Source organism: Oncorhynchus tshawytscha, linkage group LG11 (genome assembly GCF_018296145.1).
Source record: "Oncorhynchus tshawytscha isolate Ot180627B linkage group LG11, Otsh_v2.0, whole genome shotgun sequence".
NCBI lineage: Eukaryota > Metazoa > Chordata > Actinopteri > Salmoniformes > Salmonidae > Oncorhynchus > Oncorhynchus tshawytscha.
The window spans coordinates 56,541,653-56,663,594 of record NC_056439.1 but is presented as its reverse complement, the minus strand read 5'-3'; the positions used below and the strand labels follow the sequence as shown (position 1 = coordinate 56,663,594).

General features: G+C 44.5%; 3 protein-coding genes across 8 annotated transcripts in view; 1 reads left to right on the top strand and 2 right to left on the bottom strand.

The window, feature by feature from the left end:
• The first annotated feature begins 1,568 nt into the window (after window positions 1-1,568).
• LOC112222905 (histone-lysine N-methyltransferase NSD2-like) lies at window positions 1,569-45,523 on the top strand. Its single transcript, XM_042330415.1, is given in 22 exon segments — window positions 1,569-1,623; window positions 3,303-3,650; window positions 3,652-3,961; window positions 4,192-4,357; window positions 4,522-4,691; window positions 4,867-5,358; window positions 7,331-7,496; window positions 7,598-7,654; window positions 7,776-7,885; window positions 10,693-10,998; window positions 11,312-11,438; window positions 11,990-12,175; window positions 21,510-21,689; window positions 22,293-22,449; window positions 23,205-23,407; window positions 33,955-34,058; window positions 34,225-34,494; window positions 37,700-37,816; window positions 39,931-40,072; window positions 40,232-40,338; window positions 41,208-41,409; window positions 44,795-45,523. Coding segments are annotated over 21 exon segments (4,077 nt in total). The 5' UTR covers window positions 1,569-1,623; window positions 3,303-3,330; the 3' UTR covers window positions 44,980-45,523.
• Window positions 45,524-46,359: 836 nt separating this feature from the next.
• LOC112222921 (protein Jade-1-like) lies at window positions 46,360-102,576 on the bottom strand. 6 transcript variants are annotated; one of them, XM_042330422.1, is made up of 11 exons: window positions 102,516-102,576; window positions 99,782-99,862; window positions 89,197-89,261; window positions 86,432-86,589; window positions 79,755-79,939; window positions 78,291-78,502; window positions 70,163-70,330; window positions 69,842-69,958; window positions 66,112-66,651; window positions 60,376-60,493; window positions 46,360-47,555 (listed from the first exon to the last, which is right to left on the bottom strand). In XM_042330422.1, exons 2-11 carry the CDS (start codon window positions 99,831-99,833, stop codon window positions 46,516-46,518), a joined length of 2,655 nt encoding a protein of 884 aa, XP_042186356.1. In that variant the 5' UTR covers window positions 99,834-99,862; window positions 102,516-102,576; the 3' UTR covers window positions 46,360-46,515. The 6 variants fall into 6 exon arrangements, with proteins under 6 accessions (XP_042186356.1, XP_042186355.1, XP_042186350.1 ...); XM_042330421.1 differs by lacking the exon at window positions 102,516-102,576 and adding an exon at window positions 101,598-101,616; XM_042330416.1 differs by lacking the exon at window positions 102,516-102,576 and adding an exon at window positions 101,294-101,591.
• Window positions 102,577-111,759: 9,183 nt separating this feature from the next.
• The window catches only part of LOC112222916 (membrane-associated progesterone receptor component 2-like), a 13,746-nt gene continuing 3,563 nt past the window's right edge, over window positions 111,760-121,942 (bottom strand). Inside the window, exons 2-3 of the mRNA XM_042330414.1 lie at window positions 113,051-113,206; window positions 111,760-112,026 (exon numbers count right to left, since the gene is read on the bottom strand). Of these exons, the coding sequence (XP_042186348.1) occupies window positions 111,929-112,026; window positions 113,051-113,206 (254 nt within the window). The 3' untranslated portion in view covers window positions 111,760-111,928. The remainder of the gene's footprint in view (window positions 112,027-113,050; window positions 113,207-121,942) is intronic.

Here is a 121,942-nt window from a genome sequence, read left to right as displayed (position 1 = left end):
CTCCTACTGGATGGAAACTACAAATGTAACGGCTGTGCTCAATGCAATGGCACTTATACATGTAGATCCTTCAAACACCCCCAAACAGGGAAACAGATCCCAATCAAAGGTGTTATCACATGCTCCACCAAGGCAGTTATTTATCTTATAACTTGTCCTTGTGGTAAAATGAATGTGGGTAAAACAAAGCGTGAATTAAAAGTACATATCTCGGAGCATCGCAGAACCTTTAGATGCAGAAACTCGATTTACCCAGTCGCGGCCCACCTTTTGGAAGAAAACCACTCGATTTCGTCTCTACGTTAGGTTGGCATCGAACATGTTACCCTCCCTAGAAGACGGGGTGACCTCAACAATTTATTGTTAAAACGAGAGGCTGCCTTGATCTTTAATTTAAAGACCCTTGCTCACTTCGGTCTCAACGTGAACTTTGATCTGAAACCATTCTTGTGATTATTATGATTTTGCTATTGTAAATGTTTGTAGGCTTATGTAGCCAAATTGTATCTATGATCGTACACTATCCATTTATGTTTTTTGTATGCTATTTTAATTACAGACACCCGTGTGTGTCTTTTGACACTATATAAATGAGTCATCTCGCAGTGTTTGTCATTATACCCTGATGAAAACAGCTTGTCTGTCGAAACGTTGGACACAAATATTTTTGCATTCTGAGCTCTTAGAGTGTGCGGCTCTCCTTTATTCTCGCCTAAATCGCTGTGCGTTTCTTTCGCCTCTAGATTATTGCGGGTGTAGTGAAATGCTTTTGTTTCTAGCTCCAATAGTGCAGTAATATCTACCAATTCACAACAATACACACAAATCTAAGTAAAATAATGGAGTTAAGAAATATATAAATATTAGTGCGAGCAATGTCGGAGTCCAGATTATGAATATATTTTAATGTTGTATTTATCTAACCTTTATTTCAGAGTCATACATATATGATGGGATGTATTGACAATATGGACAGTATGTATAGAATATGTAGTATATCTGAAGAATAGTATATTACAGCAATATGAAGTGGGTATAACCAGCATGTAAACATTATTAAAGCGACCAGTGAGGGGCGGCAGGTAGCCTAGTGGTTAGAGCGTTGGGCCAGTAACCGAAAAGTTCCTAGATTGATTCCCCGAGCTAAGCTAAAAATCTGTCGTTTTGCCCCTGAACAAGGCACTGTTCCCTGGTAGGCCGTCATTGTAAATAAGAATTTGTTCTTAACTGATTTGCCTAGTTAAATTTCAACAACAAAAAAATCCCTGACTATGTACATTGGGCAGCGGTCTCTAAGGTGCATGTTAAAGTACCTGGGTGGTAGCAGGGTGACAGTGACTAAAGGTGGGTACTGGGCAGGTACTGCATAAAAGTTGTATCTCCTTTTCTATCTTTCTACGACAAAACACAGAAAAGCACATATGTCGATGTTGGGGTGGTATTGGAGATGATGATGATTTTTCCCCCTTTAACTCCGACCCCTACCCTTACTATAACCCTTGCCTGACCGTATCCATTTAAAATGTAAACTTCAATGGGGTAGGGACGTCCCAAGGATCTCAGATAGCACAGACATTTTTGAAAGGGCCGGTTAGACGCGTCGCTCCTCCCAACCAATCGGAAGTGAGTATTTTTCGCGCTGATTGGGAGTAGAGTTTCCCGCAAGCTTTGATTCAAGTTGAATGAAATCGGGGTTTTCAAGATGATTCAAACAGACTATTTTCAAATTTGATAACTATTCGAGAAATTCAACAGGTAATTTAACACATTACTACAATTATGGGAGGACAAGGCGAGCGTGGTCATCTTTCAATAAACGTGTTTCTTCTAACATAGCGAGTTAGCTAGCAATGTAACGTTAGCTAGCTAGCTGTAGCTGCGCATATGTCAGTCAAGTTGGCACGTCGCTAGCTAACGTTGAATGGTGGCTAGATGGCCAGCTAGCTACTCTAGTTCTAGTTAGCTACTCTAGTTAGCTACTCCAGCTAGCCACTCTTGTTAGCTACTCCAGCTAGCCACTCTAGCCAGCTACTCCAGACCGATAATCTAGCCAGCTACTCTAGTTAGCTACTCTAGTTAGCTACTCCAGCCAGCTACTCTAGTTACCTACTCCAGCTAGCCACTTTAGCCAGCTTCTCCAGTTAGCTACTCCAGCCAGCTACTCTAGTTAGCTACTCCAGCCAGCTACTCTAGTTAGCTACTCCAGCCAGCTACTCTAGCCAGCTACTCCAGTTAGCCAGCTACTCCCGCTAGCCACTTTAGCCAGCTACTCACTCCAGCTAGCTACTCCAGACAGATACTCCAGTTAGCCACTCCAGCCAGCTACTCCAGACAGCTACTCTAGTTACCTACTCCAGCTAGCCACTTTAGCCAGCTACTCTAGTTATCTACTCTAGTTAATTACTCTAGCCAGCTACTCCAGTTATCTACTCTAGCCAGCTACTCCAGTTATCTACTCTAGCCAGCTACTCTTGTTAGCTACTCTAGCTGTGTCATTGAGCGTCGGAAATGCTTTTCGGATGCATTTCATTATGTTTAGTAGCTAACAGAACATTCATGCCATGGTTTAGTTGACGCTACTTTATCTATCTGCAACTGACCTGGGCCATTAACGACAGATCCTAGCTAAGTCAGTATCTCAAAATGGGAAATATGTTACCATATTCCTAAAGAGTGAGACTTAAAAAAAAAAAAAAAAAGTGTATTGACTTTTATTTATTCGTGATATGTGATTGGCAATGTCTAAATTTTTCTGTTGAAATATAATAACTAGTTAGTCTGTCTTTTCATGGTCGGCGATGCTGGCTGCGTTACTGTTGGCTTGGGCCACATTGCATGTGGTTAGCGAGCGAGCTGTTCCTTGCATGTACTAGCCATTCATTCAACGTTGGGACATTGCAGTAGTAAGTAAGCCAACTACTATAGAGTGCTTAGCGACCTGGTAAGTTTTCTGATTGCTACATTTCACATCATATACTGTAACAAAAGTGTCCACTCGGTGCGCATCAGATGACCAAGTTACTAGCTGTAGTTGGTTGGCATGTTATCAAAGTAGCTAACTGTACTACTAGCAAATTTGCACTTTTCAGATTTGAATGTGGAGCCATTTTAGTGTGTTAACGACGCAGCTTAATCAGCTTTCAGTCCAGTGTTTGATGTATCCGCCTGTGCATTTTCACTCACTATTCGTTTGCACTATTGTTTTGTTATATTGGAGTGTTGAGTTAGACTTTCTGCATCACCCTAGATCCAACATGCATTGCTAAACCACTCATTATTTCTCTCCTTCCCCCTCTGTGCAGTAGCTGAGTGAGGCTGGAGTTGGATGGGATGGACAGTAAGGGATGGTCTGGGATGGACAGTACCAGTAAGGGGCGGTCTCTGCCCTCGGTGCCTGAGGCCCTCAACCCAGTCAGCATGAAGCAGCCATCTGAGCCCCTGGGGGGGAGGATGGGTCGGGGTGGGGGTGACCTGGGGGTGGACCCTGCCCTGCTGATGGACAAGGCAGCTGCCCAGTTGGCCGTGACGCTCCAGGACAGTGTTCTAAACCAGATGGCCTCTCATGGTCATAGTCATGAGAGGCTGAAGGACCTGACGTCCCGCATGCTGAACGGAGACCAGGACAAGCTGCCCAAGCTGTGCCCCCGAGCCCCCCATCCTGAAGGGTACTGAGGCCCCCTCCTCCCACCCCAGCCCCCAGAGGAAGGCCACCTCCCCCGAGATTAAACTGAAGATCACCAAGATGGTGTCCAAGGGGAAGCCGGCGCGCTTCGAGACGTTCTGTGGAGAGGGGCCCAACCTGCCCACTGAGGACCTCCTGGTGCCAGCCAGTAGGGCGGGGAGGAAGAGGAGACTCATCAAACCCAAACCTCTGCACAAACTTGCCTCTAACCATGACCCAGTTCCTGTGGAGGTGTCAGCTGCCAGTCAGCCAGAGGAGGGCACTGCTGCACCACAACAGGTGGGTTCAATACACAGAAGGCCAAATCATTGACATAGAACAACTGTTGTGTCTCTATGGGCTGGACCCTGACCAAATGAAAGGTTGATCATAGAGTGTCACTTGTGCCTGTCAGTCTTTGTGATCCAATAGAACTTTATCATACACTCGTTGTGAGTCCTTGTTTGTGAGAGTCCTCCTGATCCTCAGTGTTAATATTGAGGTTTCTGACAGCATGCTGTTCCTCTCAGATCCAGCAGGCCAGTCCTCTGGTGGAACAGAGACAGGAAGAGGAGATCCCTGTTAATACAGTGTTCTCTGTGGGTGATGTCGTGTGGACCAAGGTGTCAGGATACCCATGGTGGCCCTGCATGGTCTCTACCGACCCAGAACTCAACACACACCTCAAACACAAAGGTAAAAACATGTAACAGAACAGACTACCTGCCAAGTCCTTATACACACAGTTTGGTTAGATTCAAAAGAGACATTAGAAAGCATGTTTTAGATGGCAATATTAACCAGTGGAATATTTTTGCACAGAAGTTCTAACTAATGTTTTTAATTTAACTTTTTTTTAGCAATTAACAGCCATACGTCTGGCATCCTATATCACGTCCAGTATTTTGGGAACACCCCGGAGAGGGGTTACATCTTTCAGAAGAACATGGCCTCCTTTAGTAGGGAGGAACAATATGTTGAGCTCTGCCATGGCAACAAACAACCATCTTCCCGGGTCTTCCAAAGAAAGGTACAGTAACCTTAAACTCTTACTCAATTACTCAAGTAATTCTTCAGGAAATGTACCTTTTCTAGCAATGTCATCACTGTCCTCTGAGCTCTACTGTCAGCCTGAGCTCTACTGTCAGCCTGAGCTCTACTGTCCTTTACTAGTAGTTCTGAGTTTTACTGTCCTCTGTCCCCAGAGTACCACTTCTTCCGTACCCAGGAAGCTCCATGCCCAGTGGGTGGTGGGCATCACTCAGGCCAAGGAAGCTGCCAGCCTGGCCCTGGAGGAACGCCTGGCCAAGTACACCTTTACCTACGATACTAACGGGCCACACCTCAACCCCCGCCTGCTGGCTGAGCCCGGCCCCGCTGAGCCCGGCTGCGCTGAGCTCGGTCCCGCTGAGCATGGCCTCGACCTTGGACCAGAGCAGACAAAGGCCCAAACCCCGGACCAGGAGCTATCCAGGCTGACCCTCCTGTCTCCCAGCCCAACCAGTCCCCAGGCCCAGCCCACCCCCACAGATTGCAGCACTTCACTGGAGAAAAAGAAGAGCGGCAGCCCCAGAACAACAGATGGAACTGAGAAACAAGGGAAACGGAAGCAGACCACTTCAACACTGAAAAAGGAAACAACTAAGAAGACTAAAGTCCTGGTCTCCCATAAAGGACAAACAGAGATGCCCTCTCAGGTCTGGATAAACTAGAATCATTTTCATGGTCTATATACCTGTCCCTCCAGGATTTCACTATAGTTTTTTGTGATTTCTGCGGCAAAGAATGCTTGATTTTTGCGGCAGCTTTTCTGTAATCCTATGTTTTTCTATGTTTTTTCCACGTTAATTTCATATAAATTAATAAAAAGTCATATGTGCTCAGTTTTAGGATGGTTTCCAGCAGATAACAAAAACAATTAGAAACATCTAAAGTGCTCATTTGTGTTTATTTTCCTGAACAAATCCACACACACCTCTCCTCTCCATCATTCTTGGGGCTTGCTATCAGCACGGATGCACCTCCCATTCCTTCTCTCTCTCAAAAAAACCCAAATAGATTCAAAGGTGATCAATCACTTTCAATTTGAAGATTGATATTTCTTTCTAATAATTTTTTAACAAGAGATTGTGATTTAAAAAAATATATATATTCCTGAAAGGGTCATAAGGAAGATGTACTTTTAAAACAGTATTACAATTTATTTATTTTTATCCAGAAAGATTGTTCATTCGTGATCCGTGTTAATTTTTAGATTTTAAAACGGCAATGCTGGCAAATTGCACTCAGTGCTTTGAGCAGTGCTCGCCATAGACAGACTGGGGAGAGCAGAGTGCCGACCGCCATACTAAAGCCAAGGTTAGCAGAGCGCCGACCGCCATACTAAAACCAAGGTTAGCAGAGCGCCGACCACCATACTAAAGCCAAGGTTAGCAGAGCGCCGACCGCCCTTCTAAAGCCAAGGTTAGCAGAGCGCCGACCGCCATACTAAAGCCAAGGTTAGCAGAGTGCCGACCGCCCTACTAAAGCCAAGGTTAGCAGAGTGCCGACCGCCCTACTAAAGCCAAGGTTAGCAGAGTGCCGACCGCCCTACTAAAGCCAAGGTTAGCAGAGTGCCGACCGCCCTACTAAAGCCAAGGTTAGCAGAGTGCCGACCGCCCTACTAAAGCGGCACTCCCTTTGATTCTTTCAGCGGGGATTGGTCAAAATTGCGAGCTCTCGCACTATGCGCTGATTGGTTGATTTTTGCTGTGAATTATGCGATTGCAGAATCATGGGAATCCTGGAAGGGACTGATATACTATATTATTTACAGGAAGGGACTGACATACTATATTATTTACAGGAAGGGACTGACATACTATGTTATTTACAGGAAGGGACTGACATACTATATTATTTACAGGAAGGGACTGACATACTATATTATTTACAGGAAGGGACTGACATACTATATTATTTACAGGAAGGGACTGACATACTATATTATTTACAGGAAGGGACTGACATACTATATTATTTACAGGAAGGGACTGACATACTGTTATTTACAGGAAGGGACTGACATACTGTTATTTACAGGAAGGGACTGACATACTATATTATTTACAGGAAGGGACTGACATACTATATTATTTACAGGAAGGGACTGACATACTATATTATTTACAGGAAGGGACTGACAATACTGTTATTTACAGGAAGGGACTGACATACTATATTATTTACAGGAAGGGACTGATATACTATATTATTTACAGGAAGGGACTGACAATACTGTGTCATTTACAGGAAGGGACTGACATACTATATTATTTACAGGAAGGGACTGACATACTATATTATTTACAGGAAGGGACTGATATACTATATTATTTACAGGAAGGGACTGATATACTATATTATTTACAGGAAGGGACTGACAATACTGTGTCATTTACAGGAAGGGACTGACATACTATATTATTTACAGGAAGGGACTGACATACTATGTTATTTACAGGAAGGGACTGACAATACTGTGTCATTTACAGGAAGGGACTGACATACTATATTATTTACAGGAAGGGACTGACATACTATGTTATTTACAGGCCAAATGTATTGTGTTTAGAAGGGACTGTTTTCACTCTTGTGTTGTCCTTATTTTGAGGAAGTTGTTGTTTGTAGGATCTTGTCTCCCCTAGCTCAGAGACTGAACTACTTGAACCTCACAAGCAGAAACAGAAGAAGTCCAAACTGAAATCTCAACTACCTGCCAAGACGGGGAGGAAGAGGTCCAAAGGGGTTGCCTTGACTACCAACATGCTAGAAACCCTGTCACATGCACCTATAGGTAAGTTGGGGTCATATCAACATATCGTCAGTTATAGGTAGGGGTTAGTTTAGTTTTGTAAAATGTGTCAGATTAGCTAACATTTTCGGTTTTCCTCCTAGCTAAGAAAGGTACCAATACGTTTCCTGTTAAAGAACAGCTGAAGGCAGAACCTAAAGGTGAAAAGTTGTTGTTCATACTTGCCGTTAGTTCCACAGTCTCTACTGATCAGGTGAATGTTTCTCATGAGGGTCTGTCAGTTGTAGTTTTACCACAATCTGGCCTCTAACTTGTTTCCAGCTAAGAAGGATCCTCAGAAGAAGCAGCTGCCTTGTAAACAAGCTCTAGAGATCGATGAGGACAAGGACCAACAACCCAAGAAGAAACACGGAGTTGGTGACAAACAGAAGGTGAGTTATTATACGGTATGAAACAGTGGTGTGTCCAGTATGACAATTTGCACTGGTTGTCAGCTAAACAGCCGGTAAGACTTTTTCCACTTCATATTAACCAGGCCTAGTTTTCTGGCAAATTAATTTATTTTCTTTTGTGTTTCACATAGCCAGCCACGCAGAATCGTGGTGCATAGGCCATTTACTCAAATTTGAATTGCCACATGCTTTGTAGACAACGGGTGTAGACTAACAGTAAAATGCTTACTTATGGGTCCGTTTCCAACAACGCAGAGTTAAAGATATTATTAAATAGAAATAATGACCTGAGGAATAAAAATAACTTCGCTATACACACACAGTAATTAGAAAATAACATGGCTGTGTGTAGGGAGCATGAGAAGAACATGGCTGTGTGTAGGGAGCATGAGAAGAACATGGCTGTGTGCAGGGAGCATGAGAAGAACATGGCTGTGTGTAGGGAGCATGAGAAGAACATGGCCGTGTGCAGGGAGCATGAGAAGAACATGGCCGTGTGCAGGGAGCATGAGAAGAACATGGCCGTGTGCAGGGAGCATGAGAAGAACATGGCCGTGTGTAGGGAGCATGAGAAGAACATGGCTGTGTGCAGGGAGTATGAGAGGAACATGGCTGTGTGCAGGGAGCATGAGAAGAACATGGCTGTGTGCAGGGAGCATGAGAAGAACATGGCTGTGTGTAGGGAGCATGAGAAGAACATGGCTGTGTGTAGGGAGCATGAGAAGAACATGGCTGTGTGTAGGGAGCATGAGAAGAACATGGCCGTGTGTAGGGAGCATGAGAAGAACAAGGCTGTGTGTAGGGAGCATGAGAAGAACAAGGCTGTGTATACACTGCTGTTCAAAAGTTTGGGGTCACTAAGAAATGTCCTTGTTTTTTAAAGAAAAGCAAACAAATAAAAATTGTCCTTTAAAATAACATCAAATTGATCAGAAATACAGTGTAGACATTAATGTTGTAAATGACTATTGTAGCTGGAAACAATATATATATTTTTTAAGGGAATATCTACATATCTACATTGGGGCGGCAGGGTAGTAACCGAAAGGTTGCAAGTTCAAACCCCCGAGCTGACCAGGTACAAATCTGTCGTTCTGCCCCTGAACAGGCAGTTAACCCACTGTTCCTAGGCCGTCATTGAAAATAAGAATTTGTTCTTAACTGACTTGCCTAGTTAAATAAAGGTAAAATAAAAAACAACGACAACAGCCACCCTCGAAGCAGCGTTACCCATGCAGAGCATGGGGAATAACTACTCCCAAGTCTCAGAGCGAGAGATGTTTGAAACGCTATCAGCGCACACCCCGCTAACTAGCTAGCCATTTCACATCGGTTACACCAGCCTCATCTCGGGAGTTGATGGGCTTGAAGTCATAAACAGCGCAATGCTTGAAGCACAGCAAAGAGCTGCTGGCAAAATGCAGGAAAGTGCTGTTTGAATGAATGCTTACAAACCTGCTGCTGCCTACCACCGCTCAGTCAGACTGCTCTATCAAATCATAGACTTAATTATAACATAATAACACACAGAAATACGAGCCTTAGGTCATTAATATGGTCGAATCCGGAAACTATCATCTCGAAAACAAGACGTTTATTCTTTCAGTGAAATACGGTACCGTTCCATATTTTATCTAACAGGTGGCAACCATAAGTCTAAATATTCCTGTTACATTGCACAACCTTCAATGTTATGTCATAATTACGTAAAATTCTGGCAAGTTAGGCAGCCCAAACTGTTGCATATACACTGACTCTGCGTGCAATAAACGCAAGAGAAGTGACACAATTTCACCTGGTTAATATTGCCTGCTAACCTGGATTTCTTTTAGCTAAATATGCAGGTTTAAAAATATATACTTCTGTGTATTGATTTTAAGAAAGGCATTGATGTTTATGGTTAGGTACACATTGGAGCAAAGACAGTCCTTTTTTGCGAATACGCACTGCATCGATTATATGCAACGCAGGACACGCTAGATAAACTAGTATCATCAACCATGTATAATTACCTAGTGATTATGATTGATTGTTTTTTATAAGATAAGTTTAATGCTAGCTAGCAACTTACCTTGGCGTCTACTGCATTTGCGTAACAGGCAGGCTCCTCGTGGAGTGCAATGAGAGGCAGGTGGTTAAGGGCGTTGGACTAGTGAACTGTAAGGTTGCAAGATTGAATCCCCGAGCTGACAATGTAAAAATCTGTCGTTCTGCCCTTGAACAAGGCAGTTAACCCTAACCGTTCCTAGGCCGTCATTGAAAATAAGAATTTGTTCTTAACTGACTTGCCTAGTTAAATAAAGGTGTAAAACAAATTAGGCCAAATCGGTGTCCATAAATACCGATTTCGGATTGTTAAAAGAACTTGAATTCGGCCCTAATTAATCGGCCATTCCGATTAATCGGTCGACCTCTACTACACATCAATACGCACTCACGCAGCCTGACAGCTGCAGCTTAACTAGGTCTATCCTTGCAGCACTTGACCACAGGACTGGACAATAATCAAGATAAGACAAAACTAGACCCCGCAGGACTTTTTCTCTGGGAAGTAAACTCAATTAAAGCATTAAATCATTTAGCTGCGTGTTTTGGATGGAATCAAGGCATTAGAATGTACCGGAGGCCACCAACACCAAGCTGGCCCGTGGGAACCTGTCTGGCCCCTTTTTCTAGTTGGCTGGCTACTCCATATACTTTTGGAAAACACTGCCAGTATGTTGCCTTTTTAGATGTCCATGATGATGATGACGAGTCGGATCTTCCTCTCCTAACTCTAACCCCAGGCTGTGTCAGCAGAGTCCTCCGCCCCCACGAAGAAGAGAAACAGAAAGAAAACGGAGACACATGTTAAAGGATTCACTAGTTCTAAAGAACTAGAGAAGACAAAGCCAATCAGGAAGAGGAGGCTGGACTCAGCCAGCCAGTTAGCAGCCTCCCAGACCAAGAAGAGGAAGAGAGCAGCAGCCAGTCCTGAGCCAGAGGGCTCTGGCATTGAGGAGCGTCCAGAGTCCCCCAGTGACAGCATAGACCAGACCAACGGGGCCAAGAAGACTAACGGAGGAGGCCCCAAGAAGGAATCTGTCTGTCAGGTGAGAACAGCTCATCTCCTAGTGTTGGGGGAGGAGTTTCAGTGTGTTCTGTTTGTAGATGTGTGGTTCACTATGCTGCTGTCTGACTTGTCGGCGCGGTTCACTATGCTGCTGTCTGACTTGTCGGTGTGCGGTTCACTATGCTGCTGTCTGACTGTTGTCGGTGTGGTGTTCACTATGCTGCTGTCTGACTGTTGTCGGTGTGGAGTTCACTATGCTGCCGTCTGTCTGACTGTTGTCGGTGTGGGGTTCACTATGTTGCTGACTGTTGTCGGTGTGGGGTTCACTATGTTGCTGACGGTGTTTGTTATAGGTGTGTGAGCAGGCTGGAGAGGATGTGGTGCCATGTGAGGGTCAGTGCTGTGGGTCCTTTCACCTCTCCTGTCTAGGATCCACCCTGAAACCAAAGGACAAGCTGCTCTGTCCAGTCTGCACCTCAGGTAAGAGCAGGGTCATCCTGTAGCACCTCAGGTAAGAATAGGGTCATCCTGTCTGTAGCAGCTCAGGTAAGAACAGGGTCATCCTGTCTGTAGCACCTCAGGTAAGATCAGGGTCATCCTGTCTGTAGCACCTCAGGTAAGAACAGGGTCATCCTGTCTGTAGCACCTCAGGTAAGAACAGGGTCATCCTGTCTGTAGCAGCTCAGGTAATGACTGGTTAACCCCATCTCTCCGTCTCTCCAGTGTTCACCCTGACTCCGTCTCTCTCCAGTGTTCACCCTGACTCCGTCTCTCTCCAGTGTTCACCCTGACTCCGTCTCTCTCCAGTGTTCACCCTGACTCCGTCTCTCTCCAGTGTTCACCCTGACTCCGTCTCTCTCCAGTGTTCACCCTGACTCCGTCTCTCTCCAGTGTTCACCCTGACTCCGTCTCTCTCCAGTGTTCACCCTGACTCCGTCTCTCTCCAGTGTTCACCCTGACTCCGTCTCTCTCCAGTGTTCACCCTGACTCCGTCTCTCTCCAGTGTTCACCCTGACTCCGTCTCTCTCCAGGGGTGCACCAGTGTTTCAGCTGTAAGCTGTCGGAGGGGGAGGTGCATCGCTGTAACGTGCAGCACTGTGGGAAGTTCTACCATGAAGCCTGCGTCCGCCCCAACGCCCTCACGGTTTTCGACAAGGGCTTCCGCTGCCCCCTCCACTCCTGTCTCAGCTGCCACTCTAAACCCAAGGCTACCAAGGGTGAGTCAGTACCCTAACCCTAGACTACCGGGGGTGAGAGTCAGTACCCTAACCCTAGACTACCGGGGGTGAGAGTCAGTACCCTAACCCTAGACTACCGGGGGTGAGAGTCGGTACCCTAACCCTAGACTACCGAGGGTGAGAGTCAGTACCCTAACCCTAGACTACCGAGGGTGAAGCAGACTGGGTCCCTGACCATTAAACCCTAACACTTTCCCTGAGATGATTTAGTCAATGGCTAGTTTTAACTCTGAGATCTGTAGGCTGTTGGTCAACCGAAATGTCTTTAGTCGAGCAGTCGGAAATAGAACTTTATTTTTCTTCCATGGTGTACAGGACACCAGTCTGACTGGCTCCTGTCTGAGTGGACTGATCCGTTGTGGAGGCCGTTGGGATGGCCCAGTCCGTCACTCTAAGACGTGCTACTGAAATTGCATATGGTTATATTATGTAAGAACATTGGTGCAACACTAATAAAAATGATTTTATAACATGCGCGTTCTCCTGCGTTGGATAGTGGTCGCTGTCCGTGGTTCTGAAACACATCAGTGTGGTTTTAAATTGGAGCCTTTTCCTAGACCAAGTTGCGATTGGCATAATGGCGTTGAGAACAATGGAGGCAGCAGCAGAGGGAGGTATTAAGGAAACAGCCCTTGACTTATTTTCTAAGAAAAGTGAGGAGAGAGGGAACTCCAACTTAATTATGTCTATAATCAATAGCCTAACTGTTAATGTGCCGGGCTTTATAAATCAAAATCAAATTTTATTTGTCACGTGCGCCAAATAGAAAAGGTATCGTGAAATGCTTACTTACGAGCCCTTAATCAACAATGCGGAGGTTTAAAAAAAATAAAAAAAATAAAAAAAGGTAACATGAACGAAAGGAAAAATAGTAACAAAATAATATGTCTATATAGGAGTATCAGTACCGAGTCAATGTGTAAAGGTATGGTTAGTAGAGGTAATTGAGGTAATATGTACATACAGGTAGGTGTATAGTGACTATGCATAGTTAATAAACAGAGTGGCAGCAGCATCATGCGTGTTGTAGTGTGTGGGTAGAGTCCAGTGTGTGTGTGTGTGTGTGTGTGTGTGTGTGTGGGTAGAGACAAGTGAGTGTGTGGGTAGAGACAAGTGAGTGTGTGGGTAGAGACAAGTGAGTGTGTGGGTAGAGACAAGTGAGTGTGTGGGTAGAGACAAGTGAGTGTGTGGGTAGAGACAAGTGAGTGTGTGGGTAGAGACAAGTGAGTGTGTGTGTGTGTGGGTAGAGTCCAGTGTGTGTGTGGGTAGAGACAAGTGTGTGTGGGTAGAGTCCAGTGTGTGTGTGTGTGTGGGTAGAGTCCAGTGTGTGTGTGTGTGTGGGTAGAGTCCAGTGTGTGGGTAGAGTCCAGTGTGTGGGTAGAGTCCAGTGTGTGGGTAGAGTCCAGTGTGTGGGTAGAGTCCAGTGTGTGGGTAGAGTCCAGTGTGTGGGTAGAGTCCAGTGTGTGGGTAGAGTCCAGTGTGTGGGTAGAGTCCAGTGTGTGGGTAGAGTCCAGTGTGTGGGTAGAGTCCAGTGTGTGGGTAGAGTCCAGTGTGTGTGTGTAGAGTCCAGTGTGTGTGTGTAGAGTCCAGTGTGTGTGTGTAGAGTCCAGTGTGTGTGTGTAGAGTCCAGTGTGTGTGTGTAGAGTCCAGTGTGTGTGTGTAGAGTCCAGTGTGTGTGTGTAGAGTCCAGTGTGTGTGTGTAGAGTCCAGTGTGTGTGTGTAGAGTCCAGTGTGTGTGTGTAGAGTCCAGTGTGTGTGTGTAGAGTCCAGTGTGTGTGTGTGTAGAGTCCAGTGTGTGTGTGTGTAGAGTCCAGTGTGTGTGTGTGTAGAGTCCAGTGTGTGTGTGTGTAGAGTCCAGTGTGTGTGTGTGTAGAGTCCAGTGTGTGTGTGTGTAGAGTCCAGTGTGTGTGTGTGTAGAGTCCAGTGTGTGTGTGTGTAGAGTCCAGTGTGTGTGTGTGTAGAGTCCAGTGTGTGTGTGTGTAGAGTCCAGTGTGTGTGTGTGTAGAGTCCAGTGTGTGTGTGTGTAGAGTCCAGTGTGTGTGTGTGTAGAGTCCAGTGTGTGTGTGTGTAGAGTCCAGTGTGTGTGTGTGTAGAGTCCAGTGTGTGGGTAGAGACGTGTGTGTGTGGGTAGAGGTGAGTGTGTGGGTAGAGACGAGTGTGAGTGTGTGGGTAGAGACGAGTGTGAGTGTGTGGGTAGAGACGAGTGTGTGTGCGTGTGGGTAGAGACGAGTGTGGGTAGAGACCAGTGTGTGTGGGTAGAGTCCAGTGTGTGTGTGTGTGGGTAGAGACGAGTGTGAGTGTGTGGGTAGAGACGAGTGTGTGTGTGTGTGGGTAGAGACGAGTGTGTGTGGGTAGAGACCAGTGTGGGTAGAGACCAGTGTGGGTAGAGACCAGTGTGGGTAGAGACCAGTGTGTGTGGGTAGAGACCAGTGTGTGTGGGTAGAGTCCAGTGTGTGTGTGGGTAGAGACGAGTGTGAGTGTGTGGGTAGAGACCAGTGTGTGTGGGTAGAGTCCAGTGTGTGTGTGGGTAGAGACGAGTGTGAGTGTGTGGGTAGAGACGTGTGTGAGTAGAGACGTGTGTGTGTATGACGAGTGTGAGTGTGTGGGTAGAGACGAGTGTGAGTGTGTGGGTAGAGACGAGTGTGTGGGTAGAGACGAGTGTGTGGGTAGAGACGAGTGTGTGGGTAGAGACGAGTGTGTGGGTAGAGACGAGTGTGTGGGTAGAGACGAGTGTGTGGGTAGAGACGAGTGTGTGGGTAGAGACGAGTGTGTGTGGGTAGAATCGAGTGTGAGTGTGTGTGGGTAGAGTCGAGTGTGAGTGTGTGTGGGTAGAGACGAGTGTGTGTGGGGTAGAGTCCAGTGTGTGTGTGGGTAGAGTCCAGTGAGGGTAGAGTCCTGTGTGTGTGTGTGGGTAGAGTCCAGTGTGTGTGTGTGGGTAGAGTCCAGTGTGAGTGTGTGGGTAGAGTCCAGTGTGAGTGTGTGGGTAGAGTCCAGTGTGAGTGTGTGGGTAGAGACGAGTGTGTGTGGGGTAGAGACGTGTGTGTGTGTGTGTGTGTGGGTAGAGACGTGTGTGTGGGTAGAGACGTGTGTGTGTGTGTGTGTGGGTAGAGACGAGTGTGAGTGTGTGGGTAGAGTCCAGTGTGTGTGTGTGGGTAGAGTCCAGTGTGTGTGTGTGGGTAGAGTCCAGTGTGTGTGTGTGTGTGGGTAGAGTCCAGTGTGTGTGTGTGTGTGTGTGTGTGGGTAGAGTCCAGTGTGTGTGTGTGTGTGTGTGTGTGGGTAGAGTCCAGTGTGTGTGTGTGTGTGTGTGTGTGGGTAGAGTCCAGTGTGTGTGTGTGTGTGTGTGTGGGTAGAGTCCAGTGTGTGTGTGTGTGTGTGGGTAGAGTCCAGTGTGTGTGTGTGTGTGTGTGGGTAGAGTCCAGTGTGTGTGTGTGTGTGGGTAGAGACGAGTGTGAGTGTGTGGGTAGAGTCCAGTGTGAGTGTGTGGGTAGAGTCCAGTGTGGGTAGAGTCCAGTGTGTGTGTGTGGGTAGAGTCCAGTGTGTGTGTGTGGGTAGAGTCCAGTGTGTGTGTGTGGGTAGAGTCCAGTGTGTGTGTGTGGGTGGGTAGAGTCCAGTGTGTGGGTGGGTAGAGTCCAGTGTGTGTGTGTGTGTGGGTAGAGTCCAGTGTGTGTGTGTGTGTGGGTAGAGTCCAGTGTGTGTGTGTGTGTGGGTAGAGTCCAGTGTGTGTGTGTGTGTGTGTGTGGGGGTAGAGTCCAGTGTGTGTGTGTGTGTGTGTGTGTGTGTGTGGGTAGAGTCCAGTGTGTGTGTGTGTGTGTGTGTGGGGTAGAGTCCAGTGTGTGTGTGTGGGTAGAGTCCAGTGTGTGTGGGTAGAGTCCAGTGTGTGTGGGTAGAGTCCAGTGTGTGTGGGTAGAGTCCAGTGTGTGGGGGTAGAGTCCAGTGTGTGTGGGGGTAGAGTCCAGTGTGTGTGTGTGGGGGTAGAGTCCAGTGTGTGTGTGTGGGGGTAGAGACCAGTGTGTGTGTGTGTGTGTGTGTGTGGGTAGAGACCAGTGTGTGTGTGTGTGTGTGTGGGTAGAGACCTGTGTGTGTGTGTGTGGGTAGAGACCTGTGTGTGTGTGTGTGTGGGTAGAGACCAGTGTGAGTGTGTGTGTGTGTGGGTAGAGACCAGTGTGTGTGTGTGTGTAGAGACCAGTGTGTGTGTGTGTGTGGGTAGAGACCAGTGTGAGTGTGTGTGTAGAGACGTGTGAGTGTGTGGGTAGAGACGTGTGTGGGTAGAGACGTGTGTGGGTAGAGACGTGTGAGTGTGTGGGTAGAGACGTGTGAGTGTGTGGGTAGAGACGTGTGAGTGTGTGGGTAGAGACGTGTGAGTGTGTGGGTAGAGACGTGTGGGTAGAGACACGTGTGAGTGTGTGGGTAGAGACACGTGTGGGTAGAGACAAGTGTGAGTGTGTGTGGGTAGAGACAAGTGTGTGTGTGTGTGGGTAGAGACAAGTGTGTGTGTGTGTGTGTGGGTAGAGACAAGTGTGTGTGTGTGTGTGTGGGTAGAGTCCAGTGAGTGTGTGTGTGTGTGTGTGGGTAGATTCCAGTGAGTGTGTGTGTGTGGGTAGATTCCAGTAAGTGTGTGTGTGGGTAGATTCCAGTGAGTGTGTGTGTGTGTGGGTAGATTCCAGTGAGTGTGTGTGTGTGTGTGGTTAGAGTCCAGTGAGTGTGTGTGTGTGTGGTTAGAGTCCAGTGAGTGTGTGTGTGTGTGGTTAGAGTCCAGTGAGTGTGTGTGTGGGGGGTAGAGTCCAGTGTGTGTGTGTGGGGGGTAGAGTCCAGTGTGTGTGTGTGTGTGGGTAGAGTCCAGTGAGTGTGTGTGTGTGTGGGTAGAGTCCAGTGAGTGTGTGTGTGTGTGTGTGTGGGTAGATTCCAGTGAGTGTGTGTGTGTGTGGGTAGATTCCAGTGAGTGTGTGTGTGTGGGTAGATTCCAGTGAGTGTGTGTGTGTGTGTGGGTAGATTCCAGTGAGTGTGTGTGTGTGTGTGTGGGTAGAGACGAGTGTGTGTGTGGGTAGAGACAAGTGAGTGTGTGTGTGTGGGTAGAGACGTGTGAGTGTGTGTGTGTGTGGGTAGAGACGTGTGAGTGTGTGTGTGTGGGTAGAGACGTGTGAGTGTGTGGGTAGAGACGTGTGAGTGTGTGGGTAGAGACGAGTGAGTGAGTGTGTGGTGGTAGAGACGAGTGAGTGAGTGTGTGGTGGTAGAGACGAGTGAGTGAGTGTGTGGTGGTAGAGACGAGTGAGTGTGTGGGGGTAGAGACGAGTGAGTGTGTGTGTGGGGGTAGAGACGAGGGAGTGTGTGGGTAGAGACGAGTGAGTGTGTGGGTAGAGACGAGTGAGTGTGAGTGTGTGGGTAGAGACGAGTGAGTGTGTGGGTAGAGACGAGTGAGTGTGTGGGTAGAGACGTGTGAGTGTGTGGGTAGAGACGAGTGAGTGTGTGTGTGTGTGTGTGTGGGTAGAGACGAGTGAGTGTGTGTGTGTGGGTAGAGACGAGTGAGTGTGTGTGTGTGGGTAGAGACGAGTGAGTGTGTGTGTGTAGGTAGAGACGAGTGAGTGTGTGTGTGTGGGTAGAGACGAGTGAGTGTGTGTGTGTGGGTAGAGACGAGTGAGTGTGTGTGTGTGGGTAGAGACGAGTGAGTGTGAGTGTGTGGGTAGAGACGAGTGAGTGTGAGTGTGTGGGTAGAGACGAGTGAGTGTGAGTGTGTGGGTAGAGACGAGTGAGTGTGTGGGTAGAGACGAGTGAGTGTGAGTGTGTGGGTAGAGACGAGTGAGTGTGTGGGTAGAGACGAGTGAGTGTGTGGGTAGAGACGTGTGAGTGTGTGGGTAGAGACGAGTGAGTGTGAGTGTGTGGGTAGAGACGAGTGAGTGTGAGTGTGTGGGTAGAGACGAGTGAGTGTGTGGGTAGAGACGAGTGAGTGAGTGTGTGGGTAGAAACGAGTGAGTGTGTGGGTAGAGACGTGAGTGTGAGTGTGTGGGTAGAGACGAGTGAGTGTGTGGGTAGAGACGAGTGAGTGTGTGGGTAGAGACGAGTGAGTGTGTGGGTAGAGACGAGTGAGTGTGTGGGTAGAGACGAGTGAGTGTGAGTGTGTGGGTAGAGACGAGTGAGTGTGAGTGTGTGGGTAGAGACGAGTGAGTGAGTGTGTGGGTAGAGACGTGTGAGTGTGTGGGTAGAGACGAGTGAGTGTGTGTGGTTAGAGTCCAGTGAGTGTGTGTGTTTGTGTGTGTGTGTGGTTAGAGTCCAGTGTGTGTGTGTGTGTGTGGTTAGAGTCCAGTGAGTGTGTGTGTGTGTGTGGTTAGAGTCCAGTGAGTGTGTGTGTGGGGGGTAGAGTCCAGTGTGTGTGTGTGGGGGGTAGAGTCCAGTGTGTGTGTGTGTGGGTAGAGTCCAGTGAGTGTGTGTGTGTGTGTGTGGGTAGAGTCCAGTGAGTGTGTGTGTGTGTGTGTGGGTAGATTCCAGTGAGTGTGTGTGTGTGGGTAGATTCCAGTAAGTGTGTGTGTGGGTAGATTCCAGTGAGTGTGTGTGTGTGGGTAGATTCCAGTGAGTGTGTGTGTGTGTGGGTAGATTCCAGTGAGTGTGTGTGTGTGTGGTTAGAGTCCAGTGAGTGTGTGTGTGTGTGGTTAGAGTCCAGTGAGTGTGTGTGTGGGGGGTAGAGTCCAGTGTGTGTGTGTGGGGGGTAGAGTCCAGTGTGTGTGTGTGTGTGGGTAGAGTCCAGTGAGTGTGTGTGTGTGTGGGTAGAGTCCAGTGAGTGTGTGTGTGTGTGTGTGTGTGTGTGGGTAGATTCCAGTGAGTGTGTGTGTGTGTGGGTAGATTCCAGTGAGTGTGTGTGTGTGGGTAGATTCCAGTGAGTGTGTGTGTGTGTGGGTAGATTCCAGTGTGTGTGTGTGTGTGGGTAGATTCCAGTGAGTGTGTGTGTGTGTGTGGGTAGATTCCAGTGAGTGTGTGTGTGTGTGTGGGTAGATTCCAGTGAGTGTGTGTGTGTGTGGGTAGATTCCAGTGAGTGTGTGTGTGTGTGTGTGGGTAGATTCCAGTGAGTGGTTGTGTGTGTGTGGGTAGATTCCAGTGAGTGTGTGTGGGTAGATTCCAGTGAGTCTGTGTGTGTGTGTGGGTAGAGTCCAGTGAGTTTGTGTGGGTAGAGTCCAGTGAGTGTGTGTGGGTAGAGTCCAGTGAGTGAGTGTGTGTGGGTAGATTCCAGTGAGTGTGTGTGGTTAGAGTCCAGTGAGTGTGTGTGTGGGTAGAGTCCAGTGAGTGTGTGTGGGTAGATTCCAGTGAGTGTGTGTGTGTGGGTAGATTCCAGTGAGTGTGTGTGTGTGGGTAGATTCCAGTGAGTGTGTGTGTGTGTGGGCAGATTCCAGTGAGTGGTTGGGTGTGTGTGGGTAGATTCCAGTGAGTGTGTGTGGGTAGATTCCAGTGAGTGTGTGTGTGTGGGTAGATTCCAGTGAGTGTGTGTGGGTAGAGTCCAGTGAGTGTGTGTGGGTAGAGTCCAGTGAGTGTGTGTGGGTAGAGTCCAGTGAGTGTGTGTGGGTAGAGTCCAGTGAGTGTGTGTGGGTAGAGACGAGTGAGTGTGTGGGTAGAGACGAGTGAGTGTGTGGGTAGAGACGTGTGAGTGTACATCGAGCCTATGCAAGAATCGTTGCACAAATACGTAATACAATAAGGGTTCAATGCAAATACTCCAGGTAGCCATTTGATGAACTGTTCAGCAGTCATATGGCTTGGGGGTACAAGCTGTTAAGGAGTCTTTTGGTCCCATACTGGCCCTCCGGCACCGCTTGCTGTGTGGCAGCAGAGAGAACGATATATGACTTGGGTGGCTGGAGTCTTTGACCGTTTTTAGGAGCTTCCTCTGACACCGCCTGGTGTAGAGCTCCTGGATGGCAGGGAGCTGGGCCCTGTGATGTACTGGGGCTGTACGCACTACCCTCTGTAGCTCCTTGCGGCACTTACCATACCAAGCGGTGATGCAACCAGGATGCTCTCGACTGTCTTGGTGTGTTTGGACCATAATAGGTCCTTAGTGATGTGGACACCATGGAACTTGACTCTCTCAACCCGCTCCATTACAGCCCTGTCGAAGGGGATGGGCTGGGCTGGGCCCTCCTTTTCCTGTAGTCCACAATCAGCTCCTTTATCTTGGTGACGTTGAGGGACAGGTTGTTGTCCTGGCACCACACTGCCAGGTCTCTGACCACCTCTCTATAGGCTGTCTCATTGTTATTGGTGATCAGGCCTTCCACTGTTGTCGTCAGCAAACTTAATGAAGGTGTTGGAGTCGTGCGTGGCCACTCAGTCGTCGGTGAACAGTGAGTACAGGAGGGGACTGAGCACGCACCCCTGAGGGGTACCTATGTTAAGGATCAGCGTGGCGGATGTGTTACCTACCCTTACCACCTGGGGGCGGCCCGTCAGGAAGTCCAGGATCCAGTTGTGGAGGGAGATGTTTAGTCCCATGGTCCTTAGCTTAGTTATGAGCTTTGAGGGTACTATGGTGTTGAACGCTGAGCTGTAGTCAATGAACAGCAATCTCATGTCGGTGTTCCTTTTGTCCAGGTGGGAAAGGGCAGTGTGGAGTGCAATAGAGATTGTATCATCTGTGGATCTGTTTGGGCGGTATGCAAATTGGAGTGGGTCTAGGGTTTCTGGGATAATGGTGTTGATGTGAGCCATTACAAGCCTTTCAAAGCACTTTGTGGCTACGAACGTGAGTGCCATGGGTCTGTAGTCATTTAGGCAGGTTGCCTTTGTGTTCTGGGCACAGGGACTATGGTGGTCTGTTTGAAGCATGTTGGTATATAGCAGCCTTGTAGAACCACCATGGAGCTGGAGGCCTGCTCCTTTACCCTCCTTTGCCTGGATCTCCTCCTTATAGCAGCCTTTTGGAACACCATGGAGCTGGAGACCTACAATACACCACGATATTTGCCTGTTTCCAGTTAGTTTTTCACTTCCTCTTCATCCATTTTTTTGTTACATTGTTCAGAGTTTATAACCATTTTTATTGATGCGATGATAGGCTATAGGTCACTTTATTGGTCACATGATGAGTCATTGTTAGTATTGCTGTCTTTTTTATTAGATTTTTTATTGTAAAATAATAAACATGTTATAATTTTTTTTTTAAATATCATGGTGTATTGTAGGTAAGCTGATGTCAGGTGTATTGTAGGTAAGCTGATGTCAGGTGTGTTAATATCGTGGTGTATTGTAGGTAAGCTGATGTCAGGTGTGTTAATATCGTGGTGTATTGTAGGTAAGCTGATGTCAGGTGTGTTAATATCGTGGTGTATTGTAGGTAAGCTGATGCGTTGCCTGCGCTGCCCGGTGGCGTACCATACAGGAGAGGTGTGTGTTGCGGCTGGCAGTGAGATGTTGACCCCCACCACCATCATCTGCACCAACCATTTCTCACCCAAGAAGGGCTACAGCCACCACTCGCATGTCAATGTCAGCTGGTGCTTCGTCTGCTCCAAAGGTACAGATGCACAACTACACAGATACACAACTACACCACCAACTACACAGATACACAACTACACCACCAACTACACTATCAACTATACACACACTCTAACTACACAGATGCACAGCCACTAATTAGTCAACTTGTCCATTGTTTGGTCAATAGGCTGTTGGCCGACAGATCTTTTTGTTGTTGTCGCGGAGTAGCATATAGAGTGCATTCAGACCCCTTGACTCCCCCCTCATCAATCTACAAACAATACCCCATAAGAAATCACAATACCCCATAATGACAAAGCACAAAAAACAGATTCCTTATTTACATAAGTATTCAGACCCTTTGCTTAAGAGACTAAATAGAGCTCAGGTGCATCCTGTTTCTATTGATCATCCTTTAGATGTTTCTACAATTGTATTGGAGTCCACCTGTGGTAAATTCTATTGATTGGACATGATTTGGAAAGACACACCTGTCTATGTAATGTCCCACAGTTGACAGTGCATGTCAGAGCAGAAACCACCACTCACACGTCAGCTACACAATTGTGTTCTGAACAATAGTTAGTCCAAGCAGGAGAGACGTGTTGCCTTGTGTTCTAAGTCTGTGTGTGTGTAGGTGGCCAGCTCCTGTGCTGTGAGTCGTGTCCAGCAGCGTTCCATCCAGACTGTCTGAACATCGCCATGCCGGATGGCAGCTGGTTCTGTAACGACTGCCGCGCCGGAAAGAAACCCAAATACAGAGACATCATCTGGGTCAAACTGGGCAACTACAGGTCAGTGCAGAGACCTGGCCAACTTTTTTAAATTGTGTTTTTTATTTCACCTTCATTTAACCAGGTAGGCTAGTTGAGAACAAGTTATCATTTACAACTACGACCTGGCCAAGATAAAACACAGCAGTTCGACACATACAAAACACAGAGTTACACATGGAATAAACAAACATACAATCAATAATACAGTAGACAAATCTATATACAGCATGTGCAAATGAGGTAGGATACGGGAGGTAAGGCAATAAATTGGCCATGGTGGCGAAGTAATTACAATATAGCATTTAAACACTGGAATGGTAGATGTGCAGAAGATTAATGAATGTGCAAGTAGAGATACTGGGGTGCAAAGATGAATAAATAAATAAATACAGTATGGGGATGAGGTAGATAGATGGGTTGTTTACAGATGAGCTATGTACAGGTGCAGTGATCTGTGAGCTGCTCTGACATCTGGTGCTTAAAGCTAGTGAGGGAGGTAAGTGTGTCCAGCTTCAGAGAGTTTTGCAGTTCGTTCCAGTCATTGGCAGCAGAGAACTGGAAGGAGAGGCGGCCAAAGGAAGAATTGGCTTTGGGGGTGACCAGTCAGATATACCTGCTGGAGCGCGTGCTATGGGTAGGTGCTGCTATGGTGACCAGTGAGCTGAGATAAGGTGGGGCTTTACCTAGCAGAGACTACGGGTCAGTCAGCAGTATGTTTGTGTAGAGCACTGCCTCCTCTCTTCCTTGGCCTAACTAACCCTAACCCTGTCCAGGTGGTGGCCTGCAGAGATCCATCACCCTCGGAACATCCCCACCAACATCCAGCACCTTCGCCACGAGATCGGAGAGTTCCCAGTTTTCTTCTTTGGTTCTAAGGACTACTTCTGGACGCACCAGGGCCGAGTTTTCCCCTACATGGAGGGAGACAGGGGCAGCAGGTTCCAGAAGAATGGGATAGGGAAGGTCTTCAAGAACGGTGAGCTGGAATATACAGCCCGCCCCCCATCTTGATCATATTGTATCCTCTAAGCCAGGGTTTCCCTAACTCTGTCCTGCCACTCCCCCACCCGTTAGCCGTTGTGTCGTGCCAATGAACAGCCCTTAGCCGTTGTATATTGGTATATATATTAGCCGTGGTATATTGGTATATATATTAGCCGTGGTATATTGGTATATATATTAGCCGTGGTATATTGGTATATATATTAGCCGTGGTATATTGGTATATATATTAGCCGTGGTATATTGACACCCCTTTGGGCCTTAATTGCTTAATTATAGTATCACTTACAGTAACTGTCAACATGCGTACATAACATGGTCAAAGGTATGTGGACACCCTTCAAATGAGTGAATTAGGCTATTTTAGCCACACCTGTTGCTGACCGGTGTATAAAATCGAGCACACAGCCATACAGTCTCCATAGATAAACATTGGCTGTAGAATAGAACTCAGCGACTTTCAACGTGCACTGTCATTTCCAACTAGTCAGTTCGCCAGATTTCTGCCCTGCTCGAGCTGCCCTGATTCACTAAGTGCTGTAATTGTGAAGTGGAAACGTCTAGGAGCAACAACGGCTCAGCCATGAAGTGGCAGGCCACACAAGCTCACAGAACGGGACTGCAGAGTGCTGAAGTGCGTAACGCTTTTAAATGACCTGTCCTCGGTTGCAACACTCACTACTGAGTTCCAAACTGCCTCTGGAAGCAACATCAGCACAAGAACTGTTCGTCTGGAGCTTCATGAAATGGGTTGGCAGCCACAAACAAGACTAAGATCACCATGTGCATTTCCAAGCGTCGACTGGATTGTGTAAAGCTCGCCGCCATTGGATTTTGGAGCAGTGGAAACGCGTCTTGAATCACCCTTCACCATCTGGCACTCCGAAGGGACAAATTTGGGTTTGGCGATGCCAGGAGAACGCTACCTGCCCGAATGCGTAAGTGCCATCTGTAAAGTTTGGTGGAGGAGGGATAGTTCCAGTGAAGGGCCATCTTAACGCTACAGCATACAATCACATTCTAGACGAATCTGTGCTTCCAACTTTGTCGTAACAGTAAGGCCCTTTCCTGTTTCAGCATGACAACGCCCCTGTGCACAAAGCAAGGTCAGACAGAAATAGTTTGTCGATCGGTGTGGAAGAACTTGACTGGCCTTGAGAGCCCGACCTCAACCCCATCAAACACCTTTGGGATGAATTGGAATGCTGACTAAGTGCCAGGCCTAATCGCCCAACATCAGTGCCCGACCTCACTTATGCTCTAGTGGCCGAATGAAGCGGGGACTTGCTTCCAATGTTCCTACATCTAGTGGAAAGCCTTCCCAGAAGAGTGGAGGCTGTTATAGCAGCAATGTTCCTACATCTAGTGGAAAGCCTTCCCAGAAGAGTGGGGGCTGTTATAGCAGCAATGTTCCTACATCTAGTGGAAAGCCTTCCCAGAAGAGTGGGGGCTGTTATAGCAGCAATGTTCCTACATCTAGTGGAAAGCCTTCCCAGAAGAGTGGGGGCTGTTATAGCAGCAATGTTCCTACATCTAGTGGAAAGCCTTCCCAGAAGAGTGGAGGCTGTTATAGCAGCAGTGTTCCAACATCTAGTGGAAAGCCTTCCCAGAAAAGTAGAGGCTGTTATGGCAGGAAAGGGGGGGACCAACTCCATATTAATGCCAGATATGTTGGAATGACATGTTAGAGCAGGTGTCCACATTTTGATCATGTAGTGTGTGTATGTACAGTTGAAGTTGGAAGTTTACATACACCTTAGCCAAACACATTTAAATTCAGTTTTTCACAATTCCTGACATTTAATCCAAGTAAATATTCCCTGTTTTAGGTCAGTTAGGATCACCACTTGCGAAATGTCAGAATAATAGTAGAGAGAGTGATTTATTTCAGCTTTTATTTCTTTGATCACATTCCCAGTGGGTCAGAAGTTTTACATACACTCAATTAGTATTTGGTAGCATTGCCTTTAAATTGTTTAACTTGGGTCAAACGTTTCGGGTAGCCTTCCACAAGCTTCCCACAATAAGTTGGGTGAATTTTGGCCCATTCCTCCTGACAGAGCTGGTGTAACTGAGTCAGGTTTGTAGGCCTCCTTGCTCGCACACACTTTTTCAGTTCTGCCCACAAATTTTCTATGGGATTGAGGTCAGGGCTTTGTGATGGCCACTCCAATACCTTGACTTTGATGTCCTTAAGCCATTTTGCCACAACTTTGGAAGTATGCTTGGGGTCATTGTCCATTTGGAAGACCCATATGCGACCAAGCTTTAACTTCCAGACTGTCTTGAGATGTTGCTTCAATATATCCACATAATTTTCCTTCATCGTGATGCCATCTATTTTGTGAAGTGCACCAGTTCCTCCTGCAACAAAGCACCCCCTCAACATTATGCTGCCACCCCTGTGCTTCGTGGTTGAGATGGTGTTCTTCGGCTTGCAAGCCTCCCCCTTTTTACTCCAAACGTAATGATGGTCATTATGGCCAAACAGTTACATTTTTGTTTAATCGGACCAGAGGACACTTCTCCAAAAAGTACATGTCCCCATGTGCAGTTGCAAACCGTAGCCTGGCTTTTTTTTAATGTCGGTTTTTGAGCAGTGGCTTCTTCCTTGCTGAGCGGCCTTTCAGGTTATGTCGATATAGGACTCGTTTGACTGGGGATATAGATACTTTTGTACCTGTTTCCTTCAGCATCTTCACAAGGTCCTGTTGTTCTGGGATCGATTTGCACTTTTCGCACCAAAGTACGTACATCTCTAGGAGACTTAACGCGTCTCCTTCTTGAGCGGTATGACGGCTGCGTGGTCCCATTGTGTTTATACTTGCGTACTATTGTTTGTACAGATGAACGTGGTACCTTCGGGCGTTTGGAAATTTCTCCCAAGGATGAAGCAGATTTGTGGAGGTCTAGTATTGTTTTTCTGAGGTCTTGGCTGATCTCTTTTGATATTCCCATGGTGTCAAGCAAGGAGGCACTGAGTTTGAAGGTAGGCCTTGAAACATCCACAGGTACACCTCCAATTGACTCAAAGGATGTCAATTAGCCTATCAGAAGCTTCTAAAGCCGTGACATAATTTTCTGGAATTTTCCAAGCTGTTTAAAGGCCCAGTCAATTTAGTGTATGTAAACTTCTGACCCACTGGATTTGTGATCCAGTGAAATCATCTGTCTGTAATCAATTGTTTGAAAAATGACTTGTCATACACAAAGTAGATGTCGTAACCGACTTTCCAAAACTATAGTTTGTTAACAAGAATTTTGTGGAGTGGTTGAAAAATGAGTTTTAATGACTCCAACCTAAGTGTAGGTAAACTTCTGACTTCAACTGTGTGTGTGTATATATATATATTTTATATCACTTATTATATATGTAGTTGTATGCTATAAGTGATATTATATTTTCATACAGTACCAGTCAAAAGTTTGGACATCTACTCATGCCATGGTTTTGCTTTTTCCCCCCCACTGTTTTCTACATTGTGGATGAATAGTGAAGACAAACTATTAAATAACACATATGGAATCATGTAGTAACCAAAAAAGTGTTAAACAAATAAAAATGTACATTAGATTCTTCAAAGTAGCCACCCTTTGCCTTGACAACTTTGCATACTCTTGGCATTCTCTCAACCAGCTACATGAGGTAGTCACCTGGAACGCATTTCAATTAACAGGTGTGCCTTGCTAAAAGTTAAATTGTGGAATTTCTTTCCTTAATTCGTTTGAGCCAATCAGTTGTGTTGTGACAAGGTAGGGCTATCTTCTGTATACTACCCCTATTTGGTTAAAGACCAAGACAATATAATGGCAAGAACAGCTCAAATAAGCAAAGAGAAATGACGGTCAATTCGGAAAATTTCAAGAACTTTAAAAGTTTCTTCAAGTGCAGCCTTCAGTTAAATTTTGGAATAGTTTTCCTTAATGCATTTGAGCCAATCAGTTGTGTTGTGACAAGGTAAGTGTGGTAAACAGAAGTTAGTCCTATTTGGTAAAAGACCAAGTCCATATTGTTATTTATTATTAAAAAAATACATGCTTAATAAATTTAACCTTTAACTAGGAAAGTCAGTTAAGAACAAATTCTTATTTACAATGACGGCCTACACCGGCCAAACCCAGACGACGCTGGGCCAATTGTGCGCCGCCGTATGGGACTACCAATCACGGCCGGGTGTGATACAGCCTGGATTTGAACCAGGGTGTCTGTAGTGACGCCTCTAGCACTGAGATGCAGTGCCTTAGACCGCTGCACCACTCGGGAGCACTGAGGGATGCAAGAACAGCTCAAATAAGCAAAGAGAAACAACAGTCCATTACTTTAAGACCTTGAAGGTCAATCCGGATAATGTCAAGAACTTTGGAAGTTTATTCAAGTGCAGTTGCAAAAACCAAGTGCTGTAATGAAACTGGCTCTCATGAAGACCGCCACAGGAAAGGAAGACCCAGAGTTACCTCTGCTGCAGAGGATAAGTTCAATATAGTTACCAGCCTCGGAAATTAAAGCCTAAATAAATGCTTCAGAGTTCAAGTAGCAGACACATCTCAACATCAACTGTTGAGAAGAGGTTGAATTGCTGCAAAGAAACCACAACTAAAGGACAGGGCCAGGAAACAGGAACAATGGCCATTAGACCGGTGGAAGTCTGCCCTTTGGTCTGATGAGTCCAAATTTGAGATTTTTGGTTCCAACCGCCGTGTCGTTGTGAGATGCAGAGTAGTTGAATGGCTGATCTGTGCATGTGTGGTTCCCACCGTGAAGCATGGAGGAGGTGTGGGGGTGCTTTGCTGGTAACACTGTCAGTGAATTATTTAGATTTCGGGGCATACTTAACCAGCATGGCTACCACAGCATTCTGCAGCGATACACCATCCCATCTGGTTTGCTCTTTGTCCCACTATCATTTGTTTTTCAACTGGACAATGACCTGTACACCTTCAGGCTGTGTAAGGGCTATTTGACCAAGAAGGAGAGTGATGCAGTGCTGCATCAAATGACCTGGCCTCCACAATCACCCAACCTCAACCCAATTGGGATGGTTTGGGATGAGTTGGACCGCAGAGTGAAGGAAAAGCAGCCAAAGAGTGCTCAGCATATGTGGGAACTCCTTTAAGACTGTTGGAAAAGCATTCCAGGTGAAGCTGGTTGAGAGAATGGGTGGCTTCTTTGAAGATTCTAAAAAATATTATGATTTAACTCTTTGATTTTCTACATGATACCATATGTGAAGAGGTGATTTCGGGATGCTGGCCTTCTAGGCAGAGTTGCAAAAAAAAGCCACATCTCAAATGGGCCAATAAAAAGAAAAGATGGGCAAAAGAACAGACACTGGACAGAGGAACTCTGCCTAGAAGGCCAGCATTCCTGAGTCGCCTCTTCACTGTTGACGTTGAGAGTGCGGTTTTGCGGGTACTATTTAATGAAGCTGCCAGTTGAGGCGTCTGTTTCTCAAACTAGACACACTAATGTACTTGTCCTCTTGCTCAGTTGTGCACCGGGGCCTCCCACTCTTTATTTTCTGGTTAGAGACAGTTTACGCTGTTCTGTGAAGGGAGTAGTCCACAGCGTTGTACGAGATCTTCAGTTTCTTGGCAATTTCTCGCATGGAATAGCCATCATTTCTTAGAACAAGAATAGACTGACGCGTTTCAGAAGAAAGTGATTCGTTTCTGGCCATTTTGAGCCTGTAACGAAGTCATAGCTGCTGATGCTCCAGATACTCAACTAGTCTAAAGAAGGCCAGTTTTATTGCTTCTTTAATCAGGACAGTTTTCACCTGTGCTAACATAATTGCAAACGGGTTTTCTAATGATCAATTAGCCTTTTAAAATTCTAAACTTGGATTAGCTAACACAACATGCCATTGGAACACGAGTGAGGGTTGCTGATAATGGACCTATGTAGATATTCCATTTAAAAATCTGCAGTTTCCAGTTTAACAATTTCTACACTGTATTTCTGATCAATTTGATGTTATTTTAATGGACAAATAATTGCTTTTCTTTCAAAAGCAGCGATTACAACCTCAAGTCTTGGGTATGATTCTAAGTTAGGCATACCTGTGTTTGGGGAGTTTCTCCCCTTTTCTGCAGATCCTCTCAAGCTCTGTCAGGTTGGATGGGGAGCGTCTCTGCACAGCTATTTTCAGATCTCTCCAGAGTTGTTAGATCGTGTTCAAGTCCGGGCTCTGGCAGGGCCACCCAAGGACATTCAGAGACTTGTCCTGAAGCCACTCGTGCCTTGTCTTGGCTGTGTGCTTAGGGTTGTTGTCCTGTTAGGTCAACCTTCGCCCCAGTCTGAGGTCCTGAGTGCCTAGAGCAGATTTTCATCAAGGATATCTCTGTACTTTGCTCTTTCCCTCGATCCTGATGAGTGTTTTTGTATTTATTATGGATTCCCTTTAACTGCTGCCCTACTCTTCCTGGGGTCCAGCAAATTTAAGGCAGTTATAACATTTTAAAAGCATTACAATACATACACAGATTTCACAACACACTGTGTGCCCTCAGGCCCCTACTCCACCACTACCACATCTACAGTATGTGTGTGTGTATAGTCCGTATGTTATTGTGTTTATGCATGTCTGTCCCTATGTTTGTTGCTTCACGGTCACTACTGATCCATAATTATCTTTAATCTTTATTTTATTTTAATTATACTGCTGACATCAGTTACTTGATGTGAAATAGAGTTCCATGTAGTCATGGCTCTATGTAGAACTGTGTGCCTCCCATAGTCTGTTCTGGACTTGGGGGCTGTGAGGTGGGGTATCCATGGGTGTCTGAGCTGTGCATCAGTAATTTAAACAGACAGCTCGGTGCATTCATCTGGTCAATACCTCTCATAAATACAAGCAGTTATGAAATCAATCTCTCCTCCACTTTGAGGCACGAGAGATTGACATGCATATTATTGACGTTAGCTCTAAAACTAGGGCCTGTAGGACCTGCCTTGCTGATAGTGTTTAAGAAGGTAGAGCAGCGCTTTATTATGGACAGACTTATCCCCATCTCAACTACTGTTGTATCAATATGTTTTGACCATGACAGTTTACAATCCAGGGTTACTCCAAACAGTTTAGTCACCTCAACTTGCTCAATTTCCACACAATTTATTACAAGATTTAGTTTAAGTTTACGGTTTAGTGAATGATTTGTCCCAAATACAATGCTTTTAGTTTGACATATTTAGGACTAACTTATTCCCGGCCACCTATTCTGAAACTAACTGCAGCTCTTTAAGTGTTGCTGTCATTTTTGTCGGGCTCCTGAGCGGTCTAAGGCACTGCATCTAAGGCACCCCATTATTTCTATCTCTACTTTGCACATTCTTCCACAGCAAATCTACCATTCCAGTGTTTTACTTGCTATATTGTATTTACTTTGCCACCATGGCCTTTTTTTTGCCTCCCTTATCTCACCTCATTTGCTCACATTGTATATAGACTTGTTTTTCTACTGTATTATTGACTGTATGTTTGTTTTACTCCATGTGTAACTGTGTTGTTGTATGTGTTGAACTGATTTGCTTTATCTTGGCAAGGTCTTAATTGTAAATTAGAACTTGTTCTCAACTTGCCCACCTGGTTAAATAAAGGTGAAATAAATAAAAAATCTCAGTACAAGAGGTGTCACTACAGTCCCTGGTTCGAGTCCAGGCTGTATCACATCCGGCCGTGATTGGGAGTCCCATAAGGCGGCGCACAATTGGCCCAGCGTCGTCCAGGTTTTGGCCGTGGGGCTAGGCCGTCATTGTAAATAAGAATTTGTTCTTAACTGACTTGCCTAGTTTACTAAGGGGGGAGAAAGAATCAGTCGCTGTAGTAGCTGACGTGTATAATGTTGAGTCATCCGCATACATTCACACTGGCTTCACTCAAAGTCAGTGGCATGTCATTAGTAAAGATTGGAAAAAGTAGGTGGCCTAGACAGCTGCCCGGGTGACTTCCTGATGCTACCTGGATTATATTGGTGAGACTTCCATTAAAGAACACCCTCTGTGTTCTGTTAGACAGGTAACTCTAGCCACAATATAGCAGGTGGTGTAAAGGCATAACGCAAGTTTATCCAGCAGCAGAGTGATCGATAATGTCAAAAGCCGCATTGAAGTCTAACAAAACAGCCCCACAATCTTTTCAGCGGAGTGGAGATGTTGTTTCCTACCTTCACCGCCTGGGTCGGCCAGTCAGGAAGTCCAGGACCCAGTTGCACAGGGCGGGGTCGAGACCCAAGGTCTCAAGCTTGATGAGTTTGGAGGGAACTAGGGTGTTGAATGCTGAGCTGTAGACGATGAACAGCATTCTCACATAGGTATTCCTCTTATCCAGATGGGTTAGGGCAGTGTGATGGCGATTGCATCGTCTGTGGACCTATTGGGGTGGTAAGCAAATTGAAATGTTTAGGGTGTCTGGTAAGGTAGAGGTGATATGATCCTTAACTAGCTTCTCAAAGCACTTCATGATGACAGAAGTGAGTGCTACGGGGCGATAGTCATTTAGTTCAGTTACCTTTGCCTTCTTGAGTACAGGAACAACGGTGGCCATCTTGAAGCATGTGGGGACAGCAGACTGGGATAGGGAGAGGGTTAATGTGCCTGTAAGCACACCAGCCAGCTGGTCTGCGCATGCTCTGAGTGCATGCTCAATACATTGGCCAATTGGTTGTGAAGCCAGACCTATTGGCCATTCCTTTTAGATCATCTCTCTCAACCATAAAATGTTTCAATTCCTCAATGTTTTTAGTCATTTTCTTAAACGGGTGAATGCTTATTAGTAACTGGAATAGTGTAGTGTCTGTTTGCACCTCATTACACACCACAGACAAACAAATATTATTTACGTCAACAACATAGGAATCACTACAAAACATATACACTATATTAGTCCCAGCCTGTGGTTTTCATAGATATTGCCACTATATTGTGATTATTACATCCGATGGTTTTGGGTACTGGTTTAAAATCAAATCAAATCAAATTTTATTTGTCACATACACATGGTTAGCAGATGTTAATGCGAGTGTAGCGAAATGCTTGTGCTTCTAGTTCCGACAATGCAGTAATAACCAACAAGTAATCTAACTAACAATTCCAAAACTACTGTCTTATACAGTGTAAGGGGATAAAGAATATGTACATAAGGATATATGAATGAGTGATGGTACAGAGCAGCATAGGCAAGATACAGTAGCTGATATCGAGTACAGTATATACATATGAGATGAGTATGTAAACCAAGTGGCATAGTTAAAGTGGCTAGTGATACATGTATTACATAAGGATGCAGTCGATGATATAGAGTACAGTATATACGTATGCATATGAGATGAATAATGTAGGGTAAGTAAAGCACATTTCTGTAGGACTCGTAAAGATTAGGTGTCTGCTACTTGAACTCTGAAGCATTTATTTAGGCTTTAATTTCCGAGGCTGGTAACTATATTGAACTTATCCTCTGCAGCAGAGGTAACTCTGGGTCTTCCTTTCCTGTGGCGGTCTTCATGAGAGCCAGTTTCATTACAGCACTTGGTTTTTGCAACTGCACTTGAATAAACTTCCAAAGTTCTTGACACAGTGGACTTTTTTATGGCCTCAGTGCTATCAGTATTAAATCTGGTTCGTAGGCACATGATTACTGCATACAATAGCTGTAGGAACAGGGCAGTTAGAGGGACACATATTAGGTTACTTTGTCTTTCAACGCCCCTGGTATAATGTACATTAACTGAGCTGGGCTTGGGTCATTGATAAGTCATTGTATAATTCTGTGAAGTAATCCAGGAACCCAATGATTTGTCCACAAAAGTTACACCCATTAAACTGCAATCACGTAGCCAGTTGTGAAGAGAGATTCCTGCTAATGTGTTCAATGCCACTATTCAGCGAGGGCACAGGGCCAGATATGATGGGTCTTTTATTAGTGTCTAGCAGAGAGCCAATCAGCTCACATTTCTTGCCATGGAGCAAGAAACACTTATTTTTGGTCAAAGTTCAAAAGTAAGTGTCAATATCTGGTGTGGCCACCAGCTCCATTACTGCACCAGATTTGACAGTTTTTGCTGTGAGATGTCAAACCACTTTTCCACCAAGGTCCCGGACATTTCTGGGGGGAATGGCCCTAGCCCTCACCCTCCGATCCAACAGGTCCCAGACATGCTCAATGGGATTGAGATCCGGGATCTTCACTGGCCATGGCAGAACACTGACATTCCTGTCTTGCAGGAAATCAGACTTACTGCTCGTTCTATGCGTGGTGGCATTGTCATGCTGGAGGGTCATGTCAGGATGAGCCTGCAAGAAGGGTACCACATGAGGGAGGAGGTTGTCTTCCCTGTAACGCACAGCGTTGAGATTGCCTGCAATGATCTGTGAAGTTATTATGATTTTTACTAATTATCTTTGAAAGACAGGGTCCTGAAAATGGATGTTTCTTTTTTTGCTGAGTTTATAATTACATGTTATAAATATATTGGTTATAGTATAACTGTAAGACAACAGAATATAACAATATAATCTCTCTCCAGCGCTGTTGGAGGCGGAGACTCGCTTCAAGGAGATCAAGATGGAACGGGAGGCCAAGGAGGCGCAGGAGAACAACAGGAAACCACCTCCGTACAAATACATCAAGGTCTGAACTCTATAACCCTAACCCTTTAACGGTACTCTTAATTCTGTCGTGAAACTGTCTAACCCAGTCCATCAAACTCAGTTCAACCCAGTCCAGTTTTGATATATTCCATGTATGTAATAGTTGTTCTCCCCTGTGTGTGTGTGTGTGTGTGTGTGTTCTGCAGATCAACAAGCCATGTGGCCGGGTGCAGGTCTACACAGCCGACGTGTCGGAGATTCCCAAGTGTAACTGTAAGCCCACGGACGAGAAGCCATGTGGGTTTGAGTCAGAATGCCTGAACAGGATGTTGATGTACGAGTGCCACCCTCAGGTCTGTCCCAATGCAGAGCGATGCTGCAACCGGGACTTCACTAAGAGACACTACCCAGAGACTAAGATCATCAAGACTGCTGGCAAGGGCTGGGGCCTGGTGGCACTACGGGATATTAAGAAGGTATATTTATTATATATACCGTGCATTTGTAAAGTATTCAGACCCCTTGACTCTACATTTTGTTACTTTTACAGCCTTATTCTAAAATTGATTAATTTGTTTTTCCCCTCATCAATCTACACACGATACCACATAATGACAAAGCAAAATAGCATTTTTAGAATTTTTCAAATGTATTAAAAATATCCAATTTCCCAAGAATTCAGACCCTTTATTCAGAACTTTGTTGAAGCACCTTTGGCAGCGATTACAGCCTCGAGTCTTCTTAGGTATGATGCTACAAGCTTGGCACACCTGTATTTGGGGAGTTTCCTCTCAAGCTCTGTCAGGTTCGATGGGGAGTGTCGCTGCACAGCTATTTTCAGGTCTCTCCAGAGATGGTCGAGTCCAGGCTCTGGCTGGGCCACTCGAGGACATTCGGAGATTTGTCCTGAAGCCACTCCTGCGTTGTCTTGGCTGTGTGCTTAGGGTCATTGTCCTGTTGGAAGGTGAACCTTCGCACCAATCTGAGGTCCTGACGCAGGTTTCCATCAAGGATCTCTGTACTATGCTCGGTTCATCTTTCCCTTGATCCTGACTAGTCTCCCAGTCCCTGCCACTGAAAAACATCCCCACAGCATAATGCTTCCACCACCATTCTTCACCATAGGGATGGTGTCAAGTTTCTTCCAGAGGTGACGCTTGGCATTCAGGCCAAAGAGTAAACTCTTGGTTTCATCAGACCAGAGAATCTTGTTTCTCATGGTCTATGTCGTTTAGGTGCCTTTTTGGCAAACTCCAAGTGGGCTGTCGTGCCTTTAACTGAGGAGTTGCTTCCGTCTGGCCACTCTACCATAAAGGCCTGATTTGGTGAAGTGCTGCAGAGATGGTTCTGGAAGGTTCTCCCATCTCCACAGAGGAGCTCGGGTGTCAGTGACCATCGGGTTCTTGGTCACCTCCCTGACTAATGCCCTTCTCCCCCAATTGCTCAGTTTGGCCGGGTGGCCAGCTCTAGGAAGAGTCTTGGTGGTTCCAAACTTCTTCCATTTAAGAATGATGGAGGCCACGGGGTTCTTGGAACTTCAACGCTGCAGAAATGTTTTGGTACCCTTCCCCAGATCTGTGCCTCGACACAATCCTGTCTCGGAGCTCTACGGACAATTCCTTCGACCTCGTGGCTTGGTTTTTGCTCTGACATGCACTGTCAACTGTGGGACCTTATATAGACAGGTGTGTTCCTTTCCAAATCATGTCCAATCAATTGAATTGACCACAGGTGGACTCCAAGTTGTCGAAACATCTCAAGGATGATCAATGGAAACAGGATGCAGCTGAGCTCTATTTCAACTCTCATAGCAAAAGGTCTGAATACTTATGTAAATAACGTATTTCTGTTTAAAAATACAGTGGGGCAAAAAAGTATTTAGTCAGCCACCAATTGTGCAAGTTCTCCCACTTAAAAAGATGAGAGGCCTGTAATTTTCATCATAGGTACACTTCAACGATGACAGACAAAATGAGAAAAGAAAATCCCATTGTAGGATTTTTTAATGAATTTATTTGCAAATTATGGTGGAAAATAAGTATTTGGTCACCTACAAACAAGAAAGATTTCTGGCTCTCACAGACCTGTAACTTCTTCTTTAAGAGGCTCCTCTGTCCTCTACTCGTTACCTGTATTAATGGCACCTGTTTGAACATGTTATTAGTATAAAAGACACCTGTCCACAACCTCAAACAGTCACACTCCAAACTCCACTATGGCCAAGACCAAAGAGCTGTCAAAGGACACCAGAAACAAAATTGTAGACCTGCACCAGGCTGAGAAGACTGAATCTGCAATAGGTAAGCAGCTTGGTTTGAAGAAATCAACTGTGGGAGCAATTATTAGGAAATGGAAGACTTGGATTTTTTCTCATTTTGTCTGTCATAGTTGAAGTGTACCTATGATGAAAATTACAGGCCTCCCTCATCTTTTTAAATGGGAGAACTTGCACAATTGGTGGCTGACTAAATACTTTTTTGCCCCACTGTATATATATATACATTTGCTAAAATATATACCTTTTCGCTTTATTATTGGGTATTGTGTGACAATTTCGATTTTATTTAATCCATTTTAGAACAAGGCTGTAACGTAACGCTATACCTTAATATCGTTTCATCTCCTGGCTATGACCATGTCATAACACTTGTATTATTTCTTAAATATATTATTGATATTTATATTATTATACAAAAGGTGAGGAGAGGCTCTATTACAGAGGAGTTTTTAAAAGATGACAATCAAATCTGTCACGTGCCGAATACAACCGGTGTAGACCTTATTGTGAAATGCTTACTTACAAGCCCATAACCAACAATGCAGTTCAAGAAGTAGTTAAGAAAATATTTACTAAAAACTAAAGTAATAAAATAACAATAGCTACATACAGGGGTTACTGGTACGAGGACATTTTTTGGCCTTCCTCTGACACAGCCTGGTATAGAGGTCCTGGATGTCAGGAAGCTTGGCCCCAGTGATGTACTGGGCCAAGGTGATGCAACCAGTCAGGATGCCCTCAGGTTCAGCTTTAGAACTTTTTAAGGATCTGGGGACCCATTCCAAATATTTTCAGTCTCCTGAAGGGGAAAAGGTGTTGTCTTTAATAATGGGAATTGATGGGAAATTATGTAAAATATATCACTAGCCACTTTAAACAATGCTACCTAATATAATGTTTACATACCCTAACCCTACATTATTAATCTCATATGTATACGTATATACTGTACTCTATATCATCGACTGCATCTTTATGTAATACATGTATCACTAGCCACTTTAACTATGCCACTTTGTTTACATACTCATCTCATATGTATATACTGTACTCAATACCATCTACTGTATCTTGCCTATGCCGCTCTGTACCATCTCATTCATATATCTTTATGTACATATTCTTTATCCCCTTACACTTGTGTGTGTAAGACAGTAGTTTTGGAATTGTTAGTTAGATTACTTTTTGGTTATTACTGCATTGTCGGAACTAGAAGCACAAGCATTTCGCTACACTCGCATTAACATCTGCTAACCATGTGTATGTGACAAAATAAAATTTGATTTGATTTTGATTTGGTTGGACCATGATAGTTCGTTGGTGGGCAACAAGGAAATCTGTAATCAGTAATCTGATTTGGTGAAGGTATATCTGTGATCTGATTGGTGAATACTTCTCCGCAGGGTGAGTTTGTGAATGAGTACATCGGAGAGCTGATCGATGAAGAGGAATGTCGCTCCAGGATCAAGTACTACCAGGAGAATGACATCACTCACTTCTACATGCTCACCATCGACAAGGTACCCTCCCTGGTGTAGTACACTATCCTCCCTGGTGTAGTACACTATCCTCCCTGGTGTAGTACACTATCCTCCCTGGTGTAGTACACTATCCTCCCTGGTGTAGTACACTATCCTCCCTGGTGTAGTACACTATCCTCCCTGGTGTAGTACACTATCCTCCCTGGTGTAGTACACTATTCTCCCTGGTGTAGTACACTATCCTCCCTGGTGTAGTACACTATCCTCCCTGGTGTAGTACACTATCCTCCCTGGTGTAGTACACTATCCTCCCTGGTGTAGTACACTATCCTCCCTGGTGTAGTACACTATCCTCCCTGGTGTAGTACACTATCCTCCCTGGTGTAGTACACTATCCTCCCTGGTGTATTACACTATCCTCCCTGGTGTATTACACTATCCTCCCTGGTGTAGTACACTATCCTCCCTGGTGTAGTACACTATCCTCCCTGGTGTAGTACACTATCCTCCCTGGTGTAGTACACTATCCTCCCTGGTGTAGTACACTATCCTCCCTGGTGTAGTACACTATCCTCCCTGGTGTAGTACACTATCCTCCCTGGTGTAGTACACTATCCTCCCTGGTGTAGTACACTATTCTCCCTGGTGTAGTACACTATCCTCCCTGGTGTAGTACACTATCCTCCCTGGTGTAGTACACTATCCTCCCTGGTGTAGTACACTATCCTCCCTGGTGTAGTACACTATCCTCCCTGGTGTAGTACACTATCCTCCCTGGTGTAGTACACTATCCTCCCTGGTGTAGTACACTATCCTCCCTGGTGTAGTACACTATCCTCCCTGGTGTAGTAAATTTAAATTTTTGTCATTTAGCGGATGCTCTAATCCAGAGCGATTTACTGTTACTGCATTCATCTTAAAATAGCTAGGTGGGACAGCCACATATCATAGACGGCTACTTTATTAATGAAAAATATATATCAGCGTATCAGAGCTAGTAAAGGGGGAGGGGGGATTTGTGGGTGGTGCTGTGGGATTATTTAAAATACTTATTGAAGAGGTTGGGTTTCAGATGTTTTCGGAAGATGGGCAGGGACTGCTGTCCTAGCGTCAGCGTTCCACCATTGGGTTGCCAGGACAGAGAAGAGCTGTCTGCTCCAGCATTGGAGGACCTGCCTGTCTGTGGCCGTGTCTTTGACTGCCAGAGCCAGAGGAACAGTATTGCTTTGGGGATGTTACACTCAAGATCTCTGTGACATTACAGAAAACAATACTACATACTATATAGCTATAACTGTAGCTCTAAGTCAATACTAGACATCTATAGCTGTAGCTCTACTTCAATACTACACATCTATAGCTGTAGCTCTACTTCAATACTACACATCTGTAGCTGTAGCTCTACTTCAATACTACACATCTATAGCTGTAGCTCTACTTCAATACTACACATCTATAGCTGTAGCTCTACTTCAATACTACACATCTATAGGTGTAGCTCTACTTCAATACTACACATCTATAGCTGTAGCTCTATGTCAATACTACATATCTGTAGCTGTAGCTCTACTTCAATACTATACATCTATAGCTGTAGCTCTATGTCAATACTACACATCTGTAGCTGTAGCTCTACTTCAATACGACACATCTGTAGCTGTAGCTCTACTTCAATACTACACATCTGTAGCTGTAGCTCTACTTCAATACTATACATCTATAGCTGTAGCTCTATGTCAATACTACACATCTGTAGCTGTAGCTCTACTTCAATACGACACATCTGTAGCTGTAGCTCTACTTCAATACTACACATCTGTAGCTGTAGGTCTACTTTAATACTACACTAGCTCTACTTCAATACTACACATCTGTAGCTCTATGTCAATACTACACATCTATAGGTGTAGCTCTACTTCAATACTACACATCTGTAGCTGTAGCTCTATGTCAATACTACACATCTGTAGCTGTAGCTCTACTTCAATACTACACATCTGTAACTAGCTCTACTTCAATACGACACATCTGTAACTAGCTCTACTTCAATACTACACATCTGTAGCTCCACTTCAATACTACACATCTGTAGCTCCACTTCAATCTTCATCTGTTACTGCATACCTCTTCACCAGCCTGACCTGTGTTTCCAGGATCGGATTATAGACGCCGGCCCTAAAGGGAACTACTCCCGCTTCATGAACCACAGCTGCCAGCCCAACTGTGAGACGCAGAAATGGACAGTGAACGGAGATACCAGGGTTGGGCTCTTCGCTGTCTGTGACATCCCTGCTGGTGAGAATCAACCATCTCCTTGGTTAGGTCATTATTGTAAAATACTTTACTCAATGACTTGTGTGGTTAGAGACGTCTAATGCTGTTGTCTTGTTGGTTTGGTTTATTGACACAATGTCAGGGTTAGTTGTAGTAATATTCTATTGTTGTGGTATACAGGGACAGAGCTCACCTTCAACTACAACCTGGATTGCCTTGGTAACGAGAAGACTGTGTGTCGCTGTGGGGCTCCCAACTGTAGTGGTTTCCTTGGAGACCGACCCAAGGTGAGTTGGCTTCTCTTGGTACATACAGAAAAGACGAGTAGATTTTGAACATCCATACTTTATAACACCTTTAAGTCTGAAAGATGACCCCGTGGAACAGATGGAACTCTTGAGGTCCATCTAACAGACCTCTGACAGTTGTTTCCTGTCCAGACCTCTTGACTGTTGTTTCCTGTCCAGACCTCTTGACTGTTGTTTCCTGTCCAGACCTCTGACTGTTGTTTCCTGTCCAGACCTCTGACTGTTGTTTCCTGTCCAGACCTCTGACTGTTGTTTCCTGTCCAGACCTCTGACTGTTGTTTCCTGTCCAGGCCTCTGACTGTTGTTTCCTGTCCAGGCCTCTGACTGTTGTTTCCTGTCCAGGCCTCTGACTGTTGTTTCCTGTCCAGGCCTCTGACTGTTGTTTCCTGTCCAGGCCTCTGACTGTTGTTTCCTGTCCAGGCCTCTGACTGTTGTTTCCTGTCCAGACCTCTGACTGTTGTTTCCTGTCCAGGCCTCTGACTGTTGTTTCCTGTCCAGGCCTCTGACTGACTGACTGTTGTCCTGTCCAGACCTCTGACTGTTGTTTCCTGTCCAGGCCTCTGACTGTTGTTTCCTGTCCAGACCTCTGACTGTTGTTTCCTGTCCAGACCTCTGACTGTTGTTTCCTGTCCAGGCCTCTGACTGTTGTTTCCTGTCCAGGCCTCTGACTGTTGTTTCCTGTCCAGGCCTCTGACTGACTGACTGTTGTCCTGTCCAGACCTCTGACTGTTGTTTCCTGTCCTGACCTCTGACTGTTGTTTCCTGTCCAGACCTCTGACTGTTGTTTCCTGTCCAGACCACTGACTGTTGTTTCCTGTCCAGACCACTGACTGTTGTGTCCTGTCCAGACCTCCGGTTTCCAGGCTGCGGAGACCAAGGGGAAGAAAGCCAAGAAGAAAGTGAAGAAGCGTCGGACGCGGAACGAGGGGAAGGAGTCTGAGGACGAGTGTTTCCGCTGTGGAGACGGAGGGCAGCTGGTTCTGTGTGACAAGAAGAGCTGCACCAAGGCCTTCCACCTCTCCTGCCTGGACCGAACCAAGAGACCCTTCGGTAGACCCAAACTTCTAACTCTGGATAGATGGATATTCTAATGTTATGTGTATATTATATTTCAGGGCGCTGGGACTGTGTACAGTACCAATCAAAAGTTTGGACACCTACTTATTCCAGGGTTTTTCTGTATTTTTACTATTTTCTACATTGTAGAATAAGTGTTGACATCAAAACTATGAAATAACACACATGGAATCATGTAGTAACCAAAAAAGTGTTAAACAAATCAAAATATATTTTATATTTGAAGTTCTTCAAAGTAGCCACCCTTTGCCTTGATGACAACTTTGCACACTCTTGGCGTTCTCTCAACCAAAACATTTCTGCAGCATTGAAGGTACCCAAGAAGACCGTGGCCTCCATCATTCTTAAATGGAAGCTTGGAAACACCAAGGCCTTGGTCAGGGAGGTGACCAAGAACCCGATGGTCACTCAGACAGAGTTCCTCTTTAGAGATGGGTGTACTTTTGGAAGGTTCTCCCATCTCTACAGCACTCCGACAATCAGGCCTTTATGGTAGAGTGGCCAGATGGAAACCTCTCCTCAGTAAAAGGCACGTGACAGCCTGCTTGGAATTTGCCAAAAGGCACCTAAAGGAGTCTGACCATCAGAAACAAGATTCTCTGGTCTGATGAAACCAAGATTGAACTCTTTGGCCTGAATGCCAAGCGTCACGTCTGGAGGAAACCTGGCACCATCCCTACGGTGAAGCATGGTGGTGGCAGCATCATGCTGTGGGGATGTTTTTCAGCAGCAGGGACTGGGAGACTGTTCCGTTCATCTTTCCTTCAAATCCTGACTAAAGTACAGAGATTCTTGATGAGGGCGGCAGGGTAGCCTAGTGGTTAGAGCGTTGGACTAGTAACCAGAAGGTTGCAAGTTCAACCCCACGAGCTGACAAGAATCTGTCGTTCTGCCCCTGAACAGGCAGTTAACCCACTGTTCCTAGGCTGTCATTGAAAATAAGAATTTTTTCTTAACTGACTTGCCTGGTTAAATAAAGGTAAAAAAAAAAAAAAGTGAAAGCCTGCTCCAGAGAGAAGTTTTACCTACCAACAGGACAACAACCCTAAGCACACAGCCAAAAATAATGCAGGAGTGGCTTCGGGACAAGTCTCTGAATAGACTTGAGTGGCCCAGTCAGAGCCCAGACTTGAACCCGATCGAACATCTCTGGAGAGACCTGAAAATAGCTGTGCACCAACACTCCCCATCCAACCTGACAGAGCATCTGCAGAGAAGAATGGGAGAAACTCCCCAACTACAGGTGTGCCAAGCTTGTAGCATCAAGAGTCCAGGCTCTAATCGCTGCCAAAGGTGCTTCAACAAAGTACTGAGTAAACGGTCTGAATATTTGTAAATAGATATTTCAGTTTATTTTTAATATATTTGAAAAAATGTCTACTTGTTTTTGCTTTGTCGTTATGGGGTATTGTGATGTCATTATGGGGTATTGTGTGTAGTAGATTGAGGAACTGTTTTTTTAATCCATTTCAGAATAAGGCTGTAACGTAAGTGTCAAGGTCTGAATACTTTCCGATTGTAATACTGGTCACTTAGAAATGTCCTTGTTTCTGAAAGAAAAGGAACAATTTTTGTCAATTTAAAATAACAAATTGATCAGAAATACAGTGTAGACGTTGTAAATGACTATTGTAGCTGGAAACGGCAGATTTGTTTTTAATGAAATATCTACATAGGCGTAGAGGCCCATTATCAGTGTTCCAATGGCACGTTGTGTTAGCTAATCCAAGTGTATCATTTTAAAAGGCTAATTGATCATTAGAAAACCCTTTTGCAATTATGTTACCACAGCTGAAAACTGTCCTGATTTAAAGAAGCAATAAAACTGGCCTTTAGACAATTTGAGTATTTGGAGCATCAGCATTTGTGGGTTTGATTACAGGCTCAAAATGGCCAGAAACAAATAACTTTAATCTGAAACTCGTCACTATTCTTGTTATGAGAAACGCTGTGTACTACTCCCTTCACAGAACATTGCAAACTGTCTCTAACCAGAAAAGAGAGTGGGAGGCCCCGGTGCACAAATGAGCAAGAGGACAAGTACATCAGTGTCTAGTTTGAGAAACAGACACCTCACAAGTCCTTAACTGGCAGCTTCGTGAAATAGTACCCACAAAACACCAGTCTCAACGTCAACAGTGAAGAGGCGACTCTGGGATGCTGGCCTTCTAGGCAAAGTTCCTCTGTCCAGTGTCTGTGTTCTTTTGCCCATCTTAATCTTTTCTTTTTATAGGCCAGTCTGAGATATGGCTTTTTCTTTGCAACTGCCTAGAAGGCCAGAATCCCGGAGTCGCCTCTTCACTGTTGACGCGACGACTGGTGTTTTGCGAAGCTGCCAGTTGAGGACTTTAGTGTGTCTAATTTGAGAAACAGACACCTCATGTACTTGTCCTGCTCAGTTGTGCACCGGGGCCTCCCACTCTTTCTATTCTGGTTAGAGTTTGCGCCGTTCTGTGAAGGGAGTGGAAGCCAGGCGTTGTACAAGATCTTCAGTTTCTTGGCAATTTCTCGCATGGAATAGCCTTCCTTTGTTAGAACAAGAATAGACTGACGAGTTTCAGAAGAAAGTTCTTTGTTTCTGGCATCTTTAATCAGGATAACAGTTTTCAGCTGTGCTAACATAATTGCAAAAGGGTTTTCTAATGATCAATTAGCTAATCCAAGTTTATCATTTTAAAAGGCCAACACAACGTGCCATTGGAAAACAGGAGTGATGGTTGCTGATAATGGGCCTCTGTACATATTCTATTAAAAATCTGCAGTTTCTAGCTACAAGTCATTTACAACATTAACAATGTCTACACTATTTCTGATCAATCAATATTATTTTAATAGAAATGTCCTTGTTTTTGAAATATAAATATTTGTCTAAGTAACCCCAAACTTTTGAACGGTTGTGTATATGCTGAACAAAAATATAAATCCAAAATTTTACTGAGTTACAGTTCATAGAAGCAAATCAGTCAGTTGAAATAAATTAGTGGGGCTCTAATCTATAGATTTCACATGACTGGGCAGGGGAGCAGCCATGGGTGGGCATAGACCCACCCAGTTGGGTGAAAGGTCCGCCCAGCCAATCAGAATCAGTTTTTGCCCACAAAATGGCTTTATTACAGACAGAAATACTCCTCAGCACTATTTGTGACCTTTTATTGTCCCCAGCACAAGTGTAATGATCATGATATGCCACACCTGTCAGGTGGATGGATTATCTTGGCAAAGGAGAAATGCAAACAACATTGACAATAAGCTTTTTGAATATAACATTTCAGGGATTGTTTTATATATTTCAGCTTATGAAAAAACACTACATGTTGCATTTTATATTTTTGTTCAGTGTATGTTGTTTATATTTCAGGGCGCTGGGACTGCCCGTGGCACCACTGTGATGTGTGTGGGAAGCCATCTGAGGCCTTCTGCCAGCTGTGCCCCAACTCATTCTGCAAGAACCACCAGGAGGGGGCGCTACGGCCCTGGCTCCACACCGGACAACTCTGCTGCCAGGAGCACGATGTGACCCCTGACCTGGAGCGGACTGACTGATCAGGTGCCTCTAAACGCTCCAAGAGAGGCCTGAAGGTTCGGGTCTAGAGACGCTGACCTGCAGCAGAACATGACCCAACTCCATAATAATGTTTTCAATATGACTGACAGCACTGTATGTATGTCTCTCTCATCAGGGATTTTCTCAACAGCTCATTCAACCAATCGGGTCCTTCCACTCAGCTTGTACCTGTTGTGTTTGTCTGTAACTCGTCTGCACTGTGGTAGAAAGCACAAAGACGGCAGAGACATGGCACCTCAGACAGATACAGCATTAGTGTCATCATTCCTCTCCCCTGTAGTTTTATGTGTGTGTGTATGTGTATATATATATATGTGTGTGTGTGTATGTATATGAAAGACCAAAATGAAAATACTGGAATATTGTTAGTACCAGGTTGAAACTGTTTTTATCTGAAGTAATATCGTAAGGCACTATGGATAAGTCTTGACTTACGTTTACTATAGGCAAGTACTGCATATTTTCATTTGAGTAATGTGATGCCCACCTGTTCAGAGTTATTAAAGCAGAGCTGAAACTCCATCACGTCGCTGCTGACCTCTCTATATGTACCTGTGGCTTTAATACCGGAATAAAGAGGACTTTATTGAAGTTAGTTCAGTACACTAATTTTTTGTCCACGATCTGCTGGAGAAAAGTCTAGAACATTTACACATTGTCTAATGACAGCTGATTCTAGATCCCTTAACCTGTCCAGGAAACACATTGAGGTGTTTTAAGAGTGAATTTATTTAAGACATGACAGAACTGGTCATAACAATGATGCAGCCGTCAATGGTACAAAATATTTTTCTGTAAAAATAATTTATTCCAAGCCCAGCCATCCTGTCTTAGTGCAAACACTAATAAAAGATCGTCACAGACAAGGGAAGTGGTTTCAGTCTTAAGCTCTGGGCCGTTTTGCAGTCCTAGATCAGACCCGCCCTGCTCATGGGGGTCTATTCAAACTGTATCGCTGAAGGTCCGTGTTAGTGGAGGCAGCATTTGTCCACTCAATCAGAAATGACCTTTAAACGTCGATCCCACCATCTAACACTTCAGCGATCGCTTAAACACTAACCTTCCTGACAATGTCTAGTTCAATACCCAAACACCTCCACAGCATCAGCCCCTGTTGGTTCAAGGGTTTCTAGAAATATTATTCTGACTCATTGTATGGTTTTAGGTTAAATTTCCATTCATTTTCTACTAATCATTAATGCTTGACCATTCTTTGATTGCAAGTGCTATAATGTGATTTCCAAACTACAAATTAAATACATGGCTTATGCTTCAACAAAAAAACAGTTGTCAGGTGTGATTTTGTTGAGGCTATGAGCATGTCTAGAGTTAATTGTTATAATACATTCACTGAAAAATAATCTTAACTTTTTATTGATAACAATTGAAAATATATACAACCTTACAAATGATAAAATAAATATCAGTTCTGTAAATTTGATTATAAAAAGCAACCTTGGGCTAGCTTCATTTTCTATAAACATGGTGCTGTTTGTTTCAAGTGTTGCATGTCATCAGGAGGCTAGAACCCCTTGGTGGATGATGTCAGAGCCATAGGCCCCACCCCTCAGCTGGTGGGCGTGGCATCTCTTCAGACATGCCTTCATGTCCAGCCCACTGGGCGGAGTTTCAGAGTTAGCAGAAGAGTACCCATCGCTCTCTGTACGGAGTCGTCTCCTGGGGTATGACTGCTCCCTGTGCAGTGGCCTGCGCTGTGGGGGGTTGGGGTTAGGAGGTCTGCGCTGTGGGGGGTTGGGGTTTGATGGCTCCTCCTTTGGCCTCTCGCTCCTCTTCGGGATTCTGAACTTACCCCAGTTCTTAAGATGGCTTCCACCAGGCCCACTGGCCAGCCAACTGTTGTGTTTGGTTGTCATGGATACATTGGTGTCTCTAGGATCAGATTGGCTGTCTGTTCCGCTGAGCCTCACCTTCCTCCCCTTCACTTCAGTCACATGATCAGTAACCCTAACCCTCGTTAACCTGACCCTAGCCTCAGTCACATGATGAACCTTGATCCTAGTTAACCTAACCCTAGCTTCACTCATTCTATTGGCTGGTTTAGCATCAGTCATATCACTGACCCTACTGGCTGGTTTCTCACTGGCCTTTGACCCCAGTCTGGTTTTGGCTTTGATTGGAGAGCTTTCCTCTCCTCCTCTCCTCTCTGTTCCATGGTCCTCCTCTCCTGTCCTCTCCTCCATTCCCTGTTCTTTCTCTCCTCTCCTCCTCCTCCTCCTCCTCTCCACCCTTCCCTGGTCCTCCTCTCTCCTCCTGCTGCTGCTCTTCTGCTGCTGCTCAGGTTCTGGGGCCTCCTTCCTCAGGCTCCTCCTACCCTCTATTCTGGGTCTGCTACTTTCTGTCTTCAGTTTGCTGGAGTTGTCTGTCTGTCCTCTGACGTGTCTACCCCCCTCAGTCAGACTGTGTAGTAGATGTAGGCCTCCTCTCCGGTGCCCTCCCCTCCCTCGATCTCTCCTCTGGGTCTTCAGGCCACTGTACCCCAACACCGCCACTGGGGCCGAAACCACACTGAGACGCACGCTGTCGTTCAGACACCCTGATGAAGACAACACAGGGTTAGCACAGGTTCAACTGGACATTACACTGCTCTGCCTAAAGAGGGAAATCTTCCACATTTAAACATCAGGAACATTAATATCCAACAAGGACACAGTAAACAAGTCATCCCCATGAATGATGCAATCCCCCCCCCCCTTGGGCCAATCAGTGTGATTTTAAAATGCTGTATCTCCCTCCATAGCAAGATGCATCATTCATCTAAAATCGGGCCAAAGGTACCTAAGATATTGCGTGGGTTAGCTAGACTCATATCCCTGAGCATGTGTGCCAAATTTCATCACTGAGTCAAACAGATCAAGAGATAAACATGTGCCTGTTATAGCGCCACCGTGTGGTTGATATGAATGTTCGCAACATGTGTGTTACAATTAGGGCTGTCAAAGTTAACGCATTACATTTTCTATGCCATATCACATCTCCATTCACCGCCCTCTTTAAGTGCACTGGTTTCCACATGGACACTGACCTTAACCTAACCCAATCACGTGCTTCCGCATGGACACTGACCTTAACCTAACCCAATCACGTGCTTCCGCATGGACACTGCACTTAGTGACAGCTGCAGTTATATAGTGTTGTTGGTCTATATTGTAGTGTGTGCAAACACACTATGCTAACCTTAACCTAACCTCATCACACTATGCTAACCTCATCACACTATGCTAACCTCATCACACTATGCTAACCCAATCACACTATGCTAACCTTAACCTAAACCTATCACACTATGCTAACCTCATCACACTATGCTAACCCAATCACACTATGCTAATCTAACCTAACCCAATCACACTATTCGCACAGCTTTGAACGATTGTACAAAAGTACAGTAGCTAGCTAGCTATGCTAAGGTTGGTTAGCTGAAATATGTGTTTATGCTATGGCTGAATGCCTCTTGATATAACCAGTGATTTAGAATATCCATCTCATTTAGAATCAAAACAGGACATCCACCACATTTAAAATCAAAACAACCATCCCATTTAGAATCAGAACATCCATCCCATTTAGAATCAGAACATCCATCCCGTTTAGAATCAGAACAGGACATCCACCCCGTTTAGAATCAGAACAAGACATCCCAATTAGAATCCGAACACCCATACCATCGCATTTAGAATCAGAACATCCATCCCATTTAGAATCAGAACATCCATCCCATTTAGAATCAGAACATCCATCCCGTTTAGAATCAGAACAGGACATCCATCCCATTTAGAATCAGAACAGGACATCCATCCCATTTAGAATCAGAACAGGACATCCATCCCATTTAGAATCAGAACAGGACATCCACCCCATTTAGAATCAGAACAGGACATCCATCCCATTTAGAATCAGAACAGGACATCCATCCCATTTAGAATCAGAACAGGACATCCATCCCATTTAGAATCAGAACAGGACATCCACCCCATTTAGAATCAGAACATCCATCCCATTTAGAATCAGAACAGGACATCCATCCCATTTAGAATCAGAACAGGACATCCATCCCATTTAGAATCAGAACAGGACATCCATCCCATTTAGAATCAGAACATCCATCCCGTTTAGAATCAGAACAGGACATCCACCCCATTTAGAATCAGAACAGAACATCCATCCCATTTAGAACCAGCTGGCCGGTGTGTTTACGGACATATTCAATCAATCCCTATACCAGTCTGCTGTTCCCACATGCTTCAAGAGGGCCACCATTGTTCCTGTTCCCAAGAAAGCTAAGGTAACTGAGCTAAACGACTACCGCCCCGTAGCACTCACATCCGTCATCATGAAGTGCTTTGAGAGACTAGTCAAGGACCATATCACCTCCACCCTACCTGACACCCTAGACCCACTCCAATTTGCTTACCGCCCAAATAGGTCCACAGACGATGCAATCTCAACCACACTGCACACTGCCCTAACCCATCTGGACAAGAGGAATACCTATGTGAGAATGCTGTTCATCGACTACAGCTCGGCATTCAACACCATAGTACCCTCCAAGCTCGTCATCAAGCTCGAGACCCTGGGTCTCGACCCCGCCCTGTGCAACTGGGTACTGGACTTCCTGACGGGCCGCCCCCAGGTGGTGAGGGTAGGCAACAACATCTCCTCCCCGCTGATCCTCAACACTGGGGCCCCACAAGGGTGCGTTCTGAGCCCTCTCCTGTACTCCCTGTTCACCCACAACTGCGTGGCCACGCACGCCTCCAACTCAATCATCAAGTTTGCGGACGACACAACAGTGATAGGCTTGATTACCAACAACGACGAGACGGCCTACAGGGAGGAGGTGAGGGCCCTCGGAGTGTGGTGTCAGGAAAATAACCTCACACTCAACGTCAACAAAACTAAGGAGATGATTGTGGACTTCAGGAAACAGCAGAGGGAACACCCCCATCCACATCGATGGAACAGTAGTGGAGAGGGTAGCAAGTTTTAAGTTCCTCGGCATACACATCACAGACAAACTGAATTGGTCCACTCACACAGACAGCATCGTGAGGAAGGCGCAGCAGCGCCTCTTCAACCTCAGGAGGCTGAAGAAATTCGGCTTGTCACCAAAAGCACTCACAAACTTCTACAGATGCACAATCGAGAGCATCCTGGCGGGCTGTATCACCGCCTGGTATGGCAACTGCACCGCCCTCAACCGTAAGGCCCTCCAGAGGGTAGTGAGGTCTGCACAACGCATCACCGGGGGCAAACTACCTGCCCTCCAGGACACCTACACCACCCGATGTTACAGGAAGGCCATAAAGATCATCAAGGACATCAACCACCCGAGCCCCTGCCTGTTCACCCCGCTGTCATCCAGAAGGCGAGGTCAGTACAGGTGCATCAAAGCTGGGACCGAGATACTGAAAAACAGCTTCTATCTCAAGGCCATCAGACTGTTAAACAGCCACCACTAACATTGAGTGGCTACTGCCAACACACTGTCAATGACACTGACTCTACTCCAGCCACTTTAATAATGGGAATTGATGGGAAATGATGTAAATATATCACTAGCCACTTTAAACAATGCTACCTTATATAATGTTACTTACCCTACATTATTCATCTCATATGCATACGTAGATACTGTACTCTATATCATCGACTGCATCCTTATGTAATACATGTATCACTAGCCACTTTAACTATGCCACTTGGTTTACATACTCATCTCATATGTATATACTGTACTCGATATCATCTACTGTATCTTGCCTATGCTGCTCTGTACCATCACTCATTCATATATCCTTATGTACATATTCTTTATCCCCTTACACTGTGTATAAGACAGTAGTTTTTTGGAATTGTTAGTTAGACTACTTGTTCGTTATTACTGCATTGTCGGAACTAGAAGCACAAGCATTTCGCTACACTCGCATTAACATCTGCTAACCATGTGTATGTGACAAATAAAATTTGATTTGAATCAGAACATCTATCCCATTTAGAATCAGAACATCCATCCCATTTAGAATCAGAACAGAACATCTATCCCATTTAGAATCAGAACATCCATCCCATTTAGAATCAGAACATCCATCCCATTTAGAATCAAAACAGGACATCCATCCCATTTAGAATCAGAACAGGACATCCATCTCATTTAGAATCAGAACAGGACATCCATCTCATTTAGAATCAGAACAGGACATCCATCTCATTTAGAATCAGAACATCCATCTCATTTAGAATCAAAACATCCATCCCATTTACAATCAGAACAGGACACCCATCCCATTTAGATACAGTTTTTGTTGTCAGGTCAAAATATTGTAATATCCTGTGTTCACCAAGTCATGGCTGACATGAAAAATATCAAATCTAGCTGTTTTTCTATACATCGGCAGGATAGAACGACAAGGTCGGGTAAGCTCAGAGGGTGTATCTTAACAACAACTGGTGTGCGACCTCTAATATTAAGGACGTCTCAAGGTCCTGCTCTCATTTAGAAAACCTCATGATAAACTGTAGACATTTTTCACATTGTAGTCATTTAGCAGACTCTTATCTGGTGTGGCTAACATTTAGTGCATTAATCTTAAAATATCTAGGTGGGACAACATGTCATAGTCATAGTAAATATATTTTTCCTCAAAGTAGCCATCAGTGAAGTCCGAGATAGTAAAAAAAGAACATATATAGGAATTATTTTTTTGATGGCACAAGCGGGGAGCCCAGCCAACAGCGAGTTGCAGTAGTTCAGACGGGAGATGACAAGTGCCTGGATTAGGACCTGCACCTCTTCCTGTGTAAGGGAGGGTGGTACTCTATGGATGTTGTAGGGCATGAAACTGCAGGAGAGAGTCACTGCTTTGACGTTTACATAGAACGACAGGGTATTGTCCCGGGTCACACTAAGGTTCTTTGCCTTCTGGGAGAGGGACATTGTAGCTGTCAACCAGGAGGAGCGCCGTCTTGCAGAGGTTGAGTTTGAGGTGGTGGGCCGACATCCAAGCTGAGATATTCGCGATGCGTCTCGCCATCTGGGTGTCAGAAGGGTGGAAGGAGAAGAGTAGCTGAGTGTCATCTGCATAGCAAAGATAGGAGAGACCATGACGTAGCCAAGTGACTTGGTGCATAGAGCGACAGGGCCTAGAACCAAGCCCTGGAGAACACCAGTAGTGAGAGTATGTGGTGCAGACACAGACTCTCTCCACATCACCTGGTAGGAGCCCCCTGCCAGGCAGGATGCAATGCAAGAGTGTGCAGAGTCTGAAACACCCAGCCCTGAGAGGGTGGAGAGGAGGATCTGATGGTTCAGCAGATAGATCTAGGATGAGAACAGAGGAGAGACTCAGCTTTGTTTTGGCTGTGTACTTAGGGTTGTTGTCCTGTTGGTAGGTGAACCTTCTCTCTAGAGCAGGCGTTCATCAAGAATCTCTGTACTTTGTTCCGTTCATCTTTCCCTCGATCCTGACTAGTCTCCCAGTCCCTGCTGCTGAAAAACATCCCCACAGCATGATGCTGCCACCACCATGCTTCACCATAGGGATGGTGCCAGGTTTCCTCCAGAAGTGAAAATTGGCATTCAGGCCAATCTTGGTTTCATCAGACCAGAGAATCTTGTTTCTCTTTAGGTGACTTTTGGCAAACTCCAAGCGGCTTCCGTCTGGCCACACTACTATAAAGGCCTGATTGGTGGAGTGCTACAGAGATGATTGTCCTTCTGGAAGATTCTCTCATCCCCACAGAGGAACTCTCTCAGAGTGACTATTAGGTTCCTGATCAAGGCCCTTCTCCCCCGATTGCTCAGTTTGGCTGGGCGGCCAGCTTTAGGAAGAGTCTTGGTGGTTCCAAACTTCTTCCATTTAAGAATGATGGAGGCCACTGTGTTCTTGGGGACCTTCAATGCTGCAGATATTTTTTGGTACTCTTCCCCAGATCTGTGCCTCGAGGTGACCAAGAACCCGATGGTCACTCTGACAGAGCTCCAGAATTCCTCTGTGGAGATGGGAGAACCTTCCAGAATCAAAACAAAGTTTATTTGTCACGTGCGCCGAATACAACAGGTGTAGTAGACCTTACAGTGAAATGCTTACTTACAGGCTCTAAACAATGGTGCGGAGAAAAAAGGTATGTGTGTGTGTGTAGGTAAGTAAAGAAATAAAACAAAGACATTTGAAAAAAGAGTAGCAAGGTTATATACAGACACCTGTTAGTCAGGCTGATTAAGGTAATATGTACATGTAGGTATCGTTAAAATGTGACTATGGATATATGATGAACAGAGAGTAGCAGAAGCATAAAAAGAGGGGTTGGCGGGTGGTGGGACACAGTTCAAATAGCCCGGTTAACCAATGTGCGGGAGCACTGGTTGGTCGGGGCACACAATGCAAATAGTCCGGGTAACCATTTGGTTATCTGTTCAGGAGTCTTATGGCTTGGGGGTAAAAACTGTTGAGAAGCCTTTTTGTCCTAGACTTGGCACTCCGGTACCACTTGCCATGCGGTAGTAGAGACAACAGTCCATGACTGGGGTGGCTGGGGTCTTTGACAATTTTTAGGGCCTTCCTCTGACACCGCCCGGTGTAGAGGTCCTGGATGGCAGGCAGCTTTGCCCCAGTGATATACTGGGCCGTATGCACTATCCTCTGAAGTACCTTGTGGTCGGAGGCCGAGCAATTGCCGCACCAGGCAGTGATGCAACCTGTCAGGATGCTCTCGATGTTGCAGCTGTAGAACCTTTTGAGGATCTCAGGACCCATGCCAAATCTTTTTAGTTTCCTGAGGGGGAATAGGCTTTGTCGTGCCCTCTTCACGACTGTCTTGGTGTGTTTGGATCATTCTAGTTTGTTGTTGATGTGGACACCAAGGAATTTGAAGCTCTCAACCTGCTCCACTACAGCCCCGTCGGTGAGAATGGGGACCTCCTTAGTCTTGGTTACGTTGAGGGATAGATTGTTATTCTGGCACCACAATACCAGGTCTCTGACCTCCTCCCTATAGGCTGTCTCAGCGTTGTCGGTGATCAGGCCTAACACTTGTGTCGTCAGCAAACTTAATGATGGTGTTGGAGTCGGGCCTGGCCATGCAGTTGTGGGTGAACAGGGAGTATAGAAGGGGACTGAGCACACACCCCTGGGGAGCTAGAGTGTTGAGGATCAGCGTGGCAGATGTGTTGCTACCCACCCTCACCACCTGGGGGCGGCCCGTCAGGAAGTCCAAGATCCAGTTGCAGAGGGAGGTGTTTAGTCCCAGGATCCTTAGCTTAGTGATGAGCTTTGAGGGTACTATGGTGTTTAACGCTGAGCTGTAGTCAATGAATAGCATTCTCACATAGGTGTTCCTTTTGTCTAGGTGGGAAAGGGCAGTGTGGAGTGCAATAGAGATTGTATCATCTGTGGATCTGTTTGGGCGGTATGCAAATTGGAGTGGGTCTAGAGATTCTGGGATAATGGTGTTGATGTGAGCCATTACCAACCTTTCAAAGCACTTCGTGGCTACGGACGTGAGTGCCATGGGTCTGTAGTCATTTAGGCAGGTTGCCTTTGTGTTCTGGGCACAGGGACTATGGTGGTCTGCTTGAAGCATGCTGGCATTACAGACTCAATCATGGACATGTTGAAAATGTCAGTGAAGACATGTTGAAAATGTCAGTGAAGACACATGCCAATTGGTCAGCACATGCCCGGAGCACACGTCCTGGTAATCCATCTGGCCCCGCAGCCTTGTGAATGTTGACCTGTTTAAAGGGCGGCTACGGAGAGCGTGATCACACAGTCGCCCGGAACAGCTGTTGCTCTCATGCACGCCTCAGTATTGCTTGCCTCGAAGCGAGCATGAAATTATTTAGCTGGTCTGGTAGGCTCATGTCACTGGGCAGCTCGCGGCTATGCTTCCCTTTGTCGTCTGTAATAGTTTGCAAGTCCTGCCACATCCGACGAGTGTCAGAGCCGGTGTAGTATGATTCAATCTTAACCCTGTATTGACGCTTGCCTGTTTGATGGTTCGTCGCAGGGCATAGCAGGATTTCTTGTAATCTTCCGGGTTTGAGTCCTGCACCTTGAAAGAGGCAGCTCTACCCTTTAGCTAAGTGCGGATGTTGCCTGTAATCCATGGCTTCTGGTTGGGGTATGTACTAGAGGTCGACCGACTATGATTATTCAATGCCGATACCGATTATTGGAGGGCCAAAAAAGCCGATACCGATTAAATCGGCCGATTTTTGTAATAATGACAATTACAACAATACTGAATTAACACTAATTTTAACTTAATATAAAACATCAATAAAATCAATTTTGCCTCAAATAAATAACGAAACATGTTCAATTTGGTTTAAATAATTTAAAAACAAAGTGTTCTAGAAGAAAGTAATATGTGCCATCTAAAAATGTGTCCCATGTAAAATATGTGCCATGTAAAAAATCTAAAGTTGGTTCCTTGCTCAGAACATGAGAACATATGAAAGTTGGTGGTTCCTTTTAACATGAGACTTCAATATTCCAAGGTAAGTGGTTTTAGGTTGTAGTTAATATAGTATTTATAGGACTATTTCTCTCTATACCATTTGTATTTCATATACAGTGGGGCAAAAAAGTATTTAGTCAGCCACCAATTTTGCAAGTTCTCCCACTTAAAAAGATGAGAGAGGCCTGTAATTTTCATCATAGGTACACTTCAACTATGACAGACAAAATGAGAGAAAAAAATCCAGAAAATCACATTGTTGGATTTTTAATGAATTTATTTGCAGATTATGGTGGAAAATAAGTATTTGGTCACCTACAAACAAGCAAGATTTCTGGCTCTCACAGACCTGTAACTTCTTATTTAAGAGGCTCCTCTGTCCTCCACTCATTACCTGTATTAATGGCACCTGTTTGAACTTGTTATCAGTATAAAAGACACCTGTCCACAACCTCAAACAGTCACACTCCAAACTTCACTATGGCCAAGACCAAAGAGCTGTCAAAGGACACCAGAAACAAAATTGTAGACCTGCACCAGGCTGGGAAGACTGAATCTGCAATAGGTAAGCAGCTTGGTTTGAAGAAATCAACTGTGGGAGCAATTATTAGGAAATGGAAGACATACAAGACCACTGATAATCTCCCTCGATCTGGGGCTCCACGCAAGATCTCACCCCGTGGGGTCAAAATGATCACAAGAACGGTGAGCAAAAATCCCAGAACCACAGGGGGGGACCTAGTGAATGACCTGCAGAGAGCTGGGACCAAAGTAACAAAGGCTACCATCAGTAACACACTACGCCGCCAGGGACTCAAATCCTGCAGTGCCAGACGTGTCCCCCTGCTTAAGCCAGTACATGTCCAGGCCCGTCTGAAGTTTGCTAGAGAGCATTTGGATGATCCAGAAGAAGATTGGGAGAATGTCATATGGTCAGATGAAACCAAAATATAACTTTTTGGTAAAAACTCAACTCGTTGTGTTTGGACGACAAAGAATGCTGAGTTGCATCCAAAGAACACCATACCTACTGTGAAGCATGGGGGTGGAAACATCATGCTTGGGGCTGTTTTTCTGCAAAGGGACCAGGACGATTGATCCGTGTAAAGGAAAGAATGAATGGGGCCATGTATCGTGAGATTTTGAGTGAAAACCTCCTTCCATCAGCAAGGGCATTGAAGATGAAACGTGGCTGGGTCTGTCAGCATGACAATGATCCCAAACACACCGCCCGGGCAACGAAGGAGTGGCATCGTAAGAAGCATTTCAAGGTCCTGGAGTGGCCTAGCCAGTCTCCAGATCTCAACCCCATAGAAAATCTTTGGAGGGAGTTGAAAGTCCGTGTTGCCCAGCAACAGCCCCAAAACATCACTGCTCTAGAGGAGATCTGCGCCAAAATACCAGCAACAGTGTGTGAAAACCTTGTGAAGACTTACAGAAAATGTTTGACCTCTATCATTTCCAACAAAGGGTATGTAACAAAGTATTGAGATAAACTTTTGTTATTGACCAAATACTTATTTTCCACCATAATTTGCAAATAAATTCATTAAAAATCCTACAATGTGATTTTCTGGATTTTTTTTCTCATTTTGTATGTCATAGTTGAAGTGTACCTATGATGAAAATTAAAGGCCTCTCATCTTTTAAGTGGGAGAACTTGCACAATTGGTGGCTGACTAAATACTTTTTTGCCCCACTGTACCTTTGACTATTGGATGTTCTTATAGGCACTATAGTATTGCCAGTGTAACAGTATAGCTTCCGCCCCCCTCATCGCCCCTACCTGGGCTCGAACCAGGAACACATAGACAACAGCCACACTCGAAGCATCGTTACCCATGCAGAGCAAAAGCCGCGGCCCTTGCAGCGTAAGGGGAATAACTACTCCAAATCTAAAAGCGAGTGACGTTTGAAACAGTATTAGCGCACACCCAGCTAACTAGCTAGCCATTTCACATTGGTTACACCAGCCATTAGGCTGATAGGCTTGAAGTCATAAACAGCGCTGTGCTTGCGAAGAGCTGCTGACGAAAGTGCTGTTTGAATGAATGATTACGGGCCTGCTGCTGCTCAGTCAGACTGCTCTATCAAATCAGACTTAAATATAACATAATAACACACAGAAATACGAGCCTTTGGTCATTAATATGATCAAATCTGGAAACTATCATTTCGAAAACAAAACGTTTATTATTTCAGTGCAATACGGAACCGTTCGGTATTTTATCTAACGGGTGGCATCCATCAGTCTAAATATTCTTGTTATATTGCACAACCTTCAATGTATGTCATAATTACGTAAAATTCTGGCAAATTAGTTAGCCAGGCAGCCCAAACTGTTGCATATACCCTGACTCTGGGTGCAATGAACTCGAGAGAAATGACCATTTCAAATGATTAATATTGCCTGCTAAACTGAATTAGTAGTTATCACTAGTGATTATGATTGGTTGTTTTTTATAAGATAAGTTTAACGCTAGCTAGCAATTTACCTTGGCTTTTACTGCATTCGTGTAACAGGCAGGCTACTCGTGGGGAGCAATGGTTAGAGCGTTGGACTAGTTAACTCTGCGGTTGCAAGATTGACCATTTTTTTATCGACCGAGTCACTGGTGCTTCCCGAATTATTTATTTTTTAGCTTCTATTTCCTTCATTACATTCCCAGTGGGTCAGAAGTTTACATAAACTCAATTCGTTTTTGGTAGCACTGAATTAAATGGTTTAACTTGGGTCAAATGTTTCAGGTAGCCTTCCACAAGCTTCCCACAATAAATTGGGTACATTTTGGCCCATTCCTCCTGACATAGCTGGTGTAACTGAGTCAGGTTTGTAGGCCTCCTTGCTCATACATGATTTTTCAGTTCTGCCCACAAATGTTCTATTGGATTGAGGTCAGGGCTTTGTGATAGCCACTCCAATACCTTGACTTTGATGTCCTTAAGCCATTTTGCGACAACTTTGGAAATATGCTTGGGGTCATTGTCCATTTGGAAGACCCATTTGCGACCAAGCTTTAACTTCCTGACTGATGTCTTGAGATGTTGCTTCAATATGTCCACAATTTTCCTCTGTCATGATGCCATCTATTTTGTGAAGTGCACCAGTCCTTCCTGCAGCAAAGCACCCCAAATACAATATGATGCTGCCTCCCCATGCTTCACGGTTGGGATGGTGTTCTTCGGCTTGCAAGCCTCCCCCTTTTTCCTCCAAACATAACGATGGTCATTATGGCCAAAGTGTTATATTTTTGTTTCATCAGACCAGAGGACATTTCTCCAAAAAGTACAATCTTGTCCCCATGTGCAGTTGCAAACCGTAGTCTGGCTTTTTTATGGCGGTTTTTGAGCAGTGGCTTCGTCCATGCTGAGCGGCCTTTCAGGATATGTCGATATAGGACTTGATTCACTGTGGATATAGATACTTTTGTACCTGTTTCCTGGGATTGATTTGCACTTTTCGCACCAAAGTATGTTAATCTCTAGGAGACATAACGCGTCTCCTTGAGCGGTATGATGGCTGCGTAGTCCCATGGTGGTTATACTTGCGTACTATTGTTTGTACAGATGAACGTGGTACCTTCAGGCGTTTGGAAATTGCTCCCAAGGATGAACCAGACTTGTGGAGGTCTACAATTTTTTTCCTAACCACTTACGTACCAGCCTAATCCTAACCGCGACGTACCAGCCTAATCCTAGCCGCGAAGTACCAGCCTAATCCTAGCCGCGAAGTACCAGCCTAATCCTAGCCGCGAAGTACCAGCCTAATCCTAGCCTTAATCCTAGCCGCGAAGTACCAGCCTAATCCTAGCCGCGAAGTACCAGCCTAATCCTAGCCGCGAAGTACCAGCCTAATCCTAGCCGCGAAGTACCAGCCTAATCCTAGCCTTAATCCTAGCCGCGAAGTACCAGCCTAATCCTAGCCGCGAAGTACCAGCCTAATCCTAGCCGAAGTACCAGCCTAATCCTAGCCTTAATCCTAGCCGCGAAGTACCAGCCTAATCCTAGCCGCGAAGTACCAGCCTAATCCTAGCCGCGAAGTACCAGCCTAATCCTAACCATGACGTACCAGCCTAATCCTAACCACGACGTACCAGCCTAATCCTAACCACGACGTACCAGCCTAATCCTAACCACGACGTACCAATCTAATGCTAACCACGAAGTACCAATCTAATGCTAACCACAAAGTACCAATCTAATGCTAACCACGAAGTACCAATCTAATCCTAACCACAGACTACCAGCCTAATCCTAACCACAGACTACCAGCCTAATCCTAACCACAGACTACCAGCCTAATCCTACCCGCGACAACCAGCCTAATCCTACCCGCGACAACCAGCCTAATCCTACCCGCGACAACCAGCCTAATCCTACCCGCGACAACCAGCCTAATCCTACCCGCGACAACCAGCCTAATCCTACCCGCGACAACCAGCCTAATCCTACCCGCGACAACCAGCCTAATCCTACCCGCGACAACCAGCCTAATCCTACCCGCGACAACCAGCCTAATCCTACCCGCGACAACCAGCCTAATCCTACCCGCGACAACCAGCCTAATCCTACCCGCGACAACCAGCCTAATCCTACCCGCGACAACCAGCCTAATCCTACCCGCGACAACCAGCCTAATCCTACCCGCGACAACCAGCCTAATCCTACCCGCGACAACCAGCCTAATCCTACCCGCGACAACCAGCCTAATCCTACCCGCGACAACCAGCCTAATCCTACCCGCGACAACCAGCCTAATCCTACCCGTGACAACCAGCCTAATCCTACCCGTGACAACCAGCCTAATCCTACCCGTGACAACCAGCCTAATCCTACCCGTGACAACCAGCCTAATCCTACCCGTGACAACCAGCCTAATCCTACCCGTGACGTACCGTTCATGATCTCATGGTCCAGCAGCTCGGCCTGATGAGTGAAGATCTGTTCCTGGATCCTCCACAGAGTCCTCTTTATCTTCTCCCTCCGCGTCACCATGTAGGTCAGGTTACGCGCCTGCAACACAACCAGGTGACACGCAGAACCAGGTGACACGCAATTTACAAACCTCCCACACATAACCCCACAATACAAACCTATTATATCTCATCTAGTCATACACAACTAAAACATGTGTAGGGTGACAATCTGGTCCTCTGCCTCTCACTGTCTCCAGATGCTGTCAGTCTAGTAGAGTAGTACTGTCAGCCTGCCTAGTAGAGTAGTACTGTCAGCCAGTCTAGTAGAGTAGTACTGTCAGTCTGTCTAGTAGAGTAGTACTGTCAGTCCAGTAGAGTAGTTCTGTCAGTCAGTCTAGTAGAGTAGTTCTGTCAGTCAGTCTAGTAGAGTAGTTCTGTCAGTCTGTCTAGTAGAGTAGTACTGTCAGTCCAGTAGAGTAGTTCTGTCAGTCAGTCTAGTAGAGTAGTTCTGTCAGTCAGTCTAGTAGAGTAGTACTGTCAGTCAGTCAGTCAGTCTAGTAGAGTAGTACTGTCAGTCCAGTAGAGTAGTTCTGTCAGTCAGTCAGTCCAGTAGAGTAGTTCTGTCAGTCAGTCAGTCTAGTAGAGTAGTACTGTCAGTCAGTCTAGTAGAGTAGTTCTGTCAGTCAGTCAGTCTAGTAGAGTAGTTCTGTCAGTCAGTCTAGTAGAGTAGTACTGTCAGTCAGTCTAGTAGAGTAGTACTGTCAGTCAGTCAGTCTAGTAGAGTAGTTCAGTCAGTCTAGTAGAGTAGTTCTGTCAGTCAGTCTAGTAGAGTAGTTCTGTCAGTCAGTCTAGTAGAGTAGTTCTGTCAGTCAGTCTAGTAGAGTAGTTCTGTCAGTCAGTCTAGTAGAGTAGTTCTGTCAGTCAGTCTAGTAGAGTAGTTCTGTCAGTCAGTCTAGTAGAGTAGTTCTGTCAGTCAGTCTAGTAGAGTAGTTCTGTCAGTCAGTCTAGTAGAGTAGTTCTGTCAGTCAGTCTAGTAGAGTAGTTCTGTCAGTCAGTCTAGTAGAGTAGTTCTGTCAGTCAGTCTAGTAGAGTAGTTCTGTCAGTCAGTCTAGTAGAGTAGTTCTGTCAGTCAGTCTAATAGAGTAGTTCTGTCAGTCAGTCTAGTAGAGTAGTTCTGTCAGTCAGTCAGTCTAGTAGAGTAGTTCTGTCAGTCAGTCAGTCTAGTAGAGTAGTTCTGTCAGTCAGTCAGTCTAGTAGAGTAGTTCTGTCAGTCAGTCAGTCTAGTAGAGTAGTTCTGTCAGTCAGTCTAGTAGAGTAGTTCTGTCAGTCAGTCTAGTAGAGTAGTTCTGTCAGTCAGTCTAGTAGAGTAGTTCTGTCAGTCAGTCTAGTAGAGTAGTTCTGTCAGTCAGTCTAGTAGAGTAGTTCTGTCAGTCAGTCTAGTAGAGTAGTTCTGTCAGTCAGTCTAGTAGAGTAGTTCTGTCAGTCAGTCTAGTAGAGTAGTTCTGTCAGTCAGTCTAGTAGAGTAGTTCTGTCAGTCAGTCTAGTAGAGTAGTACTGTCAGTCAGTCTAGTAGAGTAGTACTGTCAGTCAGTCAGTCTAGTAGAGTAGTTCAGTCAGTCTAGTAGAGTAGTTCTGTCAGTCAGTCTAGTAGAGTAGTTCTGTCAGTCAGTCTAGTAGAGTAGTTCTGTCAGTCAGTCTAGTAGAGTAGTTCTGTCAGTCAGTCTAGTAGAGTAGTTCTGTCAGTCAGTCTAGTAGAGTAGTTCTGTCAGTCAGTCTAGTAGAGTAGTTCTGTCAGTCAGTCTAGTAGAGTAGTTCTGTCAGTCAGTCTAGTAGAGTAGTTCTGTCAGTCAGTCTAGTAGAGTAGTTCTGTCAGTCAGTCTAGTAGAGTAGTTCTGTCAGTCAGTCTAGTAGAGTAGTTCTGTCAGTCAGTCTAATAGAGTAGTTCTGTCAGTCAGTCTAGTAGAGTAGTTCTGTCAGTCAGTCTAGTAGAGTAGTTCTGTCAGTCAGTCTAGTAGAGTAGTTCTGTCAGTCAGTCAGTCTAGTAGAGTAGTTCTGTCAGTCAGTCAGTCTAGTAGAGTAGTTCTGTCAGTCAGTCAGTCTAGTAGAGTAGTTCTGTCAGTCAGTCTAGTAGAGTAGTTCTGTCAGTCAGTCTAGTAGAGTAGTTCTGTCAGTCAGTCTAGTAGAGTAGTTCTGTCAGTCAGTCTAGTAGAGTAGTTCTGTCAGTCAGTCTAGTAGAGTAGTTCTGTCAGTCAGTCTAGTAGAGTAGTTCTGTCAGTCAGTCTAGTAGAGTAGTTCTGTCAGTCAGTCTAGTAGAGTAGTACTGTCAGTCAGTCTACTAGAGTAGTACTGTCAGTCAGTCAGTCTAGTAGAGTAGTAATGTCAGTCCAGTAGAGTAGTTCTGTCAGTCAGTCAGTCTAGTAGAGTAGTTCTGTCAGTCAGTCTAGTAGAGTAGTTCTGTCAGTCAGTCAGTCTAGTAGAGTAGTTCTGTCAGTCAGTCTAGTAGAGTAGTTCTGTCAGTCAGTCTAGTAGAGTAGTTCTGTCAGTCAGTCTAGTAGAGTAGTTCTGTCAGTCAGTCTAGTAGAGTAGTTCTGTCAGTCAGTCTAATAGAGTAGTTCTGTCAGTCAGTCTAGTAGAGTAGTTCTGTCAGTCAGTCTAGTAGAGTAGTTCTGTCAGTCAGTCTAGTAGAGTAGTTCTGTCAGTCAGTCAGTCTAGTAGAGTAGTTCTGTCAGTCAGTCAGTCTAGTAGAGTAGTTCTGTCAGTCAGTCTAGTAGAGTAGTTCTGTCAGTCAGTCTAGTAGAGTAGTTCTGTCAGTCAGTCTAGTAGAGTAGTTCTGTCAGTCAGTCTAGTAGAGTAGTTCTGTCAGTCAGTCTAGTAGAGTAGTTCTGTCAGTCAGTCTAGTAGAGTAGTTCTGTCAGTCAGTCTAGTAGAGTAGTTCTGTCAGTCAGTCTAGTAGAGTAGTACTGTCAGTCAGTCTACTAGAGTAGTACTGTCAGTCAGTCAGTCTAGTAGAGTAGTAATGTCAGTCCAGTAGAGTAGTTCTGTCAGTCAGTCAGTCTAGTAGAGTAGTTCTGTCAGTCAGTCTAGTAGAGTAGTTCTGTCAGTCAGTCAGTCTAGTCAGTTCTGTCAGTCAGTCTAGTAGAGTAGTTCTGTCAGTCAGTCAGTCTAGTAGAGTAGTTCTGTCAGTCAGTCTAGTAGAGTAGTTCTGTCAGTCAGTCTAGTAGAGTAGTTCTGTCAGTCAGTCTAGTAGAGTAGTTCTGTCAGTCAGTCTAGTAGAGTAGTTCTGTCAGTCAGTCTAGTAGAGTAGTTCTGTCAGTCAGTCTAGTAGAGTAGTTCTGTCAGTCAGTCTAGTAGAGTAGTTCTGTCAGTCAGTCTAGTAGAGTAGTTCTGTCAGTCAGTCTAGTAGAGTAGTACTGTCAGTCAGTCTACTAGAGTAGTACTGTCAGTCAGTCAGTCTAGTAGAGTAGTAATGTCAGTCCAGTAGAGTAGTTCTGTCAGTCAGTCAGTCCAGTAGAGTAGTTCTGTCAGTCAGTCTAGTAGAGTAGTTCTGTCAGTCAGTCTAGTAGAGTAGTTCTGTCAGTCAGTCTAGTAGAGTAGTTCTGTCAGTCAGTCTAGTAGAGTAGTTCTGTCAGTCAGTCTAGTAGAGTAGTTCTGTCAGTCAGTCTAGTAGAGTAGTTCTGTCAGTCAGTCTAGTAGAGTAGTTCTGTTAGTCAGTCTAGTAGAGTAGTACTGTCAGTCAGTCTAGTAGAGTAGTACTGTCAGTCAGTCTAGTAGAGTAGTGCTGTCAGTCAGTCAGTCTAGTAGAGTAGTACTGTCAGTCAGTCAGTCTAGTAGTTCTGTCAGTCAGTCTAGTAGAGTAGTGCTGTCAGTCAGTCTAGTAGAGTAGTACTGTCAGTCAGTCAGTCTAGTAGAGTAGTGCTGTCAGTCAGTCAGTCTAGTAGAGTAGTACTGTCAGTCAGTCAGTCTAGTAGTTCTGTCAGTCAGTCTAGTAGAGTAGTGCTGTCAGTCAGTCTAGTAGAGTAGTGCTGTCAGTCAGTCAGTCTAGTAGAGTAGTACTGTCAGTCAGTCTAGTAGAGTAGTGCTGTCAGTCAGTCTAGTAGAGTAGTGCTGTCAGTCAGTCAGTCTAGTAGAGTAGTACTGTCAGTCAGTCTAGTAGAGTAGTACTGTCAGTCAGTCTAGTAGAGTAGTACTGTCAGTCAGTCAGTCTAGTAGAGTAGTGCTGTCAGTCAGTCAGTCTAGTAGAGTAGTACTGTCAGTCAGTCTAGTAGAGTAGTGCTGTCAGTCAGTCAGTCTAGTAGAGTAGTACTGTCAGTCAGTCAGTCTAGTAGTTCTGTCAGTCAGTCTAGTAGAGTAGTGCTGTCAGTCAGTCTAGTAGAGTAGTACTGTCAGTCAGTCAGTCTAGTAGAGTAGTGCTGTCAGTCAGTCAGTCTAGTAGAGTAGTACTGTCAGTCAGTCAGTCTAGTAGTTCTGTCAGTCAGTCTAGTAGAGTAGTGCTGTCAGTCAGTCTAGTAGAGTAGTGCTGTCAGTCAGTCAGTCTAGTAGAGTAGTACTGTCAGTCAGTCTAGTAGAGTAGTGCTGTCAGTCAGTCTAGTAGAGTAGTGCTGTCAGTCAGTCAGTCTAGTAGAGTAGTACTGTCAGTCAGTCTAGTAGAGTAGTACTGTCAGTCAGTCTAGTAGAGTAGTACTGTCAGTCAGTCAGTCTAGTAGAGTAGTGCTGTCAGTCAGTCAGTCTAGTAGAGTAGTACTGTCAGTCAGTCAGTCTAGTAGAGTAGTACTGTCAGTCAGTCTAGTAGAGTAGTACTGTCAGTCAGTCTAGTAGAGTAGTACTGTCAGTCAGTCAGTCTAGTAGAGTAGTGCTGTCAGTCAGTCAGTCTAGTAGAGTAGTACTGTCAGTCAGTCTAGTAGAGTAGTACTGTCAGTCAGTCTAGTAGAGTAGTACTGTCAGTCAGTCTAGTAGAGTAGTACTGTCAGTCAGTCTAGTAGAGTAGTACTGTCAGTCAGTCTAGTAGAGTAGTACTGTCAGTCAGTCTAGTAGAGTAGTACTGTCAGTCAGTCAGTCTAGTAGAGTAGTACTGTCAGTCTGTCTGTCCAGTAGAGTAGTACTGTCAGTCAGTCTAGTAGAGTAGTACTGTCAGTCAGTCTAGTAGAGTAGTACTGTCAGTCAGTCTAGTAGAGTAGTACTGTCAGTCAGTCTAGTAGAGTAGTACTGTCAGTCAGTCTAGTAGAGTAGTACTGTCAGTCAGTCTAGTAGAGTAGTACTGTCAGTCAGTCTAGTAGAGTAGTACTGTCAGTCAGTCTAGTAGAGTAGTACTGTCAGTCAGTCAGTCTAGTAGAGTAGTACTGTCAGTCTGTCTGTCCAGTAGAGTAGTACTGTCAGTCAGTCTAGTAGAGTAGTACTGTCAGTCAGTCTAGTAGAGTAGTACTGTCAGTCAGTCTAGTAGAGTAGTACTGTCAGTCAGTCTAGTAGAGTAGTACTGTCAGTCAGTCTAGTAGAGTAGTACTGTCAGTCAGTCTAGTAGAGTAGTACTGTCAGTCAGTCAGTCTAGTAGAGTAGTACTGTCAGTCTGTCTGTCCAGTAGAGTAGTACTGTCAGTCTGTCTGTCCAGCTGAGAAGCCATCGCCGGCTGCCTGGGCGTGGCTGGCCCGGGAGGCATGGCTTGTGAACATATGGCACCCTGACCCCTCCCCTAGGGCAATGGGAAGTGGAAGTAGAACCTACCCTCTCCAGATCCTGGCGGAGGTGAGTGAACAGCTGTAGGCGGTGAAGGAGGACATCATGCTCTCTCCTAGCCAGACTCTCCTCCTCCTCCTTCTGGGGGGTCAGCAATGGCTGGCTGTGATTGGCTCGGCGCTTCAGCTTCCAGTACTGATACAAGAAGTCTACTGTTTCCTGGGGCAACTGCAGGTGATTGGCTACCTCCTTAACGTCAACAAACTGGTAGAACTGCTCCTCCAGCTGCTGCAGTTTGATCTGACGCAGGTTCACCGCCTGCTGGTTCACCCCCTCCTCCTGGGGGGCTGGGGCGGGGGGTGGAACTTCATCACGTCTGACTCTGTCACTCTTCCGCCACTTCTTGTCTCTGGTCCCCTCCTTTCCCTCCTCCCCCTCTCCGTCCGGTCCTCCCTTCAGACCAGAGTGTTTGGGGCAAAAGGATTTGAACTTGACCTCATCCTGCTCTGTCAGGATGGTGTTCATCTCCAGGCTGCTCTGTAAGGCACAGCTCACATGGAATGCTGTCCGACAGCTCTTTGCTGAACACTGAGGGAATACAGAGAGATATACAGCTCTTAGCTGAACACTGAGGGAATACAGAGAGCAAGTTACAGCTCTTAGCTGAACACTGAGGGAATACAGAGAGTTAGAGCTCTTAGCTTAACACTGAGGGAATTTTTATTTTATTTCACCTTTATTTAACCAGGTAGGCCAGTCTATATACAGTGTGTGCAAAAGGCATGAGGAGGTAGGCAATAAATAGGCCATAGGAGAGAATAGTTACAATTTAGCAGATTAACACTGGAGTGATAAATGAGCAGATGATGATGTGCAAGTAGAGATACTGGTGTGCAAAAGAGCAGAAAAGTAAATAAAATAAAAACAGTATGGGGATGAGGTAGATTGGGTGGGCAATTTACTGATGGACTATGTATAGCTGCAGCGATCGGTTAGCTGCTCAGATAGCAGATGTTTAAAGTTGGTGAGGGAAATAAAAAAAGTCTCAAACTTCAGCGATTTTTGCAATTCGTTCCAGTCACTGGCAGCAGAGAACGGGAAGGAAAGACGGCCAAATGAGGTGTTGGCTTTAGTGATGAACAGTGAGATACACCTGCTGTAACGTGTGCTACGGGTGTGTGTCGTTATCGTGACCAGTGAACTGAGATAAGGCGGAGCTTTACCTAGCATAGGTTTATAGATGACCTGGAGCCAGTGGGTCTGGCGACGAATATGTAGTGAGGGCCAGCCGACTAGAGCATACAGGTCGCAGTGGTGGGTGGTATAAGGTGCTTTAGTGACAAAACGGATGGCACTGTGATAGACTGCATCCAGTTTGTTGAGTAGAGTGTTGGAGGCTATTTTATAGATGACATCGCCGAAGTCGAGGATCGGTAGGATAGTCAGTTTTACTAGGGTGAGTTTGGCGGCATGAGTGAAGGAGGCTTTGTTGCGAAATAGAAAGCCGATTCTAGATTTAGTTTTGGATTGGAGATGCTTAATGTGAGTCTTGAAGGAGAGTTTAGTCGAACCAGACACCCATGAATACAGAGAAAAAGTTACAGCTCTCGGCTGAACACTGAGGGAATAGAGAGAGAGAGCTCCAGCTCTCGGCTGAACACTGAGGGAATGCAGAGAGAGAGGATTGTTGAGGTAACTACCAGGTAGAAAGCCTTGTCAATGCAGTAGCTACATACAGTGCCTTGCGAAAGTATTCGGCCCCCTTGAACTTTGCGACCTTTTGCCACATTTCAGGCTTCAAACATAAAGATATAAAACTGTATTTTTTTGTGAAGAATCAACAACAAGTGGGACACAATCATGAAGTGGAACGACATTTATTGGATATTTCAAACTTTTTTTAACAAATCAAAAACTGAAAAATTGGGCGTGCAAAATTATTCAGCCCCCTTAAGTTAATACTTTGTAGCGCCACCTTTTGCTGCGATTACAGCTGTAAATCGCTTGGGGTATGTCTCTATCAGTTTTGCACATCGAGAGACTGAATTTTTCCCCCATTCCTCCTTGCAAAACAGCTCGAGCTCAGTGAGGTTGGATGGAGAGCATTTGTGAACAGCAGTTTTCAGTTCTTTCCACAGATTCTCGATTGGATTCAGGTCTGGACTTTGACTTGGCCATTCTAACACCTGGATATGTTTATTTTTGAACCATTCCATTGTAGATTTTGCTTTATGTTTTGGATCATTGTCTTGTTGGAAGACAAATCTCCGTCCCAGTCTCAGGTCTTTTGCAGACTCCATCAGGTTTTCTTCCAGAATGGTCCTGTATTTGGCTCCATCCATCTTCCCATCAATTTTAACCATCTTCCCTGTCCCTGCTGAAGAAAAGCAGGCCCAAACCATGATGCTGCCACCACCATGTTTGACAGTGGGGATGGTGTGTTCAGGGTGATGCGCTGTGTTGCTTTTACGCCAAACATAACGTTTTGCATTGTTGCCAAAAAGTTCAATTTTGGTTTCATCTGACCAGAGCACCTTCTTCCACATGTTTGGTGTGTCTCCCAGGTGGCTTGTGGCAAACTTTAAACGACACTTTTTATGGATATCTTTAAGAAATGGCTTTCTTCTTGCCACTCTTCCATAAAGGCCAGATTTGTGCAATATACGACTGATTGTTGTCCTATGGACAGAGTCTCCAACCTCAGCTGTAGATCTCTGCAGTTCATCCAGAGTGATCATGGGCCTCTTGGCTGCATCTCTGATCAGTCTTCTCCTTGTATGAGCTGAAAGTTTAGAGGGACGGCCAGGTCTTGGTAGATTTGCAGTGGTCTGATACTCCTTCCATTTCAATATTATCGCTTGCAGTGCTCCTTGGGAAGTTTAAAGCTTGGGAAATCTTTTTGTATCCAAATCCGGCTTTAAACTTCTTCACAACAGTATCTCGGACCTGCCTGGTGTGTTCCTTGTTCTTCATGATGCTCTCTGCGCTTTTAACGGACCTCTGAGACTATCACAGTGCAGGTGCATTTATACGGAGACTTGATTACACACAGGTGGATTGTATTTATCATCATTAGTCATTTAGGTCAACATTGGGTCATTCAGAGATTCTCACTGAACTTCTGGAGAGAGTTTGCTGCACTGAAAGTAAAGGGGCTGAATAATTTTGGAGAATACAGGACCATTCTGGAAGAAAACCTGATGGAGTCTGCAAAAGACCTGAGACTGGGACGGAGATTTGTCTTCCAACAAGACAATGATCCAAAACATAAAGCAAAATCTACAATGGAATGGTTCAAAAATAAACATATCCAGGTGTTAGAATGGCCAAGTCAAAGTCCAGACCTGAATCCAATCGAGAATCTGTGGAAAGAACTGAAAACTGCTGTTCACAAATGCTCTCCATCCAACCTCACTGAGCTCGAGCTGTTTTGCAAGGAGGAATGGGAATAAATTTCAGTCTCTCGATGTGCAAAACTGATAGAGACATACCCCAAGCGATTTACAGCTGTAATCGCAGCAAAAGGTGGCGCTACAAAGTATTAACTTAAGGGGGCTGAATAATTTTGCACGCCCAATTTTTCAGTTTTGATTTGTTAAAAAAAGTTTGAAATATCCAATAAATGTCGTTCCACTTCATGATTGTGTCCCACTTGTTGTTGATTCTTCACAAAAAAATACAGTTTTATATCTTTATGTTTGAAGCCTGAAATGTGGCGCAAAGTTCAAGGGGGGCGAATACTTTCGCAAGGCACTGTAGCTCCAGTGTCTGTGTGTACCTGTATACAGGCTCCAGTCTGGTCTTTACAGAGACAGCAGGTCAGAGCCCATCTGTTACTAGGGATGTGGGACATGTTGGTGATCGGCTCCATCTTCTCTGGGTTCCCAATGCTCACCTACACACACATAATCATTGGACAATACACTCCTTGCCAAAATGTGAAAGTCCCCTTTATGCAACCATCATTGAAACACTAGGATACTATCACTTGATAACTTCAAGCCTCCTTGATGAGACCGCATACCAGGATAGGCTTGGACAAAGACATATGATTGGACAGACCATAGCGACTTGGGGGTCAGAGGTTAGGGTTCATCACCTCTGGGATCCACAGGGCACAGCTGACGTGAACCCACTTTGTTCCGCTGCGAGTGGGTTTCATGGCCCCGCCCTTCTTGGGGCAGAGTTGGCATTTTGGCGAGATGCCGAGGTCACAGGTCCGACACAGCCAGCTTCCCTTTGGCACCTTCAGAATCCCATAACATGCCTGGAACACAGAACATACAGAACATAACCACTAGGTCAGAGCGTTGGGCCAGTCACCGAAAGGTTGCTGGTTCGAATCCCCGAGCTGACAAGGTAAAAATCTGTCATTCAACCCCAGTTAACCCACTGTTCCCCGAGAGCCGAAGAAGTGGGTGTCGATTAAGGCAGCACCCGCATCTCTCTGATTCAGAGGGGTTGGGTTAAATGCATAAGACACATTTCAGTTGTATAACTGGTTAGGTATCCCTCTTCCCCTTTTCTTAGAACAGTCACCTATACTCCCTCTCTGGCCTCTAGGTCATCAGGCTTCTGATTATCCCACACACCTGTCACCATCGTCTCACGCACCTGCGCCTCATGTCACTCACCTGGACTCCATCACCTCCTTGATGATCTTCCCTATATCTGTCACTCACCTGGACTCCATCACCTCCTTGATTATCTTCCCTATATCTGTCACTCACCTGGACTCCATCACCTCCTTGATTATCTTCCCTGTATCTGTCACTCACCTGGACTCCCATCACCTCCTTGATTATCTTCCCTGTATCTGTCACTCACCTGGTCCCCGCCTTGATTATCTTCTCTATATCTGTCTCTCCCCTTGGTTCTTTCCTCAGGTGTTATTGACTCGGTTTTCATGTCGGTGCGTTGCTTAAAACACTCACTCCCTGAACTTGCTTCCCGACTCTCATCGCACATCGTTACAGGAACACAGAGCATAATAACACACCTATAACATAAATGATTTATCAGCAGAATAAGTAAGGGATAAACGGTTCTGTACATTACCTTGGATATGGATGGTGGAGTTCGTAAAGATCGTTCTCAAATCAAATGATATGAAAGCACACATTTATCGGAAGATAATATTTTTTTGGGGTGGGGGGGTTAATATTTACATTTTTATAAGCAAATTCATACTGTCATCTTTTGGTTACTAGACCCAGTCGTTCGTTCCATTAGTATATTTACGGACGTGAACCAGTCATTAGTTTATGTTCTGTTGCTATGTTCAGTGGCAACGTTCCTGTCCCTTGCTCGCTGCTAGCTAGCCAACTAGCTATGTCTACACAGTCACTACCTCTTCTGCCAGAATAACAGAAACGTTTATTCCGTTGCGTTTAAGCTGCTTATCCAGCTTATACCACAGTTGCCATAGAAAACAATACTAAGCACACAAACATGAATGTGTGCATGAGGCAGATGGTCATGTTTTTTTATTTCACCTTTATTTAACCAGGTAGGCTCGTTGAGAATAAGTTCTCATTTACTGCAACCTGGCCAAGATAAAGCAAAGCAGTGTGAAACAGAGTTACACATGGAGTAAACAATAAACAAGCCAATAACACAAACAAATCAATGACACAGTAGAAAAAAGAAAGCAGTGCAACATAAACAACATAGTTACACATGGGATAAACAATCGTACAGCCAATAACACAATAGGAAAATCTGTATACAGTGTGTGAAAATGAAGGAAGGAGGTAAGGCAATAAATAGGCCGTAGTGGCAAAGAAATGACAATTTAGCAATTAAACACTGGAGTGATATGTGCAGATGAGGATGTGCAAGTAGAAATACTGATGTGCAAAAGGGCAGAAAAACAAAAACAAATATGGGGATGAGGTAGGTAGTTGGTTGGATGGGCTATTTACAGATGGGCTGTGTACAGCTGCAGCGATCAGTAAACTGCTCTGACAGCTGACGCTAAAGTTAGAGAGGGAGATATAAGACTCCAAAAATTCAGTGATTTTTGCAATTCGTTCCAGTCATTGGCAGCAGAGAACTGGAAGGAAAGGTGGCGAATGGAGGTGTTGGCTTTGGGGATGACCAGTGAAATATACAGTTGAAGTCGGAAGTTTACATACACCTTAGCCAAATACATTTCAACTCAGTTTTTCACAATACCTGACATTTAATCCTAGTAGAAATTCCCTGTCTTAGGTCAGTTAGGATCACCACATTATTTTAAGAATGTGAAATGTCAGAATAACAGCAGAGAGAATTATTAATTTCAGCTATAATTTTTTTCATCACATTCCCAGTGGGTCAGGAGTTTACATACACTCAATTAGTATTTGGTAGCATTGCCTTTAAATTGTTTCACTTGGGTCAAACGTTTCGGGTAGCCTTCCACAAGCTTCTCACAATAAATTGGGTGAATTTTGTCCCATTCCTCCTGAAAGAGCTGGTGTAACTGAGTCAGGTTTGTAGGCCACGTTGCTAGTACACGATTTTTCAGTTCTGTCCACAAATTTTCTATAGGATTGAGGTAAGGGCTTTGTGATGGCCACTCCAATACTTTACTTTGTTGTCTTTAAGCCATTTTGCCACAACTTTGGAAGTATGCTTGGGGTCATTGTCCATTTGGAAGACCCATATGCGACCAAGCTTTAACTTCCTGACTGACGTCTTGAGATGTTGCTTCAATATATCCACAATTTTCCTCCCTCATGATGCCATTTATTTTGTGAAGTGCACCAGCCCTTCCTGCAGCAAAGCATCCCCACAACATGATGCTGCCACCCCTGTGCTTCACAGTTGGGATGGTGTTCTTCGGCTTGCAAGCCTCCCCCTTTTCCTCCAAACATAACGATGGTCATTATGGCCAAAGTGTTATATTTTTGTTTCATCAGACCAGAAGACATTTCTCCAAAAAGTACAATCTTTGTCCCCATGTGCAGTTGCTTTTTTTTATGGCGGTTTTGGAGCAGTGGCTTCTTCCTTGCTGAGTGGCCTTTCAGGTTACGTCGATATAGGACTCGTTTTACTGTGGATATAGATACTTTTGTACCTGTTTCCTCCAGCATCTTCACAAGGTCCTTTGCTGTTGTTCTGGGATTGAATTTAACTTTTCGCACCAAAGTACATTCATCTCTAGGACACAGAACGCGTCTCTTTCCTGAGTGGTATGACGGCTGCGTGGTCCCATGGTGTTTATACTTGCGTACTATTGTTTGTACAGATGAACGTGGTACCTTCAGGCGTTTGGAAATTGCTTAGGTACACCTCCAAATTGTACACAGGTACACCTCCAATTGACTCAAATTATATCAATTAGCCTATCAGAAGCTTCTAAAGCCATAACATAATTTTCTGGAATTTTCCAAGTTGTTTAACTTGGTGACAGGGGGTAGCATTTTCACATCCGGATGAAATGCATGCCCAAATTCAACTGCCTGCTACTCATCTCCAGAAGATATGATATGCATACTATTAGTAGATTTGGATAGAAAACACTCTGAAGTTTCTAAAACTGTTTGAATCATGTCTGAGTATAACAGAACTTATTTAGCAGGCGAAACCCAGAGGACAAACCATTCAGAATTATTTTTAATTAATCATTTAATCAAAGTTTGATTTTTATAGTAATTTATTTGAATTTGGCGCTCTGCATTTTCCCTGGCTGGACGCCAGCGTCCCCCCACATATCCCAGAGTGGTTAAAGGCACAGTCAACTTAGTGTATGTAAACTTCTGACCAACTGGAACTGTGATACAGTGAAATAATCTGTCTGTAAACAGTTGTTGGAAAAATTATCGACAAATATGTAGCGAGAGCCAGCCGACTAGAGCATACAGGTCGAAGTGGTTGGTAGTATATGGGGCTTTGGTGACAAAACAGATGGCAATGTGATAGACTACATCCAATTTGCTGAGTATGGTGTTGGAAGCTATTTTGTAAATGACATCGCCGAAGTCAAGGATCGGTAGGATAGTCTGTTTTACGAGGGTATGTTTGGCAGCATGAGTGAAGGAGGCTTTGTTGCGAAATAAGAAGCCGATTCTAGATATAACTTTGGATTGGAGATGCTTAATGTGAGTCGAAGGAGAGTTTACAGTTGAGCCAGACACCTAGGTATTTATAGTTGTCCACATATTCTAAGTCGGAACCGTCCAGAGTAGTGATGCTAGTTGGGCGGGCAGGTGCGGGCAGCGAACGGTTGAAGAGCATGCATTTAGTTTTACTAGCATTTAAGAGCAGTTGGAAGCCATGGAAGGAGTGTTGTATGGCGTTGAAGCTCGTTTGGAGGTTTGTTAACACAGTGTCCAAAGAAGGGCAAGATGTATACAGAATGGTGTTGTCTGCGTAGAGGTTGATCAAAGAATCACACGCAATAAGAGCAACATCATTGATGTATACAGAGAAAAGAGTTGGCCCACGAATTGAACCCTGTGGTAACCCCATAGAGACTGCCAGAGGTCCAGAAAACATGCCCTCCGATTTGACACACTGAACTCTATCAGAGAAGTAGTTGGTGAACCAAACGAGGCAGTCATTAGAGAAACCAAGGCTGTTGAGTCTGCTGATAAGAATACGGTGATTGACAGAGTCGAAAGCCTTGGCCAGGTCGATGAAGACGGCTGCACAGTACTGTCTTTTATCGATGGCGGTTATGATATCGTTTAGGACCTTGAGCGTGGCTGAGGTGCATCCGTGACCACCTCGGAAGAGTTGTCACGGATGCTTGGCCGGGGTTTGGGTAGCCAGGTGGAAAGCATGGCCAGCGTAGAGAAATGCTGATTGAAATTCTCAATTATTGTGGATTCATCAGTGGTGACTCTGTTTTCCAGCCTCAGAGCTGTGGGCAGCTGGGAGGAGGCACTCTTATTCTCCATGGACTTTACTTCATCCCAAAACTTTTTGGAATTAGGGCTGCAGGATGCAAAAGTCTGTTTGAAAAAGCTAGCCTTTGCTTTCCTAATTGACTGTGTGTATTGGTTCCCGACTTCCCTGAAAAGTTGCATATCGCGGGGACTAATCGAAGCTAGTGCAGTACGCCACAGGATGTTTTTGTTCTTGACTGCCCTTGTTTTTTTTCAAGGGCAGTCAAGTCTGGAGTGAACCAAGGGTCTCTTCTTCGATCTTCATTTTGTGAATGTGGCTTATTATTATGACATTATATTACATGTTATTATATAACATGCTTATTTAAGATGGTGAGGAAAGCACTTTTAAAGAACAACCAGGCATCATCTACTGATGGGATGAGGTCAGTATACCTGGGCCATGTCGATTAGAAAGGCCTGCTCGCAGAAGTGTTTTAGGGAGCATTTGACAGTGATGAGGGGTGGTCGTTTGACCGCGGATCCATAGCGGATGCAGGCAATGAGGCAGTGATCGCTGAGATCTTGGTTGAAAACAGCAGAGGTGTATTTAGAGGGCAAGTTGGTCAGGATGATATCTATGAGGGTGCCCATGTTTACGGATTTGGGGTTGTAGTTGGTAGATTTGTTGATAATTTGTGTGAGGTTGAGGGCATCTAGCTTAGATTGTAGGACGGCCGGGGTGTTTAGCATATCCCAATTTAGGTCACCTAGCAGTACGAACTCTGACAATAGATGGGGGGGCAATCAATTCACATATGGTGTCCAGGGCACAGCTAGGAGCTGAGGGGGGTCTATAACAAGCGGCAACAGTGAGAGACTTATTTCTGGAGAGATGGATTTTTAAAACTGTTTGGGCATAGACCTGGATAGTAAGACATAACTCTGCAGGCAATCTCTACAGTAGATTGCAATTCCACCCCCTTAAGCAGTTCTGTCTTGATGGAAAATGTTATAATTGGGGATGGAAATTCCAGAGTTTTTGGTGGCCTTCCTAAGCCAGGATTCAGACACGGCTAGGACATCCGGATTGGTGGAGTGTGCTAGGGCAGTGAATAAAACAAACTTAGGGAGGAGGCTTCTAATGTTAACATGCATGAACCCAAGGCTTTTACGGTTGCAGAAGTCAACAAATGAGAGCACCTGGGGAATAGGAGGGGAGCTAGGCACTGGAGGGCCTGGATTAATCTCTACATCACCAGAGGAACAGAGGAGGAGTAGGATAAGGGTATGGCTATAAGAACTGGTCATCTAGTGCGTTGGGAACAGAGAATAAAAGGAGAGCATTTCTGGGCGTGGTAGGGTAGATTCAGGGCATAATGTACAGACAAGGGTAAGGTAGGGTGCAAGTACAGTGGGGGTAAACCTAGGCATTGAGTGACGATGAGAGAGATTGCATCTCTGGAGGTACCAGTTAAGCTAGGTGAGGTCTCCACATGTGTGGGGGGTGGGACAAGGGGGCTATGTGAGGCATGTTGAGCAGACTTAGGGGCTCCGCAGTAAAATAAAACAATGAGAGCTGCCCTAAACAACAGTGTACAAGGCATATTGACATTAGAGAAAAGCATAAGCAATCACAGGTGTTGATTGGGAGAGCTAAGACAACAATGAGTGAGACAACAACGGGTAAACAGCTAGGACAACAACAACGGGTATATGGCGATGAATGGGCAGAGGGGGTCAGTTGGCTTCACACAGTGCCTGAGTTTGAGGCTGGGGCAGACAGATAAACAAAATGAAGTACCGTGTTAATGGACAGTAACATGAATATGTGCATGAGGCAGATGGTGAAACTCGAGTCGCACAGCATCAGATGGAATACGGAGGCCCCTCTCTCTGGTCAGTCTCACCGGAGGAAAGGAAGGAGAGGAACGGTAAGAGGCAGACTCCCCTCCACTGAGTCTAATGCCGTATTCAAAACATTTGGGAACTCTGGGGAAAAAAACTAAATCCGATCAGGAAATAGTTTTGAACGGTCATCAAACTCAGAATTCCAAGTCGGAGAGGTGTGATCTTTCTAGAGCTCCAACTTTCCAACCTGAAAATCACTGATGCCCCCCCAGAGTTCCCAGTTGTCCTGAAAGCACCATGACCATCAGATGCAGGTACCATCGGTCAAGTAAAAAAAAAAAAAATTATGCTGATCTATTTGCTCTAGTTTTGATACATAATATGGTCTGATAAGAACAATATTGGCAGGCCAGGCATATAGCCACTATGCTGTGATAATGTATTAGGCCAGGCATATAGCCACTATGCTGTGATAATGTATTAGGCCAGGCATATAGCCATTATGCTTTGATAATGTATTAGGCCAGGCATATAGCCATTATGCTGTGATAATGTATTAGGCCAGGCATATAGCCATTATGCTGTGATAATGTATTAGGCCAGGCATATAGCCATTATGCTGTGATAATGTATTAGGCCAGGCATATAGCCATTATGCTGTGATATTGTATTAGGACAGACATATAGCCATTATGCTGTGATAATGTATTAGACCAGGCATATAGCCATTATGCTGCGATAATGTATTAAGACAGGCATATAGCCACTATGCTGTGATAATGTATTAAGCCAGGCACATAGCTACTATGCTGTGATAATGTATTAGGCCAGGCATATAGCTGTTATGCTGTGATAATGGAGATAATGCTGAGGTTGTTTGGAGTGAGATAATGCTGAGGTTGTTTGGAGTGAGAAAATGCTGAGGTTGTTTGGAGCGAGATAATGCAGAGGTTGTTTGGAGCGAGATAATGCGGAGGTTGTTTGGAACGAGATAATGCGGAGGTTGTTTGGAGCGAGATAATGCGGAGGTTGTTTGGAGCGAGATAATGCGGAGGTTGTTTGGAGTGTGAAGTGTGATGGATGTGACATCCATGCTGAGAAGAAGCCCTTTACATCAGAGTTGTTTGTCCCTGTTGAAATACAATACTATATACTCTTGAGGAAAGTATCGCATCTCAAGTCTCCATTGAATAGACACTGATGCCAACATCCCTTGACATTTTTTATAAAGTAGTCAAATAACGAGATGTATCCACCAATCCAAAAAGGGGAATAGGCGGGAGCTTGACAGGCCGCCGTTCTGCTCTGTGGACAACAAATCCCACTGTTAGGGAGGCGACTCATCTCATCTGCTCCTTCCATGGAGGGACTAGTGTCTGCTGGTTTTTGGTTTTTCTTTTCAATTAAGACCTAGACAACCAGGTGAGGGGAGATCCTTACTAATCAGTGACCTTAATTTATCAATCAAGTACAAGGAAAGAGGAAACCCCACAGAGACTCAGTCCTCTGGGTTGAGTTGGACGCGTGCTAGGGCAATAACGCTGGATTACAGAACCGTACCTGGTGAACACAGATGTTGCACTTGTCACAGAAAACCATCTCGTTGTTGTCCTCGCTGTCAGGTGACCGACAGATGTCACACACAACATCCTCGTCGTACTCCATGCCAAGCCCCTCCTCCGTTGCCATGGCATGGCTCATTCTGTCATAGCAACGCCTCTCAAACTCCTCCATCACTCTCTCCATGGTCATCTCGTCCAGCAGCACCATGCCTGGAGAACAGATAACATTAAACACTGCACAGCGCTGGACCACAACACAGTCCATACTACACAGCGCTGAACCACGACACAGTCCATACTACACAGCGCTGAACCACGACACAGTCCATACTACACAGCGCTGAACCACGACACAGTCCATACTACACAGCGCTGAACCACGACACAGTCCATACTACACAGCGCTGAACCACGACACAGTCCATACTACACAGCGCTGAACCACGACACAGTCCATACTACACAGCGCTGAACCACGACACAGTCGATACTACACAGCGCTGAACCACGACACAGTCGATACTACACAGCGCTGAACCACGACACAGTCGATACTACACAGCGCTGAACCACGACACAGTCGATACTACACAGCGCTGGACCACGACACAGTCCATACTACACAGCGCTGAACCACGACACAGTCCATACTACACAGCGCTGGACCACAACACAGTCCATACTACATAGCGCTGGCCAACAACACAGTCCATACTACACAGCGCTGAACCAACACAGTCCATACTACACAGCGCTGAACCAACACAGTCCATACTACACAGCGCTGGACCACAACACAGTCCATACTACACAGCGCTGAACCAACACAGTCCATACTACACAGCGCTGAACCACGACACAGTCCATACTACACAGCGCTGAACCAAGACATTCCATACTACACAGCGCTGGCCAACAACACAGTCCATACTACACAGCGCTGAACCAACACAGTCGATACTACACAGCGCTGAACCACGACACGGTTGATACGACACGGTTGATACTACACAGAGCTGAACCACGACACAGTCGATACTACACAGTGCTGAACCACAACACAGTCGATACTACACAGCGCTGAACCAAGACAGTCCATACTACACAGCGCTGGACCATAACACAGTCCATACTACACAGCGCTGAACCACGACACAGTCCATACTACACAGCGCTGAACCAAGACAGTCCATACTACACAGCGCTGGACCACGACACAGTCGATACTACACAGCGCTGAACCAAGACAGTCGATACTACACAGCGCTGAACCACGACAGTCGATACTACACAGCGCTGAACCACGACACGGTTGATACTACACAGCGCTGAACCACGACACGGTTGATACTACACAGAGCTGAACCACGACACAGTCGACACTACACAGCGCTGAACCACGACACAGTCAATACTACACAGTAAGCTGTACAACCGTAGATGAGGGGGTAAATCTACTGACCCATCAGAGTGAATTGCTGGTTGATGAGCTCCAGCCAGGCCACGTCAGTGTCGTTGAGGTCGTAACGACACGTCCCCTCAGCCAGGGTCTGGATATCCACGTACCCCAGCGCCCCTGAACACCCCGAACGGATCCACTTCTTAGGCGTCGAGAACATCACCTCCATCCCCCGCTCAGCCACTCCCCTACAGAGCAGAGATATGATTAAAGAGTTAGATATGACTAGAGACCAGAGATGGTGAGATATGACTAGAGACCAGAGATGGTTAGATATGACTAGAGAGCAGAGATGGTTAGATATAACTAGAGACCAGAGATGGTGAGATGACTAGAGAGCAGAGATGGTGAGATATGACTAGAGACCAGAGATGGTTAGATATGACTAGAGAGCAGAGATGGTTAGATATAACTAGAGACCAGAGATGGTGAGATATGACTAGAGAACAGAGATGGTGAGATATGACTAGAGACCAGAGATGGTGAGATATGACTAGAGACCAGAGATGGTGAGATATGACTAGAGACCAGAGATGGTTAGATATGACTAGAGAGCAGAGATGGTTAGATATAACTAGAGACCAGAGATGGTGAGATATGACTAGAGAACAGAGATGGTCAGATATGACTAGAGAACAGAGATATGACTAGAGAACAGAGATGGTCAGATATGACTAGAGAACAGAGATGGTCAGATATGACTAGAGAACAGAGATATGACTAGAGAACAGAGATGGTCAGATATGACTAGAGAACAGAGATATGACTAGAGAACAGAGATGGTCAGATATGACTAGAGAACAGAGATATGACTAGAGAACAGAGATGGTCAGATATGACTAGAGAACAGAGATGGTTAGATATGACTAGAGAGCAGAGATGGTTAGATATGACTAGAGAACAGAGATGGTTAGATATGATTAGAGAACAGTGATATGGCTAGAGAGCAGAGATGGTTAGATATGACTAGAGAACAGAGATGGTCAGATATGACTAGAGAACAGTGATATGACTAGAGAACAGAGATGGTTAGATATGATTAGAGAACAGTGATATGACTAGAGAACAGAGATGGTCAGATATGACTAGAGAACAGAGATATGACGAGAGAACAGAGATGGTTAGATATGACTAGAGAACAGAGATGGTTAGATATGACTAGAGAACAGAGATATGACTAGAGAACAGAGATGGTTAGATATGACTAGAGAGCAGAGATGGTTAGATATGACTAGAGAGCAGAGATGGTTAGATATGACTAGAGAGCAGAGATGGTTAGATATGACTAGAGAGCAGAGATGGTTAGATATGACTAGAGAGCAGAGATGGTTAGATATGACTAGAGAGCAGAGATGGTTAGATATGACTAGAGAGCAGAGATGGTTAGATATGACTAGAGAACAGAGATGGTTAGATATGACTAGAGAACAGAGATGGTTAGATATGACTAGAGAACAGAAATACATAAACTCAGCAAAAAATAAATGTCCTCTCATTGTCAACTGCGTTTATTTTCAGCAAACTTAATGTGTAAATATTTGTATGAACATAACAAGATTCAACAACAGACATAAACTGAACAAGTTCCACAGACATGTGACTAAAAGAAATGGAATAATGTGTCCCGGAACAAGGGGGGGGGGTCAAAAATCAAAAGTAACAGTCAGTATCTGTTGTGGCCACCAGCTACATTAGGTACTGCAGTGCATCTCCTCCTCATGAACTGCACCAGATTTGACAGTTCTTGCTGTGAGATGTTACCTCACTCTTCCACCAAGGGACCTGCAAGTTCCCAGACATTTCTGGGGGGGGTGGCCCTAGCCCTCACCCTCCGATCCAACAGGTCTGGTGAGGTCCTGCCTTACAACAAGCCCTCAGTCCAGCCTCTCTCAGCCTATTGAGGACAGACTGAGCACTGATGGAGGGATTGTGCGTTCCTGGTGTAACTCGGGCAGTTGTTGTTTCCATCCTGTACCTGTCCTGCAGGTGCAATGTTCGGATGTAGCAATCCTGTGCAGGTGTTGTTACACGTGGTCTGCCACTGCGAGGACGATCAGCTGTCCGTCCTGTCTGCAGCATGCCTAAGGCACGTTCACGCAGATGAGCAGGGTCTCTGGCCATCTTTCTTTTAGTGTTTTTTCCAGAGTCAGTAGAAAGGCCTCTTTATAGTGTCCTAAGTTTTCATAACTGTGACCTTAATTTCCTACCGTCTGTAAGCTGTTAGTGTCTTAACGACCATTCCACAGGTGCATGTTCATTAAGTGTTTATGGTTCATTGAACAAGCATGGGACAGTGTTTAAACCTTTTACAATGACGATCTGTGAAGTTATTTGGATTTTTACGAATCATCTTTGAAAGAAAGGGTCTTGAAAAAGGGACGTTTCTTTTTTTGCTGACTTTATATATCAATGAATTGGTGAGGGCACTAGAAAAGTCTGAGGCACCCAGCCTCACCCTACTAGAATCTGAAGTCAAATGTCTACTGTTTGCTGATTATCTGGTGCTTCTGTCACCAACCAAGGAGGGCCTACAGCAGTACCTAGATCTTCTGCACAGATTCTGCCAGACCTGGGCCCTGACAGTAAATCTCAGTAAGACCAGGACCACAAATACAAAGTCCATCTAGACACCGTTGCCCTAGAGCATACAAAAAAACTATACATACCTTGGCCTAAACATCAGTGCCACAGGTAACTTCCACAAAGCTGTGAACGATCTGAGAGACAAGGCAAGAAGGGCATTCTATGCCATCAAAAGGAACATCAAATTCGACATACCAATTTGCACCTGGCTAAAAATACTTTAATCAGTTATAGAACCCACTGCACTTTATGGTTGTGAGGTCTGGGGTCCGCTCACCAACCAAGACTTCACAAAATGGGACAAACACCAAATTGAGACTGCATGCAGAATTCTGAAAAAATATCCTCCGTGTACAACAAAGAACACCAAATGATGCAGAGCAGAATTAGGCCGATACCCACTAATTATCCAAATCCAGAAAAGAGCTGTTAAATTCTACAACCACCTAAAAGGAAGCGATGCCCAAACCTTCCATAACAAAGCCATCAACTACAGAGAGATGAACCTGGAGAAGAGTCCCCTAAGCAAGCTGGTCCTGGGGCTCTGTTCACAAACACACCCCACAGAGCCCCAGGACAGCAACACAATTAGACCCAACTAAATCATGAGAAAACAAAAAGATAATTACTTGACACATTGGAAAGAATTAACAAAAAAACATAAAACTAGAATACCTGACCACTGTGACTGACCCAAACTTAAGGAAAGCTTTGACTATGTACAGAATCAGTGAGCATAGCCTTAGCATGTCTTCTCTTGAGAGCCAGGTCTGCCTATGTGCTCACTGCCCACAAAATTAGGTGGAAACTGTGCTGCACTTCCTAACCTCCTGCCCAATGTACGACCATATTAGAGACACATATATCACTCAGATTACACAGATCCACAAAGAATGCGAAAAGAAACATACATTCACGTACATATTACCTCAATTAACTAAACTAACCGGTGCCCCCATACATTGACTCTGTACTGGTACCACCTGTATAAAGCCTCGCTTCTGTTATTTTCACTGTCATTTTACAATTATTTTTATTTTGTATTTCTTTACTTACCTATTGTTTAAATTGCCCTGTTGGTTAGGTTAAATTGCCCTGCTTGTAAGCATTTCACTGTAAGGTCCACCTGTTGTATTCGGCACACGTGACAAATAAACTTTGATTTGGTCAGGCACCAGAACTACAACCACTACTGTTAGCTGTGTAACCTGGTCAGGCCCCAACCACTACTGTTAGCTGTGTAACCTGGTCAGGCCCCAACCACTACTGTTAGCTGTGTAACCTGGTCAGGCCCCAACCACTACTGTTAGCTGTGTAACCTGGTCAGGGCCCAGAACTACAACCACTACTGTTAGCTGTGTAACCTGGTCAGGCCCCAGAACTACAACCACTACTGTTAGCTGTGTAACCTGGTCAGGCCCCAACCACTACTGTTAGCTGTGTAACCTGGTCAGGCCCCAACCACTACTGTTAGCTGTGTAACCTGGTCAGGCCCCAACCACTACTGTTAGCTGTGTAACCTGGTCAGGTCCCAGAACTACAACCACTACTGTTAGCTGTGTAACCTGGTCAGGCCCCAACCACTACTGTTAGATGTGTAACCTGGTCAGGCCCCAACCACTACTGTTAGCTGTGTAACCTGGTCAGGCCCCAACCACTACCGTTAGCTGTGTAACCTGGTCAGGTCCCAGAACTACAACCACTACCGTTAGCTGTGTAACCTGGTCAGGCCCCAACCACTACCGTTAGCTGTGTAACCTGGTCAGGCCCCAACCACTACCGTTAGCTGTGTAACCTGGTCAGGCCCCAACCACTACCGTTAGCTGTGTAACCTGGTCAGGCCCCAACCACTACCGTTAGCTGTGTAACCTGGTCAGGCCCCAACCACTACCGTTAGCTGTGTAACCTGGTCAGGCCTCAACCACTACCGTTAGCTGTGTAACCTGGTCAGGCCCCAACCACTACCGTTAGCTGTGTAACCTGGTCAGGCCCCAACCACTACCGTTAGCTGTGTAACCTGGTCAGGCCCCAACCACTACCGTTAGCTGTGTAACCTGGTCAGGCCCCAACCACTACCGTTAGCTGTGTAACCTGGTCAGGCCCCAACCACTACCGTTAGCTGTGTAACCTGGTCAGGCCCCAGAACTACAACCACTACTGTTAGCTGTGTAACCTGGTCAGGTCCCAGAACTACAACCACTACTGTTAGCTGTGTAACCTGGTCAGGTCCCAGAACTACAACCACTACTGTTAGCTGTGTAACCTGGTCAGGTCCCAGAACTACAACCACTACTGGCTACTATTTCTCCTCTTCCTGTTAGGACACGCTCATGTCCTGTAACCTCAAAGACTTGGAATCAACCTTGTCCACATAGTTTCAGTGGGTAAAAGAGGGAAATGTTAGAGCTCTACATATCCACGACTAGAGTAGCTGACTGTAGTAATACAGGAACCTGGTTACACTACTATGTGCTTGTGTTGTAAAAAACACTGACAAGCTAATTTTCCTCAGCTATTCAAACAAAACAGAGGCATGGCAGTGCCACTCATAGTCTAGTTATACCAAGAGCCTTAGGAAACCCCTTAAAACACAATAAAACAATACTAAATAAACCAGGGCAATTTATCTGCAGGTGAAGGTGTTTATGTTGGCCATAATGGATACAGAATAAAATGGATTTACACCACAATTCAGAAAAGAATGCCTCATCTACAAAATTCATATTTACATGCGATTTGTCCTCCATCACATGGTAGTATGGCAGCCATATTGGATTTTGGACCCCAAAGATAAACCTGTGGTGGCCCCCTGACTAAATTGCAAGAGTAGTAGCTAAAGATACAAAACTCTTTATGGAACCTTGGACCCCAAAATGTCATTTTGATGTCTGAGCCCACTTGTTTTCCTTAGTGACAATTACAATAGCCACAGCATAGAAAAAATATGTTTACTGTGTGTATTCTTGTCAGACAGGACCATAAACCACTGAATGAGAGAACATTTGACTTGGAAAGTTGTCTATTAATCAGCTAACACAAAGTAAAGCTTATATTCATTATAAATATTCATAGTTGATATATTCCCCTGTTGTATCTGTTTCCAGGTCTATGTTTCCTAGATGCATTAAGATATTATAATGCTGTTTGTTTGTTGTATGTAGTGCAGACAACTGACAACTTCTATTCCACATTTTAGCAATATCACAGCATGTAATATTGGGTTACATGAGTTTGTGGCCCATCCTTCCTGCCAGGCATATTCTGCACTTTTTCAGTTAAAGGGGTGTGTCACAATATTGATCAATTTAATCTCTTTTTACAGTAAAACACTTTTACACAACCATCAAATGGGAGACATTAGGGATGTGAAAAAACATAGTTGTGTTTTGTTCTACCTCGGGTAAGCGTATCTCTAATGTAGGGCCTTGCCACTGGACTACTACATGCCCTACCGGTCTACAGGTTGAGGGATGGTGTTTAGGCTACATGCCCTACCGGTCTACAGGTTGAGGGATGGTGTTTAGGTTACATGTCCTACCGGGCTACAGGTTGAGGGATGGTGTTTAGGCTACATGTCCTACTGGGCTACAGGTTGAGGGATGGTGTTTAGGCTACATGTCCTACTGGGCTACAGGTTGAGGGATGGTGTTTAGGTTACATGTCCTACCGGGCTACAGGTTGAGGGATGGTGTTTAGGCTACATGTCCTACTGGGCTACAGGCTGAGGGATGGTGTTTAGGCTACATGTCCTACCGGGCTACAGGCTGAGGGATGGTGTTTAGGCTACATGTCCTACCGGGCTACAGGTTGAGGGATGGTGTTTAGGCTACATGTCCTACCGGGCTACAGGTTGAGGGATGGTTTTTAGGCTACATGTCTTACCGGGCTACAGGCTGGGGGATGGTTTTTAGGCTACATGTCCTACCGGGCTACAGGTTGAGGGATGGTTTTTAGGCTACATGTCTTACCGGGCTACAGGTTGAGGGATGGTTTTTAGGCTACATGTCTTACCGGGCTACAGGTTGAGGGATGGTTTTTAGGCTACATGTCCTACCGGGCTACAGGTTGAGGGATGGTTTTTAGGCTACATGTCTTACCGGGCTACAGGCTGGGGGATAGTGTGAGGGCTGACAGGGACCTGGACTCCCTTCTCCCACTCCTGTCTCCAGGGGTCGGCCAGGACGTAGTAATCCTCAGGGTTCAGTTGGTACGTGTCATGGAGCTTCATGGCCGTGATGAAGTCTGTCCTGAACACCTTCACAACACAGGGACACAGACCAGACACTCACTTAATACCTGGGACACAGACAGATCACTCACTAACTGGGACATAGAGACAAACAGATCACTCACTAACTGGGACAGAGACACAGACAGATCACTCACTAAATAATTGATGAGTGTAGGGTAGGATAGGAGCGAGTCGTGTTCTTTCGACCAAATGATTGAAGCATTTTTAAACATGTATTTGTTCATAGATTGACACACCCTGTGTTTTAATAAACTGTATGCACTGAGCTGGTCTGATTCTTTAAGCGCACTGTTTGATTAAATAATTAACACACACAAATTACTCTAGAATGAGTACGAGATCGATTTGATTGTGTAGGGCCGGGCTCAGACATGCTGCGCTGTGTTAAAAAAAAAAGACTGTGACTGTAACTAGCACCTGTTGTCTGTCTCCTCCCTGCCGCGGCGACCACCACAGAACATCAGAGTTTATCACGCTCGCTCTCTCAGGCTTGTTGCTGAAGCTGCAACATAATCACAGCCATTTCTGATTGAAAAGTTGTTACCGAAATCCCTCATTTGTTTAGGAATAACATTCCCTATTCCCTCAACCCTTTGCTCTCTCCATGTGAAACATGTATGTATCACATGGCACGTGATCAATAGCCTATCATAATCAAATCAATCCATTGGTTATAACAAACTCTGAACACTGTAACAGCAAAATGGACTCAACAGGCAAATGTTTACTGGTTGCTCAGGAGGGAAAGAAAAAGTCAGATGTGTGGAAGACATTTGACTTAGTTGTGGAAACTACTGGAGATCCAGACAAAGGAGGGTGAAGGAGCAGGCCTCCAGCTCCATGGTGGTTCTACAAGGCTGCTATAAGGAGGAGATCCAGGCAAAGGAGGGTAAAGGAGCAGGCCTCCAGCTCCATGGTGGTTCTACAAGGCTGCTATAAGGAGGAGATCCAGGCAAAGGAGGGTAAAGGAGCAGGCCTCCAGCTCCATGGTGGTTCTACAAGGCTGCTATAAGGAGGAGATCCAGGCAAAGGAGGGTAAAGGAGCAGGCCTCCAGCTCCATGGTGGTTCTACAAGGCTGCTATAAGGAGGAGATCCAGGCAAAGGAGGGTAAAGGAGCAGGCCTCCAGCTCCATGGTGGTTCTACAAGGCTGCTATAAGGAGGAGATCCAGGCAAAGGAGGGTGAAGGAGCAGGCCTCCAGCTCCATGGTGGTTCTACAAGGCTGCTAGAAGGAGGAGATCCAGGCAAAGGAGGGTAAAGGAGCAGGCCTCCAGCTCCATGGTGGTTCTACAAGGCTGCTATAAGGAGGAGATCCAGGCAAAGGAGGGTAAAGGAGCAGGCCTCCAGCTCCATGGTGGTTCTACAAGGCTGCTATAAGGAGGAGATCCAGGCAAAGGAGGGTAAAGGAGCAGTGGCTGTGAGAGTATTGTGTGTGCCAAACAGGTGCTGTCAGATTACAATATTATTTCTGACCATTTGGAACAGTGGAAAAACTATAGTGATGCACCGATATGACATTTTTGGATGATACCGATATCCGTTATTTTCCTAGCCAAAAACACTGATTTAAAATGTAGCAGCCATTTACACATACGGTTAAATAGATAACACAAACACATGGACACAGTGGTCTAAGGCACTGCATCTTAATGCAAGAGGTGTCACTACAGTCCCTGGTTCAAATCCAGGCTATATCACATCCAGCCGTGATTGGGAGTCCCATAGGGCGGCGCACAATTGGCCCAGCGTCGTCTGGGTTTGGTTGGGGTAGGCAGTCATTGTAAATAAGAATTTGTTCTCAACTGACTTGCCTAGTTAAATAAAGGTTACACACACACTGACCAAAAAGTTATTTTGTTGGCATTTATGCATGTCCACATTACCAGTAAGACATAATCAAAAACTATTTATTTCACTTACTTGCTGTGCTGTTTCGTTGTTCAGTTGTTCAGTCGTTTCATTCTCAACCAGGATGTCTATGAAAAGGCGTTTGGGTCTTTGCGTGTCAAAAAATATATATTACTATTTGACGTGTCAAATAAGCTTGTTGACCAATCAGGACCTGAATATGGCTGCACATCACATTTTTTAACGCGTTCATCATTTTATCAACTGTGAATTTAGCCACATTTATTGTCAACATGTGTGTATTAAACACTATTTCAGAATTGGATCCCTCTCTTTCTAAAGAATTGGTATATCGCCTACCCTACGATGGACACTATAGACTCACCGTCTCCCGCATTGGCCCGTTGTACAAACAAATAATTGACTGTCTCAACTGTTTTGGGGAACAAGCGTCATAATGTAAAATGATGTAACAGGTGAAACTAAGAAGGCATCTCCCTAACGTATTGTACAAGTTGACTGCAGGTATTAACTTACTAAAAAAACGGATAGTTTTGATGATATTGAAAAAAACTATACCATTGCCTTTTTCAAATAACCCGGTATACGATATATATGGTCTACCTCCCAAGCCTAAAATAGGGACATAGACAAACAGATCATTAAATAACTGGGACATAGACAGACGACATTCATCAGCACACAGCAACAAGCAGACAGAAGCTGGGTGAGGGGTTAGGTGTTAAGGGTGGGGTGACTTACTTCTGAGGGCTTCTTCCAATTGGCTCTCCTGGGTTGAGAATGTTGGGACCAGGAAGTGGAGTTACCTTAAAGATGACAGAGAAAAGACATTAGACTTCAGTCATCTCAATTATCTGACATTTCCTTACTTGTAGGCCAGTGACAAGGCCCTACATTAGAGATACGCTTACCCGAGGTAGAACAAAACACAACTATGTTTTTTCACATCCCTAATGTCTCCCATTTGATGGTTGTGTAAAAGTGTTATACTGTAAAAGAGATTCAATTGATCAATATTGTGACACACCCCTTTAACTGAAAAAGTGCAGAATATGCCTGGCAGGAAGGATGGGCCACAAACTCATGTAACCCAATATTACATGCTGTGATATTGCTAAAATGTGGAATAGAAGTTGTCAGTTGTCTGCACTACATACAACAAACAAACAGCATTATAATATCTTAATGCATCTAGGAAACATAGACCTGGAGACAGATACAACAGGGGAATATATCAACTATGAATATTTATGAAGTAGGGATGTTAACCGGTTAGCCACTGGAAAAACATTTGACTGGTCATGCTTAACAGTAAAAATGTGCATCATTTTGTGGAATTAAATTGGCACGTGTATTTTCATTAGTCGTCATGCATTTTATTAAATCACACACACACAGCATACAGACTAGTTAGAGAGGAATAGTCTACCACCTGTCAGACAGCACCAGAGAAGCTCCTCAAAGTCTGTAGACTACTGGAGTGAAACCTGTTTTTGTAAGGCCAGTCATTGGTCAGCCCAGTCATTGCGTAACAAATAACAATTCTAAATGCAACTGCGTGTTAACTTGTGGCCACGATTTAAAAATAAGCTATTTTAATTTCTCAATCTCAACTCGTAAAGTGTGCCACCCTATTGCCATTCAGCTGCATAGGGTATAGTCTGCCTATAATACAATGTAACGTGGAGGCAGTATAATGTAACGTGGAGGCAGTATAATGTAACATGGAGGCAGTATAATGTAACGTGGAGGCAGTATAATGTATCGTGAGCTGAAGGCAGTATAATGTAACGTGAGCTGAAGGCAGTATAATATAACGTGGAGGCAGTATAATGTAACGTGGAGGCAGTATAATGTAACGTGAGCTGAAGGCAGTATAATATAACGTGAGCTGAAGGCAGTATAATATAACGTGGAGTCAGTATAATGTAACGTGGAGGCAGTATAATATAACGTGGAGTCAGTATAATGTAACGTGAGCTGAAGGCAGTATAATGTAACGTGGAGGCAGTATAATGTAATGTGCAGGCAGTATAATGTAATGTGGAGGCAGTATAATGTAACGTGAGCTGAAGGCAGTATAATATAACGTGGAGGCAGTATAATGTAACGTGGAGGCAGTATAATGTAACGTGAGCTGAAGACAGTATAATGTAACGTGAGCTGAAGGCAGTATAATGTAACGTGGAGACAGTATAATGTAACGTGAGCTGAAGGCAGTATAATGTAACGTGGAGGCAGTATAATGTAATGTGCAGGCAGTATAATGTAATGTGGAGGCAGTATAATGTAACGTGAGCTGAAGGCAGTATAATATAACGTGGAGGCAGTATAATGTAACGTGAGCTGAAGGCAGAATAATGTAACGTGAGCTGAAGGCAGTATAATGTAACGTGGAGGCAGTATAATGTAACGTGAGCTGAAGGCAGTATAATGTAACGTGGAGGCAGTATAATGTAACGTGAGGCAGTATAATGTAACGTGGAGGCAGTATAATGTAACGTGGAGGCAGTATAATGTAATGTGGAGACAGTATAATGTAATGTGGAGACAGTATAATGCAACGTGAGCTGGAGGCAGTAAAATGTAATGTGGAGACAGTATAACGTAATGTGGAGGCAGTATAATGTAACGTGAGCTGGAGACAGTATAATGTAATGTGGAGACAGTAATGTAACGTGAGCTGGAGACAGTATAATGTAATGTGGAGGCAGTATAATGTAACGTGTATAATGTAATGTGGAGGCAGTATAATGTAATGTGGAGGCAGTATAATGTAACGTGGAGCAGTGGAGACAGTATAATGTAACGTGGAGCAGTATAATGTAATGTGGCTGGAGACAGTATAATGTAATGTGGAGACAGTATAATGTAATGTGGAGACAGTATAATGTAATGTGGAGACAGTATAATGTAATGGGAGACAGTATAATGTAATGTGGAGACAGTATAATGTAATGTGGAGACAGTATAATGTAACGTGGAGACAGTATAATGTAACGTGAGAGAGTATAATGTAACGTGGAGGCAGTATAATGTAATGTGGAGGCAGTATAATGTAATGTGGAGACAGTATAATGTAACAGTATAATGTAATGGAGGCAGTATAATGTAACGTGGCAGTATAATGTAACGTGGAGGCAGTATAATGTAACGTGGAGGCAGTATAATGTAACGTGGAGACAGTATAATGTAATGTGGAGACAGTATAATGTAATGTGGAGACAGTATAATGTAACGTGGAGGCAGTATAATGTAACGTGGAGGCAGTATAATGTAACGTGGAGGCAGTATAATGTAACGTGGAGCTGGAGACAGTATATAATGTAATGTGGACAGTATAATGTAATGTGGAGACAGTATAATGTAACGTGGAGGCAGTATAATGTAACGTGGCTATAATGTAATGTGGAGACAGTATAATGTGGAGACAGTATAATGTAATGTGGAGACAGTATAATGTAATGTGGAGACAGTATAATGTAATGTGGCGGCAGTATAATGTAACGTGGCGGCAGTATAATGTAACGTGGAGGCAGTATAATGTAATGTGGAGACTGTATAATGTAATGTGAGCTGGAGACAGTATAATGTAACGTGGAGGCAGTATAATGTACTGTGAGCTGGAGACAGTATAATGTAACGTGGAGACAGTAATGTAACGTGAGCTGGAGACAGTATAATGTAATGTGGAGGCAGTATAATGTAACGTGAGCTGGAGACAGTATAATGTAATGTGGAGGCAGTATAATGTAACGTGAGCTGGAGACAGTATAATGTAACGTGGAGACAGTATAATGTAACGTGGTGGCAGTATAATGTAACGTGGCGGGTATAATGTAACGTGGAGACAGTATAATGTAACGTGGAGACAGTATAATGTAATGTGGAGACAGTATAATGTAACGTGGAGACAGTATAATGTAATATAATGTAACGGAGCTGCAGTATAATGTAACGTGGAGGCAGTATAATGTAACGTGGAGACAGTATAATGTAACGTGAGCTGGAGACAGTATAATGTAACGTGGAGACAGTATAATGTAAGACAGTATAATGTAATGTGAGCTGTAATGAGACAGTATAATGTAACGTGGAGACAGTATAATGTAACGTGAGCTGGCAGTATAATGTAACGTGGTATAATGTAATGTGAGCGGCAGTATAATGTAACAGTATAATGTAACGTGGAGAATGTGGAGACAGTATAATGTAATGAGACAGTATAATGTAACGTGGACAGTATAATGTAACGTGAGCAGTATAATGTAACGTGGAGGCAGTATAATGTAATGTGGAGGCAGTATAATGTAGCTGGAGACAGTATAATGTAATGTGGAGGCAGTATATAAGTACGTGAGCTGGAGGCAGTATAATGTAACGTAGCTGGAACAGTATAATGTAACGTGGAGGCAGTATAATGTAACGTGAGCTGGAGGCAGTATAATGTAACGTGAGCTATAATGGCTGGAGGCAGTATAATGTAACGTGGAGGCAGTATAATGTAACGTGAGCTGGAGCAGTATAATGTAACGTGGAGGCAGTATAATGTAACGTGAGCTGGAGGCAGTATAATGTAACGTGAGCTGGAGTATAATGTAACAGGCAGTATAATGTAATGTGGAGGCAGTATAATGTAACAGTGGAGGCAGTATAATGTAACGTGGAACAGTATAATGTAACGTGAGACAGTATAATGTAACGTAAGCTGGAGGCAGTATAATGTAACGTGGAGACAGTATAATGTAATGTGGAGACAGTATAATGTAATGTATAATGTGGGAGACAGTATAATGTAACGTGGAGACAGTATAATGTAATGTGGAGACAGTATAATGTAACGTGGAGACAGTATAATGTAATGTGGAGGCAGTATAATGTAATGTGAGACAGTATAATGTAATGTGGAGACAGTATAATGTAATGTGGAGACAGTATAATGTAACGTGGCGAGAGTATAATGTAATGTGGAGACAGTATAATGTAACGTGGAAGTATAATGTGGAGACAGTATAATGTAAGTATGGTAATGACAGTATAATGTAACGTGGCTGGACAGTATAATGTAACAGTATAATGTAAGCAGTATAATGTAACGTGGAGGCAGTATAATGTAATGTGGAGACAGTATAATGTAATGTGGCAGTATAATGGTGGACAGTATAATGTAATGTGGAGGCAGTATAATGTAACTGTGAGCTGGTATAATGTAATGTGGCTGGAGGCAGTATAATGTAACGTGGAGACAGTATAATGTAACGTGAGCTGGAGACAGTATAATGTAACGTGGAGACAGTATAATGTAACATGGAGAATGTGGACAGTATAAATGTAACGTGGAGACAGTATAATGTATAATGTAACGTGAGCTGCAGTATAATGTAACGTGGAGACAGTATAATGTAACGTGTGACAGTATAATGTAACGTGGAGGCAGTATAATGTAACGTGGAGGCAGTATAATGTAATGAGAGGCAGTATAATGTAATGTGAGGCAGTATAATGTAACGTGGAGACAGTATAATGTGGAGACAGTATAATGTGGAGACAGTATAATGTAATGTGGAGACAGTATAATGTAATGTGGAGACAGTATAATGTAACAGACAGTGGAACATGGACAGTATAATGTAACGTGGAGACAGTATAATGTAAGTATAATGTAACGTGGAGACTGTATAATGTAACGTGAGCTGGAGACAGTATAATGTAACGTGGAGACAGTATAATGTAATGTGAGCTGGAGACAGTATAATGTAATGTGGAGACAGTATAATGTGGAGACAGTATAATGTAATGTGGAGACAGTATAATGTAATGTGGAGACAGTATAATGTAATGTGGCGGCAGTATAATGTAACGTGGAGACAGTATAATGTGGAACAGTATAATGTAACGTGGAGACAGTATAATGGCAGTATAATGTAAAGTGTAATGAGGCAGTATAATGTAAATGTGGAGACTGTATAATGTATAATGTAATGAGCTGGAGACAGTATAATGTAACGTGGAGGCAGTATAATGTACTGTGAGCTGGAGACAGTATAATGTAACGTGGAGACAGTATAATGTAATGTGGAGACTGTATAATGTAATGTGAGCTGGAGACAGTATAATGTAACGTGGAGGCAGTATAATGTAACGTGGAGGCAGTATAATGTACTGTGAGCTGGAGACAGTATAATGTAACGTGGAGACAGTATAATGTAACGTGAGCTGGAGACAGTATAATGTAACGTGGAGACAGTATAATGTAATGTGGAGACAGTATAATGTAATGTGAGCTGGAGACAGTATAATGTAACGTGGAGGCAGTATAATGTACTGTGAGCTGGAGACAGTATAATGTAACGTGGAGACAGTATAATGTAACGTGAGCTGGAGACAGTATAATGTAACGTGGAGACAGTATAATGTAATGTGGAGACAGTATAATGTAACGTGAGCTAGAGACAGTATAATGTAACGTGGAGATAGTATAATGTAACGTGGAGACAGTATAATGTAACGTGGAGGCAGTATAATGTAACGTGGAGACAGTATAATGTAACGTGGAGACAGTATAATGTAACGTGGAGGCAGTATAATGTAATGTGGAGGCAGTATAATGCAACGTGAGCTGGAGGCAGTATAATGTAATGTGGAGACAGTATAATGTAATGTGGAGGCAGTATAATGTAACATGAGCTGGAAACAGTATAATGTAATGTGGAGACAGTATAATGTAATGTGGAGACAGTATAATGTAATGTGGAGGCAGTACAATGTAACATGGAGGCAGTACAATGTAACATGGAGGCAGTACAATGTAACATGGAGGCAGTATAATGTAACGTGAGCTGGAGACAGTATAATGTAATGTGGAGACAGTATAATGTAATGTGGAGACAGTATAATGTAATGTGGAGACAGTATAATGTAACGTGGAGACAGTATAATGTAACGTGGAGACAGTATAATGTAACGTGGAGACAGTATAATGTAATGTGGAGACAGTATAATGTAATGTGGAGACAGTATAATGTAACGTGGAGACAGTATAATGTAACGTGGAGACAGTATAATGTAACGTGGAGACAGTATAATGTAACGTGGAGACAGTATAATGTAACGTGGAGGCAGTACAATGTAACGTGGAGGCAGTATAATGTAACGTGGAGGCAGTATAATGTAACGTGGAGACAGTATAATGTAACGTGGAGACAGTATAATGTAACGTGGAGACAGTATAATGTAACGTGGAGGCAGTACAATGTAACGTGGAGGCAGTATAATGTAACGTGGAGGCAGTATAATGTAACGTGGAGACAGTATAATGTAACGTGGAGACAGTATAATGTAACGTGAGCTGGAGACAGTATATTGTAGCGTGATAACACTATTTGACGAGTTAAATAAGCTTTTAATTTGACACGTTTAATAACACAGTTCTATCATGGCTTGCATGTGCAAATTCATAATACACAGCATTCTAAGAGCCACCACTACTATCAGTAGCACTGTCAAAGCTGTACAAAAAGTCTGCAAACAAGCAAACACCGTCCACGAACGATGTGTTTACTATATCCAATAGTTCTTCCCTGTTGTATATAATAACACATAAGGTTTTCTGGGCTAACAATATAACAATTACATTTATTTGTTAAATACTGCACTGCACAAGGACTAGAAGCGAAGCTGCCATCTCTATTGGCGCTATCTTGTGTTAAAAAATTAAGAAGCTTCACCCTCCCAGCCTTCAGTCACTGAAGAATGGTCTCCTTGACCTTTTTGAGCGCCATCACTTGCTAACGGCCCTCTCTGCCTTGCAGTCCTCAGTCTGTGGACGGAGATCAATCAATCAAGCAGTAGACTGTTCATCATGTTGGTGGACAGGCTGGACCTCCACTTGATGCGTCATGGCCAAGAGCACACAGCAGGATGTCCCGTGTCTCTTCCATTCTCACTCTTTGGAAAAAAATAGTACAATTCCGACACTCGCAATAGTTGTCGCTCGAAACTCTCTCTGCTTCCACTTGATGAATGGATACAAAGCGCCAGCGTACGTTGAATGGGCAGAAAGCGAGGTTCCACTAGATTCCATAGCCACAAAGTCAAAATTGGCTATATTGCATGCCACTCAAAACAATCCTATGTTGCACATTTTGTAGTGTGCATTCGGTTCAGGCCAGGAAGATACGACCATATTCTCTAGAATACCATAGCACCTAGCCATGGCTTACAGACAATGCCACAAACTCTCGGCACACACAACCAACATTGTAATGATATTCTAATAAGCTAAATAATTCCATATGTGGTGCCTAGTGACCCATATCATTGCGATGCCTAGCCACCCATATCATTTTTTGAAATCTGGCTGTTTTCAATAGCCTACAGCCAAAATGATATTGAAACCAGCATTATTCTTCTACTACTGTCCAAAAACAGTAAAGCACAATCCTATCGTTACATATTCAGATATTCTCTCTAATTTCTACCATTAGGTTATGTATACGCAGCTCTGTCGCATGATAAAAAAGGTTCTCATCAGGTGTGCGTTTGAGAATGATGTTCTCCCATAATAGCATTTTGGAACATATATGTGTAGTCTATCAAAGTAATCAGACCAATTTTTTTACTTTGACTATATTACTATATTTAACTTCTTGGCTTAAGTAAAGCCTTTTAAACTTCTTCCACTACCACAAAATACTTGTAAAGTGGTAAAGCAAAGTTCCACCAATATTTCTTAATGGAAAATACCATCTATTTTACAATTCTGTATCCGAAGACACTCGGGTCCCAGATCGGGTCTCAGGTACAGTTGGATCCGTGAAGACCTCTAGTCTTGGGAAGAGGTTAGGGTTAGTCTGAGGTTAGATAGAGCTCGACATTAACACTTGTCCGGAATAAGCAACAACAAAAAATGTTTATCACAATATCAAACAATTACTCCATCAGCATTGGATCAGAGCCATGTATGTTGAGTGGTCGGAAATCCCGCTCATCGGTCACACTCTGGCACGCCACATCATTTCCAACCACTTCGCTAAAAACCCTCATCGCTCAGAGGAAGAAGAAAAAAATTACTGCTCCAAATTCTGACCATTAAAATGACCATTTAACCAACACCCATCTATTGTTGTGACTTCCTGGACCTACCATTTGGTTATGTATTGAAACAGAACCATATGATTTAAATGAAAAGTATTTTAATAAGCTACATGAAAAGGCGACTGTAAAAAGCACTCATCATTTCAAATAGGCAACATGTCGTAAAAACACTGAATAGGTCAGGAGCCAGACAGGAAGTTAATTATTTAGGCTAGATTAATAGCCTATTATTTCAGTTATTTCAAAGCTATAGCCTACAAATAAGTAAAGCATTTGCGAGTGACAAACTAAGCTGGCTCCGCATTTAAACAACATTTTGTTCTATTGAATCATCATAGTCTATAAATTCCAACATATAGGCTGTGACTTACTTAGAAATGAAATACAAATGAAAAGTGCCTTTTTAGGCTCCGTGCCTTTGAATTAATTTTTAGAAATACGAGTTTGGCCAGAGTCTGTGGCTTCAGGCTCATGCGATGGGGATGCTAAACACCCTTCGGGACATTCTTGCCAGTCTGGGCAGGGATGCCGATTTAATTTTTATTTTATTTTATTTTTTTAAATTAGGTAGGCCTAAAGGGTTTTTATGCAAAATAACCAGATAAAAATGGAAACTTCCTTGAAAGAGGTAATATGTCTGGCCTATTGGGACACAAATCAATGATATCTATACAATAGGCTAATAGAATGAAATCAAACAACTTAATTAAGAGATCAGATTTTTTGTTCAGAAATACATTGCTACAATGACACACTTGGCTAGCTACCCACCTCAATCCTTTCTTTTAGCATGTGCACCTACTTAGTACACCATCATGCTTTCAGGATACGTGTCTTTTCAGATTTCACAGTGATTCTTTAGTTGTGGACACAACATCACCACACTCCCTTTCTTGCTCTTCGTCCTCATCTTGGTAAGTCACCTTGATTTTGCATCTGTGTGTTTTATCAGTTTCTTCATGAAAATATTTAGCGAACTCCATGACAGTAGCTAAAGCAAGGGGCTATAGCAGCACACAGTCATGTTTGACAAATTTGATGAAAGAACTAATATTAACGTATAAAGGCTTGATTTTGTTGACATACTCGAGGCACGGTTCAGATCAACTGGTCAGAAGACCAGAGTGAAGGACAGTGCCAGTTGAGCCCTGCCCATCACCCATCTTGAATCCGAGCGGATGCAGTCAGCATTTTGAAACTATTTAACCATAAATGTAATTGTTTAAAATCTGAAATTGTCATTTTATGAAGCATGTCTTACCTTGTTTCAAAGTAGCCTTTAAAAATACAATCTTAGGAATGTTGAGGGAATTATTTTATAAACACTTCATATGCCATGAAACCATGTTCTATTGGTTATCAAAACAACATTATGTTATTGTCCAGCAGCCAAACACACAATCCTATCCATATTAATAACCCATGCTAGATGATGCATCTTTAGATCCCCTGTTTCTTCATTTCTAACATATATTTGCATCTCTGTCATTTGAAACCACTTGTGCATGCAGTTTCCCGCTAATTACAGCACTTTGAGATATCAGCTGATGTACGAAGGGCTATATAAATAAATTTGATTTGATTTTGATTTAATTGTTTTTCGGAACATTTGCACGTAGCCTACAGCTTATAATATGAAGAAATAAAACTTGATCAACATTAAGAGAAGCGGTCTGATCCGTTGCATCAGCCTCATTGCTATTTAACTTTTTTTTGTAATTGCAATATCTTAGGCTACCAAGGGTACTTTGAAACAGGCTTGAATATGCAAAGAAGCCAATGGGCAGAGAGTAGCCTACTGTCAGATTCTCTATGGGGAAAGATAATACAGCAATGCATTTCATAAAGGGGTTCCTTGCATTATACAAGTTGTATTTTTGGACAAGTAGCCCTAACCCTAATGTCAAGCCCTAGGGTTAGTCTGGGGTAGAGGTTAGTCTGGGGTAGAGGTTAGTGTTATGCCATGTTCAAATCAACTGGGAACTCGGAGATCTCTGACTTCCGACTTCAGTGCGTTCAAAACAACTGGGAACTCTGAAAACATTTTTTTGCTCCAACTGGGAAAAATCGATTTGAACGGTCATCCAACTCGGTATTCCAACTCTGGCCTTTTTCTAGAGCTCAGACTTTCCGACCTGAAAATCAATGGCGTCATGATTTGACCTTGTATTTTTCAGAGTTTCCAGTTGTTTTGAACGCAGTATTAGTCTAGACTAGAGAGAATGCTTACTTCCATTATCAGAGTCCTCTTCACTGCTGCTTGGATGCCGACTTCTCTTCATGGTCAGTCTTGGCGAGGTCAAGGTGTAATCTGAAAAGAGGAGATTCATAACCAACTGCCCAGTACAGACAGATTCCTTTGCCTCCATGTACAGAACTCTGTCACCAGACACTAAACATGGCTGTCATCAGCCTAACTGATGATCAATAATGTTATTGGACAGAATTGACATATAATGGTAAATCATTTGTTTGCAATTATGAAGAAACAAAATATTAATCTTACTGGTCAGTTATAAAATGGTCACCTCCCCCACAAAAACATCACACAGAAGTACTAGTCACTCTTCATGCATTTGTTTCAAGCCTCCTAACTAACTAGGAACAAGCGAAACACACCTGTGCTACTGACAGTGTTTATTCCCATACAAGATATCAAGCAAAAAACACTAACTACATCACAATGACCTCACGGCTGTGTCTGAAAGATCAACAATTGCACTAGAGTTGTTTATTTTGTATTTATTTTTTCAGTATTTTCTCGTTAATGTATGTAAGAATGTAAATTGTTGATCTGTATTTTGAATTTTTTTAAATAAATAAAATGGTGAACCCATGATGACTAAAGCCACGTTCCAAACAACTGGGAACTCGGAAAAAACGAACTCCGAATGGGATGTATTTTTTGGAGCTGTCATCCAACTCGGGCCTCTTTCTAGAGCTCCGACTTCCCGACCTGAAGAGACGTCATGATTTGACCTCGTATTTTGCGAGTTCCCAGTTGTCTTGAACGCGCCCCGGGTAAAACCGTGTCAGGTTAGAATGTGTTTAGCTATAATAAACCACCTCAATGTCCAAACAAATAGTTAGGCAGGAACAGACTCATATTAGACAAAACTTTACGAATTTATTACCTCATGTTGACCAAGCACAACCTGCGACAACGTGTCAAACAAACAAGCATTCGCAGGTAGTTGAGTAGCTATACGAACAAGTAAATAAGAAAACATGTTTGTCACTGAAAGATAGCATGCCTGACGTGCCAAATTGGCAGAGGCTGCTTGTCGCCGCAGCACCCCCTAACTAGTAAACACTGTAGTTAGTTAACTAGCTAAGCTATCTAGTAGCTATCTGCTTTAAGCCACGTAACGTTCGCACGTTAGCTAGCCTAGCTAATGCTAAAAGTTCCCACTCAACGAATTTAGCCGAAATGTATAGTATCGCTTGACCCCAGTACTGTGCCTCCACTCTGCATATGGACGCGTTAGAGAGTGTGGATATAATTAGTGTTTATTATGAAACATTATGCCAGATTCGATGGCCCGCTGAACTTTAATATTGGCGCCATTTTAAATGACGTAGAAACTGTGTGCTAACGGGTTGGGAATATGGCAGCGCAACCCTACCTGCAAACACTCGTTCACATGGGGTGAAAAACATAGTTTACATGAAAAATTCCTGTGTTAAAACCAGAGGAAGATTTTTTTTTTTTTAATAATAAAAAAAAAAAATGGGACAATACCTACAGCACGTCTGGCCGATGCGGTGGTGTATAAATACAGCTCGTGTAGCAGCGAGTACCACTCACCCCGCATTCCTCAAACACAAACAGTGGCGTATGCTGGATTTGGAGGGTAATGCTCAACTACTGCCTGCTGTCGCAAGATGGGGTACTTTCATTGGGCAAACGCGTTTTTGCGTGATTAATCGAAATGGTGACCTAAAACCGCCTGGGAAAAAAAAGGTTCACAATCGCCAATGCTCCTCGTTACAACCTTCAACCGAATAACCATAGGTCGATTTATTTTTGGACCGCAAACCTGTACCTTGGCCTTTTCTCAATCACATTCCCCTCGTCTCCTTCTCAAAACCCATTGGAGCAGAAGGTCAGAGCGGAGGGACTTCTCTCTTTCTCATCCAATGGGTTTTGAGTTGTGGGTCTTGATTGTTGACAAATGACCAGTCATCAGCTACTGGGCTGTCACTAGTTACCACAGCCACAATGTATATCAGAAAAATCCCTGATAACAAAAAAGTGTTTTTCAGTGTTCATTTAAGGTTAGCAGTGTGGTTAGCTTTAAAATCTCAAAATACTTAAGATACATTTTTTTTTAAATAGGCGGGGTTTTGACTTTGTTGCTGTGGTAACTAGTGACGACCCCAGCAGTGGCGCAGCATTGTAACGACAAAATGTATAAAACAATACAAATCAAGAGAATTATGGTGCTATAAAGACTACTGGGAACTCGGTCTTTTCACAGTCGGGGTTCGTTTTTTTCGAGTTTCCAGTTGTTTTTAACGCACTGAAGTCCCCAATCTGAGTTCCCAGTTGTGTAGTGTGGCATTATACTGCACTTTTCGGTGGTGGGCCAACGCCGAAAACAGTGAATTTGATCGATCTACGCCGTGGGAGGAGCTGAGTTTTTGTATCTGACAATGAAATATTCTTGATTACTGTAAAAATGTGTTTCACACTCAATTCCTGCAGTTTGTCAGTAAAAAAATATTTCAACACTGCCCAGGCATATTTGCAAACTGCTAAACTTGGAACCAATCAGAACTCCTGTACGTACCCCTTGTGATGAAGGCAGCCAATGGCCTACATCTATATACGATTTGTACTATACTGACAAGATACTTGTCTCTCCGTCCTAATGGTGCTTTCAAGACATATGGGAACCACTACGGTATAAAGAGACTGCATCCAAGATAACCTTAAAAACAACGGGCGGACATCTACTCACATCAGAGAGGAAAATGAAGAGAGAGGCCCAACTCGGTTAAAAATATGTATCCCTCCAGAAGGTGGCATTATTTCATCCAACAAGCACTGAGTTTTGTACGGAGGTCAATGAGAGTGTAGAATTTGGTCAACAACAAAAAATGAATGGCTTATTTGCTACATAAGGTTTATTTGTTCGAATATAAGTTTCATCATGCTTAAGTTGTTACGAGTGTATTGATATAAGTAGGGCACGCCACACGGCAACTTTGAGAAAAAACATTATCAGAGTTGTTTCGAGATGGCTATGCATGTTCATGGCATGAGGCTAGTCGTGTGATATTATTTAAAATGCATTAATAATAACGGAATTATACAGAATCATAATGTGTACCAGTAAATCAAATTCTATTCATTTATCTAAATGTTGATAATACGATCTGTGTACTCTATTGATGTCTGATCTGAGTTTGATTGGTTAACCCTATGAATTCCTATAGGGGCGCACAGGGGAGAACTACGGTTCTGGTTCAGGAAAAAGTTAGCGGAAGTGAATGCTGAGTTCAAAATCAAGCCGTGCATCGAACAGTTGGTGAAGACAAACGTTCTGAATGGACGACAGCAGTAACGAAAACTGCAACAAAAAGGACATTGTCTAAATTTGATTTGGAGAATACGTGTATGAATGATAATGAATCGCTTCTTGTTGGAATGCGTTTGTTGGGTAAGGATGCATATGTAGGAAACCCGTGTGAGGTGTTAAAGGGTGAAGTATGCGCTGGGAAAAGTGTATTTATATAGTGGAGTAGGGTGGTGGGTTTTTAGTGAGTGTAGGGTATTTAAATAGTGGAGTAGGGTGGTCGGTTGTTAAATACCCTACCGTCTACCCCTACACTAGAACCCACCTACCCTACTCCGCTATTTAAATACCCTACCATCTAAACCTACACTCACTACAACCCCCCCCCCCACCCTACTCCACTATTTAAATACCCTACCATCTACCCCTACACTAAAACTCCCCACCCTACTATACTATTTAAATACCCTACCATCTACCCCTACACTAAAAAAAAACACCACCCTACTCCACTATTTAAATACCCTACCATCTACCCCTACACTAAAACTCCCCACCCTACTCCACTATTTAAATACCCTACTATCTAACCCTACACTAAAACCCCCACCCTACTCCACTATTTAAATACCCTACCATCTAACCCTACCCTACTCCACTATTTAAATACCCTACCATCTAACCCTACACTAAAACCCCCACCCTACTCCACTATTTAAATACCCTACCATCTAACCCTACACTAAAACCCCCTACCCTACTCCACTATTTAAATACCCTACCATCTAACCCTACACTACCCCCCCCACTCTACTCCACTATTTATATACCCTACCATCTAACCCTACACTAAAACCCCCTTACCCTACTCCACTATTTAAATACCCTACCATCTACCCCTACACTAAAACCCTCCCACCCTACTCCACTTCACCATCTGGCAGTTTGACGGATGCCGGGAGAACGCTACCTGCCCCAATGCATAGTGCCAACTGTAAAGTTTGGTGGTGCGGGGGATAATGGTCTGGGGCTGTTTTTCATGGTTTGGGCTAGGCCCCTTAGTTCCAGTGAAGGGACATCTTAATGCTACAGTAGTCAATTACATTGTAGACAATTCTCTGCTTCCAACTTTGTCGTAACAGTTTGGGGAAGACCCTTTCCTGTTTCAGCATGACAATTCCCCCGTGCACAAAGAGGTCTATACACAAATGGTTTGTCGAGATCAGTGTGGAAGAACTTCACTGGCCTGCACAGAGCCCTGACCTCAACCCCATCGAACACATTTGGGATGAATTGGAACACCGACTGCAAGCCAGGCCTAAAAGCCCAACATCAGTGCCAGACCTCACTAATAATATTTTTGTTGAATGGAAGCAAGTCCTCACAGCAATGTTCCAACATCTAGTGGAAAGCCTTCCCAGAAGAGTGGGGGCTGTTATAGCAGCAATGTTCCAACATCTAGTGGAAAGCCTTCCCAGAAGAGTGGAGGCTGTTATAGCATGGAGGCTGTTATAACTCCATATTAATGGCCATGATTTTGGAGTGAGATGTTAGACAAGTAGGTGTCCACATACTTTTGTTCTTGTAGAGTTGCAAAAAAGTCTAAATTATTGAGTGACAGTTTGGCACAAAATCTATATCTCCGCTGCACTGTCAGCAGAATGGACAGAGCACGCTGTGGTGTATGTATGGGGGCTATGGAAAGCCACTGGTGTGGTTAGGTACAGTATGACTCCCTTGAGTTTCCATAGAAAGCGTGAGGAAACGCTTCTCATCTGTGGTAGGCTAAGTGAATAGCGTGATAAGCCTTCGCCTGTAATATCTGAGTTTGATTTATAATGGTGGAGTCAAGTTTACCATTGAAGCTGCTTCACTCAACTCTGCCTCACGCCCCACCACTACCGAGTTTAGTTAGCTTCTTAGCTAGTTGTAAAAAACGTTGTGTTATTAGCCTTAGCCTATTTAACTAGCTCAAACCAGCTAATCTGCCACTGCCATTATGGATGTCAGAAATTGGCTTCGCCAAAGTACCCAAACAAAGCCAAAGGAGGAGAGCGTTGAGCAGCTGCAGCAGCATCAAACCACCGATGACGCCGCCAAGCCCAGCAGCCATGATGGCCTACCCACCCTTCCACAAGCTCTGCAAGGATATTGGCTTCACAGCCACCTTCACCTCTGACTGTTCCTTGAAACAGAGGAGCCAGCCCAGGTTAGCCTAGAAGACAAGAGTGGCTGGAATACTCTGTTATTCTGCAAAATCCAATATAATTCCAATGCAAGAACCGACCGATACATGTCGGTATGTTCCACCATAGAAATAAATACATTCTATTATGGTTTTCTTGGTAGCCTGTTGGTCTTCCTGGTTGGAAATGGAACTGTACGTATTGGAAATGTGTTTATGGTAGGCTGGCATTGCTTAAATTATTAGGTGGGTTGAATTTGATCCACAGAAGTGTATTGTGCCATATGACAACGTGTTGCTGTACTCATGAGCGGTTTCAATTCCGTTTGCTTTTTGTTTACAGCGTTTTAACTAGCCTAAATATAGATTGTGTCGATAAATGCATGACACAATCTTCGCAGCTTTCCTAGTGGCCGGTGATTTTAATGCAGGGAAAGTGAAATCCGTTTTTACCTCATTTTTAACCAGCATGTCACCTGTGCAACGAGAGGCGAAAAAACTCTAGATCACCCTTACTCCACACACAGAGACGCATACAAAACTCTAGATCACCCTTACTCCACACACAGAGACGCATACAAAACTCTAGATCACTCTTACTCCACACACAGAGACGCATACAAAACTCTAGATCACCCTTACTCCACACACAGAGACGCATACAAAACTCTAGATCACCCTTACTCCACACACAGAGACGCATACAAAACTCTAGATCACCCTTACTCCACACACAGAGACGCATACAAAACTCTAGATCACCCTTACTCCACACACAGAGACGCATACAAAACTCTAGATCACCCTTACTCCACACACAGAGACGCATACAAAACTCTAGATCACCCTTACTCCACACACAGAGACGCATACAAAACTCTAGATCACCCTTACTCCACACACAGAGACGCATACAAAACTCTAGATCACTCTTACTCCACACACAGAGACGCATACAAAACTCTAGATCACCCTCCATTTGGCAAATCTGACCATAACTCAAACAGGAAGTACCAGTGTCACGCTCAACACGGAAGTGGTCCGATGAAGCGGATGCTAAACTACAGAACTGTTTCACTAGCACAGACTGGAATATGTTCTGGGAATCATCCAATAATATCTGATATCAGTCACCGGCTTCATTAATAGGTGCATCTATGACGTCATCCCCACAGAGACCGTACATACTGTACATATCCCAACCAGATTACAGGTAACATCCAAACTGAGCTAACGGCTACAGCTGCCGCTTTCAAGGCACAGGACACTAATCCGGACGCTTATAAGAAATCCCGCTACGACCTCCAACGAGCCATCAAACAGTCAAAACAGGACTAAGATCGAATCGTACTATGCCAGCTCTGACACTCATTGGATGTGGCAGGGCTTGCAAACTATCACAGATTATAAAGGGAAACCCAGCCGGGAGCTGCCCAGTGACGCGAGCCTACCAGATGAGCAAAATTCCTTCTATGCTTGCTTTGAGGCAAGCAACACTGAACCATGCATGAGAGCAACAGCTGTTTGACAACTGGGTGATCTCACTCTCCATATCCAAAGTAACACATTTAAAAAAAAAAAAAAAAAAATTGATTTCACCTTTATTTACCTTTACATCTGCCACGCTGACCCTCAACATAGGGATGCGTGCTTAGTCCCTTCCTGTACTCTCTGTTTACCCACGACTGCGTGGCTGTGCACGACTCCAACACCATCAAGTGTGCTGACAACACAACGGTGGTTGGCCTGATCACTGAAGATGATGAGACAGCCTATAGGGAGGAGGTCAGAGACCTGGCAGTGTGGTGCCAGGACAACAACCTCTCCCTCAATGTCAGCAAGACAAAGGAGCTGATTGTGGACTACAGGACACAGAGGGCCGAACACGCCCCCATCCACATAGACAGGGCTGTAGCGGGTCAACAACTTCAAGTTCTTAGTTGTCCACATCACAAGGGAATTATCATGGTCCAAACACACCAACACAGTCATGAAGAAGTCCCTACAACGCCTCTTCCCCCTCAGGAGACTGATAAGATTTGGCGTGGGCCCTCAGATCTTCAGAATGTTCTACAGCTCCGTCATTGAGAGCATCCTAGTTGCATCTCCGCTTGGTACAGCAACTACTTGGCATCCGACTGCAAGGTTCTACAGAGGGTAATGCGTACGGCCCAGTACATCACTGGTACCGAGCTCCCTGCCATCCAGGACCTCTATACCAAGTGGTGTCAGAGGAAGGCGCTTTAAAGTCAAGCCAGGCTGTTCTCTCTGCTACCACACAGCAAGTGATACCGATGCACCAAGCATGAAACCAACAGGACCCTGAACAGCTTCTACCTCCAAGCCATGACTGGCACAAGAGGTATGTGGCAGGGTCTACAGTCAATCACGGATTACAAAAAGAAAACCAGCCCCGTCACGGACCAGGATGTCTTGCTCCCAGGCAGACTAAATAACTTTTTTGCCCGCTTTGAGGACAATACAGTGCCACTGACACGGCCCGCAACTAAAACATGCGGACTCTCCTTCACTGCAGCCGACGTGAGGAAAACATTTAAACGTGTCAACCCTCACAAGGCTGCAGGCCCAGACGGCATCCCCAGCCGCGCCCTCAGAGCATGCGCAGACCAGCTGGCTGGTATGTTTACGGACATATTCAATCAATCCCTATCCCAGTCTGTTGTTCCCACATGCTTCAAGAGGGCCACCATTGTTCCTGTTCCCAAGAAAGCTAAGGTAACTGAGCTAAACGACTACCGCCCCGTAGCACTCACTTCCGTCATCATGAAGTGCTTTGAGAGACAAGTCAAGGACCATATCACCTCCACCCTACCTGACAACCTAGACCCACTCCAATTTGCTTACCGCCCAAATAGGTCCACAGACGATGCAATCTCAACCACACTGCACACTGCCCTAACCCATCTGGACAAGAGGAATACCTATGTGAGAATACTGTTCATCGACTACAGCTCGGCATTTAACACCATAGTGCCCTCCAAGCTCGTCATCAAGCTCGAGACCCTGGGTCTCGACCCCGCCCTGTGCAACTGGGTACTGGACTTCCTGACGGGCCGCCCCCAGGTGGTGAGGGTAGGCAACAACATTTCCACCCCGCTGATCCTCAACACTGGGGCCCCACAAGGGTGCGTTCTGAGCCCTCTCCTGTACTCCCTGTTCACCCACGACTGCGTGGCCACGCACGCCTCCAACTCAATCATCAAGTTTGCGGACGACACAACAGTGGTAGGCTTGATTACCAACAACGACGAGACGGCCTACAGGGAGGAGGTGAGGGCCCTCGGAGTGTGGTGTCAGGAAAATAACCTCACACTCAACGTCAACAAAACTAAGGAGATGATTGTGGACTTCAGGAAACAGCAGAGGGAACACCCCCCTATCCACATCGATGGAACAGTAGTGGAGAGGGTAGTAAGTTTTAAGTTCCTCGGCGTACACATCACAGACAAACTGAATTGGTCCACCCACACAGACAGCATCGTGAAGAAGACGCAGCAGCGCCTCTTCAACCTCAGGAGGCTGAAGAAATTCGGCTTGTCACCAAAAGCACTCACAAACTTCTACAGATGCACAATCGAGAGTATCCTGTCGGGCTGTATCACCGCCTGGTATGGCAACTGCTCCGCCCACAACCGTAAGGCTCTCCAGAGGGTAGTGAGGTCTGCACAACGCATCACCGGGGGCAAACTACCTGCCCTCCAGGACACCTACACCACCTACACCACTACACCGATGTCACAGGCAGGCACTAAAGATCATCAAGGACAACAACCACCCGAGCCACTGCCTGTTCACCCCGCTATCATCCAGAAGGCGAGGTCAGTACAGGTGCATCAAAGCTGGGACCGAGAGACTGAAAACAGCTTCTATCTCAAGGCCATCAGACTGTTAAACAGCCACCACTAACATTGAGTGGCTGCTGCCAACACACTGACTCAACTCCAGCCACTTTAATAATGGGAATTGATGGGAAATTATGTAAAATATATCACTAGCCACTTTAAACAATGCTACCTAATATGTTTACATACCCTACATTATTCATCTCATATGTATATGTATATACTGTATTCTATATCATCTACTGCATCTTTATGTAATACATGTATCACTAGCCACTTTAACTATGCCACTTTGTTTACATACTCATCTCATATGTATATACTGCACTCAATACCATCTACTGCATCCTGCCTATGCCGCTCTGTACCATCACTCATTCATATATCTTTATGTACATATTCTTTATCCCCTTACACTTGTGTCTATAAGGTAGTAGATTTGGAATTGTTAGCTAGATTACTTGTTGGTTATTACTGCATTGTCGGAATTAGAAGCACAAGCATTTCGCTACACTCACATTAGCATCTGCTAACCATGTGTATGTGACAAATAAAATTTGATTTGATTTGACTGCTAAATAGCTACCCACATTGACCCTTTTGTCACTAACTCTTTTGACTCATCACATACACTGCTGCTGTTTTATCTACCCTGTTGCCTAGTCACTTTACCCCTACCTATTGTCTATGTACGTATTACCTCGTACCCCCATCGACTCAGTGATGGTAGTCCTTGTATATAGCTATGTTTTTACCTCGTACCCCTGCACATCGACTCTGGTACTTCCTGTATATAGCCGTTACTCATTGTGTTTGTTTTTCAACATGACAATGACCCAACACACCTCCAGTCTGTATAAGGGCTATTTGACCAAGGAGGGTGATGGAGTGCTGCATCAGATGACCTGGCCTCCACAATCCCCCGACCTCAACCCAATTGAGATGGTTTGGGATGAGTTGGACCGCGGAGTGAAAGAAAAGCAGCCAACCAGTGCTTAGCATATGTGGGAACTCTTTCAAGACCGTTGGAAAAGCTTTCCAGGTGAATCTGGTTGAGAGAATGACAAGTGTGCAAAGCCATCAAGGCAAAGGGTGGCTATTTGAAGAATCTTATATATTTTGATTCGTTTAACCCTTTTTTGGTTACATGATTCCATGTATTATTTTGTAGTTGTTTTCAATATTCTACAATGTAGAAAATAGTTTTTTTAAATAAATAATAAACTCAAATGAGTAGGTGTGTTAACTTTTGACCAGTAGTGTATATACTTCTGTCTGGAATGAAATAACTCAGACATTAATTATTAACCAAATCACTTTATTATGCATGCCTGTCTCTCTCTGCAGACACATACCCAACATTTAAATACACGACATGGTGGGAATTCAGCATTGCTCAACATTGAAGCACATGCTTTAATAAAATGATAGATATATTTACAAGATAAGCAACTTCTCTCCCAAATGTGAACATTCCCTGATCCCGTCCCACACCACAGTCCTTTCAACATTCACTCACGTTTAAAAAGAACTTCAGCAAAAAAACTAAAGAAAAACACAAACCAGCAATATATGGAGTTCATTACCTACATCAATATGGCAGTAACAGAGGTCTATATACAAGGTTGTGATGCGTGGAGTCTCTGACAGCATGCCTTAGACTGATGGCTTTAAAAAGGAAACCAGTCTATAGAACACCTTCCCAAGAAGGTGAACCGCTTTTTACAGCACCTCGAAGACAACTAATAAACATCATGGGCAGAATAGTTTCCACCCTCTTTTGACAGGATTTTAGAAGTATATAAAAAAAAAAAAATAAGGCACAATTAACACTGACCATTTCATGTCCTGGGGATTGTACCAACATCCAGTAGTGTAGCTTGGAAACAGTCGATTGATTAGAACTGTCAGCTGACCTTCCCTTTGTATTCTCAATCAATCAATCAATCAGAGTGATTCTAAATATGTTGTGGCAAGGACCTTTCTGGTTTCAGCATGACAATGCCCCCATGCACAAAGCAAGGTCTAAACAGAAATGGTTTGTCGAGACCTTTATGCCTCTGTTCACATTTACACAACAGGGACATCGTAAGGAAAATTCTATAAAAACGTTTTGTGTTTTAACTATTTCAAATAGACTAACAGCACAAAGACAAGTTCATGTCATTCAAAAACCCCTGAAACAGTTTCATCACTGGTTTCTGTTAGTGCTGATCTGTATGGTGAGGAGTCAGGCCAGGGCCCACCCATCCAGGACTGGGCTATCCAACCAGAGGAAAATTAGGGTTTGAGAGGGAAGAAGGAGGGTGTGCTTGAGAGGGAAGAAGAAGAAGGAGGGTGTGCTTGAGAGGGAAGAAGAAGAAGGAGGGTGTGCTTGAGAGGGAAGAAGAAGGAGGGTGTGCTTGAGAGGGAAGAAGGAGGAGGGGGTGCTTGAGAGGGAAGAAGGAGGAGGGGGTGCTTGAGAGGGAAGAAGGAGGAGGGGGTGCTTGAGAGGGAAGAAGGAGGAGGGGGTGCTTGAGAGGGAAGAAGGAGGAGGGGGTGCTTGAGAGGGAAGAAGGAGGAGGGGGTGCTTGAGAGGGAAGCGGAGGAGGAGGGGCTTGAGAGGGAAGCGGAGGAGGAGGGGGCTTGAGAGGGAAGAGGAGGAGGAGGGGGCTTGAGAGGAAAGAAGAGGAGGAGGAGGGGGAGTTGAGAGGAAAGAAGAGGAGGGGGGGCTTGAGAGGGAAGAGGAAGGGTGTGGGGGAGACAGGTGCTGTCAGCTGTTTGGGTCAAGGCTTTGGTTGGTGGTGTGAACAGGACAGGGCAACAGTTCAGTCATGTTTCAGGTGGTCCTTGATGTCCTCCTCATCTGTGTATTCTGACGGCTCATCCCCGGGCTTTAACAGTCGACCAACATAATCATATTTTTCTGAAATGAGAGATCACAAGGGTCAAATCAAACCATATTGCACCCTAATCAAGCACCAACATATATCCTACCAGGGCCTAAAACAAAGTAATGTGCTATATTGCTCAATTTAATGTAATACTCTGACCCGAGTCTTTTAATCAAAATATCAGACAAAAACATTCAGCTGGCCCTTTAAGGTTACCTTGGTAACACGGCAATTTCTGTCACGTGTGCCTGTGAGAATCTCACTAGAGGCAGATGTCTCTTTGCTAGCAATAGATGCAAACCAACATTGAAAAGCAACCAAGCTTGTGAACAAAACAATGTTTAAATAGACAAAACACACAAGGACTAAAGTCTCACTTTGGTAGACATTCGAGTAAATTAGACAAACTTTTATGCCTGTGCACATTCCTTCTAAAATCTTTCAGCAGCACTTTCTTCATTGCACACAGCCCCCCAGCTTTGTAGCGCGAGGTGGGATAGCTATAATGTTAGGATTCAGATTTCTGTCCATTACCAGCATGAAACAAAATTACAGAAATACTTTGAAAACAGCCACTGCAGCATTTATTCTACTAGAACTCACAACTGGCACACGTGCCCATACTTTTATTTGTTATAAAATGCTCACACTGTAAAGACCTGAGTGTGACTACCTGCCATGGCTGGTGAATTAAGACATTCATAGCCGCCAACGTGGCTGGTGAATTAAGACATTCATAGCCGCCAACGTGGCTGGTGAATTAAGACATTCATAGCCGCCAACGTGGCTGGTGAATTAAGACATTCATAGCCGCCAACGTGGCTGGTGAATTAAGACATTCATAGCCGCCAACGTGGCTGGTGAATTAGACATTCATAGCCGCCAACGTGGCTGGTGAATTAAGACATTCATAGCCGCCAACGTGGCTGGTGAATTAAGACATTCATAGCCGCCAACGTGGCTGGTGAATTAGACATTCTTAGCCGCCAACGACAAAAACTACCTGCATTTGGCAGGTGTTTTAGGCCCTGTATCCTACATATTGTTTCAGCTTACCCATGAACTGCCTCTCCCACTCTCTGACTGACTCCATCTGAACAGCGTTGAGGTCTGACAGGTCATCATACTCCTCCCTCAAGGCATCTTTCTCCAAACAGAACGTGGCCAGACCCCTCGATGCATCCCGGCCCGCAAAGATACCATAAGGACCGTCTGTAGGGAGAGAGACAGTATATTAAACAGAATATATACCTACTGAATTTAACTACGGATCAGTTCTATAAGGACCGTCCGTGGCAGGGATCCTCAACTACCGGGACCGTCCGTGGCAGGGATCCTCAACTACCGGGACCGTCCGTGGCAGGGATCCTCAACTACCGGGACCGTCCGTGGCAGGGATCCTCAACTACCGGGACCGTCCGTGGCAGGGATCCTCAACTACCGGGACCGTCCGTGGCAGGGATCCTCAACTACCGGGACCGTCCGTAGCAGGGATCCTCAACTACCGGGACCGTCCGTGGCAGGGATCCTCAACTACCGGGACCGTCCGTAGCAGGGATCCTCAACTACCGGGACCGTCCGTAGCAGGGATCCTCAACTACCGGGACCGTCCGTGGCAGGGATCCTCAACTACCGGGACCGTCCGTAGCAGGGATCCTCAACTAGATCCAGACGCAGAATGATTTCTTGCGCAGAAGGTCGGGGGGACCGAACATAATTCCAAATACTTTGTAGAATTCCTCACAATCAAATGTAGACCGCATTATCTACCAAGAGAATTCTCTTCGATTATAATCACAGCCGTATATATCCCCCCCCAAGCAGACACATCGATGGCTCTGAACGAACTTTATTTAACTCTCTGCAAACTGGAAACGATTTATCCGGAGGCTGCATTCATTGTAGCTGGGGATTTTAACAAGGCTAATCTGAAAACAAGACTCCCTAAATTTTATCAGCATATTGATTGCGCAACCAGGGGTGGAAAGACCCTGGATCATTGTTACTCTAACTTCCGCGACGCATATAAGGCCCTGCCCCGCCCCCTTTCGGAAAAGCTGACCACGACTCCATTTTGTTGATCCCTGCCTACAGACAGAAACTAAAACAAGAAGCTCCCACGCTGAGGTCTGTCCAACGCTGGTCCGACCAAGCTGACTCCACACTCCAAGACTGCTTCCATCACGTGGACTGGGAGATGTTTCGTATTGCGTCAGACAACAACATTGACGAATACGCTGATACGGTGTGCGAGTTCATTAGAACGTGCGTTGAAGATGTCGTTCCCATAGCAACGATTAAAACATTCCCTAACCAGAAACCGTGGATTGATGGCAGCATTCGTGTGAAACTGAAGGCACGAACCACTGCTTTTAATCAGGGCAAGGTGTCTGGTAACATGACTGAATACAAACAGTGCAGCTATTCCCTCCGCAAGGCTATCAAACAAGCTAAGCGCCAGTACAGAGACAAAGTAGAATCTCAATTCAACGGCTCAGACACAAGAGGTATGTGGCAGGGTCTACAGTCAATCACGGACTACAGGAAGAAACCCAGCCCAGTCACGGACCAGGATGTCTTGCTCCCAGGCAGACTAAATAACTTTTTTGCCCGCTTTGAGGACAATACAGTGCCACTGACACGGCCTGCAACGGAATCATGCGGTCTCTCCTTCACTGCAGCCGAAGTGAGTAAGACATTTAAACGTGTTAACCCTCGCAAGGCTGCAGGCCCAGACGGCATCCCCAGCCGCGCCCTCAGAGCATGCGCAGACCAGCTGGCCGGTGTGTTTACGGACATATTCAACCAATCCCTATACCAGTCTGCTGTTCCCACATGCTTCAAGAGGGCCACCATTGTTCCTGTTCCCAAGAAAGCTAAGGTAACTGAGCTAAACGACTACCGCCCGTAGCACTCACATCCGTCATCATGAAGTGCTTTGAGAGACTAGTCAAGGACCATATCACCTCCACCCTACCTGACACCCTTGACCCACTCCAATTTGCTTACCGCCCAAATAGGTCCACAGACGATGCAATCTCAACCACACTGCACACTGCCCTAACCCATCTGGACAAGAGGAATACCTATGTGAGAATGCTGTTCATCGACTACAGCTCGGCATTCAACACCATAGTACCCTCCAAGCTCGTCATCAAGCTCGAGACCCTGGGTCTCGACCCCGCCCTGTGCAACTGGGTACTGGACTTCCTGACGGGCCGCCCCCAGGTGGTGAGGGTAGGCAACAACATCTCCTCCCCGCTGATCCTCAACACTGGGGCCCCACAAGGGTGCGTTCTGAGCCCCTCCTGTACTCCCTGTTCACCCACGACTGCGTGGCCATGCACGCCTCCAACTCAATCATCAAGTTTGCGGACGACACAACAGTGGTAGGCTTGATTACCAACAACGACGAGACGGCCTACAGGGAGGAGGTGAGGGCCCTCGGAGTGTGGTGTCAGGAAAATAACCTCACACTCAACGTCAACAAAACTAAGGAGATGATTGTGGACTTCAGGAAACAGCAGAGGGAACACCCCCATCCACATCGATGGAACAGTAGTGGAGAGGGTAGCAAGTTTTAAGTTCCTCGGCATACACATCACAGACAAACTGAATTGGTCCACTCACACAGACAGCATCGTGAGGAAGGCGCAGCAGCGCCTCTTCAACCTCAGGAGGCTGAAGAAATTCGGCTTGTCACCAAAAGCACTCACAAACTTCTACAGATGCACAATCGAGAGCATCCTGGCGGGCTGTATCACCGCCTGGTATGGCAACTGCACCGCCCTCAACCGTAAGGCTCTCCAGAGGGTAGTGAGGTCTGCACAACGCATCACCGGGGCAAACTACCTGCCCTCCAGGACACCTACACCACCCGATGCTACAGGAAGGCCATAAAGATCATCAAGGACATCAACCACCCGAGCCACTGCCTGTTCACCCCGCTGTCATCCAGAAGGCGAGGTCAGTACAGGTGCATCAAAGCTGGGACCGAGAGACTGAAAAACAGCTTCTATCTCAAGGCCATCAGACTGTTAAACAGCCACCACTAACATTGAGTGGCTACTGCCAACACACTGTCAATGACACTGACTCTACTCCAGCCACTTTAATCATGGGAATTGATGGGAAATTATGTAAATATATCACTAGCCACTTTAAACAATGCTACCTTATATAATGTTACTTACCCTACATTGTTCATCTCATATGCATACGTTGATACTGTACTCTATATCATCGACTGCATCCTTATGTAATACATGTATCACTAGCCACTTTAACTATGCCACTTGGTTTACATACTTATCTCATATGTATATACTGTACTCGATATCATCTACTGTATCTTGCCTATGCTGCTCTGTACCATCACTCATTCATATATCCTTATGTACATATTCTTTATCCCCTTACACTGTGTATAAGACAGTAGTTTTTTTTTTTTTTGGAATTGTTAGTTAGATTACTTGCTCGTTATTACTGCATTGTCGGAACTAGAAGCACAAGCATTTCGCTACACTCGCATTAACATCTGCTAACCATGTGTATGTGACAAATAAAATTTGATTTGATTTGATTTGACTGCAAATTGATCGCAAGAAGCCCAAACAGATATTTGATTGTTTTCATATCAAACCTTGCTAACATTTGCATACGATCACATGGAAATACTTGGTTACATTGTTCCAAAATAAAAATCACTTGGAGCTGATTTCCTGGTCCGTCTTATATCTAACAAAGAAAATACAAAATAAATGAATATACAGTGCATTGGGAAAGTATTCAGACCCCTTTCCCATTTTCCATATTGTTACATTACAGCCTTAATCTGAAACGGATGAACCCCCCTGCTGAATCTACACACACTACCCAATAAATCAGACAGCAAAAAACTGTCTGATTAAGTATTCAGACCCTTTACGCAATACTTTGATGCACTTTTGGCAGCGATTACAGCCTTGAGTCTTCTTGGGTATGACGCTATAAGCCCATCACACCTGTATTTGGGTAGTTTCTCCCATGCTTCTCTGCAGATCCTCTCAAGCGCTGTCAGGTTGGATGGGGAGTGTTGCTGCACAGCTATTTTCAGGTCTCTCCAGAGATGTTCGATTGGGTTCAAGTCTGGGCTCTAGCTGGGCCACTCAAGGACATTGAAACTTGTCCCGAAGCCACTCCTGCGTGGTCTTCGCTGTGTTGTCCTGTTGGAAGGTGAACCTTCGCCCTAGTCTAAGGTCCTAAGCAGGTTATCATCAAGGATCTCTGTACTTTTCTCTGTTCATCTTTCCCTCGATCCTGATGAGTCTCCCAGTCCGTGCAGCTGAAAAAAATCCTGGCAGGCATGATACTGCCACCACCATGCTTCACCGAATCTTGAATCTCATGGTCTGAGTCCGTCAGGTGCCTTTTGGCAAACTCCAAGCGGGCTGTCATATGCCTTTAACTGAGTAGTGGCTTCCACCTGGCCACTCTACCATAATGGCCTGATTGGTGGAGTGCTGCAGAGATGGTTGTCCTTCTGGAAGGTTCTCCCATCTCCACAGAGGAACTCTGGAGCTCTGTCAGAGTGACCATCGGGTTCTTGGTCACCTCTCTGACCAAGGCCTTTCTCCCCTGATTGCTCAGTTTGGCCGGGCGGTCAGCTCTAGGAAGAGTCTTGGTGGTTCCAAACTTCTTCCATTTAAGAATGATGGAGGCCACTGGGGACCGTCAATGCTGCACGATCCTGTCTCTGAGCTCTATGGAGAATTCCTTCTACCTCATTGTTTGGTTTTTGCTCTGAAATGCACTGTCAACTGTGGAACCTAGGTGTGTGCCTTTCCAAATCAAGTGCAATCGATTGAATTTACCACAGGTGGACTCCAATCAAGTTGTAGAAACATCTCAAGGATGATCAATGGAAACAGGATGCACTGGAGCTCAATTTAGAGTCTCATAGCAAAGTGAGTCTTAAGAAGACCATGAGTAATTGCAATGAGCCCAACAATTTACATATACAGGAATCTTGTATAAGAGTATATAGTGTTAGGTAGGTACAGGAGTCTGGTACGGGAGTATACAGTGTTAGGTAGGTTCAGGAGTCTGGTACGGGAGTCTATAGTGTTAGGTTGGTACGGAAGTCTGGTACGGGAGTCTATAGTGTTAGGTAGGTACGGGAGTCTGGTACGGGAGTATATAGTGTTAGGTAGGTACGGGAGTCTGGTACGAGAGTCTATAGTGTTTCTCCTGTTGGAACACTTTTATACAAAATATGTTGGTTGGGTGATTAAACTACATAACGTGTTATCGTGTGTAATGGGCGAATAGAGTCTGCAGACACATGACACATACAGCAGCAGAACGTGTTGTGTTTTTACAAGACTGGGTTCCACTGAAAGCTTCTGTTTACATTGACAAGCTATTAGTAAGTTAGACAGACAAACCATGACATTTTCCCCCATTCTGAAGTCCCCACATCATGCATTGAGCTAAAAATGAACTTACCTTGCATTCGCTATAAAGTAGTGGATGATGGTCACAAAAATGACAAGAGATTTGAAGTGTTGCCCCCTTTCGCAGAGATTTTTTTTGCATGTTCTGCAGACAGGGTGACCATCTTCAATTAAGTTTCCCTAAGCACGCTTGTAAAACCCAAAATAGAATCACACATCAGATGTAGTCCTCTTAGAAGGCTGAAAAATTTCCCGAGCGCTGTCACTGCCTTCCTCCATGTTTTCACACAAAACAAAAGCCACGTTGCGCCTGCGTCAGACTGTTGCGAACTGTGGTTGATGCTGGACAGTATTTACCGGGAGTTTTTCAAACACGGTTTTAATGATAATTAACATTTGAAACAGTAATACTAACCGCTGGGAATTTTACCGGGGTTTGTCGTGAAACCGGTAACCGTTTCAACCCTAATACAGTACTAGTAAAACATTGACATCTACTCATTAAAGGGTTTTTCTTTATTTGTACTATTTTCTACATTGTAGAATAATAGTGAAGACATCAAATCTATGAAATAACACATATGGAATCATAGAAGTAACCAGAAAAGTCCTAAACAAAATATATTTTATATTCTTCAAAAGTAGCCACCCTTTGCCTTGACGACAGCTTTGCACATTCTTGGCATTCTCTCAACCAGCTTCCTGGAATGCATTTCAATTAACAGGTGTGCCTTGCTAAAAGTTAAATTGTTTAATTTCTTTCCTCCTTAAAGCATTTGAGCCAATCAGTTGTGTTGTGACAAGGTAGGGCTATCTTCTGTATACCACCCCTGTATACCACCCCGAAGTCCATATTATGGCAAGAACAGCTCAAGTAAGCAAAGAGAAACGACAGTCCATCATTACTTTAAGACATGAAGGTCAGTCAATACGGAAAATGTCAAGAACTTTGAAAGTTTCTTCAAGTGCAGTCGCAAAAACCATCAAGCACTATGATGAAACTAGCTCTCATGAGGACCGCCACAGGAAAGGAAGACCCAGAGTTACCTCTGCTGGATAAATTCATTAACGGCACCTCAGATTGTAGCCCAAATAAATGCTTCAGAGTTCAAGTAGCAAACACCTCAACATCAACTGTTCAGAGGAGACTGTGTGAATCAGGCCTTCGTGGTCAAATTGCTGCAAAGAAACCACTACTAAAGGACACCAATAAGAAGAAGAATTGCTTGGGCCAAGAAACACAAGCAATGGACATTAGACCGGTGGAAATCTGTCCTTTAGTCCAATGTGTGTCTTCGTGAGACACAGAGTAGGTGAACAAATTATCTCCGCATGTGTGGTTCCCACCGTGACACATTGAGGTGTGATGGTGCTTTGCTGGTGACATTGTCAGTGATTTATTTATAATTAAAAAAGGTACATTTAACCAGCATGGCTACCACAGCATTCTGCAGCGATACGCCATCCCATCTGGTTTGCCCTTAGTGGGACTATCATTTGTTTTTCAACAAGTTAATGACCCAAAACACACCTCCAGTCAGTGTAAGGGCCATTTTACCAAGAAGGAGAGTGATGGAGTGCTGCATCAGATGACCTGGCCTCCACAATCACCCGACCTCAACCCAATTGAGATGGTTTGGGATGAGTTGGACCTCAGAGTGAAGGAAAAGCAGCCAACAAGTGCTCAGCATATGTGTGAACTCTTTCAAAACTGTTGGAAAAGCATTCCAGGTGAAGCTGGTTGAGAGAATGCCAAGCGTGTGCAAAGCTGTCAACAAGGCAAAGGGTGGCTACTTTGAAGAATCTAAAATAACTTTTTTGGTTACTACACGATGCAATGTGTTATTGTCTTCTCTATTATTATGATGTATAAAATAGTAAAAATAAAGAAAAACCCTTGAATGAGTAGGTATCCAAACTTTACTGGTACTGAACATTTGCAATAAAAAGAAGTACCTGTTTTTGCTTCATCATTATGGGGTATTGTGATGTCATTATGGGGTATTGTGTGTAGATTGATGATTCTTTTTTTATTTGATCAATTTTAGAATAAGGCTGTAACGTAACAAAATATGGAAAGAGTCAAGAGGTCTGAAAACTTTCCGAATGCACTGCAAGTACTGAAATTTAGGCCCAAGTAAGTTACAGTATTAAGACTAAACAGGGTACGCTCTTAGCCCTAAAGCTTGGTGGTGGTTATACAAGTCTGCTATACTAAGCCTACCAATGATAACAATAATAACAATAAGGAGCTGTACAAAAAAGTCAGCAAACACCGGACACATACGATGTGTTTACAATACCGCGTTGGTAATAAAGCATCATTTGTTTGACCGCAACTTCTGGGTTAGCTAGCGTTGGCTAGGTACCTAGCTAGCACCAATACACCCAGCCTGAAAACAATGACCAGTAAAAACTGCAGTCATTTTCATTCTTAGCAATGATTTAGGAATCCTTGTAAGTATTAGCTAGGTTGCCACTTGTTCACCTATTGAAATTCAGTTCATGAAAATAAATAGCTACTTGCCAATAGCATTATAAAGTCAAGAGAAGAAAATGCCTGGAAGGAGGAGAGATGACTAGAAATGATTTGGTTGATTGTTTTATGTGTTGATTAATTGTCGGAGTAGAGGACCTTGTGCATTTCAGGTAAAATAACAACTCAATGTTTATATCCCAGGATAAATTAGCTAGCAAGCTAGCTAGCTAAATTGCCAAACATATTTAATGCTTTTCGACCTGTCCCCAAATTAATATAATTGGTTCAGAGTTTGTTTTGATATTTTAACCTGCGTGTTGTGATCGCGTTTGGTGTGGGGAGACAAAATAAAATACATGCAATACACAATTATGCACGCGCTCAGCCGGTTTGGGTTCCGTGTTAGACCTCTGCGTCCATGTGTGTGTGTTAACTATTTAACAGTACTAGGGTGCTTAAAAGGCCGCAAAACATTTTTATATCGGTATCAGTTTTTTTTGGCAAGGAAAATATTGGATATCGGCCAAAAATGTCACATCGGTGCATCACTAATGTGAACAATAAATCATAAATAATACCAGAGGCTGGTCTAAAGAAGAAAGTGTAGAGCCTTTATTACAGCAAAGATTAAAAACAGACTCATTTGTGAAATTGTTGCATGAGAATTGGTGCTCACAGAATCAGTAGACTATCAAACAAACAGGCAACAGAAGCAGGATCTGTCTCATTTCTGTACATATACAGTATATGGATGAGTCGTAAAGCCCGGCACATTAACAGTTAGGCTATTGATTATAGACATAATTAAGTTGGAGTTCCCTGTCTCCTCACTTTTCTTAGAAAATAAGTCAAGGTCTGTTTCCTTAATACCTCCCTCTGCTGCTGCCTCCATTGTTCTCAACGTCATTATGCCAATCGCAACTTGGTCTAGGAAAAGGCGCCAATTTAAAACCACACTAATGTGTTTCAGACCCACGGACAGCGACCACTATCCAACGCAGGAGAACGCGCATGTTATAAAATCATTTTTATTAG

What these genes read in the sequence shown, in the direction of transcription:
- LOC112222921 (XM_042330416.1), bottom strand. Translation starts at nt 101,366, where the DNA reads ATGCGGGGTGAGTGGTACTCGCTGCTACACGAGCTGTATTTATACACC. An exon ending in ATCGGCCAGACGTGCTGTAG is followed by an intron (nt 99,863 to 101,293) that starts GTATTGTCCCAT and finishes TCCTCTTTTCAG; the next exon opens with ATTACACCTTGACCTCGCCA. An exon ending in ATTGGAAGAAGCCCTCAGAA is followed by an intron (nt 86,590 to 89,196) that starts GTAAGTCACCCC and finishes TGTGTTGTGAAG; the next exon opens with GTGTTCAGGACAGACTTCAT.